Source organism: Felis catus, chromosome A3, assembly GCF_018350175.1.
Source record: "Felis catus isolate Fca126 chromosome A3, F.catus_Fca126_mat1.0, whole genome shotgun sequence".
Classification (NCBI taxonomy): domain Eukaryota; kingdom Metazoa; phylum Chordata; class Mammalia; order Carnivora; family Felidae; genus Felis; species Felis catus.
This window is the reverse complement of record NC_058370.1, coordinates 106,024,009-106,168,187: the sequence shown is the minus strand read 5'-3', so window position 1 is coordinate 106,168,187 and position 144,179 is coordinate 106,024,009.

Sequence of the window (144,179 nt, the reverse complement as noted above, 5' to 3'; positions counted from 1 at the left end):
CACAGAGCCCAATGTGGGGCTCACACTCCCAAACCACGAGATCGTAACCTCAGCCAAAGTCAGATGCTTACTGACTAAGCCACCCAGGCACCCCTAATCAGGTAATTAATAAACTTTTTTAAGTGTTTGGTAACATTTACTAGATTTATAAATAGAATAATAATAATCAGGAATTGAATCTAACAGTGCGATTAAAAATATTTTTTAGTTTGTGATTTTAATACATCAAATTCTAATTTTTTAAAAACAAAAGTTACTGAAAATGCTCTTTTCTGTGAATAATATGAGCCCCCAATACCACTAAAACACAACATGACACTTCTGATTCTGTGTTTCTTTGATTCCAGGCTCTCAGCATTTTGTCTTTTGCAGAACATAACCCTGATCCATAAAGAATCAACTTTTCAGAAGGAGAAAAAATCATTTACATATCAAATGTGAATCTATTTCCTTACTATATTTAATCTTCAGGAATGGTCTCATAAAATAATAAAAGTCCCAGTTCAAATTAGTATCTGCTACTTCATTCCATTATCAAAAACCATTACTGCATAATTTATTGCCTGGCAGAAAGGAAACTCCTTTTCTCTTTGGTCTCCAGCTCCAGGTAGATCAAATTCTGGTTGTCTGTATGCCCATCAATATTAATCAAAATTACACAGAGACTCACTTCCTGTCTATATAATTTTGCAGCAAGATTAAAACACATGAGTGCAGTTGTAAATATTTACAACCTGGGCTTTACAGAAGCGTGGCTGCCAAAACAAGGAACAGAAAATGAGGGAGGAAATGTACAGAAAGAATGGGGTAGAAATGGTAACATCGTAAAGTGAGGGGTCAAGAGAAATAACTGAGATATTACTGAAGCTGAAGAATCAGAAGTAGAGCATCAGGTGTATTGTTTCATTAAACTTATAAAAGTGACCTCTAAAAGAACTGAAAGCATAAGTACATACGTGTGTCTGTGTGTGTAAACACAGATATACATTTTTGTGTGTGTATAGATCTAAAATCATGAGGAAGAGGAGAGAGTAGGGTATAATCAATCTTATCTTTCATACCAAGGAGAAATTATATATATTATACATTACATTTGATAAATGTATAGTACATACTATAAATTTTAAAATATGATCTGGCACACATTGCCTGGAGCATCACTTTCCAATGTAGAAGCCACCAGCCACATGTGACTATTGAGCACTTAAAACATGTCTAATCCAAACTGAAATGTGCTGTAAGCATAACATACACAACGGATTTTGAAAACAATATAAAAATGTAAACTATCTCGTTAATAAGCTCGATTTGGTAATATGTTGAAATGATAATATTTTAGATACATTGGGTTAATTAAAATGTATTGTTAAAATAAGTTTTATATGTGTACTTTTACTTCTTCATGTAGCTACTAGATAATTTGAAATTATAGGGGCGACTCGGTGACTCAATCGGTTGAGCACCTGACTTCGGCTCAGATCATGATCTCACAGTTTACGAGTTCGAGCCCCACATCAGGCTTGCTAGTGTCAGCACAAAGTCCACTTTGGATCTTCTGTCACCCTCTCTCACTGCCCCTCCCCCTCTTTTGCTCTCTCTCAAACATAAATAAAACATTAAAAAAAATTTTAATAAAAAAAATTTACAAATTATATATGTGGCTCACATTAAATCTATTAGGACTAGTCTAAAGTTTTGGCATTGAACATCAAGACTAAAAAGACAAATAAAGGAACTGGCCTCAGGGAAACAGAACTGAGGGAGACACAAGGGGCAGGGGCCACTTGCTTTCTTTTCCAGAAACTCTTCTATACTGCTTGAATTATCCTAGGCCTACGTTACTTTGCAGAAAAATTGAAATGTTTAAACAAATTTAAAATGGAAGAATAAAGTCGGATAGAGGGAGGGAGTAAATGAGGCCATAGATGAAGGTTACAAAACTAAAGGTGGAAGGAGACCAGAGAGAGCAGGAGGGAATGTAGCTGAACAATGCCCATGTGCAGGACACAACCGCAAGGACGCTCTGTGGGTCAGGATGACCCTTCAGGGATTACCGTCGGCAGGTCTCTATCAACAGCGTTCGCGAACAAAACACATTCACCTCATCTCATTTCAGCTCATCTCCATCTCCAGTCCTCACCCTTCTAATGTCTAGTGAGACTGCTTTCTCTGCCCTAGCGCCTGGTAGTCACAGCGCCTTCAGCACGGCCATGGGAATCACAATGCTTTTTCTGATTTCCTGAGGGCTCCTGGCACTCAGAATGTTCGTGAGTTCCCAAGTCAACGTCTTCCTCCCGTCACCTCCCCCTCTTTACCAACAGAACATTCAGTATCTCGAAAAGTATCTGCCTTCAGCAAGCTCTCCATTGTAGATGGCTAAGTGTGGCTACCTCTGAACACATAGCATTTGGACCTTTTGACATCTTCCCACACGGTAAACATAGTATGCCAGTGCCTGAGACGACCAGAGAGGTGATCTACACAGTAAACACGTCCGTGCAACAAGGATTTTGGAGTGTGTGCTTGTGTTGAGTGCTGTTCTAGGTTCGAGGGACAGCAGTAAGTCAAACAACATCCTCTGCTCTCTTGGAACTTCCATTTTAGTGGGAGAGACAAATAAGAAACAAGTAAACAAATAGGTACATAACATAATTTTAAGTAACTAAAAGTGCTGTTTTATATTTTTATAACTATATAAGAAAAATGTGCAGATGAATGGGACAGAGGAGCAGGGGTGACTATTTAAGAGATTTCTTACTGAAGAAGTGGTATTAGAGGGGACACCTAGGTGACAGAAAGGGTCCAGCTATGGGGGGGAATCTGGGAGAAAGGGGAAAGATGCTCCCTGAAGGAAAGAGCTTCAGGTAGAGATGGACTCAGAGTGTTTTAAAAACAGCAAGAGGCACCTAAGTGGCTCAGTCAGTTGAGAGTCTGACTCTTGATTTCAGCTCAGGTGATGATTCCACGACTGTAGGATCAAGCCCTACATCTGGCTCTGCGCTGAGCAGCAGCCTGCTTGGGATTTTCTCTCTCGCTCTCTCCCTCTCTCTCTCTCTCTTTCTCTCCCCCCCCCCACATCCCCTCTCCCCCACTCATCCACAAGCTCTCTCTATATATAAAATAATAATACATACATACATATATATATACACCAAGAAGGTGTGTGGGGCTGGAGAAAAGTGTGGAGGAGGAGACGAAGGATGAAGTACAGAGGCAACCTGCCTCCTACCTTGTAGGGCGCTTGGGCCCTGGTAAGGACTTTAATTTTATTCCAAATATGATGGACTCCATCAAAAGTTTTGGAGCACAGACTGACAGACAGGAGTTTTAGCCTTACTGATTGATTTTCTTATGGAATTATAAGTAAATGGTCAAAAGATTCTTGCCCTTTTTTTCTCCACTCTCAAGGTTAGTGACATAAGAATTAAATCAGAATTCTTTATTCAGCATGAATTTGTGTTTCTGTTTTTTATCTGGTAATACTAGACTCAATTTTTGTCTTTTTTTTTTTTTAAGTAAACTTCACACCCAACATGGGGCTCGAACTCATGATTCTGAGATCAAGAGTCACATGTTTTACCAACTGATCCAGCCAGTTGAATGTAATCAACAAACAGGTAACTATTTACAGGGCAGTGTCACTCTCCTCTGCTCTAGGCCTCTTGCAAGAGAATTTAGGTTTCGTACCTAACTTCTCCAGAGTTAACAAATATTTATTGAGCCCTTTCTATAGATCAGCACTGTGCTGGGCACTTGTCTGCATGATTTCATGCCAACCTCAAAACAACCCTGTGATAGTGGTAAGATTATCCCATTCCATATTTGAAGAAGCAGGCCTAGAGATTAAATGACTTGTCTAAGATCTTAAGCCAATAAATGACAGAGCCTGGATGCGCACCCCGCTTTCCTGATGCAAAGCTCCACACCACATTGTCTTTTTTATAGCTCTCTTATCAGCCATAACGGTTTTTTCTGGCATTTTAAAAGACAAATATCAAAAGGAATAATCTACTTGGAGGTAAATAGTGGTAATTGCTGTCAGTTCCTGACAGTAAAACAGAGATTCAGCAAAGCAGAATAATTTGCTTGCAATTATGCAACCTGGTAGTGGCCAAGCTGGGATAATCATTAGATTTTCCCAAATGCTTCCACTGTTATCTAACCCCATCTTTGAAATTCAAAAGCAGAAAGACATAAATTGAAACTAAGAATAAATATGGGTTTCAAAGTAATAAAGGTTAATTAAGCTCTATATATGCTCACCAAAAAAAAGTGCATAGCATCCACAAGACTGAGAATATTCCAAGAATGCTTCCAATGTAGAGATGTGGGAGAGTACATTATGAACTAGAAGCAGCAACTGGGTGGGTGGGTGGACGTGGATGAGCAGGAAACCTGGTACCTGCTACCATCGCATATGCTAGTACATCAATTCTATTGAGCAATGAAGTTTCCTACAGATTAGTCATTACAAACTGTTTACCAGGACAACCTGTACTTTAAATTGAAAGTGTGTTTCTCTTGTGTTTCGCCTGTGATTTCTCAATAAGAGTTGTGTCATATTGATTGGGGTGTATCAATCTTGAAAAGGCTAGTAGGGGCGTATGGGTGGCTCAGTCGGTTAAGGGTCCAACTCTTGGTTTTCAGCTCAGATCATGATATCACAGTTCGTGAGTTTCAGCCCCACACTGCGCTGACAGTGTAGAGCCCACTTGGGATGCTCTCTCTCTCTCCCTCTCTCTGCCCCTCCCCCTCTCTCTCTCTCTCTCTCTCTCTCTCTCTCTCAAAAACAAACTTAAAAAAATGTTTTTAAAGCTGCTAAAAAATGCATATTTTTATTAAGATTTTAAAAAATAATATGTTGTACATGGCGACTCACACCACACCACTGCGGCAATGGCACTACAGTAAACGGAGGGGAAAATTCTACTGCAGTAGTCCATGCTTTACTGCACTAATATTTTCCTTTTGATTTTAACCGGTATTGTAAAACAAACTGCACCCGTCAGGAATCATTTGTCTTAGCATTGGAAGAAAGCATCGATTTTAACACTGCAGCATATAATCAAGTTTTAAAAACATTCACATTGAAATGATCTTTGAAAGGCAATTTGTCAGTGTTCCATTGGTCCAATCTCTGAATATTAAGGTTTTAAAGTCTTTTTCCCTGCTCCTCTATCTCATGTATAAAGCAATTCCCTTTAGAATTATGTCATTATTTTTAAATTGCCAACTTATCATGTTTTTTATTTATCTCACTTATAAAATTAATCTATAGAATAAGGTAAAGAAATGGGGAAGGGTTTTTTTTCCTTTTACTTGCATAATTGAAATAATAATGGCTCTGATGTCAAAAATAATTATGGAATAATTAAGAAGTTAATTAGGGGCACCTGGGTGGGTCAGTCAGTTAAGTGTCCCGCTTCAGCTGAGGTCATGATCTCATGGTTCGTGAGTTTGAGTCCCGCGTCGGGCTCTGTGCTAACAGCTCAGAGCCTGGAGCCTGCTTCAGATTCTGTGTCTCCTGTCTCTCTCTCTCTCTCTCTCTCTCTCTCTCTCTCTCGCTCTCTCAAAAATAAATAAACATTAAAAATTAAATAAAAATTAAAAAATAAGAACTTAATTAAATGACTCAAGGATTAAATCTCCCTATCTTTTGATATTGTCATCCCCAACACATAGCCTTTCCCATAAGGAGAAAGAGAATGGGGATAATTGCACAGTGGGTTTAATGACCAGCCTACAAGTAGCATACATTAATTTCAACCATATTTCACCGGATAAAATCCAACATATGGTCCCAACCCATCTGCAAGGGATACCAGGAAACATAGTCTTTCTGTTTGCACAGGAAAAGAAAATGGAATTTATTGATATAGAGCAAGTAACACAAAGAAAAAAAAAAATAAACTACACAATGACAAGGTACTCAGATTTCCTTCTAAACTTCTAAAAGTAGTTCAAAGCTTCACCCCAGAATTCATTTATATGTATATATCCTTTTTACCCTTACGAAGAAAACTCATGAGCAGTTGGCATGAAAGAAGGGCCTTTACCACTGACATTCTAAGAGAAAAATAAACCTCTGAATTTACGATTCAACTCATCTCAAGAAGCAGGTTTTTTAAAAGCTGATGAAGATATATTTCTGGATACACCAAATTTGTTTAGTGCCAAGTCAAGCCCAACCACAGACAGACATCCCCACCCCACTGTCCACTCCTATTCTATGGTTAAATTGAAAGAATAACATCCTCAATGTCCATCTATGCTGCTGCAGCCGAGTTCAGGGCCAAGAGGAACACTGTAGAAAAAACTAAAATATATCCTGATGCTATGACGTCCCTCAAATCACTTGGCAGAAAGGTAAAAAAAAGTATCAGATGAAGGCACTGCAACCCGGTACCATCCAGACTGTGCATGGTGAACATAAAGGAGCATTTAATTTCCACCCTTGGGCCTACTTTCAGATTCTGAATTATTTTGGTGCCTTTGCCCCAACTGGTAAGATTGCTTTGTGGAGCATGGAACTGGAAGCTAATTACAACTTTTATAACAAAATGTATGGTGCCATAATGGATACGCTGCCTCTTCTCCTCCCTCACTAGGAGTTCCAACAATGAGAGCAAGACCATCTGACGGGATGCTGAAAAGGGCTTCATTATTGAGTGTGAAGCCTGAATGACAGCCACATACCACCCAATGCTCAGGTTTCAAGATTCTATGCACTTAAATCTGTCAGCTATTTAAAAAAAAAAAAAACAAAGTGACCATTTACCGAGTCACAACTCCAGCTCTGGCTATCAGTGTCCTTGGTTCAACAATGATGTAGGAAGGGCAAAAAACAATCAAAACCAAAAAAATCTGATCTCAATTGACAACCTAAATGAGTGTTTTGTTTCTCTTTTCTCAAATAGATTGTTCTATAACTACTACTTATAAACAAATCCAGAACATTCCACTCAAGTCATTTTCAACTTAAAATAACACCCAGTTTTGCTACCTGAGGGGATATCAAAGGTAATTTACATATAGAAATGAATACAGGAAATGAAAATACAAGTGTGGCGAGCCAGACTTCTGGAGGCATGGCTTTCAAAAATTATCTTAAAGATCCACAATTACTGATTTTTTTTTAATCTGTGTATGTAATTATACCCAGAGTACCATAGATTGAATCATCAGGGCTTTAATGGTTTAACCAACTTAAACCTAGAAATATAGAAAATCTTGATCTAAAATAAATAGACCAGCAATCTCAGAAGGCTAGGGATTAGTTCTTGTTAGCATCATTGGAGTTAATAATTCCAAGGGAAAAATGGAGTCGTGACCGTAAATTAAACTTGGTGTTTCTTGCTGACTAAACTCTGCATGTTGCTGTTAAAAATGCTTGTTTCTTATCTAGCAAAACATCTGCTTTTTGATGCTAAAAGCAGGGTCCTAAGGGAAGTAGTGATCTTTCCCAAGGCAACTTGATTAATAGTAGGCTTCCAAATTTTAGCTAAACGACATTTTGATGAAACCAGCAGTACCGAATAATTGTTTCTACAAATAATCTTGATGTATATTTCCTTTCTCTCCACAATTTCAGACAGTGGGACTCTGAGATGTACTGGTTTTCTTCCACACAACTCTTGCTCTGGGCAGTGCACTGCAAAATGTCCTTGCTTGCTGACTCCTAGGAGTCTGTGAAAAGAAATCCTCTGACTGTGGAGAAACAATAAACAAATAATAAACAAAATAAACATAAGGCTTAAAACAAGGACTGAAATATTTATTCCAAGGAGTTCACTTCATTGCAATGAAGTGGAAATCAAGAATAAAATTGTATTCTCAACTGCAAAGAGGTGGACAATTCTTATATCTGGGTAAGATACAACATTATACTGGAAGGTGAATAATCTGTATGCAAAGTAAGTAGAAGATACTTCAAGGAAAAATCAAGGTTTTTAAAAGGCAGGTAGAACCAATAATGGCTTGAAAACACAAAATAAGTCCTTAGAACACACTACAGGAGGACAGAAAGATGGAAAGAAGAGGGGAAAGGAAATAGGCCGGGAAAGGGAAAACGAAGAAACAAAAAGTCTGCTGAATTACAAGGAATTACAAGATCTGCTTTCATATCCCTGACCCATCCTAGCCACATAATCTTGAACCATTGGCATCACCATCAACAGCTATAACTGATAGATAACTTAAAATGAACTGGGCCCTTCACACAGGTTGCCTCCTTCAATCCTCACAGCAACTTTACAAGCATGTCCTGTTAACCCCACTTTATGAATGAAGAAACAGATTCAGAAAACTGAAATATCATCCCAATGTTTTACAACTAGTAGATATCAGAACCAAAGGTGTCCCTTTGGTTTGAAACCAAACCCTTTGGTTTGAAAGCATGTGTATAATTTGAAAACACCCACCCTTTCCACAATGCTGAGATAACCTCCTAAATGTAATTTCTCTGAACCTCGGTCTCTTCATCTAGAAAGGGATTATTATAACTCCTTCTATTGTCACATGAGGATGTGTATCTATTGTCTTTTGCCACAGTAATTTAATTTGCTATTTCTCTTGGATTCATGAGAAAGCTAGGTCACTGATCTTGGCTGGATTTGATGGGATAGTTTTAATGGCCTGCCCAGGAGTCTGGTGGTCAGCTGGTTGTTGGCTGACCTAGCATGGCCTCACTAGGATAATGAGCTCTGCTCCATGTGACCTCTCCTCTCCAATAGGCAAGCCCAGGCTTGTTCCCATTATAGTGGCAGAGAAAGCATGTAAGTCCTCTTGAGTCCTAGGTAAGAACTGGCATAACATTACTTACATCACATTGTGAGCTAAGTAAATAACAAGACCAGCCTAGGTTCAAAGGCTGAAAATAGATCCCAAAATCATATTTCAAAAGGCCTGTATACATGGGAGAGTGGAGAATTAGGGCCATTTTGCAATCACTCTGTGATAGAATTATGTAAATATGCTTTTAAAATGTAAAATGCCATACTATCAGGTCCCTGTCTAAAACCCACTTGTCTTGGGTGCTGGGTGGCCCAGTGGTTAAGTGTCTGACTTCAGCTCAGGTCACGAACCCACAGTTTGTGGGTTCAAGCCCTCCATCGGGCTCTATGCTGACAGCTCAGAGTCTGGAGCCTGCTTCAGATTCTGTGTGTGTCTCTCTCTCTGCCCGTCCCCTCTCCTGCTCTCTCTCTCTCTCTCTCAAAAATAAACATCAAAAAAATTTTAAAAAATTTTTAAACCCACTTGTTTCAAAAAGCACCAGCTACTGCCACCAATCCAAGGACAGCTTGTTTTCATAGCTGTCATCTCTCCCAGCTGAGCTTGTAGACAAGAGCTAGACAAAACCATGTAATGAGAATCAGTGTATTAGGCTTTCCTTATGTTCCCTGAATTCAGATGACGTTTTTCTCTATGCTTTACTCTGAGACTCCATCCACATTACATTCTATTAAGTTAGAAATTTCCTCCAGAATTAAAAATCAAGGAGAATAATTTCCAGGCTTGGTGTCATTTATTCTTGGCCTTTCTGAAACTGTACATTCCATCATTTTTTGTTATTCAAGTATCATACCTTCTTTCTAAAGCAAAATCCCAAATATTAAATCTCAAAATCATAGTTATTATGCTTTAAAATCACGTTCCATATGTCCCTAAGAGACACAGTCTGAGAGGGTATCAAACCAGCACTGGGATTCACGTTAAGCCTTGAAATTGACTGCGGTTTGGACAAAAAGCCGCTGTAACCAGAAACTTCAGAGATTATCTCTTTTCTCTCTCAGAAATACTTATCTATATTTTTAAGTCTCCCATGAAACACGTCCAGATGAGCTACAAGAGGATGTCAACCCTTATCATGTCATATAATAATCTCTCCAAGCCAGTGGTTCTCAGCCCTGGCTGGCTGCACATTAGAATCACCTGAGGAGCTTGTAAAAAAAATCCCCACACCCAAGTCACGCTCCAGGACAATCAAATCAGAATCACTGGGATGAGATACAAGCTTAGGCATTTTTTTGAACTCCCCAAATGATTCCAGTGTGTCCTCAAAGTTGAGAAGCACTGCAAGGGCCCTTACCTTCCCTGCCTATGAGTGGAAGGCTTTGCACTAAATTCCAATTTGTACTAGAGTGCAATTCTATTTCTCTTTTTGAACTGCTAGCAAAATAGCTTGACTGTTTCTCATTAAACTATTTTGAAGCAATGTAGAGTAGAACAAGGCTTTGGAACCCAAGCTGCAGTTAAATCCCTGGTCAGTTACTTATTAGGTACATGACTTGGAGCAGCTTACTTAACCTCCTTAGCCTCTCTGAGCCTTGATTTCATCCTAAAGCAAATGGTATAATAATCCCTCCCACATAAGGTATTACAAAGATTAAGTGAGATAAAGTATATTAAATGCCCCCAAAGAAGGCAATCAGTAAATATCCATTTCTTTCCCCCTTTGCCTAGGGATTCTTGAACAGGCTGCTCAGCCTCTTCAGGTGGCCTGCTATTGACTGCTGAAGCAACAGGAAAAAATGACACTCAGTTGTAACATATGGGTCTGTACATAGTGAAGGGGTCCAGTTGTCTGCCTTTCACATTCATCAGAAAATCCTGCTGCTAATTCCCTTGGAGTGAAGTATCACTATATATCTGTTTGGTGGGGCCTACTCCACCGGGGGGGAGGGGGCCTAAACGTCACTTGCTCTTTGTCCAGGCACATCATTGACAGGGTCTTTTTTTTTTTTTTCCTCCATCAGCCTTCCTCTGCATCACATCAGTTCACCACAGAAACAAAGAACTAAAAATGACTGCAGAGTAAGGCAAAATCACCATCACAGCTATAGAGCAGCAAAATCATCTCTGCATAGTAGACTTGGGCGTTTCTTTTTTTTTCCTAATCATAAGTCTCCTAGACAGGTCTGCAAATGTACTTCGGCAAAAAGGAGTATCATTAAATTGCTGCCATTTTTAAAGAAGCCTGGCACCACAGAGCAAGTGAATTTTTTTTTTTGGCCTCTACATTGGTAACAAAGAAGAAATGCATATAGATTCCCACCCCCCAAGTTTTATTAAGGTAAATTGGTATACAATATTATATAAGTTTCAGGTGTACATTATCATTTAATATATGTATTCACTACAAAGTGATCATCACAATTCTAGTTACCATCTATCACCAGGCAATTTACACGCTTCATCCATTTCACCCACCTAACCCCATTCCCCTCTGATAACCATCAATCTGAGTTTGTATGAGTTTATACAAACGATGAGTTTATATTTGTATTGTTTTGTTTGTGCACTTGTTTTGATGTTTTAGATTCTACGTATGAGTGAAATCATATGGTATTTGTCTTTCTCCATCTTACTTATTTCACTTAGCATATAACCCTCTAGGTCCAACCATGTTGTTGCAAATGGCAAGATTTCATTCTTTTTTATGGCTTAGTATTCTGGATGGTATGTGTGTTGTGTCCCTCATCCTCTTTATCCACTCATCTGTCAGTGAACATGTAGGCTGTTTCTGTATCTTGGCTATCGTACATAAGGTTGCAATGAACAAAGGACTGCATATATCTTTTCAAATTAGTGTTTTTGTATTCTTCAGATAGATACCTAGAAATGGAATAGCTAGATCATATGGTACATCTATTCTTAATTTTTTGAGGAACGTCCATACAATTTTCAGTAGTGGCTGCACCAATTTACATTCCCAAAAACAGTGTATAAGAGTTCCTTTTTCTCCACATCATCTTCAACCTTTGTTATTTTTTATCTTTTTGATAACAGCCATTCTAAAAGGTGTGAGATGCTATCTCAGTGTAGTTTTGATCTGCATTTCTCTGATGTTGAGCATCTTTTTGTGTGCCTATTAGCCATCTGTATGTCTTCTTTGGGAAAATGTCTGTTCAGATCCTCTGCCCATTTTTTTATTGGGCTGTTTGTTTGTTTTTTTTTTTCTGTTGAACTGTATGAGTTCTTTATATATTTTGAATATTAATGCCTTAACAAATACATGATTTGCAAATATCTTCTCCCATTTTGTAAGTTGCCTTTTCATTTTGATGATAGTTTCCTTTGCTGTGCAGCTTTTTTATCCAATGTAGTGTCACTTTTTTAGTTTTGCTTTGTTTCCCTAGGCTTTAGAGTCAGATCCACAAACATAACACTAAAACTGGTGTCAAGGAGCTTACTATCTTTTCTTCTAGTAATTTTATGGTTTCAGGACTGACATTTAAGTATTTAATCCATTTTGAGTTAGTTTTTATGTATGGTGTAAGATAGTGGTCTAGTTTCATTCTTTTGCATATGGCTATCCAGTTTTCCCAGCACCATTTATTGAAGACATTGTCGTTTCTCCATTGTACATTCTTGGCTCCTTTACCATAATTAATTGCTTGTATATATGTGGGTTTATTTCTGGGATCTCAATTCTGTTCCATTGATCTATGTATGATTTTTTATTCCCATAGTATACTGTTTTGATTACTATAGATTTGTACTATATCTTGAAATCAGGGAACATGATATCTCTAGCTTTGTTCTTCTTAAGATTGTTTTGACTATTTGGGATCTTTTGTGATTTCATACAAATTTTAGAATGATTTGTTCTAGTTCTATGAAAAATGAAAAATGCCATTTGAATTTTGATAGAAATTATACTGAATCTGTAAATTTCTTTGGATGGTATAGACACCTTTAACAATATCAATTCTCCTAATCTATGAGCACGGAATATCTTTCCATTAACTTATATCTTCTTCAATTACTTTTATCAACGTCTTACAGTTTTCAGTGTATAGGTCTTTCATCTCCACAGTTAAATTTAGTCCTAAGGGGGCGCCTGGGTGGCGCAGTTGGTTAAGTGTCCGACTTCAGCCAGGTCACGATCTCGCGGTCCGTGAGTTCGAGCCCCGCGTAGGGCTCTGGGCTGGTGGCTCAGAGCCTGGAGCCTGTTTCCGATTCTGTGTCTCCCTCTCTCTCTGCCCCTCCCCCGTTCATGCTCTGTCTCTCTCTGTCCCAACAATAAATAAACGTTGAAAAAAAAAATAAAAAATAAATTAAAAAAAAAAATTTAGTCCTAAGTATTTAATTCTTTCTCATACAATTGCAAATGGGATTGCTTTCTTAATTTCTCTTTCTGATAGTTCATGACTAGTGTATAGAAACATCACAGGTTACTACATGTTGCTTTTGTATTCTGCAACTTTACTAAATTCATTTATTAGTTTCAACGGTCTTTTGTTGACCATTTTAGGGTTTTCTATATATAATATCATGTCATCTGCAAATAGTAACAGTCTTCCTTTTTAATTTGGATGCCTTTTACTTTTTTTTTCTTGCCTTATTGCTATGGCCAGGACTTCCAATACTATGTTGAAGAAAAGAGTGCCAAATGTGGGCCTCCTTGTCTTGTTCTTGACCCTGGAAGAAGAGTTTTCAAGTTTTTACCATTGAGTATGATGTTAGTTGTAGGTTTGTTATTTGTGGCCTTTATTATATAGGGGTACATCCTTTCCATACCCACTTTACTGACAGTTTTTTTTATCATAAGTGGATGTTGAGCTTTGTCAAATGCTTTTTCTGTACCTACTGAGATAATCATATGCTTTTTATCCTTCATTTTGTTGATATGATATATCACTTTGATTGACTTGCAAATGTTGAACCATCCTTGAATCCCTGGGATAAATCCTGCTTGATTGTGGTGTGTGATCCTTTAAATGCATTGTTGAATTCAGCATGCTAACACTTTGTTGAGGATTTTTGCATGTATGTCCATCAAGGATATAGGATATTGGCCAGTAATTTTCCTTTCTTTGTGGTGTACTTGTCAGTTTTGGTATGAAGGCAATGCGGGCCTTATAAAATGAGTTTGGAAGCATTCTCTCCACTTCAGTTTTTTTGGAAGAGTTTGAGGATAGGCATTAAGTCTTCTTTGAATATTTGATAGAATTCACCAGTGAGAACATCTGGCCCTTGGCTTTTGTTAGGAGGCTTTAGATTGCTGATTCAATCTCCTGACTAGAAATTGGTCTATTCAAATTTTTATTTCTTCATGATTTAGTCTTGGAAGATTGTCTTTATAGGAATTCACCCATTTATAATATGGTGTCCAATTTGTTGGTGTATAATTGTTTGCGGTGTTTGCGGTAGTTTCTAATGTTACTTTGTATGTCTGTGGTGCCAGTTGTAACTTCTCTTTCCATTCTGATTTTATTTGAGTACTCTCCTTTTTTCTTGGTTAGTATAGCTATAAGTTTGTTAATTTTGTTTCTCTTTTCAAAGAACCATCTCCTCGTCTCGTTGATCGTTCCACTGTCTTTTTAGTCTCTATTTCATTTTTCACACTCTGATCTTTATTATTTCCTTCCACTAACTTTAACCTTCAGTTGTTCTTCTTTTTCTAGTTCTTTTAGGTGTAAAGTTAGATTGTTTGAGATTTTTCTTGTTTCTTGAGGTAAGCCTGTATTGCTAAGAATTTCCCTCTAGAACCACTTTTGCTGTGTCTTAAAGATATTGGTGTGTCATATTTCTGTTTCCATTTGTCTCTAGGTATTTTTTGCTTTTGCCTATAATTGCTTCAATGACTCACTGATTGTTCAGTAGCGTGTTGCCTTATCTCCACATTTCGTGGCTTTTCCAGCTTTCTTCTTGTAATTGATTTCTAGTTCATGCCATTATGGTTAGAAAAGACATTTGATATGATTTCAATCATATTTACTGAGAGTTTGTATCCTAACATGTGATCTATCCTGGAGAATGTTCTATGTGTACTTGAGAAGAATGTTCATTGTGCTGCTTTTGGGTGGAATGTTCTCTATATACCCATTAAGTCCATAGGGTCTAATGTGTTGTTTAACGCTGATGTTTCCTTAATTTTCTGTTTGAGTGATCTACCCATTGAAGTGGGTAGGGTATTAAAATCCCCTATCATTATTATACTACTCTCATTTTCTCTCTTTAGGTCCATTAATATTTGCATTTTATATATTTTTGTGCTCCTATGTTGGCTGCATACATAATTATAAGTGTTATACCTTCTTGCTGGATTGACCCCTTATTCAATATGCCCTTTTTTTGTCTCTTGGTAGAGCCTTTGTTTTAAAGTCTATTTTGTCTGATAAAAGTATTGCTTCCCCAGCTTTCTTTCCATTTGCATGGATTATCGTTTCTATCCCTTCCTTTTGTTTGTGTGTGTGTCTTTACATCTGAAGTGAGTCTCTTATAAGTACCATATAGATGAGTCTTTTTTGTGGACCCATTCACTCACCTTATGTCTTTTTATTTAGTTCATTTACATTTAAAATAATCATTTATAGGTATGTTTTTATTGACATTTTATTAATTACTTATCATTTATTAATTTTTATTAATAATTAATTACTTATAATTTATGCCCCCTTCCAATGTTTTATATATTTTATTTCATATTTTTAATCTTTTTATTTTATACATCCCTTAACTAATTACTGTAGTTTTAGTTACTTTCAGTACTTATTGTCTTTTAACCTTTACACTTGCTTTATAAGTGATTGATCCACTATTTTACTATATATTTCCCTTTCCAGTGAGATTTTTACACTCAGATGGTTTCTTGCTATTAATTAGTGTCATCCATTTTCAGCTTAAATAAGTTCCTTTAACATTTCTAGTATGACCAGATTAGTAGTGATGAACTCCTTTAGTTTTTGCTTGTCCTGAAAACTCTTAATCTCCCCTTCAATTCTGAATGATAGCCTTGCTAGTAGAGAATTCTTGGCTGGAAGTTTTTTTTTTTCCTTTCAGCATTTTGAATATGTCATGCTACTATCTTCTGGCCTGCACAGTCACAGTTTCTGTGGAGAAATCTGATGATAATCTTATGGAATTCCCTTTGCATGTAACATGTTGATTTTCTCTTGCTGTTTTTAATATTTTCTTTATCTTTATTTTTTTAATATAATTTATTGCCAAGTTGGCTACCATGCAGTGTATACAGTGTGCTCTTCGTTTGGGGGGTAGATTTCCATGATTCATTGCTTACATACAACACCCAGTGTTCATGCAAACAAGTGCCCTCCTCAATGCCCGTCACCCATTTTCCCCTCTCTCCCACCCCCCCATCAACCCTCAGATGTATTTAAGAGTCTCTTATGGTTTGCCTCCCTCTCCCTCTGTTTATAACTATTTTTTCCCCTTCCCTTCCCCCCATGGTCTTCTGTTAACTTTTTCAAGTTCCACATATGAGTGAAAACATATGATATCTGTCATTCTCTGGCTGACTTATATCACTTAGCATAATACCCTCCACATTGCTGCAAAAGGCAGGATTTCATTCTTTCTCATTACCAAGTAGTATTCCTTCATATATATAAACTACATCTTCTTTATCCAGTCATCAGTTGATGGACATTTGGGCTCTTTCCATTATTTGGCTTTTGTTGAAAGTACTGCTACAAACAGTAGGATACATGTGCCCCTATGAATCAGCACTCCTGTATCCTTTCGATAAATTCCTAGTAGTGCTATTGCTGGGTCATAGGGTAATTCTTATTTTTAATTTTTTGTCTCTCTTTATCTTTAAATTTTCCATTTTAATTGTAATGTGTCTTGGTGTAGATCTCCTTTGGTTCATCTTATTTGGAATTCTCTGGGTTTTCTTGACCTGGATGTCTGTTTCCTTCTCCAGATTAGGTAAGTTTTCAGCCATTATTTCTTCAAATAAGTTTTCTGGCCATTTTGCTCTTCTCCCTCTCAGACCCCTATAATTGGAATATTATTCTGCTTAATGTGTCCCAACGATTCCTTATGTTACCTCAATTTTTGAAAAATCCTTTCTCCTTTTGCTGGTTTGTCTAGGTAAGTTACATTGTTTTGTCTTCTAGCTCACTGATCTGTCCTTCTGCTATTGAACTTCTCTATAGAGTTTTTTTTTTCAGTTCAGTTATTGTATTCTTCAGCTTTGTAATTTCTTTTGATAATTCCTATATTTTCTCTTAGTTGAAGTTCTCACTGTCTTCATCCTTTCTTCTCCCAAGTTCAGTAAGTATCTTGATGACCGTTACATTGAACTCTCTATTGCTTATCTCTGCTTCATTAAGGTCTTATTCTGAGATTTTGTCTTATTTTTTTGTTTGTTTGTTTGTTTGTTTGGAACATATTTCTCTGTCTCTTCATTTTTCCTGACGCTCTTGTTTTTATGTATTAGGCAAATTATCTACCTCTCCCAACCTTAAAGGAGTGGCCTTGTGTAGGAGATGTCCCATGGGGCTCATAAGCACTATTCCCCCTACCCACCTGCACCAGGCACTCAAGGGGCATCCCCTGTGTGCCCACACTGTGGTGGGCCATGGTTGCAGCACAGAGGTGAACAGAGCTCTCATTCAGCCCAGCTGTGACACATAGGTACAATATGGGGATGGGTGGGGGCCTTCAGTGGGGCACCCATCAGCACCAATACCATTAAGTTAGAATGATATCACAACAAAGAGCACCTGCTGGTGTCTCCATCCACAGAGAGAATGTCAGTAAATTCCTGCCTGTCCAACAAATGCTTCAAGATTAGTAAGTATGCATCCTTCACATATGGTCTAGGCACTCTTCAAACTGGTGTTTTTATACAGGGTTCCAGAGCAAGTGAATCTGTGCACAAGTCCTTTAAGAGCATGTTCTTTATTTTCTACAGGGGTTTTTTTGTTGTTTTTTGGGGGGGTTGGGGGGTTTTTTTTGTTTGTTTATTTTTTTACTCTCTATAGTTCTATAATTTCCCTGGACATAGTCCAATTTTGCTTTCAAAGCCAAGCATTTTGGGTGCTCATCTCTCCTATGTAGTATCTAGGGGTTGGGGTGCCTGATGTGAAACACAAACCCCTCACTTTTCAGGGAAAAGTTATATATTTTTGAGATCCCTCCTGAATGTGGATCTCACACCTAGGATGGGTTTGTCTGTTTGTTTGTTTGGCAAGACCAAGTCTCTGCCTCTCCTACTGTTTTTTTTAAGTTTTTTTTTAATATCAGTTAACATACAGTGTAATATTAGTTTCAAGTGTATAATATAGTGATTCAACAATTTCATACAACACCAGGTGCTCATCACAACAAGTGTACTACTTAATCTCCATCACCTATTTAACCTATCCCCCTGCCCCCCCTCTGGTAAACATAAGTTTGTCCTCTCTCTCTCTCTCTCTCTTTCCTTTGCTTGTTTGTTTTGATTCTTAAATTCCATGTATGAGTGAGATCATACAGTATATATCTTTCTCTCACTGACTTATGTCACTTAGCATAATACTCTCTAGTTCCATCCACGTCATTGCAAATGGCAAGATTTCATCATATTTTGTGGCTAAGTAATATTCCATTGTGTACATATGTCACATCTTTATTTATTCATCAGTCAATAGACACTTGGGCTGTTTCCATAATTTGGCTATTGTAGATAATGCTGCTGTAAACGTCAGGGTGTATGTATCCCTTTGAATTAGAATTTTTGTAGTCTTTGGGTAAATACCTGGTAGTGCAATTGCTGGACTGTAGGTCTCCTACCTGTTCTGATGCTACCCTTTTATCTTTTGTTGTAGAGGCTCTGTTCATCCAGTTTTTAGGTCTTTTTTCAGAGGAAAGTATTCTATACACAGTGGCAAAATTTGTTGTGTCCATAGGCGGAGGTGAATTCAGGATCTTCCTATGCCACCATCTTGAATCCCTACCCCAAAATACATTTTTACACACTTTTTTTTTTCTTGGAGAGAGAGGACATGAGCAGGGGAGGGACAAAGGAACAGAGAGAGAGAATCAAAAGCAGGCTCCACATTCAGTGTGGAGCCCGATGCAGGGTTCAATCCCATGACCCTGGGATCATGACCTGAGCCCAAATCAAGACACAGATGCTCAACCAGCTGAGCCACCCAGGCGCCCCCCCCCCCCGCAAAAGACATATTTTTTTAATGATTAAACCTTTTTTATTGGTTCTAAATCATTTTTAAATTATAGAAAATCTTTTATTAAGACTGAACAGAAACAAAGCAGAAATTGCAGCATTATTAATTATATGTAACCAAATCCCATAATAGTAACTTCAAAATGACCAATCTCTGTGGAAATCTATCTGCCTTCAGCAGCTCTTCACCCTGCAATTTTTTTTAATTTTTTTTAACGTTTATTTATTTATTTATTTATTTATTTATTTATTTATTTATTTTTGAGAAGAGAGAGACAGAGCATGAGTGGGGGAGGAGAGAGAAAGAAGGAGACACAGAATCTGAAACAGGCTCCAGGCTCTGAGCTGTCAGCACAGAGCCCGACACGGGGCTTGAACTCACGGACCGTGAGATCATGACCTGAGCGGAAGTCAGATGCTCAACCGACTGAGCCACCCAGGCGCCCCTTCACCCTGCAATTTAGGACAAGTCATGGCTGCTCCCATCCTCAACTTGATGCAGATAAACTTCTCTAAATGGCCCTAAATTCTATCATGGCAAAGCCATGCCACAGGGAATATCTAGCCGATATTGAAGCCTGTGCAAAAATGAGAGGTTGTTTGGATCACAAACACTAAGTTGTTGGTGAATGTGGTATCTCTTGTTAATCTTGTATCTCTGTGAAATTGACACTTACCACTTACATATCATATACCTATCTGTTTATATATTCTCTAAATGTCTCTACATTCTAGGTCAGTAATCTACAAACTATAGCCCATGAGCCAAATCAGGCCACACCCACTTGCTTACATATTGCCTGTGGCTGCTTTCCCATTACAAAGGCAAAGTTGAGTAGTTGTGACAGAGACTGTCCCAAAAATATTTACTATCTAGCCCTTTATAGAAAGAAATTGTCAACCCCTCTTCTAGACTCTAGGCTTCCTAAACAAGGACTTTGCTATCAACTCAGTGACCTGCACATAATAAGTATTCAAATAAACATTCCTTGCATAAATAAATAAGTTTATCATTTCAGCCACAAAGCTACTTTTCAGGTGCAGGTCTTTGGAAAAAGGAAAAGCAGACATTTGTGCCTTATTTACAGATTTAAAAAGCTGAAGAGATCCTGAAAATGAACAAACTCTTAACTTTTCAGCTGAGAAAACTGAGTCTCAAAAAGCTGAAGTGATTCTCCCAAGTTTAGCCCAAGGAGAGGAAAGAGCTACTCCCGCAGCACATTTGTTTTTGCTTTAATTAATAAGACACTGTGAAGTCAGCCTATTCCTGGGAGGGCCGAGGGCCTGAACACAACATGCATGCAATAATAATTACACTTGTTTGGAACTTTCAATTCTGACTTATTCCCTGAAGTTCACCATCCCAATACATTTTCATAAATTTGGTTAGGAAATGATATGCATGCATTAAAGAACACCAAGTACAGCTCTGTGACAAACTTTGTTAATTAAACCAACGCCCAGAGAAAGTTTCAATGCACACTGAATGATTACTCCATCCACCTATCTGTTTTGACAAAAGCGTCTCTAGATCTGATATCCCAAACAAGGTACTGGATTAAATTTTAAGGCATCCACCCACACCCTCAAGTGCAAGAGAGAATAATTTAATTCTGCCAAGTCACACTAAAAAGATGATAAGGATCACCCAGCACAGCTCAGTTTCTCTGTCTCATGCCAGCCTTGGCGAAGGAAGAAATGCTGGGTGGCTTGGTGTCTCCAATGCACTAAGGCAATTTTTCATATATCATTATTTTTTTCCCCAAAAGTTCTTTGTAATTCAGTTTCATAAAGGAAGTGTCAGAGACCGAAATAAATCAGGGAACAGAGACACATTAGCACTGCAAGGCCTGGAACCCACAGGTGCAGCTCCTTTCACTCATTTAGCAACCATCAATTAGGCACCTAGTCTGTGCCAGGCACTGTGATGGGCACTAAGGGAAACAAAGAGGCATTCAACATAGTCCCTGGGCCCCAGAACAAGTTGCATTTCATATGGGAAACAATCGAAGGGAGGGTTACAGACAGCACCATGAAGTGGGTCCAATGTGTATACAAAACAAGCCCAGAGTGCAGTGGAGGACACTGAGGGACACCCCAGACCAGACTGCCCTGACAGTCAAGGTAAGACTTAACCAAATGAAAAGAGGAGAAGAGCAAACTCCATGAACCTGAAGTTATATTTTCAAAGACAAGGAAGGAAGAACAGGATATGTTTATAGGAATGAAAATAATCCAAAATGTCCAGAGCCTCAAGTGAAAAGTGAGCCTGGAATAAAAGGCTTGGGCCTTTAAGCTTTGACAATATATGCCCTACAACAAGCATTTGCTCTAAGCCCTGTCTGTCCTTGGTGCTGGGATAGAAGCACCAAGATATGTCTTTAAGGTTGAAAAAAAAAAAAAGTATCCTTGAGGTTAATCTTCTGTGTAGTGGGGATTCTAGGGGCTCTCTTCTTCCATCCAATCCAGAAATCTTATTCCAACATCCTAAACAGAAGATTATCTACTTATAGTTTGAATACTTCCAATGACAGGTAACTTAATGCCACAGAAAGCAGCTTATTAGCAAGTTCTTTATGTTGAGTTGGAAACTGCCTTCCTCTAACATCTTCCTGACTTCAATATGACACTGGCCAACAAATTTTCCCTAAAGAAAGACTCAAACAAAGTAATCAGAGTCCAAAGATCAGGTTTAGAAATGTATATAGTCTTAACCTGATCAACACAGTATAATATCCCACCAACCACATTCCAAAATGCAGGTTATTTCTATCTCCCCAACAAACCCAAATTATGCCAGGACTAAAGAAAGATCTTCTGAATTATAAGATACATCTCCCTAGAGAAATTAAGCATCTGAACCCTGAATTTCTAGACCCAAGAAACAAAGTAGGGCAGGGGGAAGGAAAAAAAAAAGAAAACAGACCATGAAACAAGCAAAATGAAGAAGTAAAAGCACATAGTTCCATGGGTAAGAGCTAAAGAGAGAAAACTGGAATCAGACAGACAAGTTCTAGAAGGAGCACAGACATGTTGCAGTGGTTCAGCTGCATGGCTCAGATTCACAGAGTGTAAGGGAAGCCTTGTACAACATGACGGAGACAACCATAAAGGCACATTTAGTTACGTACAAAAAGAGAATGAGTACAATCCCCAAGTCAGAAAATATGATGTTACTCAGTTGCAGAGAGAAGGCAGAATTACTCAAATCCTATTTTGCTTTTCCTCTTTGCTACTAAGAAAAATGATTGCTGACTCTGCAGAGTAGAACATGCATGTCAATAAAGAATGGAAGGCAGGGATGGATGAGAAGATAGTAAGATCCCATAATGGCTGCTTTACATTTTTTCAAGGCTCTGACACAGATTAATCAATTCCAAGACACTGAAAGAACCTGCAGATGTTATCAGAGCCCCAGGGCCACAAATCTGTGAAATCATAAACAATGAAGGCAAAGTCAGAGACTAAAGCTAGGCTAATAGGATCTCAGTTACCAAAAAGATAAGTAGCTGGATTCTGTGAAAATGTGAAATAGACTGAGAAGCTGTACTACTAATTAGTAAACAACAGAAGCTTAGAACCAAGTAGTGAGAGAGAAACAGGCAAGGAGCCATGACTCACACATATCAATAAGCAATTAACCATGAGAGAGGTAAATGCAAAACTGATGATAGCAAACTGTGCTCACCATGCCAGGCACTTCTCGGCAATTAATCTTTAGACCAACCCTAAGAAGAGATGCTATTATTACCCTATTTATAGATGAGAAAACCAAGGCACAAACTTTATATAACATGCCCAAGATTGCACAGCTAGTAACTGGCAGAACCAAGATTTGTACAACCATACAGTGCTGCATCCCTGAGGAATACAGAGTTTGGTATGGAGGTGACCTTTGAGGGGGAAGTAGAAAGTAGACAAAGTTGAAAGATGAATAAAAATTGGGGGATGAGACTGAAATGGGAAATGGCGAGGCAGGTGGAGGCCATGAGAAAGAGGATCCTTGCTGGAGCTCAGGGGGCATGATGGGGACAGAGAATATGGTGGGAAACCTGAGGACAGACTCAGAGCACCCTAAATGGGATGAAAAGGAGGTTGGCTTTCTTTCCACTCTCAGATGCTTTACCATTTATGGTAAGTCTCCCACATATGCTCCCTGCTCCCAAGATTGCTCTTCTTTTCTTATTAAAGGTACTTTTGGTTGCAAGTAATATAAATTTCTTCAATTAAGCGCATGTAAAAATGCTTGAAGAAGGGAACTTTATTAGGGAAATCCAAGGTCAGGAAGAGCAGTTGAGCTTCACCAGGGTTTTGAATCCAAGATTCTGTGTCAACAGACTAAGCCCCAGTGCACTTTCATTTGGCATTGCTGATGTAACCAGTTACTTATAAAAGGTTGAGACCTAGGAAAGTTCCCATTACATGAATATATATCTTGTCTCTACATCTAGACAAATATTTTCTAACTTCTTTGACCATAACCCAAAGTGAGAAATACGTTCTGTATCATGACCTGGTCTACACACATATACAATCATAAGCAGCACATTATCCCTCAGGATAATACATACAGCCCAGGATTCTTATTCAAATATACTTGTTGGTTGACTGGTTGATATGTTGATTGATGGCTACATTGCTTTCTTACCATCCTAGAATAAAATAACCATAAAGATTAAGAGACAATAAACCACAGAGATTATCTTGTCCAGTGACTTTCAACATTTTAGTAAGTGATCCTTTCTCCAAGTGAAACCTTAGTTGAAGGACAATATATTAGGTACAGGGTCATAAATTTATTTACATTATACTCAGTGCAAAGAAGACATGGGTTTTTATGAAAACTATTTTATTTTGAGAGAGAGAGAGAGTCGGGGGGAGGGACAGAGAGAGAGAGAGAGAGAGAGAGAGAGAGAGAGAGAATCTCAAGCAGGCTCCAAGCTCAGTGTGGAGGCCGATGTATCAATCCCATGACCCTGGGATCATGACCTGACCCAAAATCAAGAGACAGAAGCTCAACCAACTGAGTTGCCCAGGCACCTCAAATACATTCTTTTTTAATTTTCTATAATAGACTGGATTTTTAAAAGCCCCCAAACCACCAAACTTACTCCTCAAAACCCAGTTACCACACTGGGTAGATGGGGAAGAGAAATGGAGAAATACATTTCAATTTAGTAAACAGTCTCATTTTGACTGACCCAGCCTTTCTGGTTTTCTCCCTGTCCCCAGTTCCTCTCCAAGATGATATCCAGGTGTAAAGGGAGCGTATGTGGCCTTATGGCATTGGGGGTTGGGATGAAGAGAGAAGGCCCCATCCTCCACCACCTTGTGCTAGTTCTTGGGTATATGCCAGCCTGGATCCACATGAGTGACATGTTTGATCAACCCCACAATCCCACCCCAAGGCATTCCACTGGTTTCCACTGCTGACACTTATGGAATTCACAGACTCTTCTTTGTTGGCCTGATTATGCCCAGGGTACCCCATTCTCTCTTGGCCCCACCTCAGCTCCCTCCCACCCTGCAGTGGCCCTAAAGTTTGTCTGTGACTCTTCTACAGTCCTAACCCCAACATTCTACCCTGCAGCCCTGGCAACATGACCACCCACACTGCCCCACCCACTCCCACTTCTAGCAAACTTCCCAGCCAGGTTCCCTAAAGAAAGGCTCCTTCTGCTCTGTTGGGAACTGAGGTCAGGCTTTTACTCTGCCTAATCAAATGGCCATTCCACCTTGCGGTGGGTACGTCTCAAGGTAGTCTTCCAGGGCCTTGAATAGGAAGCAGTACAAATACCCAGCTTCCCTCAATCTGCAAACTTAGTCCCCCTTCTCAGCTTCAGCTGAGCAGAAACAGAACACATGTGTCTTCCCTCCCATTCCTGGATCTCCCCTCTTCTTCCCACAGCTCCTCGGGCTGTAAGGAACAGGTTTTCTTCTTTCCTCTTTCTCTTCGATTAGAACATTCTTCTATTCTTCACTCACCCCCTTCCTTCTAGAGTTATAATGGTGAATAGGGGATGGGAATGGGGGGATCTAGTTTTAGGTTCATAAGGTATTCAAAGGTATTCAAAATTACAATACCTATGTTATTTAAAATAAATAAAAATGAAGCCAGGGTGGGGGACTCAGAGGCCCACTTGCTTGTTGAGCTCTCCCTCACTCTTCCTTAGAGCCCCTAAGGAATTTCTAAGGAATTCTGGAAATCCACTGAAACACATTTGGAGAACCACTAATAGGTCTAGCCTAGGGCTCTCCAATAGAACTTTCTGCAATGATAGAAACGTGTTACATCTACACTGTCCATTATGGCACCACTAGCCACATGTGGCTACCAAGCACTTGAAACATGGCTAGTGCAATTAAGGAACTGAATTTTTTATTTTATTTCATCGTAATTGATTTAAATAGCTACCATACTGGACAATACAGCTTAGCCCATCCATTTTACAAATAGATAGGACCTTGAGGCCCAGTATCACCCAGCAAATTTATGACCAGAGTTAGCATGAAGACCCAGGCCCCACATTCTCTGACCCTCTCTTCGCACCCTCCTCAGCTGTCATGCCCAGGTCTTTGTCTCACTGGAAGCTTCCTAGCTGCTTCCAACTTTAATGCAGTGTGCTGGGGCTTTGTTGCAACATGCACTATTGTACCGTGAAACTTAGCATCGATCCAAACATTGCTTTTTTAAAGAAAGGTGTGTGATCCCTCCAGAACTGTAACCATTGGGAAAAGACCTGAAGAATGCTGACATAAAAGTTTCAAAATAGTGTGATCTCAGCTATAATGACATCTGAAGAAATGGCTCCCCCAGATGTAGTATTTTGAGATTCTGTAAGTGCAAGTGTAATTTTCCATTACAAAAGGGGACTTCCCTGAGCTATCTTGATGACCACAGAAAAGCAGCACAGCCTGGTAAAAGGACATAGGTGAGGAGACAAGGGAGCAGGGAAAAGGCTTTTTACTGACCAGCTGCACATTCTTGAGCAAGGCCTTTACCTGTCCTGGGCCCCAATTTTGTTTTCTATCAAACATACACTGCAATAACTCCCCCTCCTTTCTCTCAAGGATGCTGTGAAGACAAATCAGTAATATATATGAAATGCTTCTTGTTGCATTCTGCAAATCTTTACATTTTCCATCATTAAACGCCAAAGTCAAGTTACCCTGAATATAAGACAGTTAAAATCAAACATGCTGTATCACTTTATGCCAAAAATTATTGCACCATTAACCAGGGGGGCTACACTGGTGTCCATTTTAACTAGAAACTTCATGTTGGAGTCATCATTTAACTGTCGTTTAAAAGGAGAATGAGGATTCAAAATGACAGAAGCCAAATTTCTTTGCTATCTCCTGTTGCAGGGAATAAGTTAAAGCACTGGATTTTAAAAGGACACATTTATCACGGGTGCACATACTGCTCTGCCTGCTAATACACTGAAAAGCTCAAGAAGTAAGTTAGCGGTGGATTTCAGGAAAACTCAATGTAAAATCAAATCATTCTTGTTATCTTTATTTTTTGTCTTGAACAGAACAATAATAATACTAATGTCATCGTAGCCTGTTACATCCAAAAACAAAACCACAAAAAGGCAGCTTTGAAGCATCTTGGTCCCACCCCAAATAATACCCCGTTGGGCTATAGACATATCTGCATGAGCCAGTGGGCTGGGGAGCAGGGTGCCATTGGCCTATGGAGCAGAATAGTAGTAGATCAACTGCTTCCTGCTCTGCCCTCCCACATCATTCTGCTTATGCTTCTGTTATAGAACTTACCATATTGTGCTTAGCAATTAATTACTATTCCATGACCAGTGGAAGCCAGTGTGCTTCTAACGGGTAGAGTCATGTGTTATTTGTATTTGCATCCCAAGCACGAGATGAGAAATTGGGAAGTTATGGCTGTATTAGGTGATCACCAGTCCACTGGGAACAAACAGTTTGAACTCCAAGTGCCCAAAGACCACCAGTGCCACCCCACCTCTGTGCACACAGTTTATCTTGCCTTGGCAACCTTTTATTCCTATTTATAAATAGACTTGATTCCAGAGTTACAACCAAGGCTTCAACCCCTCTAGTGGGGAAATACTACACGTTAGCAAAAACAGAAAATCCAAGCCCATTTCCTCCCCGGCCATGAACTGTAGGATAGTTGCTTTGGGTCCTTGGTTCATAACATCAACAAGAGCAGCACCTGCTCACTCTATCACCCCAACATTTATCAGCATCATCTACCTCCACATCTCACATTTGATCCAGAGTATTATGAACATTTTTATCCACTTTGGACTCTGAAACCTTTATGTGACCCTTCAGGACAAACTGGATACTAGTTTCTCAGAAAAAAAGGAAAACCCCGAAGTAAAGACACACAAGGTAAATTCCAATAATAAGCTGCCTCTTAAGCATAAAGTTGTTCCTGTCAACATTAACAGGGACTTTCAGGATTATATGATCCACCCCATCATCCTCTTAACAAGTGACTTGCCCAATGTCACATGCCAATGTAGTGGCAAAGCAAGGACTAGAACTTGGGCCTCTACACTCCCAGTCCAGTTAGGATGACCAACTGCTATAGTTTAGCCAAGGTTCCCAGGAAATGAAATGTCCTGTTTTGAAAGCAGGAGAAGCCCAGGCAAACTGTCTCTGCCTGACACTGAAAGGTTTCCCAAGATATAAGACTTTCAGTGCAAAAACAGGAAAAGTCCCAGACACATTGGTACCAGTTGGTCACTCTAAGTCCAGTGCTCGAGTCCCTACATAAATCTTCCCCTTTCACCAGTTTGATGAAATGTTACTGGTTCTGCCTAAAATAAGAAAGCCCAGGAAGATCCCACAGATAAGAGATACAGTTTTGACAGTTGCCCCACAGCTGTGTCCCCTCTAAGAGGGATAAAATTCTCTCCACTAATTATAACACATAAATGATCAAAACTAGAGCCTCAAGATTCTCCATTAATTTTTTAAAAGATTGTTCAGGACTTTAAATAATTAAAAGTTAAAAAAAAACTCGAGGAGAAGAAAATGAGTATCATGAAAATGAGCATTACAAAGCCAGTCCTGTTTAAGTACCAAACTATTATTATATGTCTAAACTAATCAAGTTGTCACTGCTGAGAAAAGAAGGCCATGGAAGGCTTGCAAAGTTACGCTGATTACTTATCCCAAGAGCCAATTCAGAATGCAACCATTAGTCATGAAGCACTACTCTGACACTGTAATTAGCCTACAATTCCTTGATTCCAGGGAAGACTTTGGAGCCTGTGTTTAAGAATCTTACCGCACTTCCCACAAAAGGGAGCCGGAATTGGTATTTCAAGCTCTCTCAGGGGACTTGGAATTCTGGGTGCAAGATATCTCTATTCATAATAGAATTACTTGTCTTCCCTCCAACTTCAATCTTCAGTTTCACAAAACCAGGTTCTGGGGTGGAAGTTGGAGGCAGAGGGCAGATTCAGCAGAAAAGTGTTGTTGGATTGAGCCAATCCTATATTCATGAAGTCATACCAACCAGTCAGACAATATGTTGCACTCTTCATGGATGCACACTCTCCACCTCACAAACATTCTTCAAAGCCAATGCCATTATCCAAGTATATAAGTGGGAAGGTGAATCTCCAAGCACTCACTGGCCTCGACCAGTAGTAAGTGGCAGTGCCAGTATGAGTCTGGGGCTCTCCAGCACCTAACTCTAAGCCTTTCCCTAAGTAGGTCTCCTCCCTGACCTACCCTCACTGCCAGAGAAGCTGCTCTGCTCCATGTTCTGAGAAGATTGGGTTTGTAAAGGACAAAGTGTATCACACCATACATATAGAGAGACAAGTCTCATCGGAAAAGGGAAATATCTAATAGCCTTACTAAATGGAAAGAAATTTCCACTTTACAATTAAAAAAGCAAACATATTTGCCAAACCCCCATATGTTAGTTACCAAGCCAATTAAGGCATTTTTCAATACAGCCACAGTGGACAAGGTATGAAGCACAACAGTCTCAAATTTGATCAGCCATAGGGGAATCTCTTCTGTGATTACAGGGTGGTTAATATCCCTAAACAAATCCCTACAGACCATATTCCACATAGGAACAAAATCTCTTATTCCACTGAAAGTGGGTCTCTGGACCTGTACGCTTTTAGGGGACATAGACAATAAGTTATAACTCACCAAGTGACAAAAATGGAAACCTGGAATATACACTTTGCCGAAAAAAGGAAAAAAGAAAAACTTCTTACCTTTGGCTTTCCTCCTCTTTTATTCTCTCTCTTAAAAAAGAAAGAAAGAAAGAAAGAAAGAAAGAAAGAAAGAAAGAAAGAAAGAAAGAAAGAAAGAAAGAAAGAAGAAAGAAATTCCCAGTAATTTCAGCTAAAAAATTAACATTCCAGATTGCTCTCCTTCCCAAGAATGATGATAATCTGATTTACTGCCTCCTTGCCTGGTTTAAATCAGTAAAGAACATTAAGTACGAGTTCTAGGTATTTTAAAAGACAAATTTACTATTGAAAAGGGCAATGCTGCATGCAGCCAAAGGTTTCAATGCCCTAACTATTAATAAATCCCTTGAGTCTTTGAAACTTTTACAGCAAGATCATCCAAATAGCAAGTTCCCAGCCCCTTGGGATTGAGCACTCTGAGTTTCTAACCCAAGGTTCTTGTCCTATTAACTTTTTTGTGTGCACTTGGCAGGTATTTCTGTTTCCTTTGCTCCTGCAGAGCTCTGGGGATGGCCCTCTCTATCATCATGCAGGGCTTCACTCTGCACTGGGTCCCCTGGTGAAGAAACACCTTTTGGGAAAGCCAAGGAGCACATCAAGAATTCCTGCAAATTCTATTATTCTGTAGAGAAATTACATGACTATTTTTAAAAACAAGTTTTGAGAATACAAATTTGGAGTTCTCAGAATTACCTAAAGGACTAACTTAGAAGTGGGGGGAGTGGGGGGAACAGAGGGAGATTTCGCACACTCTGAATCATTGGAAATGCAGAGCTTTACAAAAAGATAATCCAAAAGTGATTTCCCTACTTCTAAAAGGGCTCAAAAAAAAGCTCTGAAAAGGCAATTCTCCCCAGTCCACTCCAAACACAGTTCCTGTTATGACGCAGTTAAAGCAGGACACTTCAGGAATTTGAGTTGTACAGTGGAATATCGTGTTTCTACAATCCTCAAAATGTTTACACCAAGCGTAAAAGGCCTTTGTGTACAGAAACACATGTGACCCAAGTAACCAGGAAGAAGTGAACCTGTGTACCTCTGGAGACAGGCAGGAGGTGTATTGAGCTGCTCCCAGCCCTCTGTGTGGCACACCTCCTCCACCAACTCGAACCCCAGGGCCCCGGCCACTAGCTCCTCCCTCCTGGTTTGCCAGTTCATCTTTAAGCTCATTCCCCTGGTTTATCTGCAGTTCCCCTCAAGGTGGGCAGAGAAAATGGAACACAATAAAATTAAAGCAATCCTTGCTGCTGCTTCTGAACAGCTCTGAAGAAAGACCTACTACATAAGAGAGGAGGTGGTTACTACTATCAATAATGAGAATTGAGGAATACATATGCATTTTAGTTATCCATACTGAACCTATCTCTCTCTAGCCTGACTGCTGTTAAGTCTCCAAAAAAAGATTACCTGCTCCCTTCAGAGTCATGATCTCTGCCATTCTCAGCCCTTCTCCTTCTGCTGACTTGAGAAAATTGCTGAATCATTGGCTTGCTTTCCCAGCAAACAAACTAGCTTCAAATTCCTTAAGTTCTATCAGCTTATCCCTTCTATCTCAGCTCAACCTAATGATGGTTCTTACCTCTTTTTTGTCCAAAAAGAAGGGGCACTTTTTCTTACAAGCACCTTATTAATTTTCCCATCACTCTTTGTCCCTAACACACCCTGGTGCTAACTCTTCTCCAAAATAGTCTGAGCTAAGAAAAGCTGAGGCTGCCTGGAGCCATGCAGAACCAGCATTCTTCTGCTAAGAGGCTGGGCTGAGTGACCATCAATTACTCACACACTCTCCCCCCTACAAAGATAATCAAGCCTTTATTCAGATCCAACAGTGTACAATGGTCTGCACCCAAGTTGCTGGCTAGGTCCACATCTGCCAACATGAAAAGATGTGGAGACAGAGCCCAGAGAAATGCCAAGAGCACTAGGCTAGGAGTCAGACACTAAAACTGACATTGGTTAAGCAGTGAGGCAAAAATCTGAACTCCAGTCTGTTTGTTTAAAAATTCCATGAACTTGGCACAAAAACAGACACATAGACCAATGGAACAGAATAGAAACCCCAGAACTAGACCCACAAACGTATGGCCAACTCATCTTTGACAAAGCAGGAAAGAACATCCAATGGAAAAAAGACAGCCTCTTTAACAAATGGTGCTGGGAGAACTGGACAGCAACATGCAGAAGGTTGAAACTAGACCACTTTCTCACACCATTCACAAAAATAAACTCCAAATGGATAAAGGACCTAAATGTGAGACAGGAAACCATCAAAACCTTAGAGGAGAAAGCAGGAAAAGACCTCTCTGACCTCAGCCGTAGCAATCTCTTACTCGACACATCCCCAAAGGCAAGGGAATTAAAAGCAAAAGTGAATTACTGGGACCTTATGAAGATAAAAAGCTTCTGCACAGCAAAGGAAACAACCAACAAAACTAAAAGGCAACCAACGGAATGGGAAAAGATATTCGCAAATGACATATCGGACAAAGGGCTAGTATCCAAAATCTATAAAGAGCTCACCAAACTCCACACCCGAAAAACAAATAACCCAGTGAAGAAATGGGCAGAAAACATGAATAGACACTTCTCTAAAGAAGACATCCGGATGGCCAACAGGCACATGAAAAGATGTTCAGCGTCGCTCCTTATCAGGGAAATACAAATCAAAACCACACTCAGGTATCACCTCACACCAGTCAGAGTGGCCAAAATGAACAAATCAGGAGACTCTAGATGCTGGAGAGGATGTGGAGAAACGGGAACCCTCTTGCACTGTTGGTGGGAATGCAAATTGGTGCAGCCGCTCTGGAAAGCAGTGTGGAGGTTCCTCAGAAAATTAAAGATAGACCTACCCTATGACCCAGCAATAGCACTGCTAGGAATTTATCCAAGGGATACAGGAGTACTGATGCATAGGGCCACTTGTACCCCAATGTTCATAGCAGCACTCTCAACAATAGCCAAATTATGGAAAGAGCCTCAATGTCCATCAACTGATGAATGGATAAAGAAATTGTGGTTTATATACACAATGGAATATTACGTGGCAATGAGAAAAAATGAAATATGGCCTTTTGTAGCAATGTGGATGGAACTGGAGAGTGTGATGCTAAGTGAAATAAGCCATACAGAGAAAGACAGATACCATATGGTTTCACTCTTATGTGGATCCTGAGAAACTTAACAGGAACCCATGGGGGAGGGGAAGGAAAAAAAAAAAAAGAGGTTAGAGTGGGAGAGAGCCAAAGCATAAGAGACTCTTAAAAACAGAACAAACTGAGGGTTGATGGGGGGTGGGAGGGAGGAGAGGGTGGGTGATGGGTATTGAGGAGGGCACCTTTTGGGATGAGCACTGGGTGTTGTATGGAAACCAATTTGTCAATAAATTTCATATAAAAAAAATTCCATGAACTTAACCACAATTACCCTAATTCTTATATTAATAATATACTAAGAGTTATTGCACACAAACTATGCTGGGTGCTTCACTGGGCAGTGCTAAACCCAATTTTTGAAGTTAAGGAAATCAACCTCAGTAAAATAAGTGTAGTACCAATATTTGAGCCCAATTCTGTCTGACTCCAAAGCCAGCTGTGACATCATCCAAATGCCCAATGTACAGAGGCAGATTGGAATGAGAAAACGGAGCAAGACTGCAAACAGCACCTATGACTACGGAGGCTTAGTGGTGGCTGAGCCAGGGCAGGACTGGCTATGTTAGGAAGAGGAAGGAGACAATGGCAGCATCAGCTGGAGGCAGCATGGGCTGGGAATGCATGAGCAGTTATTCTATGCACTGGGAGGAGCCCTAGGAACACACACACACACACACACACACACACACACACACACACAAAGGGACATTCTATACCCTCAAGGAAAGCAGCAGGAAGGAACTAGAACAGATCCAATTGGAGTCAGTCTCAGGAGACTATGATTAGGCCAGGAGGAAAGTCAGAGCAAAGCCTAAGATCCAGTTCTGAAGCACACAGGGCAGGAAGCTGATGAGGAGATTGGTAAGACACTAGACAGCTACCAGGCAGTGGCCCATAAACTCTATGGTATTCAAAGATCTCCAACAAAACATAAACCAGTGAATCAGGTTAAAAGCAGAGATTACAGGAAAAGAAAAATGTCAAGACCCAGGGTATCTGAGTAAAAGCTCAAGCTAAGAAGGCTCTGGAAAAGAACATAACCCCCAAACTCCTGGACAAAAAAAAAAAAAAAAAAAAAAAAAGGCTCCCTGGTCCCAGATCAGCCGCATGTAGTTTCCAACAGGGCAAGACTGCCAGTGAGTTGGATCTTAGATGTGTTACCAGGAAGCTCCCAAAGAGGGCATGCCTTTACTCAGCCATTAATTTCCATAAAGGTCATTATCTTGGCTATAATCAGGAGAATTTAAATACCAAATTATACATAAAAGGCTGCCTAGGCTGCAAATGAGAATAGTGTGGAAGGTTCATCTCAGTCCTTTTGCTAAAGCTCACATTACTAATGGTCATGTGTGTAAAGTACTATGATGTATGATCTTGGGTTTGGGAGAACCACACAATTTGGGGATAAGCCATGGAGAAAACCTGTGCTTTCTTCTTCTGAATTCAGCCCTCAGATGGCTTCAGTCTGAGATTCAACCCACCCTCCATTCTATTGCCTACTCTCCTCCAACCCCCAACCTCAGTCTCTCCTACTTCTGATTAACCATCATCATTTGAGTGCAGCAGTGTGTAAAGCAAATATTATGGGAGCCCATGGGTTAGGAAACCAGAAAAGAGAGAGAAGGTAATGACCTGGAAGGCAATGGGAACGATGTAGGTAAAAAAAAACATCACCCTCAAAGCAAGAGATCATGTACACTGGCCCAGTCATAGGCTGATAGTCACACTTCTTCACTAGATAGAATGGGATTTTTGAATCAAAAATCAGCATTTACCGTGGCCCTCTGGGTATCTGGGAGATTTTTTGGAGAAAAAGAGAGAAAAGATACTATCACTGCACTTGAGAAACTGCAGTCTTATGAGCATTTATAAGACTTATGAGTCTTATAAACCTTTACAGCCTCAAAGACTTGTCTTAGAACCAGGGTCCAATGTCAGGGCAAGAGAGAAGAGGATTGGTCATTCTTGGGAATGAAAGAGAGCCTCAAGAAACTCTCTATTCCCCCTGGCCTCACACAAATGGTACAAGAAAATTTAGAGGCTGAGAAGAAGGCCTTACCTAGAGCTCATAATTGTAACTAGGACACTACCTAGCACAGCATAGGTTACAGACTCTATCCATGTCATGGTCCCTTAAAAACACTGAAGGCCAATCATACTATATTATGAAGAAGAGTAATCATACTATATTATCACCAAATCTAAGGTATCACCAACTGTCAAATGCATTGTGGTTTCAGAGGTAAAATTTGAAAGAATGGCTTTGGTGATTATAAAAAGATATTGATTGTTCAATGTATCCCAATTTCAGAGATACTAGAATGGTACCCAAAAAACACATCATAGAATCAGTGAAATACAGCAATACTATCTATGATGGGCATTATTAAAGTTCAGGAAGTTTTTGTGGAATGATCACTTCTTCCCCTCTAAAGTTAGAGAAGACCATCTACTGGTTTGGGCCAATAAAACATGAGCAGAAGTAGATGTCACTTCTAGGCCAATGTATATATAAAATTGTCAACATTTGAGTCTCCACTGTTTTCCTCCCCTGATGCAATAATCATGGAAGCACAAAGTGGTTGCACATAGAGAGGGCTGCATCATGAGAAAATGGAATTTTGGTCAGCTTGGGTCTCTGAGAAACGTCAGTGAGAAGAATCCCCCCGCCAACCCATCCAACCCATTTTAGACATGTACTGTGAAACAAAAAAAAAAATTTTTTTGTTGCTTTAAGCAACTGAAATTCTGGAATTGTCCGTTACTAAAACATAACCTCTCCTGACTGAAACACAATCTTTTATTGGCATAGGGAATTACCTCATTTGGTCTTCATACCTATACCATAGGGCAGGCAAGGCATGCACTATTCCCATTTTAAAGATGAAAGAAATTGGGGTTCCTGGGTGGCTCAGTTGGTTAAGCATTTGACTTTGGCTCAGGTCATGATCTCATGGTTCGTGGGTTCAAGCCCCGCGTCGGGCTCTGTGCTGACAGCTTGCTCAGAGCCTGGAGCCTGCTTTGGACTCTTTCTCCTTCTGTCTCTGCCCCTCCCCCACTCATGCTCTGTCTCTCTCTGCCTCTCAAATAAATAAATAAATAAATAAATAAATAAGAATTTTAAAGATGAAAGAAATTGAGGCTCAAAAAGATTAACAGAGGGACTTCTGGGGAAGATAGCAGAGTAGGAGAACCGTAATCTCATCTCGTCCAACAGATACAACTAGATAACACTCATATCAGTATAAATAACTCAGAAAATAACCCAAAGACTGGCAGAACAGACTCTCCACCGCTAAATGTAGAGAAGAGGCCACATCATAAAGGGTAGGAAGGGCAAAGACACAGTCAGGAGATAAATGCCCTGGAAACTGTCCACAGGAGGTATGGATGCCATGGGTGCAGAGAGGAGAGAGAAACAGACCCTCACTCTAGAAGCCCCAGACACAGGGAAGATGAATCCGTATAACATTTGGCTTTGAAATTCAGAGCAGCCTAATTTTACAAGTCCTTACAATCAGTGAGGCTTACCACCTGGAACTTAAAAACCAGCAGGCTCAGCTCTGGGAGAGCCTATAGGACATAGGAAATGGAGTCCCTGCCCTTAAAGGGAGCAAAATAACCGGCCCTGTGAGTTAGAGCACAGAAGCAACAGTTTGAAAAATGCCTGAAGTATCGGGAAGGAAATTTGTTTACTAATCTCAGAGCATTTGCTGAAGGAGTTAGGATCTTCAGGAGACTTCAAGGACAAAGGAGTTAGTGGCCACCATTTCCTTCTGCTGCCTCCTCAGCCTAGGTATACCTATACCTACAGGAACCAGCACAGCTCCAACACTCTCCACCTAGCTAGCCACTGGTGCATCCCACCCTCTTGCACTTCTGTGGAGATCCACCCCCTCCAAGGCAGGTTGGCAGTTCTCCTGAGGGGCTGCAGGTCCCCTCCCCCTGCACTTCCAGCCCTCTACCTTCCCCACAGTGGACCTCTGCAGACTTTACTGGCACTGCACACCCCACCCCCAACCTCTCCTGCCGACTCACCCCCTCCAGCCCTGCAGCAGGAGTTTTCTAAAGCGGCTCCAAATCCCCTCCCACAGCAGACCCATACAAACTTTGCTAACACCAGATACCCTGCCCCCACGTTCTCCTATAGACCTGCCCCTCCAATATGACCATGGCCAGTGCCCATCCAAAGTGGTGTCACAGGCCTGGCCATGTTCATGCAGCCCCAACAGGGGCCAGCATTACTACAAAGTGATTCTTGCCGCAGGAAGAGGGGAAGATAACCACATGTATCAGTCCCACTGCAGCTCCAGCAGTGGGCTTGGGGCAGACATCTGGTCTGACTGCAAGCCCCACCCACCAATGAAAGCTTCTCAGGGGACAAGACAAGGAAAGCACCCTGCAGTGTGGTGCTACTGCATCTCTGGCAAATGCCTGGTCTGACTCAACTCAAGCCCAAGGCAGCCCGAGACTGGCCCGAGACAGGAATCACAATAGGCAAAGAGATCCATTGCAGAAAACTAGCTGAAGGCAAAAGGGGCTTAGCCACAGTAGAGTACACACAACACACATAGAAGACACCCTGAAGTGCCAGATTCTGGTAAACAAGGGACACTGCACTTCAGAGCACAGCAGGATCTCTTCTTCCTAAGGCCACTACTTGCAAGATCAAGAGACATAGATGACTTTCCTAACACATGGAAACCGAAAGAGGTAGACAAAATGAGGATACAGAGGAATACATCCCAGTGAAAGAACATGACAAAATCACAGCGAGAGAACTAAATGAAACAGAGATAAGTAATATGTCTGATAGAGAATTTAAAATAATAGTCATAAAGGCACTCAGTGGACCTGAGAAAAGAGTGGAAAACCTCAGTGTGACCCTCAACAAATAGACAGAAAACATAAAAAAGAACAAATCAGAGATGAAGAACTAAATAACTGAAATTAAAAATACACTAGATGGAATAAACAGTAGACAAGTGGAAGCAGAAGACTACCTGGAGGACAGAGTAATGAAAAGCAATCAAGTTGAACAGGAGAGAGAAAAAATAAAAATAAAAATAAAAATAGATTTAGGGAACTCAGCAACACCATTAAACACAATAACATTCCTATTATAGGGATCCCAGAAGGAGAAGAGAAAGAAAAAGGAGCAGAAAATTTATTCCTGCCCCCCGAATCTGGAAAAGGAAACAGAAATCCAAATACAAGAGGCACAGAAAGCCTACAACAAAATCAACCTAAGAAAGTCCATACCAAGACACATAGTAATTAAAATGGCAAAATGGTGATAAAGAATTTTAAAAGCAGCAAGAGAAAACAGTTACACACAAAGGAAACCACCATAATTCTGTCAGCGTATTTTTCAGCAGAAACTTTACAGGCCAGAAGAGAGTAGCACTATATATTCAAAGTGTTGAAAGAAAAGAACCTGCAACCAAGAATACTCTATCCAATAAGGCTATCATTCATAATAAAAGGAGAGATAAAGAGTTTCCTAGACAGACAAAAGTTAAAAGAATTCATGACAATTAAACCAACCCTAAAAGAAATGTTAAAGGGGACTCCTTGAGTGGAAAGGAAAGACAATAAGTAGGAGTAAGAAAAGAAGCAAAAAAGCAGTAAACTTAAGTATACCTATAAAAATTTAGTCAAGGGATCCACAAAATAAAAGACTGTAACGTATGACATCATATACCTAAAACAGAGCGGGAAGAGAAGAATGGGTTGAAACTTAAGCAACATCAACAATATAGACTGCTATATGCATAAGATATTATATATAAGCCTAATGGTAACCACAAATCAAAAACTGGTAATAGATGTGCAAAGAAAGAAAGAAAGAAAGAAAGAAAGAAAGAAAGGGGAATCCAAGTATATCACTGAAGAAAGCCAGCAAACCATGAAAGAAAAGAGCAAGAGAAGAAAAAAACACAGAAGAACTACAGAAACAAACATAAAACAAGTAACAAAATGGCAATAAGTATATATCTATCAATAATCACTTTAAATATAAATGGACTAAACACTCCAATCAAAAGATATAGGGTGACAGAATGGATAAAAAGCAAGATTCATCCATTTGCTGCCTACAAGAAACTCATTTCAGGGGTGCCTGGGTGGCTCAGTAGGCTGAACATCTGACTCTTGATTTCATTCAGGTCATGATCCCAGGGTCAGAGGATCAAGCGCTACATTGGGTTGTGAGCTGAGCATGAACCCTGCTTAGGATTCTCTCTCTTTCTCCCTCTGTCCCTCCCCACCACTCTCTCTCTCTCTCTCTCTCTCTCTCTCTCTCTCTCTCTCTCTCTCTCTCTTTCTCTCCCTCTCTCTCGCGCGCGCGTGCTAAAATAAAAAAAAAAATTTTTAAGAAGAGAGAGAGAGACAGAGAGACTCATTCCAGACGTACAGTATTCTGTATAGAAGCTGTTTGTTTGACTTGCGTGCATTTCTGCCCAGAGTCACACATACACAATCATGGGGGCTTAGTTGGCTCGTACTCCATATCTGACCACAGGAGCAGAACTGGCCCTTCTGTTCCTGATGCTAATAAGGATTAATGTGCCACACCTCCTTGAGCCAGACCAGGCTGTCCCCCTGGAATGGATCAGGGAGGGAAGAGGAATATGCAAATGCCCAGGCTCCTAAGATTGTGAGATATGATAAAAGAAACAGAGAAAAAACCAGCTCACTCAGTACTGCACTTAGGCAAACATAATGACTAACCATTAATCACAAACACAGTATATATATTGCCCTAATGGGAAAAGCTAGTTGGAAGCCTCAACTGAGGGGAGGGCACTGGACCCAGTACCCTCAATCAGGACTCTAACTGGGCTGTTCACCACAGGGCTTCCCCAGCCAGAAAGCTGGATGTTGTATGCACCCAATTTGATGTATTAAGCTTTCTTTGTATACTCTTCTCCCCTTTATGTTTACTATAATTGTTTAATTCCTTATATTCTCTTTCCTTAAAATTAATAAAGTTATCCACAAAACTGAAGGTGTAGCTATCATGAATTATTCTTATTATTCAGAACATAAAGACACATGCATATTGAAAGTGAAAGAATGGTTGGGACATCTGGTGGCTTAGCCCGTTGAGCATCCGACTTCACCTCAGGTCATGATCTTGCCGTTTACAAGTTCAAGCCCCACATCAGGCTCTATGCTGACAGCTCAGAGCCTGGAGCCTGCTTTGGATTCTGCATCTCCCTCTCTCTGCACCACCCCCCACCTCACTTGTGCTCGCTCTCTCTTGCTCTCTCTCTCTCAAAAATAAATAAACATTTTTTTTAATTTTAAAAAGAAAGTGAAGGAATGGAAAAGAATTTCTCATGAAATGGAAGTGAAAAAAAAGCTAGAGTAGCAATACTTACATCAGACAAAATATACTTTAAAACAAAGACTGTAATAAGAGACAAAGAAGGACACTATATAATCATAAAGGGAACAATCCAACAAGAAGACATAACAATTGTAATATTTGTACCCCCAACATGGAGGCATTCAAATACATAAAGCAGCTAATACCTTTATTAGCAATCAATATTAATACAATACTAGTAGGGGACATTAACAACCCATTTACATGAATGAATAGATCATCCAAACAGAAAATCAACAAGGAAACAGTGGCTTTGAATGACACATTTGATCAGATGGATTTAACAGATATATTCAGAACATTCCATCCCAAAACAGTAGAATACATATTTTATTCAAGTACACATGAAACACTGTCCAGAATAGATCACATGTTAAGCCACAAAACAAGCCTCAACAAATTCAATAATATCAAAGTGATACCATGCATCTTTTCTGACCACAATAGTATGAAACTAAAAATCAATCACAAGAAAAAATCTGGAAAGAACACAAATAATGGAGGTTAAATAACATGCTACTAAACAATGAATGGGTCAACCAGAAATCAGAAGAATAAAAAAAATACATGGAGTCAAATGAAAATGAAAACACAGTGATCCAAAATCTTTTGGATGCAGCAAAAGCAGTTCTAAGAGAGAAGTTTAGAGAAGAAGGGAAATAATAAAGATTAGAGCAGAAATAAATGAAATAGAAACTAAAAATAAACAACAAAACATATCAGTGAAGACAAGAGCTGGTGCTTTGAAAAGATCAACAAAATTGACAAACATTTAGCCAGATCATCAACAGAAAAAAAGAGAGAGAGAGAGAGAGAGAGAGAGAGAAGTGGGTGGGGGAACTCAAATAAACAAAATCAGAAATGAAAAAGGAGAAATAACAACTGACACCACAGAAACACAAAGGATTATAAGAGAATGTTATAAAAAGTTATATGCTAACAAACTGACAACCTAAAAGAAAAGGACAAATTCCTAAAAACATACAACCTCCCAAAACTGAATCAGGAATAGAAAACTTGAACAGACTGATTACCAGCAATGAAATTGAATCCATAATCAAAAATCTCTGAACAAACAAAAGTCCAGGACCGGATGGCTTCACGGGAGAATTTTACCAAACATTTAAAGAAGAGTTAAAATCTATTCTTTGCAAACAATTCCAAAAAATAGAAGAGGAGGGAAAGCTTCTAAATTCATTCCATGAGGCCAGCATTACCCATATAACAAAACCAGATAAAGATACTACAAAAAAAAGAGAACTACAGGCCAATATCTCTGATGAACATAGATGCAAATATCTTCAACAGAATATTAGCAAACCAAATCCAACAATACATTAAAAAATACATTCATCACAAGCAAGTGGGATTTATTCCTCGGATGTTAGGGTAGTTCAATATTTGCAAATCAATCGGGGCACCTGGGTGGCTCAGTTGGTTAAGCAGCCAACTTCAGTTCAAGGTCATAATCTCACAGTCCGTGAGTTCAACCCCTGCATCGGGCCCTGTGCTGACAGCTCGGAGCCTGGAGCCTGCTTGGGCTGTCTCCCTCTCTCTCTGCCCCTCCCCCGCTCACGCTCTGTCTTTCTCACTCTCAAAAATGAATAAATGTTAAAAAAAATATTTGCAAATCAATCAACGTGAGACATCATATCAATAAGAGAAAGGATAAAAACCATACAAGCATCAAAGTGCAACATCCATCCATAACAAAAACCCTCAACAAAGTAGGTTTAGAGGGAACATACCTCAACATAATAAAGGCCATATATGAAAAACCCACAGTGAACATCATACTCGATGGTAAAAAAAAAACTGAAAGCTTGTCTTCTGAGATCAGGAAGAAGACAAGGACGCCCACACTTGCCATTTTTTTATTCAACATAGTACTATAAGTCCTAGCCATAGTAATAAGTCAAAAAATAAAATAAAATAAAAAAGGCATCCAAATTGAAAAAGAAGTAACACTGTAACTATTTGCAGATGACATGGTACTATATGTAGAAACCCCTAAAGACTCCACCAGTAAACCACAGACCTAATAAATGAATTCAGGAAGGTCACAGGACACAAAATCAATGTGCAGAAGAACACTGAATTTCTATAGACTAAAAATGGAGCAGCAGAAAGAGAAATCAAGGAAAAAAATCCCATTTACAACTGCACCAAAAGTAATAAAATACCTAGGAATAAACCTAACCAAGGAGGTAAAAGATATATACTCTGAAAACTATAAAACACTGATGAAAGAAATTAAAGATGACACAAACAGAAAGATGTTCCATGCTCATGTATTAGAAGAACAAATATTGTTAACATGTCCATATGACTCAAAGCAATCTACTATCAATTTACTAGATTTAATGCAATCCCTATCAAAATATCAATAACATTTTTCACAAAACTAGTACAAAATATCCTAAAATTCGTTAGAAACCACAAAAGATTGCAAATAGCCAAAGCAATCTTGAAAAAGAAGAACAAAACTAGAGCTATCACAATCCTAGATAACAAGATACACTACAAAGCTGAAGTAATCAAAAAAGTATGGTACTGGCACAAAAACAGACACACAAAACAATGGACCACTTTCTTAATACCCAAAAATAAACTAAAAATGGATTAAGGACCTAACGTGAGACCTTAAACCATAAAAATCCTAGAAGAGAGCACAGGTATTAACTTCCCTGCCATCAGCCATAGCAACCTTTTTCTAGGTATGTCTCCTAAGGTAAGAGAAACAAAAACAAAATAAACTATTGAGACGACATCAAAATAAAAAGCTTCTGCACAGCAAAGAAAACAATCAAACTAAAAGACAACCTACTATGTGGGAGAAGATATTTGCAAATGACACATCTAATCAAGGGTTAGTAATGAAAATGTGTAAAGAACTTATACAACTCAACACCAAAACCCAAATAATCCAATTAAAAGTGGACAGAAGACATGAACAGACATTTCTCCAAAGAAGATCTACAAATGGCCAACAGACACATGAAATATGCTCAACATCATTCACCATCAGGGAAATGTAAATCAAAACCACAATGTCAGAATGAATAAAATCAACAACACAAGAAACAAGTACTGGCAAGGATGTGGAGAAAAAGGAACACTTACACACTGCTGGTGGGAATGCAAATGGTGCAATCACTGTGGAAAACAGTTTAAATGTTCCTCAAAATCTGAAATACAATTACCATATGATTTAGTAATTCCAGTACTGGGTATCTACCCAAAAGATACGAAAGCACTAATTTTAAAACATATATGTAGCCCTATGTTTATAGCAGCATGATTTACAATAGCCAAGTTATGGAAGCAGCCCAAGTGTCCATCCATAGAGGAATAGATAAAGAAAATGTGGTAGACACACACAATGGAATATTACTCAGCCATAAAAAAGAATGGAATCTTGGGGTGCCTGGGGGGGTTCGGTTGGTTAAGCTTCTAACTCTTGATCTCAGCTCAGGTCTTAATCTCAGGGTTGTGAATTCAAGCCCCATGTTGAGCTCCGTGCTAGGTGTAAGCCTAATTTAAGAAAACAAAGAATGGAATCTTACCACTTGCAACAACATGATAGATCTAGAGAGTACAAGGCTAAGTTAAATCAGCCAGAGAAAGACAAATACCATATAATTTCCCTCATATGTGGAATTTAAGAAACAAAACAAATGAACAAAGAAAAACAGAGACAAACCAAAAAACACTCTTAACTACAGAGAACAAACTAATGGTTACCAGAGGGGAGGTGGATGGGGGGATGGGTAAAAGGTGACGGGAATTTCTTAAGAGCACACTTACTGTGATGAGCACTGAGTAATGTTGTTGAGTCACTAAATTGTACACCTGAAACAAACATAACACTGTATGTAAACTATACGGGAATTAAAATAAAATAAAATAAATCTGGCTGCCAGTAAAAAAACAAAAGGTTATCTGGATTGCCCATATTTCATGTAGCTAGCATGAGGCTGTACAGAGGACTAGATTTCATATCCTCTAACTAAAGAATGAGCTCAAAAGATAGTGTCCTTCTCTATCTCTATCCTGTCTCCAAATTCTTGTTCTATTGCTCATAGGAATACTCATACATAGTACGTACATACATACATACATACATACATACATACATACCTTCAGTGGACAAGTGCAATTTGAATCCACCTCTTTCCTTTAAACAGCAGAAAAAATTCAAGAACCTGCCCAACAGACCTTAGGACTTAGAATATGATAAGAACTCAGGCCTGGCTGCAATGCCACAGTAATGTTTTGCAGCTAAAAACATGAGTTGACAAGCTCTAGAAAGGCGAAGAGATGAACGCTGAGATAAATAGTAATTTCACAATCAGTGGGTAAAGAGTGAAGAGAGAGAGCATATAAAGAAGATACATTCTTCATGTTTTGCATTTCATTTCAGTTTCTTATACATACTTTACATCCTGAGTGGAAAATTAGTCCCAGTCACTGCTCACTCTAAAGTTGCCAGCAATCATGGGATGACTTCTAAAAAATTCTGATTTCTTACAAAAACATATAGATTAGAGACTTTCTCACCAAGAACAGGAAGCCTCTTGGGGCTCCTGACCCTATCACTGCCACTCTGATTACTTCTGTGCTCAGAAGTACCCCAAATTGTACAAACCAAAATTATTTCCTTGAATCAACACTGTGCTGAGAATTCAGCGACTTCATTCCTAAGCTAGGGAAAACAGCTTCCCAGAGTTAACTCCTAAAGCCAAAATAGAAAACAACCAGCAACTGGCTTGAGGGTTTGCCCTTGGTGCCCCAAGGAGGCCTTAATATTTAATTTCAACAAAATGAAATAAACTTGATCATTTCCCCCATTTTAGTGCAATTTGCAGGGCTATTCCTCTTTCCATTACACTCCCTCTCTCAGTTGACCCCTAGTCCCGACCACAGTGCCCTCCCAGGGTGATGGTTTCATTCACGGTCCACGCTTGGTTAAGCACTGGTTCTGAAAATGTCAGTGTATAACTGTCCCTAAGACAGGTATGTTCAGATCCGGAGTTGTAAGTATGACCTTGTCAACCCCTCTGAAATTCTAATGCCTACAAAATAACCGTCTAAGTCTCTATTTCCCTTATCTGATGCCACAGCACCTATGGCTGCTTTCAGTAACTCTAAACTAACTCTTCCACTGTATACATATTGGTGTCCAAGATAAAAGCTTTCTGAGTTTCATTCAGCTTACCTGGAATGGAACCACGGGATTTTGTTAAGGCTAAGCATTTTCTCCTTAGAATGTCAAGCTTGTCTTTATTATTTTTTGGCAAAATATAAATCTGATCACCATGGAGCCAGATGAATTTTCTGGGATTATATGATTGGACATTCATATTGTTTTGCGTAGTAAAATAAATATCCATAAGGCAGAAATCCTGCCTAAGACTCTGTGTCCCGTTCCTCTTATACAAAAGCACTATTTTCCCACAGCAGGGCTTTGGATATTAGTTCCTTAGGTCGTGCCCAAGACAATCTGCAGCTACAGAACACTTTAACAATGGCTCTTAATCACTTGGGGGTGTCTATCTATCTCCTTCAAAAACTGGTTGAAGGCTGTGGGCTTTCTCTCTAAGAAAATGCACACAGGCACACATAAAGGCTGTTAATAATTTCAAGATGTTCACATCCCCCTAAAGCCCAACCATTTTGCCCATACTTTGACCCCAATCCTGTCCTTCTCTGCCAGTGGAAGGGGATGCTCATGCAGGAAATGCCAGCTTACCCCATCTGTTGATGGTACCCCCCTTTCTCCCACAGAAGCTTGTTACTTAACCCAGAGAGGGTACTCTCCTTAATTCCTCTGAATCCCAGTTTCCCCACAAAATAAGAACTATAATATGTGCCAAACCACTACAAGGTATGATATTGTGAAAATAAAATACAGGAAGAAACATAAATATATTCTGAATTATGGATGAAACATTGCACATTTGTGCAATATTGTTGGTGAAGAGTGCATGTGTCAGCAGTAATGGGCTCTGTCCATTCTGCTTCCAATCTCTTCTGTCTATGTTTGCTGATCACACCAGATCATTGGTTTGATTTGATTTTTCACTGAGCGCTTCTGGGGTCCACGGTGCTTACACACGCCTTTGCAAATGAGGGTGTGTGTGAGAGGAACTGCAAGCCTGCTGATTCTTTAATGACAGTGTATTGGCACCTGGGGAACAGCCAAATGTTGCTGCAATCCCAATAATTCAGAGGCCTCCATAAATCACCCAGATGAGAACGAAATGCTAAAGCAGGGATATTGCTTTCTGCTGCCAAGAAGAGAGAATGAATGGTTTAAGGGTTCCTTTAGGGGTGACCTAGTTGTCCAATAACCCATTCCTCAAGTTGTCATGTGTAACCAAGGACCTCAAAGACAGCATGCAGGGAAAAAAAATAAAGATGATAATGAAAATGTTATACTAGGCTTTTTTGCATGTTAACTGCTTTAATAGATTTACAGTACTTATTTAGACAAGTTTACTTGTTAGGATAGCCTAACCGCTGTTAACAAATACATCCAAAGATGCGTAACAGACGTGTGCAAGTGGAGTCTCTCTCTCCCTCACATGAAGAGTCTAGGGCATTTCCTGTTTGGTTCTGCAAAACTATACAGGGCCCCAGACTGACAGAGGTTCTGTCAGCCTCAATACATGCAATGTTGTCCTGTCACAGACACATTAAACACAAGAGGGTAAAAACTAGAGAGAATTAGGTTTGGTGCGTTTAATGGAGCATACCTGTGAGACAGACATAATGCTTCTGCTCATGTGGCATTAGCTATACTGAACTGCAGGCAAACTCTGGGAAATAACTATAATTTCGCTGTGTACCTCGGGGAAAAAAAAGGAAATGGATTTTCATGAGTGTCTAGCTCTCTCTTCCCAGAAATTATTATAAAAATAATGATTTTGAAATGAATTTTTGGCCAGTATTTGGGGGAACAAACTCACCTGGTTAATTTATTCATGTACACTTTCACTTAGCATGCATTTATCAAGCATCTAGTCTGTGCTAATCACTCTTTAGGCACAGGAAACACAGCTTTTTTAAAAGTTGACAAGGTCTTTGTAAGCATAGAGCTTACATTTTTGTGTGGTCAGACACCAAACAAGAAAAATAAGTGACCTACATGAGATATTAGTGTTGAGTAGTAAGAAGAAAGTAGGGAAGCAAATAGGGAATGTTGACCACAGGTGGTTTGCAACTTTAGACTGGGCAGTCAGGTTAAGTTGCCTGAGTTTGGTTAAAAAAAAAAAAAAAAGAAGTTTAGATTTTCCTCCTTTTTAAAAAATGCATTGTAAAATAATTCAGACACAAAAGGGTATAGTATGCTTTTAACTGTGAAATATAAGCTTCCTAAAACTCTCCAGAAATATCATCTCTGCTTTGTTTAACAATCCATAATATTGGGAGTCAGCCCTGGAAATCATATTTTTAAACACATAAACCAAACAGCATATATTCCAAAGGAAGCAACCAGGATAGCAAAGGAAGTTGAAACCACATTCATATTCAATTCTCCATTTATACATTCAACAACAAATGTATTCTGAGCCCTGACTCTGTGCCAGGCTCTCTTCTCTTGAGAGCGGTGAAAGAACTGACAATAAATAGGTAACAATTAAATAAGAGAGCTGAGCAGTGCAGGGCCCTAAAACAAGATTGAGTTTGGCAGGTCTGAGTAACAGAAGAGGAGTACAATTCAAGCACCCTGGACAAGGGAGGGCTTTTGTCCAAGGGTTAGCAAAATAGGGTACAGACTTGCAGCCCACAGTAAGGAGCTTGGATTTTTTTTCCTCTGAATATTTGAAAGCCATTTGGAAGGTTTGAGTAGGCAGTGACATGGCGAGCATATTACTTTCCTATGATGCTGTAACAAATTACCACAAACTTAGCTGCTTAAACCAACACAAATGTAGTTCCTTATCATTTTAGGGACCAGAAGTCTGAAATCATTCTTACTAGGCTAAAGGAAACAGTGTTGGCATGACTGGTTCCTTCTGGAAGCTCTCGGAGAGAATCCATTTCCTTGCCTTTCCCAGATCCTAGAATCCTACTTGCTACATTCCTTTCTCCTTCTCTCATTCACTCCAACCTTTTGTCCATTGTGACATCCCCTACTTGTATCTATAGTTGAATCTCCCTTTGCCTCCTTCTTACAAAGATACCTGTGATTACATTTCAGGCCCATCAAGGACTCCAGGACAATCTCCCCATCTCAAGATCCCTATCTTGACCATATCTGCAAAGTCCATCTTGCCATATAGATAACATTTATGGATTTCAGGGATTAGAACCTGGATATTTTCAGGAGCCATTATTCAGTCTGTCACAAACACCTGAAGCAATTTCAGCCAAGAGTCATATTTCCCAAAATATGTTCTTCAAATCTTGAAGATGTTACTAATCGTTACACAAGTTAAAATTTTTTCCTGAACAAATTAGTTTGGGGAAAATGGATTAAGTGAAAATAAGCAATTGTTCTTATTTCTCAGAGCCTCAAATGAAACTTTCCAAGACAAAACATAGATGCAGTTTATGTGAGCACTGAACCATCTGTTTCCACAGGACAGTTTATAAAACTGACATCCCCTGAAGTTCTAGGAGATACTGGCTTGGAACATCCTCAGGGAGGACAAGCTGCTTTGAGATATTTGAAGAACGGTCATTTGAAAACGAAGTAGACTTGTATAAGGCCCTGGAGGTGAAACTATGAACAAATGGGAAATGACAGAAGGTCAAATTTGGGCTCAGTATCAGCCTTCTAAGAATCTGCTAAGATGAAATGGGCTTCTCCAAAATGCAGTTGAGTTTCACCTCACCAAGAGTGTTCATGATGGTCCATATGGGTACGTCTCAGATTTTACTGTGACATTTGCATCATTGGAGATTTTGACTAGTAAGTCTGGAGTTGAGCCTGTGATTCTCCCTTTCTTCCACGAGGCAATACTGATGCTGCTAGATGATGAAGAGAGATTCAAGAACTGGGTAAGTGGTTAGACCCAACAGTCTTGATATATGTTGAGTTCTATGTACCACAGGCATTACCAGGAACTTCCTGTTGTTGAGGGTTTATCCTCAACAATGAACATGAAATAATAAAACACTTAAAACTATGGGATGATTGATACTGCAACATAGAAAATATAACCAAGTCAATAAGTTTTGTGTGGAGGAGAGATTTCTTTCCAACTTTGTATTAAATTTAGGAAGTGCAGTATCTTTCAGACAGACATAGATATAAATATACAATTTCTATATAAATCCTACTTTTGATCACTTATGAGCTTGGAAACAAGGTAAATAAGCTTATGAGAATTGTGTATAGAATAAGAATAAATCCATTCTGAATTGCAGTATAAAACTGGCCTGATTTTATTGGGTTAGCTCAATGACAAGCTAAGCTTGACTCATTCAACAAATAATCTAGTATCTATTATGTACCAGATATTTCACTAGGCACCGGGGAGCCAGCAGTGGGCAAAACAGACATGATCTCAGCCTTCATGGAGCTTAGCAGACCCTAAATAAGTAATTACCCAATTAAGCAATAAAACCTATGATAAATGCTATTACACTTATCAGGGAGCCGTAAGAGAGTATTAGAAGTATGGGAATAAGAAACTAAGCTGAGTCATATTAGACAGGTAGGTTTCTGAGAACAAGCTTGGAACACCTCAATTCTATCTGCCTTCCAGAAGTTTCTCCACAAAAAAAAAAAAAAAAGGCAAAAAATAAACTGTTATCTCAGTGAGCAGATGTCAATGATTAGAAAAAAAAAGTCCCCAAAAATAAAAGGCAATGCCTCTGCCTAATAAGTGGATCCTTCCCACAACCTTAAGAGAGGGAAAATCTACACTTTTACTTTCAAAATCTTGTGAACACAAAGAGACATTAAAAAGTTATAATGATGATGATGATGATGACGATGATGATGATGACGATGATGAAGAACCATCTCTGTTTTTTAGCACCTCCTACTTCCTGAACCATAGGGATGAAATTGGCAGTGAGCACAAGGCTCTGTTCTAGTTCCTTCTTGTTGTCCCAAGGTTATTTTTTGTGGTGCTATTGTTTTATGGGTATATGAAATGTTTCCTGGTAAACTACTAACTCACTAATATACAGTAGAGATTCGGAAACCTGTGATTGGTCCTGTTGATTTTAGGTTAGAAAGATGAAAAAGTGATCTGTTTATTTTTATTAGTGCATAGTGTTATGTATCACAATTTATTTATTCATTCTACAACTGACAGATATTTGGCTTGTTTCTGGTTTGATGCTGTTAAGAATGATTAAGAATAAAATTGCTCTGAACATTCTTCGACATTTAGTACACATTTATATACATTTCAGTTGTGCATATATACCTTGGAGTAGAACTGCTAGGTCAGAGGGTATACGTGTATGTTGAGCTTTTACAGACACTATCAATTTTCCAGGGTAGTTGTAACAACTTATACCTTGCACCAGCAGCATATAAAAGTCCCAGCTGTGGGCCACCTGGGCGGCTCAGTCAGTTAAGCATTTGACTCTTGATTTCAGCTTAGGTCATGATCTTAAGGTTACTGAGATTGAGACCCTCATCCGGCTCTGTACTGACAATGCAAAGGCTGCTTGGGAATCTCTCTCTGCTCCTCCCGTGTTCATTTGCTCGTGCTCGCTCTCTCTCTCTCTCTCTCTCTCTCTCTCTCTCTCTCTCCCAAAATAAAATAAAAACTTTTTTTAAAAGTCCCAGTTGTTACACCTTCTTGCTAAGAGTTAGTATGGTCAGTCCTTTTCATTTTAGTCATTCTGGCAGATGTGTAGAAATAATCACATTATGTAGTATCACAATAATACTTAGAGAAATGAGAGAAAAATGAATCACTCTCATGAGTAATTTTATTTAAAAGACTCTGTGTTACTTATTAAATGCTCACCTAGAGCCCATAGGGAATTTAAATGACTTAAAAAAGTAAAGAAATACCCCCTTATGGTTTTTGTTTCCATTTCCCAGTTTACTGAGGTTGAGCAACTTTCTTTTTTTTTTTAATTTTTTTATTTTTTTTTTAATTTTTTTTTTTAACATTTTATTTATTTTTGAGACAGGGCGAGACAGAGCATGAACAGGGGAGGGTCAGAGAGAGGGAGACACAGAATCTGAAACAGGCTCCAGGCTCTGAGCTGTCAGCACAGAGCCCAACGCAGGGCTCAAACTCACAGACCATGAGATCGTGACCTGAGCCGAAGTCGGCCGCTTAACTGACTGAGCCACCCAGGCGCCCCTTTTTTTAAATTGTTTAACATTTATTCATTTTTGAGAGACAGACAGAGACAGAACATGAGCAGGGGAGGTGCAGAGAGAGAGGGAGACACAGAATTTGAAGCAGACTCCAGGCTCTGAGCTGTCAGCACAGAACCTGATGTGGGGCTTGAACTCATGAACCATGAGATCATGACCTGAGCTGACATCAGACGCTTAACCGACTGAGCCCCGCAGGCACCCCACAACTTTCTTTCTTTGTTGGACACTAAGTATGTTTTTTCCTGGAAAAGATCTATGCAAGTCTTATGCCCACTTTCTATTGGGTTGTCTGTCTTTTTCCTTCCTTGATTTGCAGGAATATCTTACGTCAATGAGTTTTTTGTCAGTGATACACATTGCAAATATATTTTGTGAATGAATGGCTATCTTTTTCATATTCTTAATGGTTTCTTTTTTATTTTTTTTTTTAATTTTTTTTTCAACGTTTATTTATTTTTGGGACAGAGAGAGACAGAGCATGAACGGGGGAGGGGGAGGGGCAGAGAGAGAGGGAGACACAGAATCGGAAACAGGCTCCAGGCTCCGAGCCATCAGCCCAGAGCCCGACGCGGGGCTCGAACTCACGGACCGCGAGATCGTGACCTGGCTGAAGTCGGACGCTTAACCAACTGCACCACCCAGACGCCCCCTTAATGGTTTCTTTAAATGAATAAAGAATCCTAATTTTTCTTTGATTGGTGCTCTCTTTCTTCCCAAGGTCATATTCACATTCCCCTTTGATATCTTCCAGGAGCTTTAGTGCTTTACCTTTCACATTTAAAACTTCAATCTATTTCTTTGTGTCTTCTTCAATTTCCTTCATAAGTTTTCCATAGTTTTCAACATACAAATCCTTTACATCTTTCATTAGATTTATTCGTAGGTATTTTATGGTTCAGTTCTTGGTGAAATTGTAAATGGGAATTCATGTATCAGTTCTAGCAGCTTTTTGGTGGCATCTTTCAGGTTTTCCATATAGAGTATCATGTCATCTGCAAAAAGTGAAAGTTTGACATCCTCTTTGCCAATTTAGGTGCCTTTTATTTCATTTTGTTGTCTGATGGCCAAGGCTAGGACTTCCAACACTATGTTAAACAACAGTGGTGAGAGTGGACATCCCTGTTGTGTTCCTGATCTCAGCTTTCTCAGGGGGAAAGCTCTCAGTTTTTCCCCATAGAGGATGATATTAGCTGTGGGCTTCTCATATATGGCTTTTATGATGTTAAGGTATGTTCCTTCTATCCCGACTTTCTTGAGGGTTTTTATTAAGAAAGATTAGTATATTTTGTCAAATGCTTTTCCAGCATCTATTGACAGGATCATTTGCTTCTTATCCTTTCTTTTATTAATGTGATGTATCACATTGATTGATTTGCTCATGGATTAAAAGAACAAATATTGGGGGCGCCTGGGTGGCACAGTCGGTTAAGCGTCCGACTTCAGCCAGGTCACGATCTCGCGGTCCGTGAGCTCGAGCCCCGTGTCAGGCTCTGGGCTGATGGCTCAGAGCCTGGAGCCTGTTTCCGATTCTGTGTCTCCCTCTCTCTCTGCCCCTCCCCCGTTCATGCTCTGTCTCTCTCTGTCCCAAAAATAAATAAACGTTGAAAAAAAAAATTTAAAAAAAAAGAACAAATATTGTTAAAACATCAATACCACCCAAAGCAATCTACACATTCAATGCAATCCCAATCAAAACTGCACAGGCATTCTTCTCAAAGTTAGAACAAACAATCCTAAAATTTGTATGGAACCACAAAAGACCCCAAATAGCCAAAGTTATATTGAAAAAACAGGAGGCATCACAATCCCAGATTTTAGCCTCTTACTACAAAGCTGTAATTATCAAGACAGTATGGTATTGGCACAAAAAACAGACATATAGACCAATGGAATAGAATAGAGAACCCAGAATTGGACCCCCAAATATATGGCCAACTAATCTTTGACAAAGCAGGAAAGAGTATCCAAAGGAAAAAAGACAGTCTTTTTAGTAAATGGTGGTGGGAGAACTGGACAGCAATATGCAGAAGAATGAAACCAGACTACTTTCTTACACCATACACAAAAATAAACTTTAGGATGAAAGACCTAAATGTGAGACAGAAAACCATCAAAACCCTAGAGGAGAAAACAGGCAACAACCTCTTTGACCTCAACTACAGCAATTTCTTGCTCAACACGTCTCCCAAGGCAAGGGAAATAAAAGCAAAAATGAACTATTGGGACCTCATCAAGATGAAAAGCTTCTGCACTGCAAAGGAATCACTCAACAAAACTAAAAGGCAACTGATGGAATGGGAAAAGATATTTGCAAATAACAACAGATAAAGGGTTAGTATCCAAAATCTATAAAGAACTTACCAAACTCAACACCTGAAAAAACAAATAATCCCATGAAGAAATGGGCAGAAGACAGAATAAACACTTTTCTAAAGAAGACATCCAGATGACCGACAGGCACGTGAAAAGATGCTCAACATCACTCATCATCAGGGAAATACAAATCAAAACCACACTGAGATACCAGCTCACACTCAGGAAACAACAGATGTTGACAAAGATGTGAAGAAACGGGAACCCTCTTGCACTGTTGGTAGGAATGCAAACTAATGCAGCCACTCTGGAAAACAGTGTGGAGGTTCCTCAAAAAATTAGAAATAGAACTTCCCTACAACTCAGCAATAGCACTACTAGGAATTTATCCAAAGGATACAGGAATGCTGATTCATAGGGGCACTTGTACCCAAATGTTTATAGCAGTGCTTTCAACAAAAGCCAAATTACGGAAAGGGACTAAATGTCCATCAACTGATGAATGGATAAGGAAGATGTAGTTTATATATAGGACGGAATACTACTTGGCAATGAGAAAGAATGAAATCCTGCCATTTGCAGCAATGTGGATGAAACTGAAAGGTATTATGCTAAATGAAATAAGTCAGTCAGAGGAAGACAGATATCATATGTTTTCACTCATATGTGTAACTTGAGAAAGTTAACAGAAGACCATGGGAGAAGGGAAGGGAAAAATAGTTATAAACACAGAGAGAGAGGGAGGCAAACCATAAGAGACTCTTAAATACAGAGAACAAACTGAGGGTTGATGGGGTGAGGGGCAGAGGAGAGGGGAAAATGGGTGATGGGTATTGAGAAGGGCACTTGTTGGTTTGAGCACTGGGTGTTGTATACAAGTGATGAATCACGGGAATCTACCCCCAAAACGAAGAGCACACTATATACACTGTGTGTTAGCCAACTTGACAATAAATTATATTTAAAAATAATAATAATAATAAATAAAACTTCAATCTACCTGGAATTGATTTTCATGTACATGATTGTGGAAAATCTCAAACTTATGCAAAATTAAAAGAATAATATAATAAATCCAATGGTATCTTTTACCCAGCTTCAATAATTGTCAACTGATAGCCAACCTTGTTCTATTTATAACCACATCATGAACACATGGTTTTTAACACTGTATATGTTTGAAACCAATCTCATCTGGTCCTATCTTTGGCCCGTGAGAGACTGTTCATTGTTCATCTCCAACCTTGAGTCGATGCTATTGGTGCCCCATCTAGATCTCTTTCATAGGGCTATGTAGCTATCCCTCAGCTGCTGGAACACAGCACTGAATGCTTCTGTCCCCCCAAATTCATATATTGAAATATTACCCTCCAATGTGACAGTATTAAGTGGTGCTTTGGCGGTAATTAGAATTAGATAAGATAATGAGGGTGAAGCCCTCGTGAATGGGATTAATGCCCTTATAAAAAGAATGAGAGAGTTTCTTCCTCTCTCTGCTCTCCACCACGAAAGAATACAATAAGAAGTTGGGAATCTGCAACCAGGAAGAAGACTCTCAACAAACTCAACCATGCTGGCACCCTGATCTTGCACATCCAGCCTCCAGAACTGTGAGAATAAATTTCAGATGAATATAAACCACTCAGTCTATGGTACTTTGCTATAGCAGCCTGAGTTTACTAAGACAGCGGCTAATGGCTAACACTTTGTCCTACTCCACGAGAGAACTGCTCTTGAGTAATAGGAGCCACTTACCATAGGAAATTATGCCCCCTCCCACACGCATACCTAGGGCAACTCATTACCAGAAACTGACTGATTCAGGGGTATCAGAGGGAGTGGCACTACATGTCATTTATGCTCCAGAGTTCTTTCCCCCATACACACACAGGGATCAGGCCAGTGCTAGACTTTCCATGAAACTTTCAACTCATTCCCCTTCCCTATCCTGACTCACTCTTTCCCTTATAGATTAAATCACAAGCACCAGAATCCCCTTCTCAGGGTCTGCTTCTAAAGAACCCAGTATGAATTGCTGACCCCAAAGTTATTCACTTATTCAAGAGTTTCTTTTAATAGAAACTGGCACTTCAAGTGGCACCTGGGTGGCTCAGTTAGTTAAGCATCTGACTTCAGGTCATGATCTTGCTTGCAGTTCATGAGTTCCAGCCCTGAGTCGGGCTCTGTGCTGACAGCTCAGAGCCTGGAGCCTGTCTCTCTCTCTCTCTCTCTCTCTCTCTCTCTCTCTCTGCCCTTCCCCCACTCGTGCTCTGTCTCTCTCTCTCTCTCAAAAATAAATAAACATTTTTAAAAAATTGTTTAAGGGGTGCCTGGGTGGCTCAGTCAGTTAAGTGGTTGACTTCGGCTCGGGTCATGATCTCACGGTTTGTGAGTTCGAGCCCCACATCGGGCTCTGTGCTGACAGCTCGGAGCCTGGAGCCTGCTTTGGATTCTGTGTCTCCCTCTCTCTGACCCTCCCCTGTTCATGCTCTGTCTCTCTCTGTCTCAAAAATAAATAAACATTAAAAAAAAATTTTTTTAAACTGTTTAAGAAACTGGCACTTCAAGATTATTCTGGGTTTTAGGAGGTTCCACGAGGATATGGGCACCAAGATATACCTGAGAAGTACAAGAGCACCAAGACGAGAGATACAGGAAAAAAAAGGTACCTGGATTAAAGAAAAACCTCAACTACTTGTTTTCCATTTAAACTTTTCTCCCTGGGTATTTCTCAATTCATAATATTTTCTGCAAAATGCTCTGAAACTTCCTTAAGGCACAATCCTGGTTTCCTGTGGGCTAAAAACCTGTGCCTACATTGAACAGGTCTTAATAAAGAATGTGTGTCAGAGGTTATATGAGCAACTCCCTGGTAAATGGGATTTATATTATATCTTTAAAACAAACTATTAAGCACTAGCTGAGGTCAAGTCCTGTTAAACCTCCCTGAGGGCATTCCAGGATTGTCCAGAAATTTTGATACTGAAATCTGCTTGAAGAGAAACTGCTTATTTTCCACTTGAGAAGATATCTAGCCTATCTTATAAAATATAATTTCAATTTTGTTTCATCTTCTTCCATAAGCCCCACAAAATCATCAATAAATGCCTACTAATTTTTAAGTTTGGAAAGGTAACTCACAAGGAAACATTCCCAAAGTAGGGTTAGTAAGAGTTTTTTTCTCCCTGAGGGATCTAACAAATGCCCCAATCTTCCCACAGTGAGAACTTTTTAAGAACAGGATCTAAGATGTTCCCAGAAGATTGAGAACACTTTGGATCATACTTCTGGCTCCCACAGGCCCAGAAAATTCTGTTGTTCCTCTAAGCACCCACCCTTAGAACTCTACTAGTCAAGATCCCATTCATAATTCTCATAGGACTTTGCGGGGATTAATCTAGAACTCTGGCTGTATCGATGCTGTTTGGAACTTAGCATGATAAAACAATAAGAAAACTATATTAGAATAGCGACTTAGTCTATTCACAGCTACAACCATGTCTGACATATGTGCTCAGTAAACAATTATTGAATGAACTGGGGGAATTCTACTATTAACAATGTTAATAAAAACTTTCAAGCCTCTTCCATAGCAAATCACAAAGCTGAGTTGTGAAGCCAAGTCTGTCTTGCTCCAAAGTTACTCCACGGTGCCCAAATGTATGACTGGCACTGTGTAAAATTCCTTCAATGAGTCATGGGCAAGAACATGAGTCATGTTCTCAGGAAGCTAGGATTTGGGAATGGTGGTAGAAGGTAGTTCTAGTTAAAAATAACTTTGATAGGCTTCTAGTTTTAGCTCCCACATGTAGAGGTTGATAGTCATCACTTCTATCCTTACAACAATGCAGGGAAAAAACTAAACAAACTGAAAACCAATGACTTTTCTTAGATCCAAGAGAACTCAAGTCTTAGAGCCAACCACTATCCTGAAATCTGGAAAGACAGCTGAATAATTGATATCACAATCATGATCATCATGACCTGGAGCAGGTATGGAATCATGACCTGGAGCAGAGACTACTGGAGACATAAACTAGTAGAGTTTAAGTGGTCATGTTCATAAACCCCTGGTGGCTGGGTTTCCTAGCTTGGGAATGAAAAATTCCTAGGGGCTGCAGTCTTAGAGGGGAGCCCAGACTTTCATGGATTTACCGCCAGGAACTCTATACATTTCTCACTGTAAAGGGCCAAGAAAGTTCCTTCATGGATCTGTCAGGGGAGTAGGGAAAGTAACCATAGTAAAACATACCAGAGAATTCTCCATGACAAAGGACCATTCTGCAGAGGAAAACTCTTTACCTTCTCTGAAGGAAAGGATAAGGAGAAAGGAGAAAACTCTTTATCTCCTCTGAAGGGAAGGACATTTCCTCAACTCCATTCTTCTCTAGCCTTCCTGTCTCACCAAAGATAGAAAAAGTAAAAGCTAAGAAACTGTTGTGAAGATTACAGACCAGGAACACAGAATTACTAAAAGACTGAGATTTCTTCAAAAAAATATAGAACACCTAACCACCAGTACACTTGACTACCACACCAACAGGGCTCCAGTATATTAACAGTGGATTACATCTTAAAGTGTTGCAGCAGACTTTATCTAATGAGGAGTTCTTAGGAAAGCCCAAAAGATAAGAGGGGCAACTAGGACACTAGAGGAATTTAAAGCCTCTGGAACCAAGGGGATGCCTGGGTGGCTCAGTTGGTTCAGCGTCAGACTTCAGCTCAGGTCATGATCTCACTGTCTGTGAGCCTGAGCCCCTTGTCGGGGCTCTGTGCTGACAGCTCAGAGCCTAGAGCCTGCTTCGTATTCTGTGTCTGCCTCTCTCTGCCCCTTCCCTGCTCATGCCTCTGTCTCTCTCTCAAAAGTAAATAAACATTAAAAAAAAAAAAATGTAAAGCCTCTGGCACCCAGAAATAAAGGAAACAAACAACTCCTGGCTAGGTTAATAAAAAAAAACCTCACACTAAAGGTCTATTTATCTCAGTTCCTATTACCAAATACCCCTATCAAATACATCATACCTATCCGCCTAGATTTAAAAAAAAATTACAAGGAATTAAAAAACTACAAAGAATACTAAAAGGCAAGAAAAAATATAATCTGAAGATAAAAAGCAAGCATCAGAATCAGGCTCAAATACAATACAGATTTTGGAACCATCAGACAGAAGATTTAAATCAACAATGACTAATATATTAATGGCACATAACACGCAAGAACAGATGGGAAGTCTAAGCAGAAAGATGGAAATTCTAAGAAAGCATCAAAGGTAAATGCTAGAAATCAAAAACACTATAACATAAAAATAATGGCTTTGATGGGCTCAGCAGTGGACAAGACAGAACTGAAGAGTCAATGAGCTTGAAATAAGTCTATAAAACTTACTCAAACTAAAATCTAAAGATAAAAAAGAATGAAAAAAACACAACATCCAAGATCTGAAGGACAATTTTGAAACTTATAACCTATGTGCAATTGAAATACCAGAAAAAGAAAAAAAAACAGAAGAAAATTTTGAAGTAATGACTGAGAATTTTCCAAAGTTAATGGCAGACACCAAATCACAGATATAGGAAGCCTAGGAACAACCAAAGGAGATAAATACCAAAAACTCTACAATAGTTATATCATAATCATACTGAAAAGGAAAGAAAAACTCTTGAAAGAAGTCAGAGGAAAAAACTTTACCTATAGAGGTATAAGCATAAGAATTACAGTGGACTTATCAGAAACCATGCAAGCAAAAACAGAGTAGATAAAATAGCAATAATCACTTTAAATGGGAATGGTCTAAACACACCAATTTAAAAGATGAAGAATGTCAGAGAAGTGGTTTTTTTTTAATAGGGAATATATATATATATATATATATATATATATATATATATATATATACACACACACACAAATATACATATATATGAATATGTGTACATATAATACATATCCATAATATATGTATTATAATATATATGTACATAAATAATACAATATTGGATTCAATGTATATATATTGGGAAGAAAGGGGAAAAATGCCTTTGTTCTCAAATGACTGATAGTCCAAGTAGGAAATCCCAAAGAATAAACTAAAAATTCCTGGAATAATAAGCAAGCATAGAAAGTCCAGGATATAAAGTTGATATCCAAAAGTCAATTACTTTCCTATATATCAGAAATTAATAACTGAAACATGAAATTAAAAACACAATACCATTTACAATAGCACCCAAAAAATGAAATACTTAGGTATAAGTATAATGGAATTTTATTCCACACAATGGAATATTATTCAGCCTTTAAAAAGAAGAAAATCCTGATATCTGCAACAATATGGAAGAACCTAGAGGGCATTACACTAAGTGAAATAAGCCAGACACAGAAAGACAAATCGCATATAATACTACTTGTATGTGGAATCTAATAAATAAATAAATAAATAAATAAATAAATAAATAAATAAAGTCATAGCACCAGACAGTAGAATGGCGGTTATCAGAGGTTGGGGGTGGAGGACAAGGGAAGATATTGATCAAAGGGTACATACTTTCAGTTATAAGATGAATAAGTCCTGGGAACCTAATGTACAGTATAGTGACCATAGTTAATGATAATGTATTATATACTTGAAATTTGCTGAGACATCTCAAGTGTTCTTGCTACAAAAAAAAAAAAAAGATAGCTATGGGAGGTGATAGATGTTAATTACTTTGACTATGATAATCATTTCATAATTTATACATATATTAAAACATCGCATTGTATGTCTTAAATACATATAATTTTTATTTGTCAAATATATTTTTAAAATAAAACAAAATTTGTGTTACTACCCTTTGACTCCTCTGCCAAAAAAAAAAAAAAAAAGATTCTATACGAGGGTATTTTTGTGATATATTCTGGGGTTTTCAGCTTCAGAGACAAGGGAATTTCAAAAGACACATGCTGGAAAACATGAGTTCCAAACCCAATTTTGACACAATCTAGTTGTGTCATCTTTGAAGTCATTTGACCTCATCTCTGGGCTCAAGTCTGTAAAACACGGGAGTTAGACTAGATTTATAAAGACTGCAAGCTCTAACCAAAAATAATGCTGATGATCAACTGAGCTAAAGAGCAAGCCACTCTAAAACCCAGTGCTAACTCTCCCTGGGCAGTTCTTTTTCTGTTAACAGACAGAAAAGCATATTAAGCAACACAAAGTTTCTCAACATCTAATCATACTATAAGAATGTACTCTCCCATGCACATAGTGGGCATTCAAGAACTTCTTGTTGAAGGATTAGATAATGATAGTAAATGAAACCAAAGAAAAGGGCAGAAAAGAGTAACAATCAAAACAATTACTTCTTTAGGTGCTATATGCCAATTCCTAAACATATGTGTGCCTGCCCCCTGATGTTGGTGGCTGGACCAGGGCTGGAACTCTGGGGCTGGCACTGAAGTAGAATTCCCAAAAAAGCATCCTCACCTCAGCTATTGGGGCTAACTCCCTCAGACTGCTGAAGGTTGGGCAAAGCCTCGGTCTTCAGGCAGTCTGCTGGAGAGGAACAGAAAGAGTAGACAGGGTGAGAGCTTGATTCCTCCAATGGCTGCACATGAGAACACTGGAAATTCAGGCTTCATCTCCCAGAGTACCTGGATAAAGTGAGTGCTGTGACTCTATCCCGAGCCAGAGTTACAGATCCAGGGGCCTTGAATGGAGCCTGTGGTGATTTTCAGTTTTGCGTAGTTTCCCCTACCCTTGCTTGTGACTGATGGGGAAGTGATCCTAATTAGTCATTCAGCAACCACAGGTACCTAGCCTGTCTACCTTCCCAGTTGTCAAGCCTTCCAAGCAACATCGGGTCTCACCTAGGCCTGGCCTGTCTCAGCCTGAGCCATCACATCGGTAAGTTCCCAGATTCTGCATATTCTCCCTCAGCAACATCTCTCACATCCATTTCCCCCCACCTGCATCTAGCCTCCCTGGTTAAGGCCCTCATCATCCCTCCCCTAGAATTTTGCAGTCTCCCTGTTCATACCCCTAAGACACACTAGAGCCAGAATTATCTTTCTAAAGCACCGACCTGATCATTGTCACTCAACTGCGAAAAAAATAAACAAAATATCCTAGGTCGACAGCTTCCAATGTTTTACAGAATAAAATCCAAACTACTCATCCAGCAGCATTCAATCTCAACCTAATTGGACTCTGGGCTTCTTTTCCAATTCTCTTCCAGCCAGCCTGCTCCTGGAAAGCCATCCTGATAAGGTTACCCTAATATACCCAGGGCTCTCCAGACTTTGGGCCTTGACTTTTGCTCTTCCCTACACCTAGAAAGTCTGTCCACATCCCCACCAGCAATTCTATCCACCCATTCCATCTTCTCCAAAGCACTCCGATTTCTCTTTAGTCAAAGGTTATCTCAATCTCATTTCCTTGTCTTCCTAATCATTTTTCTTTAAAGAATAATCACTTGCATTGTATTGATATTGTCTATTTACTTTCCTGGCACATCTAGGGGTGAGGGGTGGGAATCGTGTTATGATCTTGTCATGCTCCTCTCAGCCCTTTATGGTCCTGAAAGCATGTAGAGTCAAACAATGTAACTTCAGTCCAATCAGTTTCGCATACATTATCTCATTTAACCCTTAACAACCCTGTAAAATATTATCATTATTATCATATTGATCATTTTACAGAGAAGGAAACTGAGGGATAGAGAGATTCAATATCTAGCCCAAGGGCATGCAGCTGGTGCGGTGAAGCTAGCCCATGGTGGTCATGCTTCTCTTATCTTATCCCACCATCGAGGATCACAAAGCCTATCTCCTACCATATTACAATGCTTCGCAGATGACCCAAGCCCCCTAAATAGCTGGTAAGTTAAATTTCTTTTCAAATACTACGTACATGGTAACAATTTTTCAATTGCTAAACACAGTAAGGACCAACTTGACTTTAAGGTATTTGACAGTGGCTGCCACCTCTCTGTTCATTACATCAGATTTTGATTTTTGTGGTTCACATATCCTGGTCTTCTCTAATTTAAAATAGAGAACTAATGGGACATTAGTCAGAGTTCTGTCTTCAGAGAACTGGCTGTGCCTTACTTCTGTCCAGGACCTCTTCCCTCTTCCTCCCCAAACCTATTGTCCAGCTCCAACCATACAGACAACCCTAGAGAGAGAAAATTTCAAAGGCAGGATTAAAAGGATCAGATCTCACATAGGAGCCTTGCAGGGTACCTCAAACACAGGAGTTCAAGGCCCATCAACAAAGTTCTAAGGCACAATCTTTCATCTCCTGAGATCCATCCATTGGCTGAACTCAAACATCTCACCAATGTTTTTTTATAAAATCTCTTACAAGGTGACTGAGTAATGACACATTTTCCTCTTCTGTCACAACTTACACTGAAATGATTGTGCTCTGGGCCTAAGGGTGAGTGGATACTCTCTGAGAATCTAACAAGCTGAGCTTCTTTCTCTTGTGTGGAAAGCATTTCAATTAAAGGAAAGAAACAAGCCCCATCAACTTTAAGCACCAAGAAGAATACACAATGAGTGGCATTTCTTTTCCACTGTAACATTAATTAATCAAACAGAGATGACAAGGACTAATAGTATCACAAGGCAGGGAAGCAAGGGTCTTTGCTGTTTTCTAAATTGTCAAAGCAAGGATCCATCCTTGAAGCCTGCTCGGAGGCAGTACTTATAAGCTCTTCGGGTGCTAATTCCCTTTCTGATGCTGCCATAGCAATACATATGTTTGTTTGTTTGTTCAGGTTCCCAGGTGAAACACTTGAAGGAAAAGTACCATGTTATTATTGCAGAGAAAAAATAGCCCTTTTAGTCCTTGGGAACAGAATGACAATACCTTCTATTTGTGCAGCCCCTTCTATAATAAGAGGAGCTTGATGAGCAAGGGTAGGGCTTATCTCCATTTTGCAAATTTTATAAGCAAGAAAATGGTAAAACGGGAGAACCATGAGAAATACAGCATAAGGAATAATTGGGAAAAAAAACATAAATGGCCTTGACTTCCAAGCTAAGGTCAGTAACCTTCACAATATTATTTAATAATTACTAGTAATATTGATAAAATAACTGCTCTTTTTTTTTTACTACTACATGTATTATCTCAGTTAATCCTTATAACAGTCCTGTACTATAAGGATTATACCCTTCTCCGCTTTTCAAATGAAGAGCCTATGGCTTAGAGGAGTTAAATACCACAGCCAAGATCACAGAAGTAATAGAAATAAAATTAGGCAGGCCATTTTAAGGACATTAAGAGCTGACATGATCTTTCAAAAGTGTTGATCTGACTGCTCGGTTGGAAAAAGACTGTAGAGAAGCAAGAACAGAAGCAAGGAGACCCAGGAGGCTATTACAGGAATCCATGCAAGAGATGATGGTGGATCTGGTGAAAGCAGAAGACGTGGTGAAAAGTGGTCAGATTCTGGATCAATCTTAAAGATAAAGCCAATAGGATTTCCTGGCTGTTTACACATGGGTGGTGAGAGAAAGAAAAGAGTCAAGGGTAATTGCAAGTTTGGGGACTTAAATAATGGAATAAGAGATTGCTACCAACTAAGATGGGGAAGGCTGCAGCTATTGCAAGTTTGGCAAAAATCAGGAGATAGGAATTCAGTTTTGGACAGATTCGGTTTAAGAAGTCGATGGGACATCCAAGTGGAGATGCCAAGCAGACAAACAGAAATAAGAATATGGAGTATAAAAGTCTGGAGTGGACATATCGATTTTGGAGTCACTGACATATAGATCGTATTAATAGCCATGAAACTGAATGAGATCACCAGGGAACTGACTAGAGATAGAAAAGAAGACAAAATCAAGGACTGAGCCCTAGGACACTCCTATGTTAAAAGATTAGGGAGAAGAGAAGGAACCAGCAAAGGAAGCCAAGGAGGAGGGGCCAGGAGGGTATGGCATACTGGAAGCCAAGCAGAGCAAGTATTATCAAAGAACAGGGAATGAACATATATGCCAAATGCTGCTAACAGTTCAAGAAAGATGAAGACTGATAACTAACCATGGGACAACAGCAACATGGAGGTCACAGGTAACCTTGATAAGAGTCATTTCCAAGAAGGACTTGGGGGAAAGCCTAATTAAGCATATTTAAGGGAAATCAGGAGGAAAGAAATTAGACACAGGGAGCATAGATAGTGCTTTCTGGGATTTTTGCTGCATCTGGTGCAAAGAATGGAATGGGAGCTGATGGAGAACATGAAATTTTAAGATGGGAGGTATAATAGTACATTCATAAGAATGATTCAGTAAAGAATAAGTAGTCAGTGACGTAAGAGATAAGGGAGAGTGGCTTTAGTGATGTCCTGAAACAAGAGAAAGATGGGATCTATTGAACAAGTGGAGGCATTTGCTGTGAGTTTGAAAGGTACACACTGGCAGGTGAGCAGTCTGTGGAAGCCACGTCCAATTGCTTTGATGCCCTCAATAAAGTAGGATGCGTGAACACCAGCCGAAAGCAATGCTGGGAGAGAAGGTGTTGAAAGTTTGAGGAGAGAGGGGGTCTGCAATAACTGTTATTTGGGGGAAGGGAAGGAGGAGGAGTGCTTCATTATCTTTTAGTTAATAAGTACCTAAAATTCAAATGTAATATAATTACTTCTATTCCAAGTGTGGGAAGAAGAGAAACGCACGCATAATTTTGTCAAAAGGGGTAGCTATGCCATTAGAAGATATTGTCTCATGCAGCACCTTTTTCAAACATAGGTGTCTATATCCAAGAACAAACTGAAATATTGCCAAGTGAGGAGCTCCCTAACAATTGTCTATGGGTTGTACTAGGAAAGGATAGGATATCAGCCTCAAGGAAGAAAAACACTAAAATCTTTTTCCAGACGCTATAATTTAAGGCAAAATCTGGCCTTCTTCCTCCTATACAATGATGATGGGTGGCTAGAGCCAGGAGAAGAACGGTAAGTGCAACTATCAGTATGGTAAACAATTTTTGTTTAAAAAGTGGTGGTAGCTCAGAAGGCTGGTATCATAAAAATCCTTGGTTGGTATCTAGAGTTAATGAAAAGCAGCATGGTTGATTTGCAACAACACGGATGGATCTAGAGGCTATAATGCTAAGCGAAATAAGTCAAAGAAAGACCAATACCATGTGACTTCACTCATGTGGAATTTTAAAAACCAAACAAACAAAGAAAATAAACCAAAAAACAGACTCTTAAATACGGAGAACAAACTGGTGGTTACCGGAAGGGAGGTGGGTAGGGGGATTGGGTGACATGGGTGATGGGGACTAAGAGTACACTTACCTTGATGAGCACTGAGTAATGTATAGAATTACTGAATCGGTATATTAGACACCTGAAACTAACGTAACACTGTATGTTAACCATAATCCAATTTTTAAAAAAATAAAGGAACTGACCTAAGTAACTTTAGAAAACAATGTTCGACTGGGAATGTAAAACCAAAAATAAATGAAAATTATACCATAAATAAATAAATAAATAAATAAATAAATAAATAAATAAATAAGAAAAAACAAGATGGTTAGTAATTCAGAAAATGAGGGGGGACAGTTTGCTGTGGTGAGGTCAGGAACAGCAGGACATTGTCTGGAAAGTGGAAGGGGATGCCCCACCATCCAGAACAGAGCCCAATCAAAAAGTAGATTCCTATGGAAAAGAGAGTGCCCAGTTGATAAGGCTTTGGCTCTACCCTGGCCTAAAACTTGACCTTAACACCACTACCTAATCTTTCCATTTCCTCAGGGGGTGCTAAGTGTTACTGAACCACATACCAAAGAATTTTCACAACCTTTCCTATCTAGGAACACAAGTAGAGTAATAGGCACCATCAGAAGACACAGAGACTTTAACCTCTCCAGTTTCTTTCGAGAGGTCATCAGTTCTTGGCAAGGAGGATTATAGACTCAAGAGCCCAACTGACATATGGCCTGGAGTGATTATAAAGCATTCTTTTCTATCTTTCCAGGAAGAGCCTGTTTTACTCCAAAGGCACAGAAAGTAGTCATGTGGAAATTCAGAGTTGTATTAGTTATCTATTGCTCTGCAATAAATTACCCCCAAACTTAACATCTTAAACACACATTTTTTTTAATGTTTATTTATTGAGAGAGAGAGAGAAAAAGAAAGAGAATGCACAAGCAGAACGAGGGACGGAGAGAGAGAAGAGAAAGAATCCCAAGCAGGCTCTGTGCTGTCAACACAGAGCCTGATGCAGGGCTCGAGCTCACAAATCATGAGATCATGACCTGAGTCAAAATCAAGAGTTGGACACTTAACCGGCAGAGCCACCCAGGCGCCCCAGGGGTCATTTGAGATGCTGCTATCATAATAGTGAACTTAACAACTAACCAAACATAGCCTCTGGAAGTCTTCCCTTCAGATTGTTTTCCTCTATTCCCAGCTCTGAGTAAAATAAAACTCAGAAATGAAAGAAGGCCAGCTCTTGATCTTCTAAAGTGTTGGCTTTCCTGGGCATAGTAGCCCCAGGGGGGCTGTTTTTATTTTTTATAACACACAAGCCTCTAGCTGTAGGCTTGGGGTCTGCTTTTGGCTCTGGGCTTCTGGTCTCCACACCACTTATGCTCACAGCTCTCACTGGTTCATGACTCATGTGGTCCCTCAGGATGTTTCTTTCCTTTCTTTTTCCTTTCTTTTCTTTCTTTTCTTTCTCTCTGAGCTTTAGTTCATTCATTGTCAACTACTACTGTATTTCCCTCTCTGAAGGCCTTTGTCCACTGCCCAGGACACAGGCCCATTGCTTCCTGACAGGAGATTTTCCTAGGAAGGCAAGTGAATGAATGACACATACTTTTCTCACTCAAATCCTGGCCTGTCCTGCTTCCACAGAGAAAGAAATGGAAGGTACAATTACATAGGCAAGAGATACTTCAGAATGTTCCCACCTTCAGTTTAAACACAAATTTCCAAGCTTATGAGAAGAGAACTGAAAAGCCCACTGAGGAGCATTCTCCTAAGAAATGAGTTATGAGGAATTCACATCACACCAGAAACAATCTCATCCCTCATTATTGTCCACACTTCACAGAGGGACACTTGTCCAAGCCTGTTGTGCTTGGGAAGCTGCCCTGTGAGGAGCAGAGCAAAGGCTGGTGCTACTTGTCCAAAACCTCTTCAGCGGTGCACTTAACCCCATGTTCAGAACTACCCCAGAGCTCAGTGATGGAACCAATCAGCCGCTTCCTTTCCTGGAACTTTCTACAGCTCCAAGGAAGGTGGTGATGTGGGGCAGTGACTGGTTCATGCACTTCGGTGCCATACAAACCTGAGCCTGATTCCTGGTCCATCTTCTTACTGACAATCCTGGCAACCCTAGGCCCATGTCTGAGCCTTCTGTGCTTATTTCACATCCTTAGGGAAAGGATTAAATGATGCAGTTCTTGGGATGACTGGGTGGCTCGGCTGCTTAAGCATCTGACTTTGGCTCAGGTCATGATCTCACAGTTCATGGGTTCGAACCCCGCATCAGACTCTGCGCTGATAGCAAGGGGCCTGGAGCCTGCTTCAGATTCTGTCTCTCTCTCTCTCTCTCTCTCTCTCTCTCTCTCTCTCTCTCCCCCTCCCCCACTTGTGTTCTGTCTCTCCAAAATAAATAAATAAATAAACAGTTTCTTAAAAACTGATGTAGTTGTTGACATAGATTAAAAGCCCAGGGTCCCCACTACCCCTGATTTCCAAGACTGTCCTAATCCTCTTAGCAGAGCTCCCATTTTTCCACACTCCTTTCCATGAACACTCTTCTTCAAAAGGTACTACGTCAGGAAAATCTCTGTGAACCTCTTGCGTGAAAGAAAGCTGGTAAGCTCATTTGTGCTGCGCCATTTGGGACCTTGAGGCCTCTCTGTCACTCATCAAGGGGTCTCTGTGGTTAAACAGGGACACATGGAGACACCTTGAAATCCTCTTCCCGGATCTACTCCCAACCTATGATGACTCCAATCATGCCAATCCTCAGCCCTGGGTAAACCCAATCATCCATTTTATCTACTCCTGTTCCTAAGCAACTGAAAATTATAAAAGCCAGCTGACCAGTTCCCATTATTAATCTATGTTATTCCACCTCAGTTGCTCACTAATCCTTTTATTCATCCTTATTAACTGTCTATCCTACTCCATACGGCAGCAATTCCAATCTATTCTACTCTTATAATCTTAAAGTACCCAAGACCCTTCTTTTTTTTTTAATGTTTATTTATTTTTTTTGAGAGAAACAGAGACAGAGAGAGAGAGTGCAAGCAGGGAAGAGGCAGAGAGAGACAGACAGAAAATCCCAAGCAGGCTTCCTGCTGTCAGCACAGAGCCTGATGTAGGGCTTGAACCCATAAACCATGAGATCTATGACCTGAGCTGAGCCTCCTACTTCACTGAAAACTTTAAGGTTCTCCCCTTCACCTCCCCCTTCCTTCACCTCAAAGTAGCTTCAGTGCTTCACCTGCCCCTCTGGCCTCTTCAGTATGCAAAGTAAGGATCTCAACCTGTCTCCAGTGCTAATGGTGATCACTGGGCTTTGGTTCTCCTAGATTCCATCACATTAATCAGCCCATCTCCCTCTCTCAAATGTTCACTAGCTCCCGCGATGCCTCTTCATGTGTCCTCAGCCCTGTCCCCACATCAGGCAACTCTCCTTCCAACCATCAACATCACACACACATCCCAATCACTACCCATGGTTCTCCATCACTCATTCAACTCTCAACTGCCCAGAATCAAGCTTCTATGTCAAATACTCCACCAAAAATGCTCTCTCCACTATCCCTGAGACCTTTCTAATTGGAAATCCTATGGCCTCATCTCAGTCCTCCTCCTATGTGACCCCTCCACAACACTCCTGAAACTCTGTTTCCTTCTGTGCTCTCTCCTCCTACGGATCATCCTCATCTCCACTGCCCCTGCCCCTTTCTCTTCCTAGTCCTCAAATGTAAACATTTCAGACATCCTCCACCGTTGTCTTCTCTCTTCCACACATGCTTCTGTGCAATCATACCTACTCCCCTGGGTCTGGCTATTATCACATCAACACAAAAGACTCAAACTTACTTCACTAGTGCAGACCTCACTTCTAAATCTTCATTCCTTCTGAGATTTCCAGCTTCCTACCAAACATGACTCCAAAACCACCTGCCTTCACTGACAGCACACCAATGCTACATCCATTTTAGAACAGAACTCACCACTTTTTCCACTAGACCCCAAGCAATCTGCACCTATGTTTCCTCTTCCTACCTTCCCTTTAATTATTTTCTTTTCTTACTCTGTTTATACAATTAGGTTCTTCCTTAGTTTACCTGAATAGAACTCCAATTCCTCAAATGACTGAAAGCCATCCAGTCACCAACCTTGCTGCTGGTTTTCCATTTCCATTGGCACCATCTTTACAATTCTGTCATTGGGACCTTATTGCTGGTGATGCATCTTAAATCTCTCACATCCCCAAATGATGTTTATGACTCAGCAGTAACAGACCCGAAGCAATGGCCTTAAGGAGCGAGATCAATCCACTAGATCAATCCACTATAGTGAATACAGGGAACCTGAGTGGAGGCAAGATCAGGTTCATGATGGCTGCCACACAGCACAGAGAGATGCCCCCCGTGCGTGTGGTTACAAAGGGAGAGACCAGTGGTAGGTATCACAAGTCACAAACAAATACACTCTTCAGTTATTGCCCCCAGTTACTGGGGCCTGCAGGAATAAAGGTTACATTTAAGGACACTGAAAAATGCCTTGTTTAAAAAAAGAAGGGCTTCTATGCTTTCAGGCAGAAGCACCAGGAGGGAGAACATTTCTGCAAAGCATTATGAGGCTTCCCATAAAACACAACAGCCTTAGTCAGCTTGCCAAGGCCGTAACTATGGAAGTAGACTCAGTGTGCCAAGGGACCCTTCTCATTTGAAAACCAAAGCTGCCTTCCCTCTTCCCCACCCTGTTGGGAAAAAAGCATCCCTGGCTTAGTCTTGCCAAGGTGGAACCAGCTTACCACGGCACTCTGATGCAGGACAGGGTGCAGAAGAGATACTTTCGCTAGTCACCTTCAGCTGCTTCTAAGGTTCCTGTGATTTATCAAAACACCAAGCAAGACTGGGACATGGTTCTAAGCGAAGCATGTTTCCCCTACTGGCAACGAACCTGTGAAGCAGATGGGAAAGGGCAGCGACCATCAGACGGCCGTCAGCCAAGCGAGGCCAGCTTTGCTAACCAACAATTCAGACACATTTGTCATTCCCTGCCTTCTGTGTCAGGCACTGCATCTTAAAAACAGGAGTCCTGTTTCAGCAAGACTATGTAGAAATATGCAGCCCATTTCCATTTCCTTCCATGCCGCATGTGTCCGTTTTCTCCACAGTTTCCTGGTGATTTATAGTGATTGCAGGCAGCGAAGAGTCAGCAATGATTAACTGAAGGAGACACCTCTAAGTCACAGATCAATTCACTTCCTTCTTCAGCAATCTGAAGAAGGAATCTCATTTCTTTGTGGTTATTTCAGTACCTTTGCATCTTGGTAATAAATGAGACTTCCAGAGCTCATCTCTCCATCTGATAGTTTAAATCTTGGCAGTTGGTAGGGGAGAAGGGCAGAAGGGAAATTTTGCCAAGGGCATTTCCTACCAGGCCACATATTCCAGAAAGCCTCACTCTGCACCCATCTCATTTTATGGACCATCAAAGACTGTATATAGTAGCTCTCAAGTGGTAGACAGAGATATAGGTTCAAGATGACATCTTTCATCACGTATAGAATAACTTCTTGGGAAGGAGTTCTCAACCCTGAAGTCAACACCCATCAAAGTAGTCTTTGCAGCTGAGGAAGAGAATGATCTGAATTTTAAAAACGCTATCAGTAGACTATTCTCCTGGGTCACTTTTCAGTCCCTTCTGCCAGTCCTCTGGAGCAGGTACTAGCAAACCAGACTGATTTAGCTGGATCTTCTTTCCCTGCCACAACAGTGCAGTTAGCAATAAGGTGGTCAAAAAAGCAGGTCAGCAGATCAAGTGGGAGAGGAAGGAGAAAGAGGCAAATGAAGACTGTCCTCATTAATTAGTCCATGAATATTGTAAAGCTGAGTGCAGGGCCATGCCCAAACCACTGAAAGAGAAGGACACTACGAACCAACAACTTTGACCATTTAATATGTGTGTCTTCATCACTGGACTCACTCCACACCAAAGTCAAACTGTTCTGTTCTCATTAAATACCTTTAGGGGCACCTGGTGGCTCAGTCGGTTAAGCGTCTGACTTTAGCTCAGGTCATGATCTCATGGTTCATGAGTTCGAGCCCAGGATCGGGCTCTGTGCTGACAGCTCAGAGCCTGGAGCCTGCTTCTGATTCTGTGTCTCCCTCTCTTTCTGTCTCTCTCTCTCTCTCTCTCTCTCTCTCTCTCTCTCTCTCTCAAAAAATGAATAAACATGTAAATACCTTTAGAACTTTATATCCTAGCCTGAATGGAGATGTGTTTTTGTGTGTGTATGTGTGTGTGTGTGGGTGGGTGTTTGTGCTGAAGAGTATATCCAGTTAAGATGTAGAAAAAAATACGAGTCAAATGCTGAACATCTGTAGAAAAATTAAATCACAAGGGTTGTTTTTCTAGTGCCTGTCTTGGTTGTTTTTTTTTTTTAATGTTATATTCTACTAAAATGTTTTGTTAAATAATTTTGTAACTTCAATCTCATTGCTAACAGTTCAGTCTCTGATGAAGCATCATAAAGTGCTTCCACTCATATTTCATTGGCCAAAGCAAGTCACATGGTCATGCCTAACTTCAAGGGAGTCAGAAAGTATCCTGTCATTATTCACATCAAAGCAGTCACCAACCCGTGTAGATTCTACTTCCAAGGATCTCCCAGATCATTCCCTTCCTAGCCATCACTACTATGCGTTGAGCACTCAGGCCTCTGTACTTCTCACCTGCACTGTACCATTTCCCACTGCTGGTCTGGCCTCTCTCCAATCCATTCTGCAAGCAGAGGCCAGAGGTCACTTTTGAAAGCACAGTCTGTGCCCTCAGCAGAGTCCTGCAGATTTCAGGTCAGCATTCAAAACCCTTAGAATGACATGAAGACTCCAGGTGTGGCTAATGCCCACATGCCTGGCCTCATCTCCACCCCTCCCTCACATTCATTTTGCTGAACCCCTTACAACGCTGTCTCTTACTAAAGTTTACACTTCTGTTCCTGGCCCGTGCTACTCCCTTGGGCTGAGATACCTTTCCACCACTTCTCTTACCAGCTAACTAAATCAAGCCTTACAAAAATCAAGTCAAGGGGCGCCTGGGTGGCGCAGTCGGTTGAGCGTCCGACTTCAGCCAGGTCACGATCTCGCGGTCCGTGAGTTCGAGCCCCGCGTCGGGCTCTGGGCTGATGGCTCGGAGCCTGGGGCCTGTTTCTGATTCTATGTCTCCCTCTCTTTCTGCCCCTCCCCCGTTCATGCTCTGTCTCTCTCTGTCCCAAAAATAAATTAAAAACGTTGAAAAAAAAATTTAAAAAAAAAAAAAAATCAAGTCAAGAAATTTCTTTTTTTCTTAAATGTTTATTTATTTTTGACAGAGAGAGAGAGATAGAGCATGAGTAGGGGAGGGGCAGAGAGAGAGGGAGACACAGAATCGGAAGCAGGCTCCAGGCTCCGAGCTGCCAGCACATAGCCCGACGTGGGGCTCGAACCCACAGACTGTGAGATCATAACCTGAGCCAAAGTCAGACACTCAACCGACTGAGCCACCCAGGCGCCCCAAGTCAAGAAATTTCTATTTGAGGAGACCTTCCCTAACTGCCCTCTACCCCAGGTTTGACTTGCATGCATTGATGTCCCAGAGCACCCTGTGCATACTTTATTCTAAGCACTCTCCATACTGTGTTTAGCCTTCATTTTACTTACCTTGTTCCTACACGTGACTTTTAGCCTCTTGAAATCAGGAAATAATATCTAGCATTGTGCCAGATATGGATTAGGTATTCCCTAAATGCCAGCTGATTGGATGCATCTATAAAGATATGCCAGGCTTTGCGCTAAGTACTGAAGTCTCAAAGGTGAATCACATACACTATGCAGAGACATATATACCATCAATGGGACTGTTTCTGGAAGAAAGAGCCAAACCAGCAGAGCCAAACCAGCAGGACCTAAAAACTGGAGAAAGAAGAAAAGGCCAGTTTCCTACCAACTAGGTAAACAAATGCTGTTTCAATTTCCATTCCTTTCCAGGCCCCAGGCACAGCAGCCCTTCCTTTGTAATAAATGATGTTTTCCTTTTCCTTTATCTTTTCTCTCCACTAAAATCCTCTGACCTCTCTCCTTCCCTAAGAATCCTGAGACGCCTCTAGAACAAATGCAAAAGCCTAATTTAGTTTATCCCTTCCAGATAACACATTTGCACCTTAAACTGCTTTATCACAGTGAGCAACAAGTTACTTCTAGAAGAAATTCAGGTTCACAGCTAGGGATTAGCGTCAGGATTAAGGACCACATCAAAGAGGGGAAAAAAAAACAACACAGAGAATTTTGATCTACTTCTTAAGTCACAGATATAAGTGGTTTCCTTTTCGGACACATAGACGAGCTCTAGTGAGGAAGTACTATTCACCTGTACCGACCTACACACGTAACAGGTAATGTCTCTGCCATCAGCACTAAAGAGCACCACACACAATGAAGAAAAATGGACCATGCCTTCTTTTCTCCAAGCTTCCAGAGTCCCCCTGCATTTTTAGTCCGACTCCACTAACAAACTCCTCAGGAAAGAACTGGTTTACTCGTTAAGAATGTTTGTATTAAGCATAAAATAAAAAATGAAAATAGAATCCCATTTTTGTCCTGGTTCCCAGAAAACAATATAACAACCACACATAGTACTTCCTAGGCTACACACATTATAACATCACTAAATAAACAAGGAGGCAAGACAGGTTACCCAATTTTCTAACTTTTCAATTTATCTGTAAAATGGATATGATAATGGCACCTAACTTTACAACAGGGAATCTCAACGTCAACATTATCAGCATTTGGGCCTGGATAATTCTGTTGTGGAGAGCTGTCCTGGGCCTCACAGGATGTTAGCAGCATCCCTGGCATCCAACCACTTCATTCTAGTAGCACTTCCCGCCCCCTCAGTTATGAAAATCAAAATGTCTCCCAGATATTATCAAATGTTCCCTGGGGTGCCAAACCATCCTTGGTTTAGCACCAAGGACAGAATAAACAAATCAATACACATCGAATGCTTAGACCTATTCCTGGCACATAGCAAATGCTCCACAACTCCACCCGGAGGATAACAGAGTCTGAAGAACAGAGAGACAGTTTGCCCTGTAACAGAGGATTTCACTATTCTTGTAGAGTTCCTAATAAAGTTACACATTTCTGAATCACCCTCCATCCATCAAAGGCCTTGGTAACGGGACCCAGGTGGCACCAGCCACCTGACAAACTTCTAAATACTACATGATTATCTCTCCCTCTCCCCTCTTGAATGATACAAGCAATTTGTTGAAAATAGTGTTTATTATCCCCCTCGATACTTGAATGCCTGCTCAGCCAAAGACGTTGTACACTATAGAGAATATTTCTATTGGATTTTACAAACAATAAATATAACCCATCTGGCCTCGCTGTTTTTATCTTTGTTTAAAGGCCATTTTGTTAGAGTATTAAAAAATTCAGTCTCCCTACTGCAGAAGGAAATGTTACTGCATTGCAGTGACTCTTTGGTGCCCGACGGCTGTCCTCGTGCTCAGAAGTAACCAAAGCAGCCATTCCACTGGCAGACAATGCTCGCTGATAAAGTTTACCCTATCCCAGGCCTGACCCCCTTCCTGTAACCTCTCTGCCCATTGTTTAGTCAAGTACAAATTGGGCAGCTGCTGTGCTCAAAAGCCACAGACAAGACCGACTGCCTTTCGTAATAGACAAATGAAGATAAAGACAATCCTCAGTTTGGTCCTCTCTTCCCTGACTAAAGATATACAGCTCAGTTCATGATTCCTCACAGACAATGAATAGTGTCCTGGCCCCTAACCATCTTGGTCTCCCTTCTTGAGATGCACTTTAATTCGTCAATGGACTTTCAAAATAAGATGTCCATACTGCACACCACACCCCAGGGACAATCTGACCATCAGAGAACCCAGCAGGACTATAACATCACTGATTACACTCAGTCACCTGCAATACAACCCAAGATGTTCATCTCTGTTCACAGGCAAGGCTTCCCAGATGCTTCCTCCTTTTTTTTTTTAATTTTTTTAACTTTTTTTTTTTATTTATTTTTGAGACAGAGAGAGACAGAGCATGAACGGGGGAGGGGCAGAGAGAGAGGGAGACACAGAATCGGAAGCAGGCTCCAGGCTCGGAGCCATCAGCCCAGAGCCCGACGCGGGGCTCGAACTCACGGACCATGAGATCGTGACCTGAGCCGAAGTCGGACGCTCAACCGACTGAGCCACCCAGGCGCCCCTAGATGCTTCCTCTTTAAGGCAAAGTAAGACTCAGGTCTTTTCATGTAAATTCCCTTCCAACACTTTACCCTCATCCTATATATTCAAGGTCATATTTTGAACCAAAAATTTGTATTTTCTATTTATCTCTACCATATTTAGTCTTGTTGTCTTTTTCTTTAATGTTAATTCATTTTTTGAGAAAGACAGACAGAGCATGAGTCAGGGAGGGGCAGAGAGAGAGGGAGACACAGAATCCAAATCAGGCTCCATCCAGGCTCTGAGCTGTCAGCACAGAGCCTGATGTGGGGCTCGAACTCACAAACCACGAGATCATGACCTGAGCCAAAGTTGGACACTTAACCAACTGAGCCACCCAGGCGCTGCTAATCTGGTTGTCTTGAGAAGGAGCCAGAATGCCAAGATAGCTTGGAACATTCATCCTGTAAACCATGGCTTCAGCTACTTCCTCCTGCAACTTTTCTCAGCAGCTGACTGAATAAACTATGTCAGGGGTAGGCAAACTATAGCCCATGGGCCAAATCCAAGGCACCACTTGCTTTTATAAATAAAGTTTTATTGGAACACAGCCATAATCATTTATATGCCTATCATCTATGGCTGCTTTTCCACTATAATACCAAAGTGAATAGTTGCAACAGAAACCATATAGTCTCCAAACCAAAAGTTTTACTATCTGCCTCTTTACAGAAAATGTTTACTGATCCCCAAATTAAAGTCTTGAAATATATATATGTATAAAATATACATATATACATACATACATACATACAAATATATACATACATACATATATACATACATATATACATATACACACACACACACACACACACACACAAAATCAAGTCAAAGACAGGGTGCTATGGGCCTACAGTTTATTACAAATGATTAATCAGGACATTTAGTAACAGTGGTTCATACAGTTTTGAATACATGTAAAAATGCAGTCATTCCCAGGGTCTGTGTAGAATTCAAGATACATTCTGCTCTTGGTGTTGCTTGATCCTAATAATCTCATCAAAGTAAGAATGGGATTAATTAATTAACTGTTTATTAACTAATTCAAAAACTCTTCTGCTCTGATACAGACAGATGAAGGAAAATAATGAGAACCAGAACAAGTAAATTTTAAAGGAAAGACAGGCTGGGGAGAAAATGTATTGTAAGAAGTAGCCAGAGGCCCAAGAGGGGCCTCTACAGAGATAGATTTGTTCCAATGGTGGTTAATGCTTCCCACCATGCTGGCTTGGCTTTGTTAGGGTTTGACGTTGCTCCAGAGGCATATAACTTAGAAAATTACCACGGTCCCTGCCTGAAACTGCTATCAGATGGGCTCCCTCACAGTTGCCCCCATAGACAGGTGATTACTTACCAAATCCCAACACTGTATTGGAATCCAACATCTTGCATGGTGGTAAATTCTCACAGCCTTAAGTCTAGGCAACCCAAAGCCATCTGTCTTCTTTTAAAGCCTGTTCCCCTTTCTCTTTCCAACTGACAGTCCCCACAGCAGGTGCCTAGAGCCAGAGCACAGCAGTCTAGACTGTGCAAGGTAAGCCTGACTGCTCAGAGAAAAAAAAAAACAATATTTGCACTTGAAAACACATAAGCACTAAAATACCCAATTGCTAAGAAATGTTCAGCCCAATGCACTGAGCTGGAAAATGATCTCAGACTGGGTCATCTCCCAGGGAGGGAGAGAATATTACCAAGGCTAAGGTCATCGGCTCTGGTATCTGGCAGACCCATAATGGAATCTCGACCTGTGGCTTGAGGCTTCCAAGCCTCAATTTCATCAAGCAATAGTAATGCTTCCTCACAGGGTTAGTGTAAGAATAAATGACATAATGCAGGCACCTGGGTAGCTCAGTTGGTTAAGCATCTGACTTTGACTCAGGTCGTGATCTCACAGTTTGTGGGTTTGAGCCCCGCATGGGGCTGTATGGACAGTTCAGAGCCTGGATCCTGTTTCAGATTCCATGTCTCCCTCTCTCTCTGCCCCTCCCCCACTCAGGCTCTGTCTGTGTCTCTCAAAAATAAACATTTTTTAAAAAGAATAAATGATATAATGCATATAAAGGACATAGTACTGGGTACGTAGTAAGCATTCAGAAAATATTCATTCAAACTTTATCATTATCTTCATGTTTATATTAACAAGCACATAGGAAATATTTGAATGTCCAACAATGTAAGGCAATGCCCCAAGTATCTCTCTTTGAGCAACAGCACTGAAATCACATGCCCCATTTAAATGAGAACACAAAGGCCTACAAGTTTTTAGATTTCCCCAAGGCAAGAAAAGAAGCAGTGATTCAAATGTGGAAAGAATGCTTTCAGTCCACTGCCTATTTGAGATACTCTCATAAAAGAAGTCATTATGTTATTCAACAAGTAATCGCCTTTGTTTTATTATTTTTCCAAATAAAAAATCAACCATGTCAAACCTAAGAGCCAGGAGTCCCCAAGTCCTCCAGCCTTTACCAAGTAACCCTTCCCTGTAATATTTGTATCAAGTACGATACAGGTTCAACTACTTAAAAAAAATAAAATAAATAAAGAGAAAGAGATACAAAAACACTGTGGGTCCAGCAAGACAGAAGTTTACTCCACCTTTATGGTAACAGTCCAGACAGGAGACAACATTGAATGGCTCTGCTCCACAAGAGCATGTGGGAACCCAGCCTCCTTCTGCCTTGTTGTGCCAGCTCATGCGGTTCCCTGGACCAGCAGCACCAGCCTCACACAAGAACTGGTTAAAAATGCAAATTCTCATGCCCAACCCCATTATCTACTGAGTCAGAAACTCTGGGGTACGGCTCTGCAATCTGCACTTGACAAGCCTTCTAGGAGTTGCCCTTATCTCTGAGGTCAAACTGGACTTACTGCTACTTCCATGTTCTTGGCCATGGAAAGGAGGAAAAGAGGAGATAAGGGGCAAGTCATTTCCCATCAAGAAAATAAAATGGAAATTACTCATGTTGCACATTTTGTTCACCCTCCCCTGACAAAATGCACGGTCAAAAGGACACATCTAGCTGCAAAGCAAACATAGTCTCTAGCAAGGCAGTCACGTGCCTTGGTGAGTCCTAGATGGAAAAGCAAGAATAGATGTTGGTAGACAATTAGAAGTCACTGCCACACTAATAGAGGAAATGGCTATAGCCTCCCAGTCCCACATGATGGGAAGCCCAACATCCCATCTCATCTCAGGCAGGCTGCGTTTTCTTCCTCTAGCTTTTCTTCCATCCCCTAAATAACGATCTTAGTCAGGTCAGTTTTCTTAAGGCTACCCTCTTCTCTTCCTCTCCCTCATCACCCCAGTCTCTTTCTTTCATTTCTCCCCAAACCCTTACACAACGGCGGTTATGTGGAACATAAGCGTGGGTGTGGGGCATACTAATGCCCAGTGAGTAACTTAAAATCAAAGCTACCGTATTCTAAAGATCCCCTCAATCATTCCTACCAGAACCTCTCCCCGGTCAACTTTCTTGCCTTTCTCCATCTCTGAGTCCCTCATCAATTCATTTCTCAGCTGCCTATGGGACTCTAAAACTGCTCCCAGATTCTTAGAGAAATTCTGCCCTCTCTTGGTCTCTGAACTCAGCCAATGGGGGCAGGAAAACAGAGCAAGCAGAACATCCCCTCATATCTAAAGGAGCTAACAATGAATTGTTCAAAACAAAGGCAAATCTCAGACAGGAATTCTTCTATCAGGTTGAAAACAATACATTTTTTTCCACCCCCAGCATGTGTCGTGGTGCCATCATGCACAGCAGGTCATCTCTGAAACAGTGTTTTCCTCGCAGTGATGCTGTTGGATCACCAGGTAAATTTAACTCAATCAAATCAAAAGGGTGTAGAAGAAGGAAGGATGCAGTAGGTAGCATTGTTTCACATGTTTATTTTTCATTTTCAAAAACAGGCTCAAGACTAAATTCTACTCTGAAATGGCAAAGACCTATTAAAACATTCTTTCTAGAAGAGCATTTCCTTCCATGCTATCAACAGGCTATTTCACTTAATTGCCAGAGAGAAAAAACGTTTACTTAATTAAAATCTTTACATAAAAGAAGTATTGGGGTAAAAAGTTGAAACAGTACAAAGAAGTACAAAAGATGCATCTCCCTCCGTACTATGTTTCCCCTCAAAGGTTACTTTGGTAACAACTGCACGTGCCTCCTTCCAGAAAAATAATGTGCGTTTTATAATGATGCTTATGGCTAAGCATTAATTGGACATCTACTCTGCACTGGGCACGGCACTAAACATTTTTCACATAAGCTTATAACCCTCATGCCAGCCTTATGAGTAACCCCCATTTTACAGGTGAGGAAACTGAGGCACGGGGAGGGACCTGGGCAACGTAGCCAGGGTCACGCATCAAGTCATACTCCACAAGTAGTGGAGTACTGCCAGCCCAGGCAGGTGGACTCCAGAGTCCAGGCTATACAGCAGCACACTGAGAGGGATCATCTCCACCCAGTGGACCCTTATTTCTCAAAGGAAAGCCATCGAGACACTCACTCCTGGAACCCCAATGCAGCTGCTCAAGAGACGTTCCCTCCCACAACGATGCATAGCATTTTCAGATTATTCTCCACTCAAGAAATAAAACAGTATTTTCAAAATAAAATTGCAAAATAGAGAGAACCTTGTGGGAAAAGAGATTAGACCCAAGGCATAGCTAAGAATTGGGGGTAGATGGCCCCTCCCTTCCCTTTCCCTGTGTCCTCTCTCCTAAGGATTGCTGATATGAGCATTTCCAGGATTACAGATGAAAGAGGGAGGAGCCAGAGGGGTCTTCTTCCAGCCCAGAAGTAAAGGCAGGGGAGGCATCTTCCAGGTGGTTCCATCTGGGGAGAAGACTACTCCACAGGGGGTGGCATGACCCCCGAGTCTCAGAAAGGGGATTGGGATTGAGCGGTGTCAAAGAAAAATTGCACCACACAGAGAAACTGGCAAAGAAGACTTTATTCAAGACTCTCTCAATAGAGAGGAGAGACTGAACAAAAGGCAAGGTGGGAGAGCTGTGAAGTGTTGGAGCGAGCTGGTGGAAAAATATTAGAGGAAGTTAGCAGAGAGGCTGGCCAATGTCAGTAGGCCATGTGTGTTTGCTAATTGGTGCTATGGAAGTTAGACTCCTACCTGCCCAAAGAGAACGGGAGATGGGGTGCTAGCTTTCCTGATGACTGTATTTCAAAGGGACGGCTCCCAGATCCCAGAGAAAGACACTCCTGGCTTTAAAACTGGCAAGAGGCAAGGAGAAGATTGACATCTCAAAGGAGCAGAGAAAGAATTAATAATTGAAGTTCTTCCAAAGTAAGTGCTCTAAGGAAAAGGAGGTCAGAGGCCTGGAGTCAGGAAGGAGCCCTGTTGTAGGATTCACAAGTTGGACCAAGCTGATGGCCAGCTGGGTCAGCGGGCTCCTTCCAAGTGACAGGGTCCTCCACACACTTTGCACACAGGCCCTGAAGCCTAGATCTGAAGCAGGCCGCCTTTGTCCCACTGCAGCAATTCAAAACCGATTTTTCCTCTCATTGTGAAAAGAGCCCCTGTGTTTAGAGAGTGATTTTTCCCCCTTCAGCTTGGGCTTTCTTCCCTCTCCTTTGGCATCTAAACTGTGAGGAGTTTGAAAATCATTTCATTTAAAGAGAACTGAATAGCGAAGCCTTCTTAATCAGTTCTGAGCACTGCACCAACATAGCTGACGTTGCATTTTTTAAATCTGCCCAGCTCCCTGCAGAGGCAAGATAGCAACCATTTAAACACGGCTGTTGCTAGCGGGCATTTTTTTTTTTTCCTGCTTAATTCTGGGCAGCTTTTACCTGAGTGGCTCAGGTACAGTTCTACTCGGAGACAAGCCTCTCCAATGGGAGGCCGTTGGCAAGGAAGATGCTGAAACACTGTCAATAGCAATTCATGCAGAAAAGAGAAGAAATTCTATTTAAGTAGAATTACTAGTAGCATAACCCATAGCCTTGACTGTAGACCGTGCCTGCGTCTAACTTTGGAAAAGAAAAAATAGACTCATTTAAGCTTCTTCAAGGGAGACTTTGTCAAAACTTATTTCCCATCCTTTCTGCCATCCCTTCTGCTGGGATGTGAAGGAGTTCTTCCATACCTCCACTGAGCCATCAAATCATCTCTTTCCTTTTCATTGGGAAGGTTGGCATTTACATCATGACAGGAGACATACTTAAAATCCAAAGCCTCAGCTGCTTCCCCCCTCCACCTGCCTGGGAGCAGGAGAAAACCTGTCAAAGCGGCAGTGGTCATTCTGGTTTATCTCACAACAAGCTAAGTACCAGATTGACAGTAATGGGGCTGCTTTGAGGAGTGACTGAAAGGCTGTGCTCTGAGGTCTATTTCTTCATCCTTTCTTCTTAACTGGAAAATTGATCCCTCTGTATCTCAGGAAGCACCATCCAGGTGTCATAAAAACATGGCCCCAGGGAGTCCCTAAGATAATCCCCCTCGAGTGTGTTCCAGGTCCCCACCCTAGGAACCTCCATTAGATTCTCTAGTCACTTCAGGCAGGATATGAACCAAGTGGAGAGACAGTTCTCATTTTGCAGAGAGCAGCAGAGCCAAGAGCCAACAATGCAGGTTGTGACCTCCAACGCAGGTTATATAGCCCCTCTCTCCTCCTGAGTAAAACCACACGGTGACCATAAGGGAGATCCACATCCACAGTGAAAAGAAGAAAAGAGCTATCACTCAGTGAGCAGCACAGAACCAGACAGAGACAAGGGAGGATCTGGCCCCATCTGATGGAGCTTGGTCGGGGGACAGAACAAATCCATCAACCTGCAAAGCCTGTAGCCTGTCCTTAAGACCTGTGCCGCCTGCCATCTAGCTTCCTCCAAAGCCAGCTTTGCATTTCAGGAAAGAGTTTTCTTAACTGTGACAGGAAAGCTACTACTCTTGGTTTGGTTTGGTTTTTAAAATGTTTTTAAGGTCATGTTGTTTTTATGAAACACCATTCAACTAATGTCCAATCAAGCCTCGGAGACTTCAAGATCTTATTTTTAAATATTTTCAAATACATACCTGAAAGTATTTTCTAAAAATGGCCAAATGAAATATAGAGATTGTTATGGAAAACTGAGAGTGTGGCATTTAAAAAATGGTCAGAACCCCTTCCCCACCCATGATACCCCAAAGGGCAGTGCCTGAAGCCCCATGCTTCAGCAAACAATGCAGCCTACCTCCTCATCGCCACCTTTACAGATCCACAATCCACACCATCACAATAATAACCAACTGAAATGGAAGACACTTACCCCAGAAAACCAGGAGAGTGGTTTCAATTCACATTCAATTTGGCTCTGAGCTTTCTGGAAAACAATGCAAAAAAAAAGCATTGTGAGCTTCCTGGCTTATGTATCTTCTCACTAGTATAAGCTCTAATGGGCTCCAAACTCACCTTTCTGGCTTTACAGCCTGGGGATAGGGGACATAAGCATTTTGCACAAGTTTTACGAGCTGAGATGAATTTGAACTTGAACCCCTGGTCAGTTGAACCTTTCTGAGTTCCTGTGCCACTTTGCACAAGGGTCTTTCCCTCCTGCCCTCAAATACAACTCATCCCTGAACCTGGATAGCAGCAAGGCACACAGTGGCCAGGCAAGGCTTTGGCAACAGCAGGATTTGTACTTATGTGTCACTGGGCCAGTAAGCTAGAGTTTGCATGTGATTATGCGTGTACACAGGTACTCACATCTTTCAAAGCTTCCTCAGAGGCACAGGATGGAGAGAACTGTGCTCTTGCGCTAATCAGTTGAGTGAACGTGGCAAAGACTGATAGGAAAGGAAATTAACACTTATGGTCAGGCCAGCTGAGCTAGGAGAATTTGCATCTATTCATCCTATTTAGTACACCTGAACAGTTTGCAAGATGAGGGAAATGAGGCTAAGATGAGCGCTAAATAATGGAGTCTTTGGAACTCCACACCATAGGCTTTTCCCATAACACAATATTGGGCTCCAAACCCCATACTGTGTCTTTCTTCACTTATAATATGAGGAGATTTGTGGATGTTTGTTGAGAGGCACATACGTGTACATATGCGTATGTGTATACATGCAGGGGAAGTACCTTAAAGAAATACCCTAAAGGGTTAACAACAGGTTTTTTCTAGGAGTGGGGAATGGACACAGCAGAGGAAAAGTGAGCCGATGGGAAAGAGGGACATAAACTTTTACAATTAAAATGTACTTATGTGGGGGGTGCCTGGGTGGCGCAGTCGGTTAAGCGTCCGACTTCAGCCAGGTCACGATCTCGCGCGGTCCGTGAGCTCGAGCCCCGCGTCAGGCTCTGGGCTGATGGCTCGGAGCCTGGAGCCTGTTTCCGATTCTGTGTCTCCCTCTCTCTCTGCCCCTCCCCCGTTCATGCTCTGTCTCTCTCTGTCCCAAAAATAAAATAAACGTTGAAAAAAAAAATTTTTTTTAATAAATAAATAAAATGTACTTATGTGGGGCCCTGGGTGGCTCAGTCGGTTGTGTCTCCAACTCTTGATTTCTGCTCAAGTCACGATCTCATGGTTCACGAGATTAAGCCCCATATCAATGTCAGTGCAGAGCCTGCATGAAATTCTCTCTCTCTCCCTCTCTCTCTGCCCCTCCCCTGCCTACGTGTGTGCACTCTCTCTCTCTCTCCCCCCAAAAATTAAAAAGTAAATTAAATAAATTTTTTAAACAAAATGTATTTATGTATTACTTGTGCAATTAAAACAAAATAAAGTAAAATAAAATAAAAAATAAAATAAAATGGATTGAACCAGACAATTCCAGAAGTCCCTTCCAGCTATAGCATCCTGTATTCTCACTGAGCAGCAGGTTCAGCAACCTCCTGCAGACCCACTTTACCTAAAAATGCAGGGTTCTTTTGACTAACAGTGTGGAGCAATTGTGCCATCTAGCTGTCACACCAAAAATTACAAAGGACCTTTCCCTTTAACAGGAATTTGGCATTAGCATTCAGCCTTGAGGGAAAACAACAGCTTCATTTTTATTTAGCAATGATAAGTAATTAAGTTAATAGGATAAAAGTAATTTTATCTATGATAAAATTTCGCCATTATTCCACCAAGCCAACTAGTGCTGTGTTCTCTATTATCCCCAAGCTGACATTTTCACTTTCAGATTCATACATTCACACAATGTCATCGCCAGAAAGAACTTTAGGCATCCATTAAACCTGCCTGCATCATTTTACAGAGGAGGAAATCTGTCTCTGTGATGAGCGCCCCTCTTTTCATCAACAGTGCCATTCACCCTCAAGTCAGCTACTGAAGGAATGAATGCTGGGAGGAAATCTCCTACCTAGAAATGTCCCACCTACAGGTTCTGAAACTGCCACCCGGCACTGGATTAAGAGGCAAATCAAACCAAGCAGCGTTTGAGGTCATAATCTCGAAGACACAACTTTGGATCCATACTAGGTCAACATGAGTTAAAGAAAGAAGGTAGATAAGGATAAATATATACATTAATTTCCCAATAAGTTATCAGGGAGGAAAAAAATATGACTTCCAGGAAATTCCAAATAAGTTTAAAAAGTCACCAAATGATTGGCTTGTCTGGGACACCCATGATAGTGTCCTACCAGATCTGCTGCAGCGTGTGTGGGGCCTGTACTTGTGGGAGAATTAGCAGAGCACCCCATATTCATTTTACATGCAAACATACTCATACAAACACAAACACAGATGCACACATTCATACCTGTGACAGTAGCTGTGAGGGCAAATCACTAAGCCTCAGTTCAACCACCTGTGAAATGAAAATAGTATCACCAATTCCACAGAGTAATTTTAAGAATTAAATGAGGCCATTTAAATGCATTTAATTTCATTAAATGAGATGCATTTAAAGTGCGTGGCACAGTGCCCAGCATACAGTAAGCACTCAATAAATGAAATTAGTGGTGGTACTGATACTATTTCATTATTGTTAAGAAAATGTTGGGCCCTGTAGGATCTTAAGTGTTCCATCGGTGGCATGTCAAGCAGAGGCCAAATGACCAGCTGTCACCCAAGTTATGTAGGAGAGTCCTTCCTTAGGTAGGAGGTTGAATCTCATGGACTCCAATGTGCCTTCTAACTCCATGTCTCTGTGACTTAGTCTTTCTATGGTTTAACACATACAAAGGGTCAGCAAGGTCTTTAATCTTCCAATCCCACCTCACCTCAACTGTGTCCGCCAAGAACAAACGTGTCTGTCAAAACGAAGCAAGAATATAAGGCAAGATCTAATATTTGGACAGAGAAAATGAGGGGGAACTATATAGCTACAGCCCCTCCCTTTTTTGTCACTTATTACAACGCCTAATATTTATGTAATAAACATTTCTTGAAGAACTATTCCTCGGCATGCTTGCTTTCTTTCATCTCTACTTGATGAAAGCATTGCCTTTTCCTTGCCCATTTAGAACAGTGAAACTGGGCATCACATGGATTGCCTCTTCTGCCCTATATAAGGGATGTGTGATTTCAAATCATATTCTCACTAAAACTAAAGTCCTCTATGACTAACCAATGTTGAATTCTTTGTCACATACATGTTCTTAACCTTTTGTATAGTGGGATGGATGTCTATATCAGTAAGTAAAATCTATAAATGCACAAGTAAAGTACATTGTATCACAAATGGACCAATTATATTCAAACACAGTTTTGTCCATGGATCTCCAAGGTCCCATGAATGCCAAGTAAGAACCCATGAGAAGGGACCCAGTAAAGGATACACTTACCAAAGACACAGGTTGGGATGGACATGCTAACCAATGATAACCAGTGAGTTGCCTTTGGTCCCCAGCTCCCCATCTTTGCAAACAGATCATTATCGGCCCCATGCTCTCCTCTGATCCAGAGAAGACAACTTCCTTGAGCTAGCCACCTCTTCCCTATTTTTTCATTCTCTATTGCAAGAAAGAATGTTCACATAAGACAGCACAGAAGCTCTACTGTGCTTTGTCTATTGTTTGTCTCCCTGGGCACAAGACAGAACACAGAGTACTAGGGTCATTATGGTGTGATGCACAGAATAACAACTTTGAGATGAGCCAGTACAGATTGTGAATCCCACTTCCAGCCTGGGGTAAGTCATCGAGTGCTTCCTCCTCTGAGGGATAGGGACAAGGAGTGTTATAGGAATGATATAAGTGTCTGGCACAGAGCCTAGAGAATGGTTACTGTTCCATAGAAGGTGATTCCCTTCCTCCATACAAGGAGGTAAACCAGCAATGTGCTGGCTATTTCCCCTTCACCCTTTCAAATCTGCTCTCTACCCATCTTCCTCAACTCTTTGCTGTCAGAGGTAGACAAGTTCAGACTGCATCAGTGCATTCACCTGCCCTTGGCATTAGTTAGATCCCAGGCATTCAGAAATACCAGCTGGGTACTTGAAGAGAAGAAGAAAGTAAAATCAAGTTTTAAAATCATCTATCTCCCTTCCCATCAGGTCAGCTGAGCTGGGTGCACACACCTAACAAAGGCAGCCCTCTCTATAAAGCCATTCTCTCTGGACTCCCATTACCACTCTCCCCTTGCTGCTCAGGCCTAGGGATAGGCTCCTGACATGCTAGCCCAGAATGATGCACCACCCTTTACTGTTCTCCTTTAATCCTGCCCACACCATTATAAATAGTCCTTTCACTAAAATCTCCATGGTTACGCCATTGGTATAGTGTCTGCTTCTTACTGGAACCCCAAGTGACATAGACAATAGCAGACAAAATGAAGAAGGCACCTAGAGTAGTCTAGAAGGCATGTGTCAAATCATTCAGACACAATCATGCGCGCGCACACACACACACACACACACACACACACACACACCAGCTTGGCGTTTCCTGTATTGATGTAACCTGGATAATACATCCTTTTCCTTGTTCTGGTATGAATGGCTCTTTTTTATATTTAAAAGAAAGAAGGAGAGAAAGAAAGAAAGAAAGAAAGAAAGAAAGAAAGAAAGAAAGAAAGAAAGAAAGAGAAAGAAAGAAAGAAAGAAAGAAAGAAAGAAAGAAAGAAAGAAAGAAAGAAAGAAAGAAAGAAAGAAACTGAGAGGGAGGAGGCAGGGAGGAAGAAAGGGAGGGAGGGAGGGAGGGAGGAAGGAAGGAAGGAAGGAAGGGGAAGGAAGGGAAAGAAAGAAAGAAAGAAAGAAAGAAAGAAAGAAAGAAAGAAAGGAAGGAAGGAAGGAAGAGGAAGGAAGGAAGGAAGGAAGGAAGGAAGGAAGGAAGGAAGGAAGGAAGAAAGAAAGAAAGAAAGAAAGAAAGAAAGAAAGAAAGAAAGAAAGAAAGAAAGAAAGAGGTTGGAAGGAAGAAAGAAACATACACTTGAGGGATAAAGCAAACTTCTTCATGGTTACTCACAGCAAAAGGTAAAAAGCAGAATGGAAGGTACAGAATTAAAAGCTAGATTCCTGCAATTATATCTTGCTTTATAGATCTGACTTTGGAACCATGTCCATATTTCATATAATTATAAAATTAAATTTTAAAGCAAAGCTAAGATTCAAAAGTAAAATTAACCAAATGGATCTAAGTATGTATCAGCTTGACGATATAACCACACAAAAAGGAAATGTTTCAAAAAACTTTATAATACAGTAACTTGACAATTTATCCTTAGTGGGGTATACCTTAAGGCACTGGTTCTCAACTATTGGCAATTTCGACCCCCAGAGACATATGGCAATGTCTGGAGACATTTTTGATTACCACAACAGGCAGGAATTGATACTGGTATCTAAGAAGTAATCAGAGGCCAGAAATGCTGGTAAACATTGTGTAATACACAGGCCAGCTCCCCATGGCAAAAACTATCTGGTCCAAATATCAATATTACTGTTGAGCAGTACTGAGAAATCCTGTTTAGGGCAGGGATCAGCAAATTCTTCTTAATAGAACAAACACGAAATATTTTAGGTTTGTGAATCATACAGTTTCTCTTGCGTCTATCTACTCAACTCTGCTGATACAGTGAAAAAGGAGCTATGGATAATATCTAACGGAATGAGCATGGCTGTGTTCCAATAAAACTTTATTGACTAAAACAGCCTGCCAACTCATAGCTATAATTTGCTGACCTCTAACTCAGTACAAAAAGGAACTTAAAAGGTGCTCAAACTAATTTCATAATTAGTTATAGTTTTGGTATTTGTGTTTTGAGACTGTTGTGAGATAATGCAAATGAAAAATTATGTTGGAACCATTAGGGACTAGATTATTCTATGTACAACAGCAAAGAATTATAACATAAAAAATGTTTTAATGTTCAAAACAGTAGCAACATTATACACTTTGAAATAAATCTAGTGAAATATATGCAAGATCCCTCCACTGAAAACTGTTAAGACATTTCTGAGAAATTTTTAAAGATCTAAATAAATGGAGAAATGTGTGAGCCTCGTGGAATGAAAGGATCAATATTGTTAAGATGTCCAGGCTCCTTAAATTGATAAATAAGTTAAATGTTATGTCAAAAAATGCTAACAAGGTACATTGAAAAAAAATAGACACCATCATTCTAAAATATACAAGGAAGTTCAATGAATCTGTAATATTCAAATAATCTCGAAAAAGAATAAAGTAGGTTTTGCACTATCTGGTTTCAAGACTTACTATAAAGCTGTATTAATCAATAGTATGGTAATGAATAAGGACAAATAGATAAAATGGAACAGAATAGGGTGTCCAGAAATAGGCACACAACATAAAACAAACTGACTTCAACAAATTGATTTTACCAAGTCAATTTAAAGGGTAAAAATGATCTTTTTTCACAAACATTGCTGGAACAAATAGATATCTAGATAGGAAAACATGAACATCAACTCAATCTCACCCCACACACACAAAATTAACCTCAGATGGATCAAAGTTCTAAGAACAAAGCACAGAACCCTGATACTTCTAGATTTCATAGAAAAATATCTTCATGATTTCAGAGTTGGCAAAATTGTCTTGTACCAGACACAAAAATCACATGCCATAAAAGAATGAAATGGACAGATTAGACCTCATCAAAATTAAAAATTTCTGTTCATCACAAAATACCAGTAAGAAAAAGAAGTCAAGTCACCAACTGGGAAAAACTATTTTCAGTAAACATACGTAACCAACAAACAGAAACAAAAACAAAAACCCAAAAAAACATGTATTTGGTATATGCAAAAACAGTAAAAAGATGAAAGACTGACTTAACGTACATGGAGACACTTCTAAATGCAGAAAGATACACACACACACACACACACACACACACACACACACACACACACAAAACAGCCAATAAACACATGAAAAGGTAATCAACATCATTAGACATCAGGGAAGTGAAAATTTAAACCACACTATCACTCCATTCCAACGAGAACAACAAAAATTAAAGACTGACGACACCATATATTGGTAAGGATGTAGAGCCACCAGAACACTCCATGTGTTGCTGATCAGTGTATAAAAGTGTACAACTACATCAGACGGGCCATGAGTTGGTAACTGTTGAATCTGAGCAATGGGTACCTGCATAATCATTAGTCTACTCTCTCCACTTTTGGGTATATATGAAATTTTGATCATAAAACCTTTAAAAGAAATAAAAACAGTGGGTCTCTGTAACCAAGGAAATGACTTTTTTCTGATTCTCAGAAAAAAGATGTATTTTCCCCAGCCCCAACAATTAATACCAATCAGTGGTAGTGTCTGTTTCAAATTCAGGCTGCAAATTAGAGACTTTTTTAAAATATAAATCCCAGGCACCACTCTGGACTGATTAAATCGTTATCTCCAGGGATAGGGACCGAGTACAGTATTTGTTTAAACTCTCCAGGAAATTCTAATGTTCAGTCATGATTGAAAACCACAGATAAATATAATCTTAACTGCTGGTTGCTTTGTGTGTCCTGACAAGGAACAGAATTGACCCCACATGAGACCGTTTGTAGAAACGTGGGCAGGATTAAGGGAACAAATGTACCCTGCAGAAAGTTCTTAATACTTAAGTTCTTAATACTTAATACTAAGGGAAAAGCAACAGAGTAGCATTACCAGAGGCCAGTGTGGGCTGGGGCTGTGGGAGAGCCATCATCATAGAAGTGAACTGATGGGGGCGCCTGGGTGGCGCAGTCGGCTGAGCGTCTGACTTCAGCCAGGTCATGATCTTGCGGTCCGTGAGTTCGAGCCCCGCATCAGGCTCTGGGCTGATGGCTCGGAGCCTGGAGCCTGTTTCCGATTCTGTGTCTCCCTCTCTCTCTGCCCCTCCCCCATTCATGCTCTGTCTCTCTGTGTCCCAAAAATAAATAAAAAAAATAATAAAAGTGAACTGATGCCATACACAGGTACACTGACCTCCCTTCCTCCCACCTTCCAGGCTGGCAAGGAAGCCTGGAGTGACACTCCTGGAGGGCACACAGAGCATGCCAGAATTGGAAGTATACCAAGGGGGTGATGTCAGACCAACAATTCCAATTCTCTGTGCCAATCTGGCCTTTCCACCCAACACCTGACTTCCCCTCCTCCTCCTTGCCCACTGGAGATTGGAGGAACAACTGAATCACTTTCTTGAACCTACCAATGAGGAAGGGGCTAGAGGCCAGTCTAGTGGCGGGGGGGGAGCTTGGGGTGGGGTCTTGGAGATTTGCAGAAATTACCTATCAGTCATAAAGAATTTAAGTCACCAATCTACAGGAACTGTGAAATCACATGTTATCTCACCAGCAGAGAATTAGCCTCTTTCCTGGCCAGAAAGAAAGAAAGAAAGAGAGAAAGAGGAGGAGGGAGGGAGGGAGGGAGGGAGGGAGGGAGGAAGGAAGGAAGGAAGGAAGGAAGGAAGGAAGGAAGGAAGGAAGGAAGGAAGGGAAGGGAAGAGACTAGTAAGTATTGCTTTCAATGACTGTATCTGAAAATGCCATGTCAAATCTCATTTGATGTAGAAAAATCTAGGGACATCATCCAAACCATCCCCCTCATTTCACAAATAAGGGAATTGAGACCAAAAAGGTGCAGTGATTTACCCAGAGTCACCATCTGGTTAGGAGCAGAGTCCAAGTACTGTGACTCCCAGCCCAGGGTGCAATTCATTTCACCACACAGCTTCTCAAATTGTTGCCCTCTTTGCCAGCCATAATGGGCCATTAGACCCCCAGGGTAGCAAGATCATGAAAACTCCTGCCACTTATTGTACCCTTCACCTCTAGATGTGACTGCCCAGTTCTATTTCATGGAAGTTACTTGCTCTATCTCAGAGAGCAGAGTTGTTGTTTTTTTTTTTTTTAAGCTGGGAAAGGGAAAAAAATGCCAACAAGCTTCTGACGGGCTCCCTGGAGAACACCTGATCCAGAAGGCAGGTACTGAGTGAGCCGCCTGAGGAAGTGCCAAGTTCTCGCAGGGAGGCATGCATGAGAAGAAAGAAGGCTCCATTAGCTTCCTGCTAAAAGCCTAGTCAGCTCCTCAAATGACTGCTGCTGGTATTCACTTAGCCCACAGGCTTGGGAGGTGGCATTGCAGACACTGGCCTGGTTGCTACAGGTGAAGGCTTAGGCAAGGGCTCTTCCCTGGTAGATCAGGAGTCTCTGTCCTCTGCTGAGGGTGAGGAGACACTGAGGTGGCAGATCCCAGGGCCCAGACCCAGGGAGGGGGCAAAAGAAGTGGCATGTTATCCCCAGAGCGGGGCAGAAGGCAAGTGTCAAGGAACCAATGACTGAGGGCAGCTCTTCTAAAAGAAGATTAGCTTTTCTGAGTCTGGGATACTTAAGTAGAGTTCCAACCAAGGACGAGAGGAAAGACTGGTGACGTCTCAGGGTTCCTCCCAGCTCAGAGAGCCACATCCTAGGAGAGTCTACAGAGGGCAGCTCCCTCCACTCCACATTCCAGAATTCTCCACCACAGCCCTAACAGTTCCCTTCACAGCATATCATAACTGGGAATTATAAATTTAATCGTGTGTTTACTTGTTTATCTTCTGTGCCCCTCCCCATGTGACTAAGTTCCACGAGGCCAGGGATCATTATGCCCAGTGCCCAAGATACTACCTTATACTTCACAGGCACACAAAAAATATGCTAGAATTGTTAAAGAAACAGATTAACTCTTATGAAACATCCTCATGCCTAAAGAGGGGCAGATTCCTTACAGAGGCAAACAAACTCTCTAGCATTTGTAAGCAGGATCAATTGTGGTGAATTCCTCTATCTCCACTTGCCTGGCAAACTGGAAGCCCATTCTGCCTCAAAGATAATGACATTTGTAAGGAGCTTTATGGGCACTGAAGCATTTTTGTATGCATTCCTTGATCCTTGCAAATACCCTTTTAGCTTGTTTTTTAATTATCACCTATTTTTAAAACTGCAGTAGCCAGTCTAAAGAAAGTAAACGGCTTACTCAAAATAACTGCCTTGATAAGTAGGAAACACGTACTCTACCTTGAAATCCAATGTTCTTCCCTCCATCCCTAGCATGATACGAGTCCTAGTTCTGACCATACACCAAGGATGGGCACTACTGTTCCATTTTTGCAGAAGAAAAACAGATGCCTGAGAACATACTGGCTTTGCTAGTCAGTTAGGCCTACAGCAAGGTCCAAAACTCCTGAAAGGATTTGAAAGGGGGGAAGAAAAGGAAACTGAGGAGTAAAGGGGCATGGTAGGGAGGGCGGAGAAAAAGGAAACAGAAAAAGGAAGTGTTTCTGGCCCATGATTAAGCAGTGAGAGTGGTTAAGTAGCCGCAGATGTCGGTCCACCAGGAAAGGGCAGCCACTCCACTGGGAACTCGTGCGCACCATCCCTACTCGCCCTTTTGTTCATAATACCCCTGTCTTGTGAAGAGCAAAGCGCTTGACATATCTTAAAACTATTTTCATTAATAATGCCCACACTTCAGGGCGCCTAGATGGCTCAGTCCGTTAAGCATCTGACCCTTGGTTTCGGCTGAGGTCACCATCTCACGGTTTGGTGAGTTCAAGCCCTGCATCGGGCTGGCAGCACAGAGCCTGCTCAGGATTCTCTCTCTCTCTCTCTCTCTCTCTCTCTCTCTCTCTCTCTCTCTCTCTCCCTGCCTCTCCCCCACTTGCCCTGTCTCTCTCTCTCAAAATAAATAAATAAACTTAAAAAATTTTTAAATAATGCGCACACTTCAAATTTGAATAGTGTCCAACCTCCTAAGAGTTGAAAGCCTTTCACAGGTATTGTCTAATTCCTTCTCAGAATTTATATTAGAAAAACATTCCCACGTTGCTATGTAAATACATTTAAAAGTTCCTTAAAACATTTCAACATACTTCAGCCTCATCTATACCCTACTCCCCTGTCCATTACCATTTTGATTATCTGTCTTTGAAACACCAATTATCAAAACAGAAACATTAAAGAGCAACTGTGAACCTCCAATCTTTAGTCAAACTCTCACTTCCTTTCCATACCTCTGGTATACGGTAGGAAGAAGAGGCTTCTTGCCTGAAGGTTTCAAAAACAGAACAGGATTCACCTCTGTCCCCACTGCCACACCCTCCTCCCTTTGCCAGATGGTGACTGGTCCAAGGTTCCTCACCAAGCCTGCACTGAAAAAAGAACCAAGTGGTCTTCACTCTACCAGTTCCAGACTCTATCTACAGCAACCTGATCCAGAGAACTGATGGAACTCCGGGTATGAAGAAGAGATGAGTATAGTTTTAAATAGTGAGTCCCTCGATCCTAGAGAAAACCCACTCATGAAAGTTTAGAAGAACCCATGAATTAGAGACAGAGAACAGAGCCTTGGACTGAGCGCTACCTTCACCAGCTCATCAGGAGACAGACTGTGAACAAAGTAGTACACAATCTGTGTGACCTAGAACAAGTCCTTTCCCTTCTCTGGAGGGTGCTTTCATCCTCAGCATCAGTATCCACTGGAACCAGGCACTCAGATGCTCAAAAGCTGCAACAGCACTGAAAAGGCATCCTCTTCAGATGGAGTTGGAGAAGCAGGGGGCTCTCGTATTTTATGTTACTCAACCAAGATTTGTGAATTCAGGGGAAGTGGAGAGAGGTAAACAAGTCACTACGGAGTAAGGCCAGGTATCTTAGCTGTCTTTGCACCCCCCTCCTCCGTTTTTACCACCCACAGAATGTCCTAAAAATTTGATTAATAAAAGAAGAAAAGGAATGAAATGGGAATGAGCCTAGGAAGTCAACCAGACATCCCCTATTCGGTAAGATGGTTCTGTATTCAGTTGTGATACTTCTGGGTCTACATCTTAGATGCCTGAGAGGCTGAAACTGGAGAATAGCAGATTTTCCAATTCATTCAATATGGTTTCATACACTCATTTTTAAAGGGCATTCATATATATTATCCAAGTTACTGTAATATCAAAGAATAACCAAGAGAAAGTTTTATTATCACAGTTGTATCACAACCTGAAGCTCAGAGATCTTCAAATGACGGTTTCTATATCCAGAAAGGGGAGAATCTAGGTATTTCAATCCCAACCTGTTTCTGTTCCAGGATTAGGTACTCAAGAAGCTGAACACTGTAGGGTAATCACCCACAAAGAGAGGGACTGAACCTGACATTATATAGTAAAGAGGTATGTATCACATCAGCAATTTCACCTTTTGGCAAGGACTGACTAGACACATAACCCTCATTGTAGGCCCCCTGGATGGCCCAAGGAAGCCCAGCAGAATAGCCCAAAAAAGGAAGAATTGCAAATGAGTATTTCTAAGAACTGACCAAAATGGATGGGGACAGGGAGTCAATAGGCAGTTATGGCCTATTGGCCAGGATGGGGGAACGGGGGGGGGAGAGGTCAAAGAAAACTAACATTCCTGAGTACTTACATGTGCCCAGTTCTACGATAAATATTTCACATACATTATATCTTTAATGCCCACAATAATGTTCCATAGTCAGTAGCATTAAGCTATTTAACAGCTAAGAAAATAGAAGCTTAGGAAGATTAGCTTACTTGTCTGAAGTCAGACAGAAGACAACAAAGCCATGACTCAAATTTAGTCCACAGGACTCCAATACCCATCCTCTTTACACTCTTCATACTGCCAGCATGTAAGGATATTAGCAAAGCTCCTGAAAGGCCCTCACAGGGATAGAGAAATGGCATAAAATGGAATTGTCTGTGTAGGAGACTCTGTCAGTTGGCTACTCAGCATCCATTCCCTTCTTCCTCCTTCCTAAAGGAATCCCAATTCTGTTCAACTACCCATCCATCTTTCATGTGACTCAGAGAAGCTCACTTGGGGCATAGACTCTGATAGGTCTAAACAAACCAATGGATGGCATTCTCTTAGTGACTCTACTGATCACCGAGTGGGTATATGACCTAAAGGCCCAATCTGATTAAATGAATTTTCATTCCATATTTGAGAAAGTCATCCTTCCCTCACTTAATCCTTTCCTCCCCCAATCTCTCTATCTTCTTCTCCCTCTCTCTTTCTTCTAAAGCATGAAATCAAGGGCACAGGTTTTCCCAGTTTCTGTTGGTAGCCATCTTGCAACAAGGAGGAGAACTATTCTAAAGACAAAACAGTGTATGGATTACATATCATAGATATGGAGACAACCTGGTTTCTTGATGTTTCTGAGCCACTGAATCAATCAACTCTGAAGCTTACCTTACTTATGGATTTACTGTTACTGTTACAAGATGATTTTCTATTTGTTTAGGCCAGTTTGAATCAGAATTTATGTAACTTGCAGCGAAAATCCTTCTAAATGATAGCTTGTTTTTCATCTGCTGTTTTTACAAAAAATGTAAGAATGACCCACGTAACGGTGAGAGTGGCTAATGGGGAAATGAGAGTTTGGGTCACTGATGGCCCTGTAATTCAGTACTTTGAAACACATCAGTGCTCATCAACTGATGTAGCATATGACAGCACCCCTGACCTCCTGCCACCTGTCCAGATGGTTTTCTGGTAACTCTGGATTTGATGGATAAAGGCCCAGACCTCTGCTATACAACCATAGGAGCTAGGAACAGCCTAAACTGATTTTAATTAAGCAGTTGGAGCCTAAAAGGAAATTCTTGGTCAGGTTGGAAAATCTTTCCACTTCACAGTCATGTAAGACAGTGGCTTGGCTGAGCAGAACAGAAGCCTCTGAATGAGTGGGAGAGATGACCAAGACCATACTCTCTCCATGGTGCAGGCTGGTGTTGTATAAAGGAGTTTTGATTCTCCATTTTGGAGGGGCAGAAACACCTGAAAATAAGTTGGCAAAGGCTGGGCGGGGTGGGGTGGGAGGCGGGGAGAGAAAAGGATAATAGAAGAAAGGGAGCTGGAGGAAACAGGGATTGGAGAAATGAGGACGGGGCCCAAGAGCAAAAGGACCTTCTGACTTTCTGGGCATTTTGAATAGCCTGAAGGCTTTAGAATCTGGAATCTCCCACAATTGAAAACCATCCTTGGCAAAGCAGCAGAAAGACCAGGTCAGGGGGTGTACCAGTATTTTCAAAGGCATTTCCAACATCACTGGCAATAAGGAGGCATTTCTTTAGGCAGCTTGCAGACTGAAGGCCACTGCTGGAAACTGGAAGCGGAAGGAAAGAAAAATGAAAGAGAAAGAGAGAGAAGCCCTCATTTCTGAGCAAATATTAGGCACTCTCTGGAAATTCCTAGAAAAATCTGGGAGATTTTCAGGTGACTAAGTGTCTGCAGTTATGATGCAGGGATTTAGAATTATTGATTTTTAGGTATTGTTGACTATGTGGCAATATTTGGGTTCACAGGCTGCTGAATCCTGAGACATGTGGATTACAGTAGTATTCCTGGAGTGATCAACTCATTCCAGTTTGCCTGGGACTTCCTAATTTTAGCAAAGGGAGCCCCATGTCCTGGGAAAACACTCAGTCCCAGGCAAACTAAAATGGCTGGTCACTTCCTAAGGACTCCCTAACCACTCAACCCTTATACTGAACATGCCCCACACTGGCCATTTTCTTAGTCTACATCAAAATGGTAATACCAAGCCCAGCAAAAATAAATGCTAATGATTTTCACTATGCGAGCCTCACTTGAGCTCCTAAAGTTACATTATTAGTCCAATAAGAAAGCAAGGAGCATCCTAAGAGAAAGAAACCTGGGCCTAGAGGAAGTGAAGGGGACAGTAGACAACACGAAAGAGATGGCAAAATCCTCAGTGTACTAAGTACCACACACTGGAAGTCAATCTTTGCTTACTTTGGGAAGCTGCCAAGCACCTAACAAGCAAAAGAAAGGCTAGTTCGGATGCCTCTTAAAAAGAAATTAGCCAGGGAACAGTTAAAAGCCTGGAATGAGCAATTAGCCCAACTGGCAAAGACATAAATCCTCCCTCGATCAAAATAGTTAATTGAAATTATCAGCCTTTGGAGGAGAATTACTCCTTTTGAAATTAGTGAATATGTCATTAGGGTGATGAAGAGCTATAAAGGAAAAGGTCAATAAAGCACTTATTCAGAGAGAAGAGGTCCAACCTCTTTATTCAATGCCACAGTAATTAAATCAACAATGTATTTAGCTAACATGGGTATCCTTGAAATATTATGTTGAATATAATGGGGTATACTTTGTTCTAAGCTACCTTGGAGGAGATAGGCTATCCACCAAAACCAAGGAAAGGAAAACCAAGCCAAGAAAAAGAGGAAAATGAAAACATATGTAAACCAAAGAGTCCGCTATAGTTATCCAAATTCAGTCATTGGATGAGAATGGAAATGGAGGTCCCCAGATGCCATCAAGTATGGTCTACTTAAACAAAACTGACTCTGATTTAAAGGCATCCTTTCTCTCATGTTCATTGTAGAACAGATGTTTACTAAGACTTAGTCATTTTAACTGCACTGTTTTGGACATTCCAATAACTTAGACAAGTCGTCCTCAAAAAGAATCAAGTTTGTCTCCAGGAGACATTCAGCAATGCCTGCAGACATTTTTATTTGTCACAACTGAAGAGCGGGGGTTTTTGTTACTGGCACCTAGTACGTAGAGGCCAAGGATGCTGCTAAACATCCTGCAATACACAGAGTATCTCCATACAATAAAATATTACCTGGGGCACCTGAGTGCCTCAGTTGGTTAAGCGTCTGACTCTTGATCTCAGGGTTGTGAGTTCAAGCCCGGCATCGGGCTTCATGTTGGGCATGAAGCCTACTTAAAAAAAAATAAAAAAATAAATTACCCAACCCAAATGTTAATGGTTCCACTACTGACAAACTTTAATTCAAACATACTTTAAATGTTTATTTATTTATTTATTTATTTTGAGAGAGAGAGAGAGAGAGAGAGAGAGAGTGTGTGTGTGTGTGTGTGTGTGCGCGCGCGCGCACACATGCGAACAGTGAAGGGGCAGAGAGAGAAGGAGATAGAGAATCCCAAGCAGGTTTCGCACTGCCAGTGTGGAGCCCGACTCAGGGCTCAATCTCACCATTCATGAGATTATGACCTGAGCCGAAATCAGAGTCAGACGCTTAACTGACTAAGTCACCCAGGCGCCCCCAGACATAATATACTTTGAAATTTGAATTTGGCCCAACTATAAAAAGAAACACTTTCTTGACAGGTTAACAGCACTAAAATGATCAATGAAAATATTACTTTAATTCAGTAACCAAATTGCAATATTTGAGAAACTTCCTTGCATATCAACACTGAGTGTAGCAATGACAATTTTTTTATCTTTTCCTTAAAACCAATGTATCAGAATTTTTCTAAGATTTTATTTTTAAGTAATCTCTGTCCCAAACATGGGGCTCAAACCCAGAACCCCAAGATCAAAAGTCACAGGCTCCACCAACTGAACCAGCTATGCACCCCTGCATCAGGATTTTTATTTGGCAATATTTCATTGATTATTAATTCTTAGAAGTATTAACACTATACATCCATCCAAATATTCCATACTTTAAACATTTTTACTTATTAAGACAGGGCTTCTATAAATCTTGGAGATGTAACACAGAGCCTGGTGACTATAGTTAACAATACTATATTATACACTTGAAAGTTAGTAGGAGAATAGATCTTAAAAGTTCTCATCACACACACACACACACACACACACACACACACACACACACACAAACAAATTTGTAATTCTGTGGTCATGGATGCTAACTAAACTTATTATGGCAATCATTTTGCAATAAATACATATATCAAATCATTATGCTGTACACCTAAAACTAATACAACGTTATATGTCAATTATATTTTAATAAAAATAAATAAATAAAAAGACTGGTTTCTCCAAAGCCCTGAACCAATTACAGTATTCAAAAATACTAAGGTTTTTTCCCCTTACTGAAATATATTTACATATATAACGATACACATGGTTATACTAAAATGAGCTAATGTATTCATTGTTATTTTTAATCAAACTTCTCTTTAATGAGAACTCAACTAAAAAGGATTATATCATTTTTATGTTTCTTTATCTAGTTAACTAATTCATCCGGAGTTTAAAAAAAAAAAAATAGCAAAACAACCGCTTTGTCTCTCTGCCCAAATCTTGGCTTCAGGAGCTAAATTTTTGGCTGGGGTTTTAGTCTATATTCTATTCCCAGGCATTCAACATTTATTACCTGGGAGACTTCTTTGTCAACAGAGCATATTAAACCAGTTAGTGGAAGTATGTTAAGATTACATATGTTAATTTACATTTGACAAACTTGCCTCTCCAGTTCCTGCTGGGACATCAGCTAAATGTGCAGCCTGGTTGTATTTATCAAAACTCACATAAACAGAAAAGCCAAATCTCCACAAAGGGCATAAAAACATGAGTTACATGCTCCAGTAAGGGTTCCTGAGGGAAATGGCAGTTTCCAAGAAAAAAAAAATTATTTCAGGGTAAGTCACAAAATTTGATGAGTCATATATTTTTCACCTTGTTGTCTTTCTCCAGAGGGGTGAAGGAATACTGTTAGGAAGAACATAATAAGCAAAACTATAAGTCACTACCATAGATTTTCCTTCTCCTCTTATTAGAAATTATGCTTGATAGTTAAGACAAAAATTATGATACTTGCTGACACAGTTCTGAATGTATGTAGAGGAAATGGTTAAAACATCTTTATTATAAATAAGGAAGATAAAGAGACATAAAGGGAGGTAAGATTTTTACACTCCATGCAAAACTGCTAAAATGATGACAACAGTTGACTGATAAGATATGAGCATGTGTGCATGTGTGTGCCTGTGTGAGTGTAACTGTTGGTGGTATAATACTTAAAGCAACTACTAGAAACACTCTACAGAGAGAAACATTCAAAAACACTATAGGACTGGGCGCCTGGGTGGCTCAGTCAGTTAAGCGTCTGACTTTGGCTCAGGTCATGATCTCATAGTTCTTGAGTTCAAGCCCCACGTCAGGCTTTGTGTTGACACCTCAGAGCCTGAAGCCAGCTCCAGATTCTGTGTCTCCCTCTCTCTCTGCACCTCCTCTGCTCATGCTCTATCTCTTTCTCAAAAATAAATGAACATTTAAAAAAAACACTACAGGTTTGGTGTTAACATCAAAATGGAATTCTATAAAATGTTTAGGTAAACCACAGGAAGACAGCAAAAAGAAAAAATTTTAAACAGAGGACAAGTAGAAAGCACAAAGATAAATTGTATATTTAAACCTTAAATATAACAATAATAACATTAAATGTAAACAGTAGGATAGAAAGTTAAAGGTTGAAAGCAAAAAGATGGGAAAAGATATGCCACACAAACATTAATCAAAAGAAAGTAGGAAGGACTATATTAATATCAGATAAAGTTGACTTCAGGGCAAAGAAAAGTATCAGAGACAGAGAGGGACATTACACAATGACAAATGGATCAGTCCACCAATTAAACACAGCAATCCTGAATGTAAATGCACCAAACAACAGAGCTGCAAAGTATGTACAGCAAAAACTGATAGAATTGAAAGGGGAAACGGACAATTCCAAAAGTGCAGTTGCAGACTGCAACACTACTCAATCACTAATTGATATTACAGCAAGATCAGCAAGGACATAAAAGAACTCAACAATACCATTAGCCAATAGCACCTAACCAACATTTATAGAACACCCTACCTAATGAGGGCAGAATACATACTCAAGTGTTCACAGAACATATACCAAGATAGACCACATCCTAGCCCATAAAACAAACCTCACAAATTTAAAAAAATTAAAATAATACAGAATATATTATGTGGCATATATATATATATATATATATATATATATATATATATATTTCTGAATATATTATGTGACTAAAATGGAATTAAACCAGAAATCAATAACAAAGATAACAGGACAATTTCCAAACACTCAGAAACTAAACAACACACTTCTTTAAAACTCATAGGTTGGGGCACCTGGGTGATTGAGTTCAGTTGAGCGTCTGACTTCGGCTCAGGTCATGATCTCACAGTTCATGAGTTCAAGCCCCGCGTCAGGCTCTGTGCTGCCAGCTCAGAAACTGGAGCCTGCTTTGGATTCTGTGTCTCCCTCTCCCTCTGTCCCTCCCCCACTCATGCTCTCTCTCTCTCTCTCTCAATCTCAAAAATAAACATTGAAATTTTTTTTTAATAAATAAAAAAATAAAACTCATAGGTCAAAGAGGAAGGCTCAGATAATGCCACTTCCTGACCTGCATTTGATGCCCTTGTTCTGTTCTCCTAGCACCCTTCCCATACTTTCTCTATCATGACACTCATCCTACCTTTCCATAATTGCTCATCTAACTGTGTTTTCCCCACTAAGCTGTAAATCACTTGAGGACACTGGTCTGTCTTGCTAACCTTTGTATCATAATGTTAGCACATTGCATAGAACACACCATCAATAAAGTTTTTAACAGAATATATTAAAGAATATATGAAGTATCAAGAAATTCAAGTCCGTATGGCCACTCTCCTAGGAGTGTGGCTTCATATTCTGCTTCATATTCTGGCTTACACAACCTTCTGGCAAGCCCTGTGTGCACCATCACTTACATTCCCAACCTCTGCAATTGTTCACCAGAGCTCTCTGTTCACTGTCACATCAGCATGGAGAAAACAGTGCCCATATTGCATGACCTGCTGGACCAGCTTCAGGAAGCACTTCTGTACGTCAGGATTTCAAAACCCATGGGAAAAGTCACTCCCCGTGCCAACACAAAAAAAGTACTTTTCCTTGAATGATACTCAAAATTCCTTTATGTGGGGATCAAAGCTATTGTTTCTCCACTAGAGACAAGTCAAAATGCAAATATATTTTCAATTTACACTACAGAAATAAAAATTATAAACCCAAAACTCTTTAATTAACCATTGATTAAAATTAAAGTTCTGAGGATCTAATGTATAGCCCAGTGACTACGATTAACAATATTGTATTATATACTTAAAAGCTGCTAACAGAGTAGCTCTTAAATGTTCTCACAACACACAGACACACACACACACAAATGGTAATTATGCAGCATGATAGAAATGTTAACTAGCTTTATTATGGTAATCCTTTCACAATATGTACCTTTACCAAACCATCGCATTTACATTTTACTCTTACACAATCTTGTATGTCAATTATATTTCAATAAACGCGGGGAAAAGATAAAAATAATTTTTAAAAACTCCAAAAGCCACAAGTTTTTTGATAGACTTTTGAGAGATTAAGAAGCTTTGAACTAGTCACATGAGACTTTGACAATATTCTGCACAGGACTAACAATTAAACCTTGTTATACAGATAAGGGAGGAACTGGAAAATATTTGCCAGTTAAGTTAAAGCCACAAAGAATATAAACAGAAGATAAGCTGGAAAGGTACAATCCTTTTTTTTTTTTTTTTTGGTCAGATTTGTACTTTTTCTGTATTTTGTCATCATAAAATTTAGTAGTTTCACACAAAAGTCTCTTGAGGATTTTGCTATAATGGTTAATTTTTACACAACCTCTAGCCTTGAGACAATAAGAATCACCTAAGTATCTGCTGTAGGAAATTGCATTCACCAATCACTGTTTATCTGTTACAGGAAACTGCATTTTATAATATTAAGCCCACACCACTTCACTGAGCTTGTTATAGTAATTCAACCAGAACTGTTCAGATCCTCTTGGGGTTACTGAAAATCACCTGTCTTTTTCCTGGTACTAATTATTTTATAAGTAAATATAAACAATGACTACAGTAGAGACATTTTGACACAACACAAAAGATCTCAACTTTTTCCTCTGCAGCCCTGAAATATGTAACTAAAAGCAAGTACCTTCCGCAGGATCATAAATGAGGAGCAGAGCTGGAGCCAGAGGGCACTAGAGTCCGGCGATCATTCAGTGAGGAAGAGGGTCCCACATTCAGAACAAGAAAGGAATGTGGGTGATTCAGGGGGGAAGAAGAGAGCACTGGACAGAGAGTATTGTTCTAGAAAGGCACAACAGGATAGTGATTCTGCACAAACCCCTTTGGAGCTCCATTTACCTGGCTTCAAGTCCTGGCTCTGCCTGCCACTCACGCATTTCATAATCAACTTGCTTAATCTTCCTGAGCTTTTGTTTCTTCAACTGCAAAATAATGATACTTGAGAAGGGATAAGGATTAAAAGAGAGGTTTATAAAGTGTTTCGCTCAGCTCTTAACATGAAATAATGTTGGAAAAATTCTAGGTGCTCCTTTTGTTGTTTTATTGTCATCACTATTTTCCCATTTCACTGTTTCACTTAGATCCAGTCTTGATGACAATGTGCCCAGAAATGTAACTCAGTGGGGGCACCCTCCACTGCCCCATCCTGGAGCAGCGACAGAGCGACCAGAGCACCTCAATGACATAAAGGTTCTGCCTCGGCTTGTCCCGACTCGTCCTTCTCTCTGGACATCTCACCTCAGGGCTCTGACATGGCAGCTTCCCGGGGACAGCCACACCTTCTGGGCATCTGGTCGAGCATGGTCAAAAGGCCCTTCCAAAACATCTCCTGCCATCATGTTATGATAGAGTGGAGAGAGCATAAGATCTGGAATCAGGAATATTTGAATACCACTTGCTGAGTTTGGCAAATTAGTTTTCCAAATTCATCTTAAACTGGGTTTACTGCCATCCACCCCTCAGATTTGTTGCAAATGTAAAGTAATCATCACCATGCCCGACACAAGGTAGGTGATTCAACAAATGCTCAGTACCACTATTATTTCATTTGTGAGAGTTGGTTTAATTCTCCCTCAGGTTCTGAGAAATACTGAAGATTAGAACTGGAATCGAGTTCAAAGTCCATTTCTCCAACCACATCCTCTTACTTGGAAGCTGAATATTTCAATCTACCTAAATCTCAAAGGCTCTAAGCCTTTATCTTTCTGTTGGCAGAAAGTCTTATCTTTTACATGTTACCATTCTCTGCTTTCCTTGTAGCCCTGGGGATGCTTATATGTATTCATGACTTGGATTGATGGTCATGGCCACTGCCATGGTTCCCATCCCATGATGGTGTCATGGAGGTAAAAGTTGGCCCTGCCCATAAGAACAAGCCCTTCTTTCAAAATGAGAAGGGCACTGTTCCTTCTACATCATCATCAGCAATGGGAGGAAGGATCCTCAGCAAGTTTATTGATACAGCACCTTAAATTCTCAAACAAAACCTTTGTCCTAGGATAACTATATGAGTTCAAGATTCTGCCACTATATTGCACCCAGACACTTATGCCTTTTTTTTTAATTCGTTTAATGTTTATTTATTTATTTTGAGAGAGGGATTGTGAGCAGGGGAGGGGAAGAGAGAAAGAATCCCGAGCAGGTTCTGCACTATCAGCACAGAGACTGACGTGGGGCTCGAACTCACAAACCATTAGATCATTACCTGAGCTGAAACCAAGAGTTAGGCACTTAACCAACTGAGCCACCCGGGTGCCCCATATGTCTTATTTTTAAATCAGGTTCTCCCTGCCCAACTCCTTCTTCCTTCTGTTGAGTTCTCTCTCCGTGGCTTCTATCACTCCCCTAGAAGAGGACTTTAGTCAGAGACATTACACATGCGCCAACCCATCAGATATGTCTATAAACGTTTGAAACCCAATGGTGGACAGTGATGAAGTCCTTTTCTCCTGGGCAAATAAGTGATTGTAAACTTGGGTTTAGCGAGTAACTCTCTTCACCAAGAGTCCCCGCTTAGTCCCACCAAGACCCACTCTGTTGTACCAGGTGAGGAAAACTCAAGGTTAAAGTGATTGGGCCACGATACACAAGCAGCTGGTGGCAGGGTGGGAAGCAGAACCCCAGCTCAGGACTCATTCTCCCATACTGCATGCCCCCCCCGCCACTGCACAAGCTCCCTCTTCTACGCTGATGCCTTTGATGTAGCCAGATGGTTGACATAGTTTTTTTGTTTTTTGCCAAAAGTATGATTTGCGTTCCAAAACATCTCAAATTAAGCAGCTCATGACTGCTTCTTAAGATAAAGAGAACTGAGTTCTAACAAGGCCTTGTGGAAAGCTACTTGACAGGACCATGTTGCTTCTGTTTCCTATCTCTGGATGCCAGATGCCTGCTTTCTCCTGTCCACCCACAGGGGATTTGTGACTGGGTTTGAATTCTCCACCACTGTTCCCTGGAAAAGGCCCCAGAGCCACTGGTGTGTCTGCAAGAAAGGAGAAACATTTTTCCAACCCAGCATTGGCATGCCCTAAGGCACTTTAGAGTCCCAAACTCGGCTTTGGGTGCTAAAAAAATATTTTGGCAATTGCTGAGTTTCAGAAGCAAATGAGAACTAAGACTTGAGTGTCTGTCTTCTTAGCAAAAAAAAAAAAAAGAAAAAAGGCAGCCCAGGCTCCATGCTGACTGTGCTAACCACAGCACCACCTTTCAAATAAAAACTTAAAACTGAGCCATCCCGATATGTATTGGTAGCTAGGTATTTGATACAGTTTAGGGAAATCAGCTTTTGATTAATATTTAGCTAGAATTTTTATCTTCCACGTGTTAAAGCCTTTTGCAGGAATCTTCCATTCACACAGTGTAACTTAAGATAAACCAGTGGAGGGGCACCTGGGTGGCGCAGTCGGTTAAGCGTCTGACTTCAGCCAGGTCACTATCTCGCGGTCCGTGAGTTCGAGCCCCGCGTCAGGCTCTGGGCTGACGGCTCGGAGCCTGGAGCCTGTTTCCGATTCTGTGTCTCCCTCTCTCTCTGCCCCTCCCCCGTTCATGCTCTGTCTCTCTCTGTCCCAAAAATAAATAAACGTTGAAAAAAAAAATTAAAAAAAAAAAAAAAAAGATAAACCAGTGGAGGGGCGCCTGGGTGGCTCGGTCGGTTAAGCGTCCGACTTCGGCTCAGGTCATGATCTCGTGGTCCGTGAGCCCGGGCCCCGCATCGGGCTCTGTGCTGACAGCTCAGAGCCTGGAGCCTGTTTCAGATTCTGTGTCTCCCTCTCTCTCTGCCCCTCCCCTGTTCATGCTCTGTCTCTCTCTGTCTCAAAAATAAATAAACGTTAAAAAAAAATTTTTTTTTTAAGCAGTGGAAAGAAACACAAATAGAGACAAGCACCAATTTACCTGATCACCACTTAGGGGTGCTCACTGTGAGCTGACAGTGCAGATTCACTATTCAGGAGAACACCTCACAGAGTACACCCTGGGCACCCATTCGCCCTCAGTTATTAGCCTTTTCCACTAACCTGTGATTCTTTGACAGTCAGGACTCCTTGCTCCCAACCGTTCTCATAGCCCCCTCTCATACCTAAAAATACTGATCCATATACAAAATGGGAGAACCCATGTATTCATCTGCTCAGACTGCCATAACCAAAGCACAACAGTCTGAGTAACAAAATGTAATTTCTCACAGGTCTGCAGGCCAGAAGTCCAAGATGGAGGGGGTGGCATGTTGGGTTTCTTCTGAGGCCTCTCCTTGGCTTGCAGGTGGCTGGCCTCTTGCTGTGTCCTCACATGGTCATGCCTCTGTGCACATGCCGTGTGTGTCCTAATCTCCTCTTTTTTGAGGCCACCAGTCTGATTGAATTAGGGCCAACATGAATGGCCTCATTTTAACTCAGTCACCTCTTTAAAGGCCCTATCTCTAAATATAGCCACATTCTGAGGCACTGGAGGTTAGGGCCTCAACAGAAGAATTTTAGGGGGACACAATTTAGCCCATAAAAGCCTGTCTTTATGGAAAGTTTCCAAATTATGTGAAACAATAAAGAAATCCATTCTTAAGAGCCCTGTGGTTGTTTGGGGCTGTGTAGAAAGACACAGCCAGATCTAACATGTGGTTTAATTTTAGGGACTGCATGCTTCTTGTTCCATCCAAATACTTTGCATGCTTTCAAATTCTCTTATTAGAGCTTCATATTTTTTTATTTATATCAAATGAGGTTTTCTTCTGTTAAAATGCAAGCAGCCCTAGATTGAGCCTCATTTGTCACTGAGACTTCAATACAGCCATGGCTTCCTTCCTGAGAGCAGTTTCTGATGAAGGACAGATGACTGGGTACCTCTAGGGTGAGGGAGGAGGTGAAGGGTGGGTCATGGAGCAGGGCAAAAGAAAAAGAAACAAGAAGCTGGGGGCATGAGAATTCAGACCTCACTGGCTCCACCATTTAGCCCGAACGGCGACAGAGATTGAACATTCCTGCTCCAGTCCACGGTGCTACATCTGTTGCTAGGAAGCAGCCACTCAGGCAAAGACCATATTCTCTAGCTAGCTTCCCTTTGTCTCTAGTTGTGGCCACACGATAGCCTCTTGGACAGTGGATTGTGGGCCATGATGTACTCCAGTTCAAGTCTAGCCTATAAAAATCTTCTACACATTTTTTGTCTTCTCTCTTTTCTATCTACCATCTACCATCCAGAGCAAAGGATTCTGAAGCCCTTAGAAATGGTAGAGCCACAAAATGGAAGAAGCCTGGGTCTCTGAATCACTACACGGAAGGCCTCCCACTAAACACCTAATCACTGAGGAGCACAGGGTGGCTCAATCAGTTAGGCGTCCAACTTCAGCTCAGGTTATGATCTCACAGTTTGTGAATTCGAACCCCATGTCAGGCTCTGTGCTGACAGTTCAGAGCCTGGAGCCTGCTTCAGATTGTGTCTGCCCCTCTCCCACTCACGCTCTGTCTCTGTCTCTCTGTCTCTCTCTCTCTCTCTAAGATAAATAAACATTAAAAAACAAGCACCCACTCTCAAATGTTATTATATGAATAATTCCTATTGGTTCAACCACAGAAATTTCAGAGATTGTCCCTTTTAGCAATGAGTGATTTCATAATTAATAAGCTAACACAGTCAATGTGTGGATAGGTTTGGCAGCAAACTAATAATCCCTTCAAAACTGGATGGTTTATGCTAGTTTATGCCAAGAGGAAATACAGATGAGAAGAATGGTATCATTTTAATTTTAATGTAAAATGACTTTTATTCAAATATTACTATTCAGTTCAGGTTGACCTGTAGTAATAATAATCACAGAAAGCTGCAGTTTGTAAGTATCATCGCATTTGAAAATAACTGGTAGAGTGAGAAGCACACAATGAAATGACGAAACATTAGAAAGGTGAAAAGAAATTTTGGACTGGAAGTCAAGTGTCCTGAATTCTAGTTCTACCTCAACACTATCAGCTATGACCAGGAGCCTTCATCCTTCTAGTCACTACCAGCTCTACATGCAAGACTGGAGATGTTCACTTAGGGAAAATGGTGCCTCCTAGGAGAAAAAAAGCACACCTAAGGAGAACTGGTCACACTGCTTTATGCAAAGAAGGTGCTCAATAAATACGTATTTAATAAATTAATGTTTCGAAAGGGACTCCCTACCTTATAAAGCAATTCAAATTAAAGCCGAGATGGCAGAGGGTGAACACAGGTGGAACTTTCACCCCAACCCCCTCCTACACTGGAAGAAATGTCTCTATGTGTTCAGGTATATAAAGGATTCAGCTCCCTTTCTGAATCATGAGAAAAGGGCAGAAGTATGAATAAATCTGGGGATGATGTACAATCAAAAGTATAATCCTCTGTTTAAGTCCTGCATTTAAGTTTCAAAAGTAAAAGAAGAAGATGAAGATGAAGACAAAGAAGAAGAAGAAAAACCATCTATCTTGCAACACTGAAATAAAACCCAAGGCTATATAATTGAAATAATAGTGTAATACAGACTTTTGTTTAGCCACAAGCAGAAAGCTTTGCCTAGGTAGCTATATTAAGGGCCTAGACCAGTTCTTGGAACATGGACACCTAAGTCCTGAATGACAGCATTAATAAGTGAGCATTTGTGGAGTGTAAAGCACTGTGGTAGGCATAGCGAGTGAAGCCTCTGCAGAGGCTGGAAGGCTAGTAAAAGAGATCCACATGCCATCAATCCACTCAAACCCAAGGCAGAATGAAATACATGGTGAACAGACGTATAAAATCATGCTACGGGGAAAAAGGAAGTTAATCGCAATGGGGAGGAAGAAGAGGTAAGGTATTAAAGAATATGTGGAATTTAGGCTGAGCCCAAAGTGGAAGAATGGCTGAGGGAACAGCATGTTGAAACAGAAGAGCCTGGCTGGCCTGGGAAGGCTGGGCACACACACGGCACTTGAGGAGATGGCCTTGGAAAAGAGGGGTAGAGCCACATATCAGGGTCTGATTGTGACTAGGGAGCAAAACCTTCACCTCAAAATTTGACCCTCATGAAAAGAAGTGGATTTCCTTTCTCTGTCTTCTTCCAAATTTTATAAAGCATTTACTTCCTTTAAACAGGATGAAACAGCATATTAATAAATCATTTCAATCTAAGACGAATGTCATGCCCAAATCATTTAATGCAATAGAAGTTAAAATAACGTGAAGAAAATATGTTATATAATAAAACATAGAAATACTTTAGTTCTATCTTTTTGAATCATATTAACTTTTGGATAACAAAACCCCATTTTGTTTCAGTTCTTACCACTAGAAGGGACCTTCTTAAGGTCTGTGTTAGCCATCCAGCTGCCTCCCCTGGTAACTGCTTCAGAAAAGGAACTGAATTCAGTCTTTATTTATATGGCTGAGTCTAAAGAGAGGATCTGCTAAGAGCTCCTCATAGGTCAACACAATTCAGTTGGTAATCCATGGTTACTCAAATCATTTTAAGGGGTATAGAAATAGGAAGATATGAGCAGACAGAAGTCGTAGCTTCAACAGAAGCTCAGAAAAATGCCAAAGCCTTTATTCTGTTCATTCAACAAATATTAATGAATTAATCATTATAAATTGTTTAATTAACAAACATTTACTTTGTACAAGCACTGTTTTAAGTCCCAGAAATTCATAAATTAACAAGATCATCAAGATCTTTACTCACATGGAGATTATGTTCTGGGAGGAAAAGAGGTCATACACAAGATGGGGTGGAGGAGGAACATTCTGAAACCTTCACTGAGGCTTCCATTTCCACAGCCAACCTCATTCCACCCTCACATTCCCTATACCCTTTAAGAAGCAAGGGTCCCTTTCCATTGATACAACTCTTGGTGGCTTTGAGTGCATACACAGATTTTTTTTTTAATTCATAGAAGAAACAACAGTATTGCAAATCGAGATGTTTGGAGAGGAAATGTTTTGCTTTATTTTTGCCTTGTTTTGTTAAATTTCAAAAAAAAAAAAAAAAACTTGGCTTTGAGTAAGTTTTGTCAAGAAGACAAAGCCCGGAAGAGGACACAGAGTTTATCCATAAACACAGCTTGCAAAAGAGAATAGATGAGATGACAGTTTCCTCACCACATAAAGAGGAGATCAAAGATCTTTCTGAGTTGAAGGAAAGAGCTTCAAAACTGGGAGATAAAAGCAAGAGAGAAAATTATTGGTTGTGGTTCCTTAAATAGAGTCCCTTCCTCCTGGCCCACCTCAGAAAAGATGAGTTGGGTGAAGATACAGCCCCCAAATAGGTTCAGGAATCTGACAGCAGAGAATTTCTTACAACCTCACATTATGTCCCACATGGTAGGGAGTGTTCCCAGCAGAGCAGAATGGAGGCTGGCATGTTCCAGCAGAAAGAAAACCCAGCATAGCTGTCCTACAACACCCTACCCCAGTATCCATCAGCACAGAATGGTAGGGGAGAGCGTCAAAAAGCTTCCCCTAATCCTGATGGACAATACCGGTGGAACAGGTGAGGCAACTTGCCTTAGACAAAAAGGATGCTGGATGACTGGCAAAGACCCAAATAGAAGGGAGGGCAGCATGAGGTGACCGACGGCAGCAGAGGCAAAAGTCTTCAACCACTCAAAAGAGATCAGAGTGGACAAGAAGTCGAAATAGGTCAGACCCTCCTTCTCTAGCCCTTATTCCTGTAATCTATCCCACTCTGACATGTATAAGAGACTTTATTGTGTCAAGCCAATGAAATCTGAGGCTGTTTGTGACAGTAGTTTAGCTTACTGTGGTTATTATTAAAAACAAGGAAATTTCCATTTCTTTTTTTTTTATGTTTATTTATTTGAGAGGCAGAAAGAGACAGAGAGACAGAGTGTGAGTTGGGGAGGGGCAGAGAGAGAGGGAGTCACAGAATGAAAGCAGGCTCCAGGCTCTGAGCTGTCAGCCCAAAGACCAGCATGGGGCTCAAACTCATGAACCGCAAGATCATGACCTGCATCGATGTCAGACACTTCACCAACTGAGCCACCCAGGCACCCCTCCATTTCTTTTTTTTAATGTTTATTTATTTTTGAAAGAGAGAGAATGTGCAAGTGGGGGAGGGGGTACAAAGGGGGACAGAGAATCCAAACAGGGTTCTGCACTAGCAGCAATGAGCCCAATGTGGGGCTCAAACTCACAAACCATGAGATCATGACCTGAGCCGAAGTTGGACGCTCAACCAACTGAGCCACGCAGGTGCCCCAAAACTTCCATTTCTTTTGTTTGTTTGAATATGTGACATTTAAAATTTGTACCCAGTAAGTGATAAATATGAAGAAAACAAAGCAAGGTGACATGGGAAATAGAGACTAACAGAGAAATAAATGAATGATTTCTCTGTCAGGAATAAATTATCTCTATGAAAATAATCTTTGAGCTGAAACCTAAATATTGAGAAGCTGGCCACATGAAGTTCTTCAATATGAAAGTTCCAGGCAGAAGAGAAAGTGCAAAAGCTCTGAGGTGGGGATAAACTCAGTGTGTTTATGGAACTCAAGGAAGGCCAATGTGTTGAGAACACAGAAAGCAAGAGAGCAGTAGGTGAGTCAGAGAAATAAGCATGACCATATCATTTAGGGTTTAAAAGTCATAAAAAGATAATCTGGGGATGCCTGGCTGGCTCATTCAGAAGAACATGGGACTATTGATGTCAAAGTCATGACTTCGAGCCCCAGGCTGAGTATAGAGGTCACATACATATATACATAGAAAGTAGACTGAATTTTACACTAAATTCCATGAGAAACCATTGGCAAGGGTTAAGAAGGGAGATTATATGACCTGACTTATAATTATTTTGGCTGCTGTTTGGAGAAAGGATTAGAGCGGGACAAAAATGGAAGCTGAGGGAAGACTTAAGAGACCATTAAAATAGTCCAGATGAGAGTATTTGATTGTTTAACCCAAAAGTGATGGTTGTAGAAATGGAAAGAAGTGAATATATTGGAGATATATTTCAGAGATGGAAATGATTAGCTGGATGTGACACCCAATGAAAAGAATAGAATATTCCCAAGCTTTTATATTAAGAAACTGGGAAAAGGTGATGCCATTGAGGAGAGACTGGGAGAAGAACAGTTTGGGGAGAGGGGACAATAGAGAACAGAGCTCTGTTTGGGGTCCGTTACAAAGAAGATGCCTATTAGACATTCAAGTCAGGGAGGCAGTTTGACATCAGGTAGGCAGTTTGATTTATGAGCCTGCAGCACAAGGACAAGTCAAGACTGGAGTCTTACATTCAGGAGTCATCTGCATATAGATGGTATTAACATTACAGGACTAAATGAAATCCACCAGGGAGAGAGTGTAGCTAGAGAAGAGAACCCTGGAAAGAGTCTGGAGGTCAAGCAAAAATGGAGCAAGTCAAGAGACTGACAGGAACATCCAGTGAAATTGGAGATCAAATAAGAGAAGCTGGCATCACAGAAGCCAAGAAAAGAAACTACCTGGGTTATCTATACTCTGAAGTTAGCACAGATAGTTCAAAAGGTTTGCCAAGTTGCTTAGGACCTTGAGTCAATAATTTCTATCTCACCATTCCTCACAGAAAGAAAAATGTCAGGGTCATGGATACAAATTGCCTCCCAAATGCATGCCCTTAGCCTCTTGGGGAGGATGAACATATTAATAGCTCTGATCCCTCCTCTCTACCACTGGCGTAGCTCCTCTTGTTTGTACTGACTCAAGAAAGTCTTCTCCATAGTCAAAAACACCTTTCAAGACAGATAATTCAAATCCACTAGGCCTGTGAGAATGACTTTCTTTTTACATATATTATGTATATGAGAATATCAAGCTACAGATTATCATCAGACAGACTACATATAATGAATATAGGATGGTTTGCTTACTATTAATTGGTTTGCCTTTGGGACTGTATTTTAAATAAAATATTGTTAATAGCCATCACTTTGTCTATAGGAATAGTTTGACCTGCTGCAAATATTAGCTAACCCAACACTTCATAACCACTGACTTCTCTTTGGTTAGACTATCAAAGATAACATTTAAAGATCAAATGATATATGAAAGAAAATGCCTTAATCACCCTAATAAGCTCATTTCCCACATTAATGGTGACTTATGATAAGATGGTTTCCAGATTAGCCAACATGAGATATATCCAATTCTGTACCAACTTTAAGGAACCTACATCACAACACTTGAGATTTCTTCAAGTTACAGCTTAAGATGTCAGAGTATTCAACTCTGCTTGTTTGCTTGTTTTTATTGATGTTGTCCTAGTTGAAGTGATGCTGATAGTTATTAGTACTTAAATACCAAGGAGAAATTTAAATAAAACTCTCTAGTCTCCCACACAAATCTTAAAAGGTCTATCAACATATGTAAATTGTACAGAAAAGTATACAAATTAATTGATCCAGAAAATTTCCATCCTCAAATAGAGAAAAAGTTAACCTCCCCATCCACCAAAATATAAGTATATAATCTACCTCACAACTTTGCACACAAGTTCAAGAGGGTCTCAGATCCTCTGAAGACTACCTGTTCCCCCACTGCCCCAGAGTTTTCAAATATTCTGGACTTATTTTCTCTTACAGCGTATACCTTCTCCTTTGTCATCAGAAACCAGAAATTTGAGTTTCCCAAAGTGTGGTCTTAACAGATGTTGGGTGTTTTTTTGTTGTTTTTTTTTTTTTATTCTCTAGGGAAATGGGCAAGACCCTTTGACGGTTTCCCACAGTAAGAGGCTAGAGATGCTGGGAGCTATCCTGTGTCCTGAAAATCTTGGTACCAGGAGCTGTCCAAGGTACCTAATGTCTTAGATGAGAACTTCTCAAAAGTATGGTCTACAGACTACCTGTATCAAAAATCAACTGGGTATGAGTATTAAAACACAGATTCCTAGCCCATCCCAGAACCACCAAGTCAGAATCTTTATAGGTAAGCATCACAAATCTACATTTTGACAAGTTTCTGAGGAGTTCTTACGTCTGTAACAAATGTACACTTTGTTAGGACTGGAGACTGTTTATTTTGATCTGACTTCACTGACCACTATAAATACACCTTTAATATTATCTGTATTAGCAGTCATGATGAGTTATTTTGATCTGACTTCACTGACCACTATAAATACACCTTTAATATTATCTGTATTAGCAGTCATGATGAGTTATTTTATTCCTGAAAAGTACATTAACCAAATTTCTTCCAGATAGTTTCTGTCACAATTTGTTGCCAGAGACCAAAATTCAACCCCATCAAGAAATCTCAAGAAAGGCAAAGCCTTTTGAAAATCAACTTCATTGGCATTTTAGCAAGTCTTTCCTGCCCACACAATATAGTAATAAAAATAATTCTTAATTACAACCAATATTCACTGATCAGTCACTTGATGCCATCTGTCAAATCTATGATAATGATAATGCAGGGGCACCTGGGTGATTCAGTCAGTTGAGCGTCTGACTTTGGCTCAGGTCATGATCTTGTAGTTCATGAGTCTGAGCCTCACGTCAAGCTCTGTGCTGACAGCTCAGAGCCTGGAGCCTGCTTCGGATTCTGTGTCTCCTTCTCTCTCTGCCCCTCCACTGCTTGCTCTCTCTCTCTCTCTCTCTCTCTCAAATAAATATTAAATAAATAAATAAATAAATAAATAAATAAATAATGATAATACAGACAGTCCCCAACTTACGATAGGTCAACTTACAATTTTTTGACTTTACAATGGTGCAAGAGCAATCTGCATCTGGTAGAAACCTCACTTCAAATTCTGAATTTTTACCTTTTCTTTGCCTAGTGATAGGCTGTATGATTCTCAAAGATGCTAGGCAACATCAGCAAGCTTCAGCTTCCAGTCACCCATACAATCATGAGGCAAACAACCGATACACTTACAACTATTGTGTTTTTCACTTTTAGTAGAGTATTCAATAAATTACATAAGATATTCAATACTTTATTATACAGTGGCCTTGTGTTAGATGATTTTGTCCAACTGCAGGCAACTGTACATGTTCTGAACACATATGAGGTAGGGCAGGCTAAATCATGACTTTCAGTAGGTCAGATAAATTAAAGATGTGCTTGACCTATGATATTTTCAACTTATGACGGTTTTATCAGCATGTCTTCCCATCATAAGTCAAGGAAGATCTGTAGTTATCAAAACAACAAAAATATTGTGTTCGCTACATGCCTAGCACTACTGAAAGTTCCTCACATGATTGTCTCATTTAATTCTTATAATATGTGTACCTATGATCCCAAAGAAAGCAGGAAAAATTGTACCCTGTGTTACCCATGTAAGGTGTCGGTACCCACTGACATGCCTTGTCATATAAATGTATGAAAATAAAGCTAATGCTTTGCTACTATTTTTTAAAACATATGCAAGTGGGGGAGAATAGAAATGCCCTTTATTGCTTGCTGTTACTGTTCTGGTCACTTTAACATGTTTTTCTTCATTACAAAAATTACAGCTATTTAAGAAAAAGGTTTTATTATCCCTGTTTTAACCGGTTTATTGTGGCATTGACATGCAATTAACCGCACGTATTTAAAGTGTGCAATTTAATAGGTTTTGATATATGAATACACTTGTGAAACCATCACTCCCAAAAGTTTCCTTGTGTCCTCCCTTCTAACCTTCTCCAGTTGCTTGTTCCAAGATAACCACTGGTCTGCTTACTGATGCTATAGACTAGTGTGTATTTTCTAGAATTTTATATAAATGAAATCATGCAGTATGTACTCTTTTTTTTCTGCCATATTACATTCAGCATAATTACTTTAAAATTCATCCACATTGTTTCATTTATCAGTAATTCATTCTTTTTTACTGCTGATAAGTATTCCATTTATTGCCATTTTATAGATAAGAAAACTGAAAATAAGCAACTTGTCTAAGACCATGGTAAAGGACTAGATTCAAATGTAAGTCTGTCCAACACGAAAGCCCCAGATTTTCTCACTAAAAATTCTGTCTCTATTTCTTTTTTTCTTTTTAGAGAGATAGAGAACAAGCAAGGTAGTAGAGGGTCAGAGGGAGAGAGAGAGAATCTTAAGAGAGAGAATCGACACGGGGTTCAATCCCAAACCCTGGGATCATGAACTGAGCCAAAATCAAGAGTAGGACACTCAACCAACTGAGTCACCCAGGTGCCTCATGTGTCTATTTTTTTTTAACTGAGAAACAGCTCTATATACATCTTGAGAATGGAACACAGATAACCCCAAGAGTGGGCAGAATATAGTAATCATGCAAAAAAAATAGCTGTTGAATGACTGGAGAGGATGTCAACTACCCTCCCCATCCCCACTATACTGCTTAATCAGTACCACCTCAACCCTTGGGCTTTCCATTACTAAGTCAGTCACCCTAAGAAGAATGCCAAAATCCTGGAGCTGCCAAGGTACATGGAGATCACTGTGCACAGGGCCTAAGCTGTAGCTAGAATCCCATCTCATAGGCCAAAAAGGAAGGAAGAATGTGGGGCAAATGATCGGAGGTGAGCAGATTTATATCAGGGTAGGGAAGAATCCAAGGAATTATAAAGACCTCATTAAACTAGGTCACTTGTGTGACTTCCCCTAATGGATAGACCAGGGACAGAAGAGGAAATAACAAGTATAAAGTGGAAAAGAAAGGAAATGTGGACTACCCTCACCAAACTCCCAACTGCTTCTTTGGTGATCTCAAGCACCCACAACCCTTGGAGTATAAAAACTTAAAGACTGCATTTGCTCCCTCCCCAGTGCTCAACATATTTTAAGGGAGGAACTAAAAACAATAATAACAATAACTAGTATTTATAGAGTGCTTATTATGAGCCAGACACCATATAAGAGAATCTTATTCCATTTCCATTTTACTAACAAGGAAACTAATTCTCAGAAAATACAAGTGACTGGTCCAAAGTCATATATCCAGAATTCCAATCTGAGTTTTAGTCCAGACTCTTCCCATGCCTCACAAGGATTCCCAGCTGCCTGGCACCCAACCACCCCCACATGCTTCACCATGACTGGTCCCACCCCAGGCTCACTTCAGAGTATATGTATACTTAGGTCCTTCACTTTCAAATCCCAGACACCTTATCTTACCTTATCACAATATATCATTCTGTGTGCCCTGTCCTCGCAATACTGAAACACTACACTCAATATAAAAGATACTCTGATGGGGCACCTGGGTGGCTCAGTCAGTTAAGGGCCCAACTTCGACTCAGGTCATGATCTCACAGTTCATGAGTTCCAGATCTGCATCGAGCCCTGCATCAGGCTCTACGCTGACATCCTCTGCTTAGGATTCTCTCCCCCTCTCTCTCTGCCCCTCCCCTGCACGCACACGCACTCTTCCTCTCTCTTTCTCAAAATAAGTAAATTTTCAAAAAAAAAAAAAAGGTACTCTGATAAATTGTGCATCAAAATGTTAATGATTATGTTATGCTCTTCTCAGGCACCCACTGGGGCTTAAGAAGACAGTCCATAAAAGAATAATGGAAATGGCGGGCAGGACCGTGATACAGAGATTTTCCAAGCCTGGTCTTCACACAAGTGAATGGTCATTGATTTACAGACTGTAATTCCAGGCAAAGTAAACCACTGTTCCTCTTTTGGAGGCGCCAACTTGGGCTGAAGTGGCCTTTTGCCTGGAGGAAGAAGAATGGAAATAGTAATCGTACCAGTTAACAGTGATAGGAGCCACCATTTACCGATTGCTATGTATTGGGTATGTTTTACCAATAGTATTTCAATTAATCCCCAATTCCACGAAGTAGGTGCTATTGTTAGTCTCACATACAGGCGAGGAAACAGGAAGAGGCTAAGAAACCTGGGAATCGGTGGCTGGTCATGCATTCTTAACCAGTTTACAGATCTCCACCAGTTATCGTTTATCATGCACCTGTCATGTGCCTGACACTGTGAGAACCTTAAGCATATTAATTAATTGAAACTTCATAGGGACCCTCTGAGGTAGACATTATTATCCCCATTGTACAGATAGGGCTCAGCCAGGAAATAAAGGAGACGGAGTTAATGGAAAAGCTGGAATCGACCAAGAGCCGTCAAAAGGCTTTCGGTCCCGAGAGCCAGGTACACCAAGCGCCGACTGCGCGGGACAACAGCGCCAGGCGTTAGTCACTCCTGCAAGCCACCAGGGGGCGCCGCCCGCCCAAGGCTGGAGAAACAGCGGGGAGCCGGGCTCCCTCCCCGGGCGGCGCGAGCTCCCCTCTAGCCCGCCCCATCCACAGCAGCCAATCAAAAACTTCGCTGACGGCGCCGCGCTCCCCGCGGGAACAGCCGTAGAGGATGACTAGATAATTCTCTTATTGGATACTTGGTTTTCTACAAAAAAGATGTAAAGTGATGCACCTATGACGGAAAGTCCCCACGAGAGTCTGTAGCGGGAAGACAGGGCTTATTTTTTACCTGAAAAATTCTCTGGGTGAGGCGTCTCCGCCCGGCCCTCCTACGGCGGTGAAGGCGGCAACCAATCCCGATAGTCCCTTTACGCGTCTATCGCTTCCACCAATCATCGCTCAGCCTTCAGGGGCGGTCCCTTACCATCTCAGCCTATCAGGAGCGCAGTTTGCCCTTTGCTGGTCACGCACGGCGAGACTGGGCTCCTCCCGGCGGGAGCCGAGCGCGGGCCCAGCCCCGCGGGGATGTAAGGGTTGTGGAGGTGCGGGGTCTGCAGAGGGCTTGCACCTCAGACAGCGGCTGCCACCTCTCTTTGGCTGGCGCTGCGGTTGGCATGGGGCTCTGTTGTGACCCGCAAGCTCAGGTTGGGGCCGCACTCCTTCATCCCAGGCCTTGCACGTGCAATGCCCCCTGACTTAATCGCGTGCACCTCCAATTCACAGGACCCCACACAAAATGTCAACCAGCCCCTTCCCTTGCAGGTCTTCCCTGAGCACCTTGGGAACTTTGTAAATACGACACTGCAGCATTTACTGCATTATTTTATTTATTACTCCGTTACATGCTTAACTGAGGGCGGAGACCACTTAAATATCTTTGCATTGGGCATGCGACTTTGACATTGCATGTAAACTCCGCACAGCACTTTTCTCAACTGCAAAGGGGGTATAATGGCTAACCCCTGCGCAAAAGGTGTGCATTAAATCAATGCTTGTAAAGCAGTCAGAAGAGTGTCTTGGACACAGTAAGCGCTCCAAAAAACGTTAACCCACTGTTATTCCTGTGCCTGGCAGAAGTGTGCAGTGTTTAGAGTCAGTTTCACATACTCATTTTCAGATGAAAAGCTTTATTCATACGTAAGACTATGAATGTGTCCAGGGTGCTGCAACGTGTTCCTGCAATTGAGAGCAGCACTCTGGGTTCAAGTTCTAACTGCAGCTTGCCAGCTGAATGACCATAGCAATTACGTTGAAAGTGCTTTAGTTCCTCAACTGTGAAATGGAGATGATGATGATAATACCTACTTCACAGGGTTGTGGCATATGCAAGTAATGCATGGGAAGTGCTTAGAACAGTGTCTGTCCTACAATCGGCTCTCCATTTTTTCCTTCCTTTCTTATCCCAGTTTCACCTTGAGAGCAAGGACAAGGATGTAATGGCACAGGATAGTTTCATAGCCTCTACCTTACACTTGTCTTCCACTTTTAACTTTTGCAAAGCATATTCATATATTCTCTCATTTAAGATTCACAGCAACCAAGTGAGGCTCAGACAAGCTACTGTTTTGCTGGAATCCTAAAACATCGTTTGGTACAGTTTCATACATGTGCATTTGGAAGACAGTTGGTATTTTTATTTTTATTGTATTTTATTTTTATTTTTTTATTTTTATTTTTATTTTTATTTTTATTGTATTGTATTTTTAAATTTGTTCTACAAGCTGCTTCCTTCACTTAACAATACATCTCAGAGAGCTTTTTATGCCTATTCCCTATTACTTTTTAATTACGGCACAGTCTTTCATACCTGAACTTATTTAACCATTCCCCTATTGTTATACATTCAAATGTTTAAAGCCAAATTCTGTTGAGTCTCCCTCAGGGCCCACAGCTTTGATTACTCAGACTCTGAGCAGTCTCAGGCCTATCAAGTCACCAGGAAATGAAGTCCCGATGGTCAAGAGTTTCCACTTGGCTCCAAGTTTCTCCAAACCACAAGCCCAAGGCTCCAGCAAGCTGTGGAGGGTCCCCTACCGCTGTGAGCAAAGGGTTGGGAGAATGTCCACATAGGGCTGGAAAGGGCTGCTGATGACTTTACCCTTCAGTGCTATTAGAGTCAGAGGGCCTCTCTCAGACAGCATCTCCCCAAAACTGGGGGTTTCTCAGCACCTCTGCCCTTGTATCTACCCCATCCAGGTCCCTCACACACTCTGCCCCCTAAGAACTTATTTAACTGTAACCTCTCCCCTCCACAAATAGGCACACTTTTCTGTTGTCAAATGCACCCTATTTCATTAAAACACCCAAGAAACCCTAGCAGAGTTCCCAGCCCATCCCTCTCAGGCTCAGCTAGGAGATAGAAGGAGTGCAAGGAGGTCATGGGCACCCATCATGACATAGGGGACCCTCAGACATCCGATTCCAAAATGTAGCTCTGCAACCAGAAAGTTGCTTACCTCTCCTGAGCCTCAGTTTCTCCATTTTCCAAATGAAAATGGAGGAACTGGAGTGAGAATCCAGGAGACACAAATGGAGGAAGGGGGAACACATTATGGGCACAGCTATCAGAGAATGAGGAGAGGAAGTAGGGAACCAGGGGAAAGCCCTGAATTCTCCTCCTTGGGATGGATGGAGCTGCTCCTGGAGCAAGGCTCAGCATGAGACCTCCCTATATCTGCTGGGAAAAGCAGAGAAACAAGGTTGTGTCTCAGGACATCATCTCGACGCTTTTGCTTGAGGCTGTCACCACATCTCAGCCCTTACAAAGTGCTCTTTCCCCAGTCCCTTGAAGATGCTGTACATCCCTAGAATCAGTCTCACATAGGACACAGGTTATTATCTGCTTACCCCCACTATCCAGCCCTCTTTCTTCCTTGGTAACAGAACCCTGATTTTCAGCTGGGATCATTGCCTTTCAGGATGGGACTACATTTCCCAGACTCCTTTGCGGCCAGTTATCTGGCCAAAAACCAGTTCTGTACCAGGCTTCCCAGGGAGGCATGGTGAAAGCAGCCCCAGCCTTTTTCCTTCCTGTCTCCCTCTTCCTTCTCTTCCCTTATCCCCTTCTTCAGCCCTGCTTTCTGGAAATGAGGTGACCTTCACTGAGGATGGCAGTCACAACCTAGGACAATGCTACGGAAATATAAAAGGAGCCTGAATCTTGGTAACCATTGTCCATGAACTGCCGAACTGCAGACTTCTTTGCTGTGAAAAAATAAAACTCTTATTTTATTCACATGTGTAAGTCACTGCTATTTTCGGTTTCCTGTTATATGTAACCTGGCCTAATCCTTAACTAACCAGTCTCTTCTCCCCAAGGTTTAGAAATCAGTGGAAGGAAAGCCGCTTAAATTCCACTGTTTTCTTTTTCTTTTAAGAACCAAGCAGAGGATGGGGCACCTGGGTGGCTTAGTCAGTTGAGCGTCTGACTTTGGCTCAGGTCATGATCTCACAGTTTCTCAGTTAGAGCCCCATATCGGGCTCTGTGCTGATAGCTCAGAGCCTGAAGCCTGCTTCGGATTATGTGTCTCCCTCTCTCTCCGCTTGCTCGCTCTCTCTCTCCCTCTCTCTCTCAAAAAATAAAAGCACATTAAAAATTTAAAAAGAAAAAGAACCAATCAGAGGAATTAAAGTCTATCATCGGCTCAACTACCTTCACTTTAGAATGATACATTTGTAAATTACCAGAACATTCTTCGGACTGGATCAGGTTGACCAGCACAAAATTAACCTTGGACTCATGAGACATTTCGGGCCAAAACATACAATGTACTCTCTAACTAAGCCACACGTTGGCATGACCTTGACCTTCTGTTTTCACATAGAAAGAAAACATAATGTTCTGGGGAGGAAGTCCCTCAGCACACAGGCAAACTCCTGTATGTTTTTGTTGGTGGTTGGATTCAGTTGAGGCTTCAAACTGACCTCTAAGTAACAGTTTCTTTGGAGCAGAATCCAGCTACATTAAAGGTCTCTAAGAAATGTTCAGGCATTCACAGTTGACTTCTGGTCCAAAACCTTCTAAATTTCCAACCCCTGCTTCTCCTTAGGAGAGGATTCAGCTGGCCCCTCTCTTAGCAAAACTTTTGCCATCCTGCCCGCCACAGGACATCATGAGAGGGAATACTTGTCCCTGAACAGTGGTTTTCAAGTGCGAAAGTACCTCAGAATCATCTGGAGAGCTCGTAAAAATACAATTCACTGGGCTCCAGCCCCAGAGTTTCTGATTCAGAAGATCTGGAGTGAGGCCCAAATAAATTGCAGTTTTAATAAATTCTCAAGTGATGCTGATGCTGCTGGTCCAGAGACCACATTCTGCCAATCACTGTCCTAGAGGAAGATAAAGAAAGGACTTCAGGCTACTGTTCTCAGACCTCTTGGGAATTTCCCCCACTGTGTTCCAAGGTAGCTAGACCCTGTGATGGCCTTTGCGTAGCTGTCCTGAGAACTGTCCTTGCAGGACCTCTGTCTGCTTCCCCAGCCCCAGGGCTCCCATCAGGCCCCTCAGAGACAGCTCCCTCTCACTAGGCCAGCAAGCCAGGCACCGTAGTAGGCTTTTCATTCTCTGGGGTCTCCCTTACAACATTGAGGATTGGGTCTAGAGAGAAAGAAAGGGTGGAGTTAGATAACTTCTTTTTCTTTAATGTCCAGTATATTAAAGCATGTATGTGTTGTTCTTACAACAAAATAATAAAAGTGTTAAGAAATACAGACTATCTTGGAAATGTTTATGAATCACTAACATTTATTGAGCAGTTACTGTGTTCCAGGCACTGTAGTAATTGCTCATTTAATTACTGTCACCATATCACCATATGTCAGCCTAAAACAGGCTTAGAGAGGTGAAATAACTTTCCAGTGTGACACAGCGAGTGAGTGACAGAGCAGGGATTCCATCCCAGGACTGCCCAGTTCCAAAGCTGGATCCTTTAATGCTTAGGCAACGCTGTGGTTTGAAAATGCTAATTTTCTAATACCACTAGACACACATTCTCAGCGAGGTTGATATGGCCCTGAAGAGGAAGGAAAAATTAATTCTCGGGGTAGGGGGATAAATAATCTTTACTCTTTTTGTGAACAAATCACCGATATACGTATAGTACATAAGAGGTAGATCTGTATTAAATTTTACAAGGGGAGAGGAATTAGGAAAATATAGCTAAAAAGTCTCTTTATAGGGACATAACAAAAACAAGATTGAGAAACAATATGCTAGGACATTTTGGCAAAGAGCCTGTTTGCTGAAAAAGTGGTGCCGTCTTACACAACTTCCAAGGTTTTCTCACGAAGCAGAGGAGAAACAAAACATTTGACGTTTATTGCTTAAAGCTTTTAGTTGTTAAGCCATATGGTCCTCCTAAGAACCTGCCGATGAAGTCACCAAGGACGATATTTAATATCCATATCTAATAGATGAAGAACTTGAACTTTAGAGATAATTACCATCCACCTAGATTTAATGCCAAACAAAACTGTTCTTCAAGAATAAAGTGATATAAAGATATAAAGTGATATAAAGAACCGATAGACAAAGCAAAGCAGAGCTTCCTATACACAGATCCTCAGTGAGAAAACTAATGTCTGAATTGCAAGAAGGAATGAAGAAAGCAAGATTGTTAACATGCAAACGATCTATACAAACACTGATGTATAAAATAATAGTCATCATGTCTAATTTGGGGGCTTCCAGACATAAGACAGAACTAAAATCTTGGACAACAATGACACATAAGTCAGTAGGGGATAGTTAGAGTTAAAGCATGCTTACATCTGAGTTGGTTTGGGAGAAGAGCAAAGATTCTGACTTGTCAATTTAAGTTAAATATGCATGTTAAATGTCCAAGTTAACATATAAAATAATAGACATCAAGCCTATAACTGCCCAATGAAAAGAATGAAAAGTGGAAAGAGAAAATCTCATGCTGCCTCACCACCACCATGATGAATCGTTTAAAAAACATCAAATTGAGTCTTTAAATTTACTTAAAATCAACACCTTTGAATATAGTTTTTTTAATGTTGCTTAAAATCAATTGCATGAATAAAGATTTTCGTACTAAAAATAAGTCTTTTTTTCTTTATGACTTAACAAATGTTTAGAACTTAAATATTGTTTCTGAAAGGGTGGTCCATACAAGTTTGGCTTCCCAAGATGCTAAGTACCAAGGAAAAGGATCCACGACCTAGTGGTTTGAGAAACACTGCACACCACAGTCTCGCCTGGAGACTCACAAAGCTCTAAGGGCCTAAGACGTATACATAGTAAAGGAACTTCCTTGACTTGGTCAACCCCAGTCTTTTCCAAACATTTTCCCACTCTGAAATACAGTAACACTCCATGGAACTCACTCTGCACAACTTTAGATTAAGCCTTCTTATTTAAGCTTGGTGGCTCAGATTGAAAAGACACCAAAACTCAAAATGTGGACTTGGGACACCTGGGTGGCTCAGTTGGTTAAGCACCTGACTCTTGATTTCAACTCAGGTCTTGATCTCATGGTTCATGGGTTCGATCCCCGCATCAGTCTCTGTGCTGACAGTGCAGAGCCTACTTGGGATTCTCTCTTTCCCTCTCCCACTTATGCTCTCTCTCTCTCTTTCTCTCTCTCTCTCTCTCTCTCTCTCGAATAAATAAATAAATAAATGTGGACTCAATTCTTCTGAGGAGTTGACAAAACCATTTTAAAAGTCTGGAATCGGGGCGCCTGGGTGGCGCAGTCGGTTAAGTGTCCGACTTCAGCCAGGTCACGATCTCGCTGTCCGGGAGTTCGAGCCCCGCGTCGGGCTCTGGGCTGATGGCTCAGAGCCTGGAGCCTGTTTCCGATTCTGTGTCTCCCTCTCTCTCTGCCCCTCCCCCGTTCATGCTCTGTCTCTCTCTGTCCCAAAAATAAATAAACGTTGAAAAAAAAAATTAAAAAAAAAAAAAAAGTCTGGAACCGTGACCTCAAACACTTTGAAACACAGCAATATCAGCCACTCGCACAACCTCACAACTCCACTCCTTGGTGCCCACGCATGACGAACACATGTCCCGACACAGACACGCCCATAGAGTTTCTCCCTATAGTCTCCTACCACACAGACGCCTGCCCACACTCAGCCCAGCCCCAAAATGACCACTGTTGGTTTTCTCACCTCATGTGTTCTCATTCGCGCATTGCTTCCTCACCATCTTCTTCCCCTTCAGTTTGGTTTTGGAGGTCTGAAAAGGGATGCAACTAAGAAAGATTTAGTCTTAGTCTCCTGGCTCCGTGTGGGAGACCCCATGAATAAAAGTGTCCCAGGACAAGTCCCTGCCAAACTTGCAGGATTTAATTTCAACCTTCCTCTGCTTTCATCCCCTCTGCAGCTCCTCTCTAGCCATTCCACTCAGCACTTCCTGAGCCAACCTCTCTCCTCTCACGGTCCAGGAGAACACAGTTCCCTCCGTGGAGGTTCCTGCAAGTCTTCCTGCTTTGATTGACTCTCCACGCCTCCTGATCACCTTTTTTAAACTGCCTTGCACTGACTCCTAGTCACCAGCTCAAAAGATCACACAGATCCGACTCCTCTTTCCATTTTCCATCTATGCTGACATTCGCATCTCTAAAGCCCACTTACACTTCCATTGTCTTCTCCACTGAAGTAGAGAGTGAAGTTCATATATGCCTTAAATGCACTGTGGGGGATGTCTGGGGGTCCGATAGAAAGAGAGAGAACACAAATGTTGGGAATCGTCACTAGCTGATCTGTTGCAATATGAAGAGGGAATGTTGAGTATCTTCAAATTCTTGTTTTCTTTTTTTTAAATTTATTTATTTATTTATTTTGAGAGAGAGAGAGAGAGAGAGAGAGAGAGAGAGAACCCCAGGCAGGCTCTGCACCAATGCAGGGCTCAAACTCACGAATCATAAGTCTGACGCTTAACCAACTGAACCACCGAGGCGCTCCTCAAATTCTTATTTTCAAAGTCAGTCTGATCTTTCCAGAAATGTCACTCCCGGCCATGGGAAGAAAGTTCAGGGGCACAGGTCACATTAGCTCCTTTCCCATCACCTCAGTGGATAGATTGTGCCTGTTGCACCTCCCCTCCCCGGGAAGACTTCCTTCTAGGCTCCTTAGCACCAGCACCATGCCCATAATCAGACCTGCCACCATCCAAACCCCAGCAGAAGGTCCAACTTAGCCCCTGAGTCTGTGGCCCAAGGCAAAGAGGCTGGAGTGAGTCGTCTCCCAGGATCCCGTGGGAGGTGGAGGTGATTTGGTTGAGGAGGTTCTTTGGGGCACTCAGTAGCACTGCTCTGAGTCTGTTGGTTTGGAAGAGAGGCTTTACAACATATGGATGGAGAGTGCAAATTCACAAAGGAGAGAGACTGGAGGGCTGTGCTCCCATGGGCTTCAATCCCGGCCACCCCCCAACTGACTCCATGAGAAGCTTATAAATAATTTAAATGTGCTGAGTGCACCCCAGACCAATGAAATTGAAACTCCAGATGTGAAGCCCAAGAATCTGTATTGAGAAAAAAGCTCTTCAGGTGATTCAGATGCACAGGGCCATTAAAAGGCAGTGATATAATCTGACATCGGTAGCATCCTGATGTGATACCACAAGAAGCATACGATGTCACCGATGAAGGATTCCCGCCACAAATGTCGAACCTGAATCCAGACGTGAGTAAACAATCTGATAAACCCAGTTGTGGGACATTCTATAACACAACAGCCCCAGACTCTTGAAAAAATCCACTATGAAAAAACATTGAAGGCAATGAAGGTGGGCTATTCTACACTAAAAACGCTATAAAGACATAACAACCAATACAATGCAGAAACCTTGATTAGCGCTCAAATTTAAAACACACACACACACACACACACACACACACACACGACATTTGGGGGACAACTGGAGAAACTTGAAACTTGGAATATAGAATATAAGTTAGGTGTAGTATGAAATTGTTAAATTTTTTTTTATTGTGATGAGAATGTCATGACTGTGTAAGAAGTTCCTCACTTCTACAAAATGCCTGCTAAATATTTGAGAGTAAAGTGCTATGATTTCTGCAGCTTTCTTTCAAATGGATCAGCACACAAAAAACATTGGAGCAGGATTTGAAGAAAGTGTGGCAAAACGGTAACAACTGGCAAATCTAGTGACGAATACATGGGTATTCGTTCATTCTATCATTCTTTCAAACTTTCCACAGTTAACATATTTAAAAGAAAACAAAAGATTTTTAATGTTGATATTGATTATCTATGAGATTACAGTTCGTTTTGAGTTTCTTGTCCCCGCCTTCCACTCTTAGCTTTTCCAAAATTTTGGCAATAAAATATAAGACCCTTGTAATTGGGCAAGGACTAGCAGATGTTCGTCCGTGGGATGAAAAATAAATTACACAGTGGCAGAAAGGCTGAATGCATCCCCTCTGGGCCTACAAGGAGCTCAATAACGTAGGAGCTCCTGGATCCCAAAACAGCACCTACCAGATGTCTCTTCTTCCAGCAGAAAAATGCCATAGCCGTGAGATGTTTGGAGGGCGGCAGCTGGACCCTCCAGGACCCTTTCAGCTGCAGGTGGCATGGCAGTGTGGCCACAAGACTCCCAGCCACCTGACAAGCGGCAAGCTCCTCTGCAAGGGTAGAAGTTCGTCTCCTCCTTGCCCCAAATGTGCTGAGGCTCCAGCCCCAAAAGCGGCTGCGCAATTTCAGATACCAGGGGCAGGAGTGCGTTGTTTTGGTAGATGTCCCCAGCGAAAACACCTCATCTTTTCCAGGAAAATTTGTTGCAATGTGGCGATGACACCCACCAGGGGGCAGCAGACTCTCATGAAAAGCAACTTTCCTTCAAAGGAAGGAATGGACTGAACCCTCAGAGCCCCTTGTGGGTCTCAGACATCCTGCAGAGGATTCAGGTGGTTGAGGAAACATGGGTCAGAGTATAATAATTCTTTTTTTTTTCAGAGTATAATAATTCTTCATATCTGTTAGGGCTTCATGAATGTCAGACTTTCCCATACATCACTTTCTCGGAACCATACAGCAGTCCGGAGGCCACGAAGCTTTAACATCTCTATGTGACAGATGAGAAAACAAAGCTCAGAAAGTTAAGTTTAGATGACCGGTCCAAGATCAGAGAGCTGGTACTTTATCAGATCGGGGACTTGGGGGCGGACCACCCGACTCCACTTTCAGTACTGTTTCTCTCACGTCTACCTACAGTCATCACTGTGGTGATTTCTCCATTGCTCACCACGCATGCATTTCCTCCCTTAATCTCCACAACAAACAAGGCATGCTGTCTAACTGGGACAAGGAAAGTGAGATGGAGGAAGTGAAGGGACTCACGCAATTAACAAAGAGGGAGGCTAGGATTTGAACTTGGGTTTGGCTGACGCACTAACACCTACCGCTTCCCTCCGGCCACTTATAGTCCACAACCATTTGTTGAGCAGAGCGTGGTAAGTGCAATTCTATGCTAGTCACTGGTGATGCAAGGTCCTGGCCCTCAAGCAGCATCCCATCTAGGAAAACCTAAGATGAAGGTGCCAATACCGGGTTCCACAGGAAACCCACCAAAGTGAGTACTACTACGCCCATTTTACAGTTGAGGCATCAGGGCCTGGAGAGAGTCATGAGTTTGCCTGAGGCTACAAGAGTAGGCAACTGGATCAGGGATTTGCGCTCTGACCATTTGCTACGCCTGCAACTTTCTTATACCTCTCAGCACCGAATTTTCTGAGCCAAAATATCAGAAGTAGGAAATGTCCCAAAACATGTAGGAAATCCAGTTGCATCCCTTCTGATCTCTGTGGCTCAGGCGGCAGCCCAGATTCCCGCCAGGCAAGGCCCTTCTCACCCACAGAGCCCCTTCCCCTTCCCATCACCAAATCAGGCTTTTCTCCTTCCGAGATGGACGAGAAAAATAAAGGCAGACGTTTTGCAAAGGGAGGATCCTTGATGAACAGCTGCTGTGGAGAATCAAATGGGCTTCTCCATGACTCTCTCCTGTCAGCACTCCTACCATCAAGAGGCACAGAGGAAGGGCAGCACCTGGCATCAGATTATGGGGCCAAGGGCATACAGGTGTTTTCTTACGTGTGCCTGGGAGTTCCCTTACCCAAGTAGGGCCCACTCTCTAGGTATCCCTTTTGTTCTTCCAGCAGATTCCAGTCATCAGTCTGCTGGGAAACTCCCCCCATCCTCATGGCTGCCATTTCCTACTGAGTATACCTGGAGAGTCTCTGTGTATGTCCCCTCAAGGCTCTCACTAGAATATGTCCCCTGGCGTCCTGCCCCCTAAAGCAAGCTCATATGCCTGCTACAAGAACAAAGGTGTAGTGTTTGAAAAGAATCTTGGATTTGAAAATCTGAGTTTAAAGATATGGATATAAAACTGAGTTTTAGCGCTCGCTAATGGAGGACGAGGACAAATCCCATGATTTCTCTAGGCGGGGCATCATTTTTCTGTCCTTACCATAGGAATGATGGCTTTAGGGGTACAGTGACGTTAAACAAATTAATGTATAATAGAAGGCACTTTGCAAACTGTTAGTTGTTGCACAAACATTAGCTTGGCTTACTGCTTAATATAAAGAGGGAAAGAGAAAGATTTAAAGTGTAAATAAAGTACAAATATTCGGGAAATCACCAAGGATGCACTCCTGACATCAAAAGAAATAATAATGCAGCTAAATTGAGCCTGTACCCTCACATTCTTCCTCTCTCTTCCACTGAAGTTGACCTATCATTCCCCCTGTGTCCCTTCCCACCCTAAGTATTTGCAAACAATGCAACTGATACATAGTAATTCATGGGTTAAAGTGAACTTAAGGATAAGTAGGAAATATCTTGAATGGAGTGAAAATAAAAAGCTAGCTTCTCAGAATTTGCAGGTTGCAGCTAAGGTAATGCTTAGAGGAAATTTAAAGCATTTAAAACTTATATTAGAAAAGGGGTGCCTGAGTGGCTCAGTCGGTCAAGCAACCGACCTCGGCTCGGGTCATGATCTCAGAGTTTGTGAGTTCGAGTCCTGCATCGGCTCTATGCTGACAGCTCAGAGCCTGGAGCCTGCTTCGGATTCTGTGTTTCCCTCTCTCTCTGCCCATCCCCCGCTCACACTCTGTCTCTCTCTTTCAAAATAAACATTAAAAAAAAAAAAGGCTGCTCTTTAAAAAAGAAAGAAAAAAAGAAAATAGGAGTCTCAAATCAATGATCTAAGCTTCCACCTTATGAAACTAGTAAATAAAGAGAATATTGAAACCCAAAGCAAGAAGGAAGTAGCAAAAATAAAAACAGAATCTAAAGAGACTGAAAATAGACAAATAGAAAAAAATTGATAAACAAAAGCTGATTCTTTGAGAACATCAACAAAATCGAAAAATGGCTAGCCACACTGATCAAGATAGATGAAAAGGACCATTGTCAAAAATGAAAGAGGAAATGTCATTGCAGCACTACAACATTAAAAGGATAATAAGGAAATACTCTGAATAATTTTATGCCCATAAATTCAACAACTTAGATGAAATGGACCAATTCCTTGAAAAACATAAGCTACTTACAATTACTCAATAAAAAAATAATGGATGGCCTGAATAATCCTATTTCTAGTAAAGAAATTGAATTTTTAGTTTAAAAGCTTCTATCGAAGCACTCTCTGGGATCAAATAGTTTTACTGATTGATGACACCAAACATTTAAGGCAAAAAAATAATGCCAATTCTACACAAGCTCTTTAAGAGAAAATAAGAAAATGGAACAATTGCCAACTCATTTTGTGGGTCTCCAATACCCAAATCACACAAAGATGGTAAATACAAAAAAGAAAGCTACAGATCAATATTTCTTATAAATGTATACATAAAAATTCTCCAAAAATTTTAGAAGGGGAATAATACATCATGACCAAGAGAGGTTTATCCCAGGAGTGTGGGGCTGGTTCAACATTCAAAAATCTATCCACATAGTTCACCACATCAACAGATTAAAGAAGAAAAATATAATCAGAAAAGTCATTGGACAAAACTCAACATTCATTCTGATAAAACCTCTCAGCAGAGTAGGAATAGAATGGGACTTTCATTTTTTTTTTAATTTTTTGTAATGTTTATTTATTTTGAGAGAGAGAGAGAGAGAGACAGAGCGTGAGTGGGGAGGGACAGAGAGAGAGAGGGAGACACAGAAGCTGAAGCAGGCTTTAAGCTCCGCACTGTCAGCACAGAGCCTGATCTGGGGTTGGAGCTTATGGACCGTGAGATCATGACCCAAGCCGAAGTCGGTTGCTCAACTGACTGAGCCACCCAGGTGCCCCAGAATGGAATTTTCTTTCTTTTTTTTATTTTTTTATTTTTTTTAACATTTATTTATTATTGAGAGACAGAGAGAGACAGAGCATGAGCATGGGAGGGGCAGAGAGAAGGAGAAACACAGAATCCGAAGCAGGCTCCAGGCTCTGAGCTGTCAGCACAGAGCCCAATGCGGGGCTCCAACTCACAAACCATGAGACCATGACCTGAACCGAAGTCAGATGCCAAACCGATTGAGCTACCCAGGCGCCCCAGAATGGAACTTTCTTAACCAGCTAAAGGGCATTCACAAAAAATCCTACACCTAGTGTCATACTTAATCATACTGAAGGTGAATGCTGTCTCCTTAAGATCAGGAGAGTATGACGGGGACGACCACTCTCAACACTCCTATTCAGTGCTCTATCAGAAGTCCTTGTTTCTACAATAGGGCAAGTAAAAGAAATAAAAGGCATACAAATTAGAAAGATGAAAATACAAGTCCTTCTATTCACAGATGACACGATCATCTACATAGAAAATTCCACACAATCTACTAAAATACTCCTAGAGCTGGTAAATGAGTTTAGCTAGGTCCCAGGTTACACAATCAATATGCTTCCATATATCAGCAATGAACACTTAAACATTAAAATTTTTTAAAATACCATTTCCAATAACAGAATACGTGGATACAAGTCTAACAAAATGTGTGCCATCCCCATATCCTGAAAACAATAAAAGACAAAGGGTATCAAGTAAGACCCAGTATACATGAAGACACAAGAGGTATACAGTGTTCATGAGTTGGAAGACAACATTCTTAAGATGTTAATTCTTCTCACATTGATCTACGGAGTCAACACAATCCCACGCAAAGGATCTATGTCCAGGATATGTTAAAAAAAACAAACTCTTAAAACTCAGCAATAAAAAACCAAACAACCCAATTAAAAATTGGGCCAGGCCTTGAACAGACATTTCGCTAAAAATACGTGGGTGTCAAGTAATCACACAAAAAGATCCTCAACAAGTAAACGCAAATTAAAACCACAATGACATGCTACTAGAGACTTACCAGAATTAAAATTGAAAAAAGAAAAAAACACATTGCTGGTGGGAATGCAAAATAGTACAGCCACTTTGGAAAGCAATTTGGTAGTTTCTGAAATACATATTTTTCATATAAAGCAACAATCCTCTTCTTAGTATTCAACCAAGAGGAATGAAAAGCTATGTCTACGGAGGCTAACTCTTAACAGTCCAAACTGAGAACAACCCTGATGTTCTGTAGCGAGTGGATTGGCAAACTGTGGCACATCATATGATCAAATACAACTTGGTAATAAAAAGAAATGAATAATTAGTACACACTACAGCATGATGAATCCCCAGCGCACTGTGTTAAATGAAAGAAGTCAGACATGAAAGGACACATACTGTACGAGCCCATTTGTATGACATTCTGGAAAAGGCAAAACTATAGTGACTTGCAACAGATCAGTAGTTGTGGGGGGGGGGGAGGGGGGAGGAGTTTAGCAGAAGGGTTATCTACAGACGGGCCAAGGGAGGAAAGGGGAGGAAGTGATGGGGCCCGCTCTGTATTTTTATTATGGTGGGGATTGCATGACTCTATGCATTTAACAAAACTCTTAAAACCGCACACTAAAATAATTAATTTTACTCTATACAATTATAAAATAATTTTTAATTACATTAGCAACCTAGTGTTTAACAGACAAATTTTTTGTCATTCTTTTTTCTGCTTGAACTTGTATTTCCATTACTTCTCCCACAGGATTTTGCCCCTAATGGAATATTTTTATAGTTGAAAGTCTTACTCATCACCATTTCATACTTCTCACACCAAATATGTAACTTAAATTTAATTCTTAAAAAAAATTTCTTGGGGTGCCCGGGTGGCTCAGTCAGTTAAGCATCCAGCTTCGACTCAGGTCATGATCTCACAGTTCATGAGTTCAAACCCCACATCGGGCTCTCTGATGTCAGCACAAGAGCCCGCTTCAGATCTTCTGTCCCTCTCTCTTTGGCCCTCCCCTGCTGGTTCTCTTTCTCTCTCTCTCTCTCTCTAAAAAATAAATCAATAAACTTAAAAAAAAATTCTTGTGACCCTAAGTAAGGCTAAATGGTAAAAATATTTCTCAAGTGAACTGTCACTGTATTATTATTTAGTACACAATTGATCAAAACATTAAACATAAAAACATTTACGTAAACATAAACACATTCACATAAAAAGTAAAATGTCATTAGAAATGCATTTCTTTTTTTTTAAGTTTATTTCAGCAATCTCTATGCCCAAAGTGGGGCTTGAACTCACAACCCTGAGATCAAGAGTCACATGCTCTTTTGACTGAGCCAGCCAGGCACTTGCCCCCAAATAAAAAGAAATGCATGTCTTAAGAACTAGTCTTAATTTTCCAATTAATTCATGTGCCCATTGCCAGAAAGATAGAATTTTGGAACAATTCTGTTCTGTTTTTCATTGCAATAGTAGTAAGCACTAAGAAACTTGTCTGTAGGAGGGGTGGCTAGAAGTAGGAATTTTGTTATTAGGAATGTTACTTCTTCCAACTACTCCTGAGTTACATGCCAACGATCACAGTGATATTCTTCCAAAGCATTTTTTAAGTTTATTTATTTTTGATAGAGAGACAGAGATAACAAGTAGGGGAGGGCCAGAGAGAGAGAATTCCAAGCTGGCTCTGCACTGTCAGCATAGAGTCTGATGCGGGGCTCAATCTCACAAACCGTGGGATCACGACCTGAGCCAAAACCAAGAGTCAGAGACTCAGCTGACTGAGCCACCCAGGCGCCCCATCTTCCAAAGCATTTTTAATGAGCAATAGGTGACAGACAACTCAAACTTTTTCTTCAAAGTAGCTGAAAGTAACGAATTAGAAAGCTGCCATCTTGCAATAGCATTTTTTTTTTCTGAAAAGTATAGCAAAAATGCTTTTCCAAGACTTGTCAAGTGACTAACAAGTATACCTTTTACTCAGTCACTTAGAACCACCTGTTTAAACCAACATACTAAAAAAGGTTTAGGAAAAATGGAACTCTTGGTAATCTCAATATATTTTTACCCATTCAATAGTTTCTGATAAAAGAATTTAATATCATTGTGTTTCTTTTATGTTTATGCTAAAACTTTGGACCCTAGATGAGCTCATTCTATTTATGGGAAATAACAGCCAAATCAATATTAAAGTGATATAAACCTGTATAATTAATTATCCCTGGTTTTAAAAGTTATAAAATAACAGGGCGCCTGGCTGGCTCAGTTTGAAGAGCATGTGACTCCTGACCTCAGGGTTGTGATTTCAAGCCCCACGTTGGGTATAGATATTACTTTAATAAATATGTAAAAACTTGTTTAAAATTTTTAAAAATGAAAGTTGGAGAACAAGATGATTAATCAATGTGCTGTTTCTGTTTCCTTAATTTGTAATAGCAGAAAATAATGAGTAGCGAAAATTGTAAGTTGTTTTTTGTTTTGTTTTTTCAACGTTTTATTTATTTTTTTGGGGACAGAGAGAGACAGAGCATGAACAGGGGAGGGGCAGAGAGAGAGGGAGACACAGAATCGGAAACAGGCTCCAGGCTCTGAGCCATCAGCCCAGAGCCCGACGCGGGGCTCGAACTCACGGACTGCGAGATCGTGACCTGGCTGAAGTCGGACGCTTAACCGACTGCGCCACCCAGGCGCCCCAAATTGTAAGTTTTTTTACGAAGCAAGAAGTATGATCAAAATAATAATATTCTTTCAGTGTGCGCATGTGTTCTCAAACTCTGGTGTTCAGGTTTTGGGAAAAAATAAATAAAATTCCACATTTAAAAAGCAGAAATAACTTATTAAACATTGTAATCAAACTTTTCCTATCTATTCAGTGACAGAGAAAGATATATACTACTAAAGAAAACAAACTAATCAGTTCATCATATAACTTTGTATTTTTATTAGTAGGTAACAGAAAATATTAAATATTTAATAAGATGAAGTAAGATAAGCAATAGATTTAATCAATCCATGATTTGATTTGATTTGATTTGATAATATGCATTTAAGTCTTTTATTGACCCAGAGCAATTGAAAATAAATCACACATGTTTTATCCATATATTTGTTAAATGTATCTTGAATAACTTGGTAATCTCAAAAAAGATGAAAAGAATCAGCATCACTAATTGGTTCCACTAGTTAAATGTGCGTTTTTTGTAGCTAATGAGGCACCCTAGAATGAGTGTGAGAATGGTTGAAAGGAATTGCTTATGTTAAACCTTCGAAAATAGCCATTTTAGCATTCAGGATTTCTTTCATGCTCTCTTTGCTTCTTTCTTCTGGAATTTTCCTCCAAGAGGGATTCATTAGTCTGGGGACAGAAGAAGCAAGATCGATGATTAAAGTAATGTTGCCTTCACTCCACCTTCCTCACTGTGCAATATATTAGGATTCAAAACATCACCAAATGGGCCAAAAATACCCTTGTCTAACACTGTGTTTTACCTTTAAGAGAAATGTGTTTAAGATACAAAACCAGAAGACAGGTTTATGGTTCTTTGATTAATCATTAAAGGAGCTCCCTGGAACTGATGTTTCAAAGAATCCCTTTATTTGGTGCCTCTGAGGTTACATCACAGGGAGATTTGAAAGAGCAAGGAGTCACTGTTTGCCTGTGGAAAGCATGGAAGGTGATTGTGGGAGAGGAGAAACAGCTTGAAGCTGCTGGGAGAATGGTTCAATCACCTGCTTTTTAGCAGGGAAGCCAGGAAAAATACATATGGAAGTTAAGGATCTGGAACTGGATTCCTTTCCCATTCCATTGGAGCTCTTGGAAAGGGCTCCTAAAACCTCAGTTTGAACATGCTTTAAGATTTTAAGAAAATGCATCCAGGCTCTGTTAAAAGTGGTTCCAGAACAAAAAGCAGTCAGCCGGTCATCCCCTCAAAGCCTCCATTCCTGTTTCCCCCACTTGGCTGTGCCCAGAGGTCTGTTCCTGCTCTCAATACACCTGGGGTTCCCATCCTGCCCAATTCAAGAAGTTTGTAGGGATACAAACTCCTGGTCATCAACTGCAACAGCCCGGTAATGACCCCATGTCTTTCAAGACTCAGTTAAGACCCCCTTCATCTATCCTTCCTTCGTATGTGGAAGTGTATCCTTCCTGTACTCCATATACACTTTTACTATAATATTTGTAACACTGTATTGATTTTGTTTACATATCTGTTCCCCTTATTCCTTTATCCTTATTCCCTAAACTTAGTTCCTAAAATATTGTAGAAACAAAATAAATACCCGTCGAATGAATGAACCTGAGGCTCATTTGCTGGTTCTCCATTAATGACACTCTCTTGTTCCAGCCCTGTCCAACCTGAGTATGACTCAGGCCTGACATAATGAAACCAAAATGTGGCCATAGTATATAACCTGGCTGCAAAGCTCATTCAACCTGTCAGGATGTTGTTTGCTAGCTAAGCTGCTGATAACTCTTCTCAGCCCTGACTGCACATTAGAATCACCTGGAGAGCTTTTTTAAGAAATGCTCATGCTTATAAATAAACATTTAAAAAAATATTTTTTAAGGGGCGCCTGAGTGGCTCAGTCGCTTAAGCATCCGACTTCAGCTCAGGTCATGATCTCGTGGTTCATGAATTTGAGCCCCACGTTGGGCTCTGTGCTGACAGCTCAGAGCCTGGAGCCTGCTTCATGGATTCTGTGTCTCCCTCTCTCTCTCCCCCTCCCCTGCTCACTCTCTCTCTCTCTCTCTCTCTCTCTCTCTCTCAAAAATAAATAAACATTTTTTAAAATTTTAAATGCTGATGCCTAGGTCTCAACCAAGACCGCTAAATCAGAAGCTCTTGACAGTGGGGCCTGGGCATAGGCATTTTTAATGCTTCCCAGGTTCATAGGCAACCAAGTTTGAGAACTGCTATCTTAGCAGACAGGAGTGCTGGGTTGACACTACCTTCAGATGTGAAGAATTCTCAGTTTAACCCCAAATTCATTTCCTAATCTTCCCTCCAGGTGTGGGCTCCCAAGCCTTTTCCTCCAAGCCACGTGCCCATTCATCTGGAAGTCAGCCCAGCATTCAAGCCCACCCAAGATACCATATGTCTAAATATTTAAAAGTTATAAATCAAGCTAAAAACTAATAAATATAGCATGTCCTATCCTCCTTTCTTGACAAATAAGACATTTGTAGCATCAAAATTGAAAAATGTGCTCAAAGCTCTGGTTTTTAATGACTAAAAGTTGGCAAAACATCACAGACAACTGATGGTACATGTCTGGCTGCATATCTTGATGAACTGATCACATTCAGGTGGATAATACAGTAAAGACACCTCATCATTATTTATCATAAATTTAATCCATAAAAATCCATATTTCTTGTCCTTCATTTCAACAAATAGTTAATTATGTAGCTATAATCAAAATTGTTCACGGTGATGCCAAATTTGGCTATTTCGATTTAGGGAAACATCCTGCTAAGGTAGTAACCATCAAAATCACCAGTGAAATTCTTTTTTTTTTTTTTTTAATGTTTATTTTTGAGACAGAGAGAGACAGAGCATGAATGGGGGAGGGGCAGAGAGAGAGGGAGACACAGAATTGGAAGCAGGCTCCAGGCTCTGAGCCATCAGCCCAGAGCCTGACGCGGGGCTCGAACTCACGAACCGTGAGATCGTGACCTGAGCTGAAGTCGGACGCTCAACCGACTGAGCCACCCAGGCGCCCCCCCAGTGAAATTCTTAAGGCAATACTTGGCTTGGAAACAAACCATGGATTTTACATACCAAGCTGAAAATTGTCATGAGGTCACATATAGTAAATTAGTGTTGTCGTATATGGTAAATTAGCTGGAAACACAAAATATTTTAATTATATAACTTGCTATCACTTATATAGTGACTTTTAGTTTCCCTTAAAACAATATCTGGATCTATGCACTATTTCATAAATTCATCATCTTGAAAATTTTTCTGGAATGGTTTATTAATAAAGAAAACTGAGAAAAGAGAAATATTTTGATATCTTTGTTCAAATTTGCCTCTAAACAAGATGATACATTAGTATAGAGTGGCCAGAAAACAGTCTATAGAAACCAGGTTTCAGATTATACATATGCAAATCTTCATAGTCATGCAAACATTTTTGTTCCATTATTCAAATTTCCTTGTATTTTACTGGAATTATACTTTTGTTGGATATTTATCACACAGGTTTTTTTTTCTATTTAACCATAAAAATTTTCTCTAAATTTTTAAATACGTCTTTAGAATCCCTTTCAAAGTGCAATAACCACTTAGAAGAGTTCAGGGATTTGGTCATTTTGTTTCGGTTTTTGTAAATCTTTGCTAACATCATTTATAGTAAGCAACAAAGATCAAGATTTGCTCTTTATTTGAGGATCTCTGGTTTTTTTCTTAGCTGTACTAATATTTCGTAACTTGCCAAAATTAAATCTAATTGCCTTAACAGCATTTCATTGCAATTCCCATGCTCTAGCTGAGGGTTTGTAAAATCAGATTTGGTATGTTTTTCATCAAGACGTCCCACCTTCAGGCAGTAATAATACAATATATTTAAAACAATGCATATAATCTTTGGGTTGTTCCAAAGATTATAGCATATAGCTATATGCTGTATAGCATATAGCTTCACCATGACTGAAGCTATATGTGTCCTTGTTAAAATTAAAACTACTGTTTACAAAATGCACCTGTATTTTCAGCTAAATTTCTGAATTGTACACCTTTTTATTTTTTTTAATGTTTATTTTATATTTGAAAGAGAGAGAAACAGAGACAGAGACAGAGACAGAGTGAGAGCAGGGGTGGGGCAGAGAGAGGGAGACACAGAATCCACAGCAGGCTCCGGGCTCTGAGCTGTCAACACAGAGCCCGACTCAGGGCTTGAACTCATGAGCCGTGAGATCATAACCTGAGCTGATGTTGGACCCTTAACCGACCGAGCCACCCAGGCACCCTGAAAAACTATATAAAATTTTAAATAATGGTAACATTTTAATTTGATTTTCTGAAAAAGTGATTTGATTCTATTTAGCATATTTATAAAAATAAAGCATCCTTTAGATTTAAATTACAGGAAAGCATTGCAATTCTAGCATTCAAAGTCCGCTTGCTAATGTAGAGAATGGGCCACCTGAAAACCCCACCTATTTCCAGCCTGACGCTCTCTACCCTTTGGAGAATATTCACTCTTCGGTATTGGTCAAGATAGTGTCATTGCACCAAGGATTTCCTTAGGCATTTCTGCCTGATGGCACCTGCCCAAGCAACACACACAGACTGACACCAGACAAGATAACAATGTGGAAGCTCCTCAAGCCAACTTAAATATATATATATATATATATATTATTTTTAGAAGCAGTATAGCAGAGGGGTTAATTGCTGGAAATCTGTAGCAATATAACCTGGGTTGACATTTCAGCTCTGACACTTACAAGCTGTGTGACCTGAAGTCAGGTTACTTATCCTTTCTGAAATTTCATATTCCCTTCTGTAGTATGGGAATAATAATACCTACATCACAGCATTCTCATAGGTCATATATGCAATGACATATGCAAAGTACCTGCCACACAGTAAACGCTCCATAGCTATTCTTTTCATTATGTGTTTAGCATTTGGTTACATGTTTAGGAAGAACCTTATTTTACATTAATAAAAAGATAACTCCTTTCTTTAGCCTTAAGATATGATGTACATCAATGACAGGTAATTCCAAACCAAAGAATTTATTGGGGGAGCATATTAAAGCATTTTAAATTTGCACAATAAAGTCAATCATGTATACCTAGCAAATGTATTGGGCCAACTTGTCTCAGAATTAGAGCAACTGTAAAAGTCAGCATCGGAGCACCTGGGTGGCTCAGTTGATTGAGTGTCTGACTCTTGGTTTCAGTTCACGTCATGATCCCAGGGTCTTGGGATCCAGACCTGCCTTGGGCTTGTCACTGAGCATCGAGCCTGCTTAAGATTCTCTCTCTCTCTCTCTCTCTCTCTCTCTCTCTCTCTCTCTCTCTCTCCCTCTGTCCCTCTCTCCTATGCATACACACTCTCTCGCTCTCTAAAATAATAGTAATAATAAAGTCAGCATCAAGCAGCTGTTCATGCTAGACTCAGGGTTAAAAGTACCATGCAAATAGGGGCTCCTGGGTAGCTCAATTAGTTGGGCATCTGACCGGACTTTGGCTCAGATCATGATCTTACAGTTCATGAGTTCAAGCCCCATGTTGGGCTCTGTGCTGGCAGCTCAGAGCCTGGAGCCTGCTTCGGATTCTGGGACTCCCTCTCAATCTCTGCCTCTCCCCTGCTCACACTCTGTCTCTCAAAAGATAAATATTTAAAAAAAATTTTTTTAAGTACCATGCAAATAAAATATTACATTTGCATGTATAGGAGCCTAAGTGTGATACTGTGATTTATAATAAGAACTATATATTTGCTCTTTGTCCCAGTTCCTGGCACAGAGATCTTAAAACCCTTGGAATTTCCTAAGTGGTAAGGGCAATAAAAGTGTGTTGATATTAATATAACAAACCCCTTTCAGTCACAGCAGACTTTATGTTAATGAGGTGACTTTTAAAAAGCACCTAAAGGGGGCTCTTGGATGGCTCAGTCAGTTGAGGGTCCAACCTGACTTTGGCTCAGGTCATGATCTCATGGTTCCTGGGTTCGAGCCCCATATTGGGCTCTGTGCTTACAGCTCAGAGCCTGGAGCCTGCTTCTGATTCTGTGTTTCCCTTTCTCTCTGCCCCTCCCCCGCTCACACTCTATCTGTCTCTCAAAAATAAATACACATTAAAAAAAATAAAGATAAAATAAAAAATAAATAAAAAGCACCGAAGGGAACCAACCCTGTGATTGGACCTTTCAGTCCCACCTCCTAACTTCTGGGGAGGAGAACAGGGGCTGGAGGTTGAGTTCAATCACCAATGGCTAATCGTTTCATCAACCTCACCTGTGTAATGAGGCCCCCCCATAAAAACTCAAAAGGACAGGATTTGGAGGGCTTCCGGGTTGGTGACCATGTGGTGGTTCTGGCATTCTTGCGAGGGTGTGAAAGCTCTGGGCCCCCTCCCACATACCTCGCCCTGTGCATCTCTTCCAACTGGCTGTTCCCAAGTTATATCCTTCTATAATAAGCCAGAGCTCTAGGAAGTAAAATGCTTCTCTGGGTTCTATGAGCCACTCCAGGGAATTCATCAAACCCAAGGAGTGGTCATTGGAATCTATATCTATAGCCAGTAGGTCAGAAGCAGAGATGACAACCTGTCACAACCTGCAACTGGTGTCAAGTGGGAGAGGGGAATAGTCTGTAGGAAGTCCGTAGGACTGAGCCCTTAACTTGTGGGATCTCCCACTGTCTCCAGGGAGATAGGGTCAGAATTGAGTTGAATGGTAGAATACCCAACTGGCCTTGGAGAATTGGTGGTGTGCGTGAAAAAATCCACACATTGGAGTTGGGAACAGAATTATACCGGGGAAAGTGGCACCATATTTCTGGTGTGGTCCACCAATGTCTGGATGCCCACTATGGACTGGCACTCAAGCTAGCCCAGAGGCCGGACCCTTACCCTGCCCTTGCACCTGGTTTGTCTTATGGTCCCCACCATCTGCAGCCACTGTCCACAACCCTGTGGTTGGCATGGATTACGTCAGCATCCTCCAACAGTCCATGCCCTTCTGGGACCCATCACTAAACCACTGTTTCTAGTGCCTCCCATCTGGGTGTGGTGTGGTTGGTTGTTGGTTTTTCCAGACCCACTCTGAAACCACTGAGAACATATCCTTACGGCTCTGCCATATCAAAATACCTCAAACTTGCCTCCATGAAAAGGAAGCCTTGTTCCCTCAGCAAGCCCTGTGTCCCAGAGCTGAAATCTGCCTCCACAAGGCACCAAATAGATTAGTCTCATCCATTCAGTGAAACAAAAACCAGTCAAACCAGTTGTTAGGCATCATGTGGGCCAAGTACAAATAAACTAGAAAACAGATGGTGAGCAGAAGAAAGGGAATCTGCACATTTGCGTAAGCCATGGGTCCTGGTCTATGCCTATCGTCTGTGAGAGGCCCCAGGGCAGGTTAAAGGTTGTGGGCAGTCTGACCAGGTTCCCCCCTCAAGGTTGTCATGGTTTTCAGCTGAAGAAGTCCTTCCATGGGGCACCTGGGTGGCTCAGTCAGTTACGCATCTGACTTCGGCTCAGATCATGATCTCGAGGTTCATGAGTTCAAGCCCTGTGTCGGGCTCTGTGCTGACAGCTCAGAGACTAGAGCTGCTTCAGATTCTGTGTCTCCCTTTTGCTCTCTGCCCCTCCCCCACTCACACTCTGTCTCTCTCTCTCTCTCAAAAATAAATAAATAAATA